The sequence below is a fragment of the Leuciscus leuciscus genome (assembly GCF_965113295.1).
Source record: "Leuciscus leuciscus genome assembly, chromosome: 8".
Taxonomy (NCBI): Eukaryota; Metazoa; Chordata; class Actinopteri; order Cypriniformes; family Leuciscidae; genus Leuciscus; species Leuciscus leuciscus.
In genome coordinates this window covers 26,524,320-26,667,845 of record NC_138732.1, presented here as the reverse complement: position 1 = coordinate 26,667,845, position 143,526 = coordinate 26,524,320, and the positions used below count along the sequence as shown (strand labels likewise).

The 143,526-nt window shown below is 37.6% G+C and overlaps 10 protein-coding genes across 11 annotated transcripts in view; 7 read left to right on the top strand and 3 right to left on the bottom strand.

Annotated features, from left to right (window-relative positions):
* clcf1 (cardiotrophin-like cytokine factor 1) overlaps positions 1-971 on the top strand; it is a 13,419-nt gene extending 12,448 nt beyond the window's left edge. Inside the window, exon 3 of the mRNA XM_082177754.1 lies at positions 1-971. This exon is cut by the window's left edge and continues 2,073 nt beyond it. The gene's annotated coding sequence lies outside the window, so the exon portion shown is untranslated.
* Positions 972-21,899: 20,928 nt separating this feature from the next.
* Positions 21,900-37,202, top strand: slc43a1a (solute carrier family 43 member 1a). Its single transcript, XM_082178057.1, has 15 exons — positions 21,900-22,153; positions 27,780-27,937; positions 28,112-28,289; positions 28,773-28,828; positions 29,924-30,000; positions 31,864-31,956; positions 33,046-33,170; positions 33,315-33,412; positions 33,511-33,654; positions 33,747-33,779; positions 33,868-34,000; positions 34,231-34,360; positions 35,000-35,073; positions 35,420-35,543; positions 35,975-37,202. Exons 2-15 carry the CDS (start codon positions 27,784-27,786, stop codon positions 36,164-36,166), a joined length of 1,611 nt encoding a protein of 536 aa, XP_082034183.1. The 5' UTR covers positions 21,900-22,153; positions 27,780-27,783; the 3' UTR covers positions 36,167-37,202.
* med19a (mediator complex subunit 19a) lies at positions 36,263-40,793 on the bottom strand. The gene is made up of 6 exons (XM_082178061.1): positions 40,450-40,793; positions 40,213-40,335; positions 39,933-40,066; positions 39,741-39,837; positions 39,552-39,646; positions 36,263-38,684 (listed from the first exon to the last, which is right to left on the bottom strand). The coding sequence occupies exons 1-6, from the start codon at positions 40,667-40,669 to the stop codon at positions 38,619-38,621; spliced, it is 735 nt and encodes a 244-aa protein (XP_082034187.1). The 5' UTR covers positions 40,670-40,793; the 3' UTR covers positions 36,263-38,618.
* A 656-nt stretch (positions 40,794-41,449) lies between these two features.
* On the bottom strand, positions 41,450-47,645 carry pmf1 (polyamine modulated factor 1). The gene is made up of 5 exons (XM_082178062.1): positions 47,407-47,645; positions 47,195-47,300; positions 45,326-45,426; positions 41,763-41,958; positions 41,450-41,667 (listed from the first exon to the last, which is right to left on the bottom strand). The coding sequence occupies exons 1-5, from the start codon at positions 47,592-47,594 to the stop codon at positions 41,599-41,601; spliced, it is 660 nt and encodes a 219-aa protein (XP_082034188.1). The 5' UTR covers positions 47,595-47,645; the 3' UTR covers positions 41,450-41,598.
* Positions 47,646-47,748: 103 nt separating this feature from the next.
* On the top strand, positions 47,749-51,216 carry tmx2a (thioredoxin-related transmembrane protein 2a). The gene is made up of 8 exons (XM_082178060.1): positions 47,749-48,009; positions 48,577-48,637; positions 48,738-48,851; positions 48,980-49,056; positions 49,811-49,917; positions 49,985-50,050; positions 50,491-50,620; positions 50,704-51,216. The coding sequence occupies exons 1-8, from the start codon at positions 47,821-47,823 to the stop codon at positions 50,938-50,940; spliced, it is 981 nt and encodes a 326-aa protein (XP_082034186.1). The 5' UTR covers positions 47,749-47,820; the 3' UTR covers positions 50,941-51,216.
* A 5,638-nt stretch (positions 51,217-56,854) lies between these two features.
* On the top strand, positions 56,855-62,833 carry ccng1 (cyclin G1). The gene is made up of 6 exons (XM_082177816.1): positions 56,855-57,020; positions 58,702-58,965; positions 59,086-59,336; positions 59,817-59,895; positions 59,975-60,085; positions 61,802-62,833. The coding sequence occupies exons 2-6, from the start codon at positions 58,702-58,704 to the stop codon at positions 61,991-61,993; spliced, it is 897 nt and encodes a 298-aa protein (XP_082033942.1). The 5' UTR covers positions 56,855-57,020; the 3' UTR covers positions 61,994-62,833.
* On the bottom strand, positions 62,494-66,392 carry nudcd2 (NudC domain containing 2). Its single transcript, XM_082177817.1, has 4 exons — positions 66,062-66,392; positions 64,316-64,364; positions 64,086-64,237; positions 62,494-63,246 (listed from the first exon to the last, which is right to left on the bottom strand). The coding sequence occupies exons 1-4, from the start codon at positions 66,248-66,250 to the stop codon at positions 63,163-63,165; spliced, it is 474 nt and encodes a 157-aa protein (XP_082033943.1). The 5' UTR covers positions 66,251-66,392; the 3' UTR covers positions 62,494-63,162.
* Positions 66,393-68,369: 1,977 nt separating this feature from the next.
* gabra6a (gamma-aminobutyric acid type A receptor subunit alpha6a) lies at positions 68,370-79,536 on the top strand. The gene is made up of 10 exons (XM_082177745.1): positions 68,370-68,428; positions 68,549-68,655; positions 68,810-68,877; positions 69,151-69,371; positions 69,543-69,625; positions 70,969-71,112; positions 71,653-71,805; positions 74,713-74,960; positions 76,261-76,490; positions 79,068-79,536. The coding sequence occupies exons 1-10, from the start codon at positions 68,394-68,396 to the stop codon at positions 79,078-79,080; spliced, it is 1,302 nt and encodes a 433-aa protein (XP_082033871.1). The 5' UTR covers positions 68,370-68,393; the 3' UTR covers positions 79,081-79,536.
* A 2,670-nt stretch (positions 79,537-82,206) lies between these two features.
* gabrb2a (gamma-aminobutyric acid type A receptor subunit beta2a) lies at positions 82,207-127,878 on the top strand. 2 transcript variants are annotated; one of them, XM_082177737.1, is made up of 10 exons: positions 82,209-82,402; positions 82,495-82,586; positions 83,179-83,246; positions 100,309-100,529; positions 108,544-108,626; positions 115,054-115,191; positions 116,611-116,763; positions 121,987-122,231; positions 122,671-122,811; positions 124,591-127,875. In XM_082177737.1, the coding sequence occupies exons 1-10, from the start codon at positions 82,329-82,331 to the stop codon at positions 124,933-124,935; spliced, it is 1,560 nt and encodes a 519-aa protein (XP_082033863.1). In that variant the 5' UTR covers positions 82,209-82,328; the 3' UTR covers positions 124,936-127,875. The 2 variants fall into 2 exon arrangements, with proteins under 2 accessions (XP_082033864.1, XP_082033863.1); XM_082177738.1 differs by lacking the exon at positions 122,671-122,811 and having other exon boundaries at positions 82,207-82,402; positions 124,591-127,878.
* Positions 127,879-138,484: 10,606 nt separating this feature from the next.
* Positions 138,485-143,526, top strand: part of atp10b (ATPase phospholipid transporting 10B) — a 42,670-nt gene continuing 37,628 nt past the window's right edge. The window contains exon 1 of the mRNA XM_082177717.1: positions 138,485-138,982. Coding sequence (XP_082033843.1) covers positions 138,573-138,982 — 410 coding nt within the window. The 5' untranslated portion in view covers positions 138,485-138,572. The remainder of the gene's footprint in view (positions 138,983-143,526) is intronic.

Genomic DNA, 143,526 nt, shown 5'->3' with positions numbered 1-143,526 from the left:
GTGTACGAACAAGAGACCATGAAAGTATATTATTCAAAAAGGTTTATAACATTTTTGAGCATGGTTCCATGGTAATACTGTTTTCTAGAAATGTACAATGAGAATAGCTTGGTGATTTTTGTAGACACATGCAGTACTATGTAAAAACCATGGTATGTGAATGTGGTAATCATTCAGTACCATGGTATATATCAAAGTACCACAGTATTACTATGTTTTTTGGCATGATACCATGATAATACTGTGTTTTCTGGAAGTATAGAATGGTAATACCATGCTATTGTTTTGTAGGAAAATGTGGAGTACTATGTAAATACTATGGTATGTGAATATGGTAATCATTCAGTACCATAGTATTCCCATTTAAAAAAAAAGATAACAGTATTCTTGAAGGTCCATTTGGGTATCAGGGAAATACCAGAGTATAATTATATGGCATTTACATGATACTGATACCGTGAAACAAAAAAGCACAAAAAGTACCATAATGTGACATTTTTGTGGTTCTCTTGGTGTACCATGTAAATACGATGGTGCGGGAATTTCAGTACCATAGTATTTGATTTTTAACATAGTTTCATGGCAATCAGTGACAAACCAATGGTTTGTTTTTTTGACAAGGCATACCATGGAACTAATTGAAATAGGATTTAATATAAATACCACTGTATATAAATATGATAATCATACAGTCCCATAATATACTATAGTTTTACCATTCTTTTACCATGTTACCACCACAGAGCTTTTTTTTTTTTTTTAAATAGATAAGGGATTCTACAAACATGAAAATGAGTTCTAATGCAGATGAGAGGGTGTATAAATATGAGTGTTTGTGTACAGTCTGTACATTGATTTCTGTATGTGTGTATATGTCTGTTATATTTATTTAATACTATTTATTTCTCTGGGGTATGACATTATGATGTCACATGTTTTTTTGAGAGTACAAAAGACCTTTACTGACTACACTTTGGGTGTGTGTGTGTGTACTGTTACCCCTTGAGGAAAAACCAGAGGGACTGGGAGGATAGCGAGTTTTATTCGTCTGTCTGAGCGAAATTTATGACCACTCCGTTCTTTCATGTAATCCCACATCCTCTCATCCCTCTCTTCCCCTCTATCTCTCTCTCACGCCTCTCCTCTTCCCTAGCGCTCACCTACTGACACACACATACACACACACACATACACACGTTTACTTCACTGTCTAAATGGGAACACTGCATAGACTTCTATTGTTTTTATGTTAGAAAGGCCCCACTTCATATTAAGTGACTATGTAGTAAGATTTAAATTAATAATTTGAAACAATGCACTTATTGTGTACATGTTTTTGTATTTTAAAAATACATGCGTTCATTTCTGTAATTACACTCTTGGGTAACACTTTATTTTACAGTTAACATTACTTTGTGTACTTACTAACAGTAAATTATGCATAATTACAAGTAACTAACACTAAACCAAACCCTTACTCTATAGTAATACATGTAGTTAATTAATATTGCTCAGTACTTATTTGAGTAAGTACAATGTAACAACGTCACCTTAAAATAAAGTGTAACCTATTGTTGACCTTCCATTACACCTTAAAATTTGCCCCCAGAACATGTAGGTACGCACACATACTGTACATACACAAGATAAAAACAAAATGTCACATGTCATACTGACTTATGGCACAAACATCACAGTACAACATAATCAAATGAACGAAAGTTCAGGCGCTTAATGTTACTTTTCCTCAGGCTATGTTTGAGGTAAAATTAAAGGATCAATTATAATTTGTGTTTACCTTTGAGCAACACACCTGCACTGGAGTTATCACGGCACAACCACACCCACACACACACACACACACACACACACACACAGGGGTGTGACGTTCTTTTATGTGCAATTATCACAAATTACGGGAAAACATGAGTTTGGTGAGGGGGAACACTTTCTCTCTCACACACACATGGCCGTCCGACGACTCAGCGAAATGCGTAATGCAGAATCCAGTCAGCTTCGGCCCCTAAATGGATGACCACACATCGGCAACAAAGGCCGCATTGTGCGCCTGTGTGTGTGTGTGTGTGTGTGTGTGTCATCACGTGTCGCTTCACTGAATCAGCGCGAGAGACTGTTTATGCATCTGCGCGACTGTAAAGTAGTTTTATTTGTTTTAGCCCACTTTAAAAGGCCCTTTTCCGAAGCCTCTCATCTCGTGCCATCGCGTCTGCCTCTATCTTTCCGCCATATGTGCAGCAGGTCGAGAGCAAGTCTCCACTGCCAATCACGCATTAAATCACTCGTCTGTCATCAGGTCGTCAGCAGCAGCCTATTTAGTCCATCTTTATAGCTCCCTCCATTCTCATTCTGTCTTTTCGACTTCTTCCGCTGCTCGTCGTCAGTTTTTCTTTCCCATCCTCGTCCAGCCCCCCCCCCTCTCTCTCTCTCTCTCTCTCTCTCTCTCTCTCTCTCTCTCTCTCTCTCTCTCTCTCTCTCTCTCTCTCTCTCTCCGTGTCGAGCCCTGATCACCTGCAGCACATAAAAATTCCTTTTTTCTCTCTCCAGAGGATTGCGCCGCTGCCTAGGGAGTTTCTGCATTCCTGTTTCTCTCTCTTTCCGTCTGACTCTGCCTCCTCCTCGATCCTGCTGGGTTTTTTTTTTTTTTCTTCTCTCTTGCCGTTTGCTTTGTCTTTCCCTCTCTCACCTGTGGCCCAGCCCTTCCTGTTACCTCACGGCACCCACCACCTGCCGCGCCCCCGCCCGCGCCGCGCCGCACCGCGCTTCTTTGGCTGCAGGGCTGGGCTGACTCTCCCAAACCGCTCGGTGCGGGGGAAACCTAGGGCACAGGTTGACTGATTTATTACCTAATCAATTGATCCTTCCAGATAAGAGTCGGTAACCACAAGTTCATTTATTGTACGCGAATGTTGACTGAGCCCTCGAGGAAAAAACTGACTTTAATGTACCGTGGCGTGTTTTAGTGTTATTCAACATGCTTTCAGAAAAGATTATGGATGATTGTTTTGGATTGCCTACAGAGAGTTTGGTGTACGTGTGTGAATGTGGGTGAATGAGTCAAGTGTGTATAAAGTTGCACCTGTGAGCTGCTTATATCTACCGCCTACATAGTCAATATCTTAACTGAAATGACACCCTGATTTGAAATGCTCTACGTACAAAAATAGTGCTCCTCCAAGGAGGTCTATAATACCTGGAGAATACATTATCTCACTCACAACTAAGTGGTTGATGGCACCACAAGAAGATGGACAGTCCATTTTATGCTCTCCAAAAAAAAAAAAAAAAAAAGAAAGAAAAAGCACTGGTAAAAATCATAAATTATATTGAACTGAAATATTAGCCTCATACACAAGTTTGGGTCAGTAATTTTTTTTAATGTTTTTAAAAGAAGTAGTGCATGTTGTGTGCAAACATATCTATTAACCATTTCATGGCTAACTAGATCATGCTAACCATCCATTCTCCTCCCCGCATCTGAATATGCCTACATCTCTACAATATTAGTAGGTGAAAAACAGTAATCAAAGTACACTGAAACCAAATCAATCAAGTTAATTCATTAAAACGGATAGTTCACCCAAAAATCTGTCATTATTTAGCCTACTCACCCTCAAGTTGTTACAAACCTGTATTTCTTTGTTCTGCTGAATACAAAAGAAGATACAGTATTTAGAAGAATGTTGGTTACCAAACAGTTGATGATCAAAGTATTGACTTCCACAGAAGCCTATTCCCTCTGATCGGATAGCAAACTGAATTGTTAAAATTGTTCCATTTACACTTGGCCACATAAAAAAAAAATATATATAAATCCGATCTTCAATTCCCACACTACACTGTAAAAAAAGTTGCTGCCTTAAATGTTTTAAGTACAATCAACTTGGACATTTAAGTCATTTCAACTTAAATTACATTAAACTGACCTAAGAAATTAGTTGAATCTTGTTTAACATAAAAAGTTGAAAATTTTTTAGCTAAAGCAATGTAAAAACATATGTTGTCATAACTTATTGATCATATCATTTTTTTTACAGTGTATCAGAGTTTATGTCAACGACAGCAAAATATATGAGCTGCATTTTATTTATCATCTGCTAATTTCAAGATCAGAAACCGCAACTGAAGAGAGAGCGGCATCAGCACTGGTAAGATAATTTAGTCTCACTACTTTTAAAGGGGTGGTATAATGCCCTTTTCACTTAATGTAAAATAAGTCTGATAAGTTTCTATGTGAAGTTTTTGCTCAAAATACCCCACATATATTTTTATATAGCATGTTAAAATTTTCACTTTTTGAGGGTGAGCAAAAACGCACATTTTTGTCTGTCCCTTTCAATCTTCAAGAGCTCCTGTGTTAGCAGCTCCAATTACCTCACTCAGACACACACTGAAAATTAATGTTCAAAACGGAGTCAGACAAAGATGGAGAGACTCAAGAAGAAGTGACAACATGGTAGACAACATTTCTGAATGGTTAGTTGATGAATTTATGTAGCTTATGTGTAGTTATCTTCTAGTCATTGATTTGTACAGTATATTCTGTCATGATAATCTATAAATCATGTTCCCGGGGGCGGGGTTTATGTAAATTTTAGTGTTGGTGATGTCACTAACCCGGGAGGAATGTCGTGTAGTCCCTACCAGTTTGTTGTAGTCCTTAAAAAGTGATTTCTTTAAAAACAAATATCTCCCTTTGCTTTAAACTTTGAGCGTTGTAACTTTTCAGATGTTGTTTATGCTCAAACAGCAACATTACAAACTAACTACAGTTAAAAAAGTGAAATCATAATCACCACTCCTTTAATGAAGAAGTTTACGTGTTGAGCTTCAGGATGTAATGCTGAACTTTCATTTTCATTTGTGGCAGTTTGCGCATTTGTGGCTTGAGATACTCAAAATTGACATGTGGCTTCAACAACCACATGCATTTACACTCTTCCAGTTTCGTCTAGAATGCGTCTCAGACTACTTTCTGAAGTGATTAGAGGGATCTGATTTAAATCTGTCCCAAAAGCGTTTCAGAGGGTATTTACAGCTGGTCTTTTCCCGATTGGATAGCTATCCAGTCAGAGAAAACGCATGAAGTGACCAGGCGTAAACGGGCCCTTTGATGAACACATGCAATGGTGCCGTTGATTTTAGCTAAATATTATCTTAGAAGGCTGCATAATGTTGCTGCCTACCTTTTGAAATCTGTTGCACACCTATTGTTTTAAAATGCTGTCTAGGTAGGAAGGTTCACTAGGTTTGGAACAAAGTACTGAGTGAATAAAAACTGGCTCATAGAATTACTATAGCCAATGGTTTGGTTTAAAGATGAAAGTTTCTCAGATGAAAAATAGGGTTAGCATGTGTTTGAGTGTGTGTGTGTGTGTGTGTGTGTGAGAGAGAGAGAGAGAGAGAGAGAGAGACATACTGTAGGTGATTGTAAAAAGCTCTGCCAGGGAGGATGAACTCAACTGTAATGTGAAGGACACACAAAGTTTGATGAACACACACGTTTGTCTGTGAGCGTGTGAGTAAGTGAGTAAGTGAGAGGTAAATAAAAAGCTTTTAGTGTCAGAGATGGAAGGACAAAGATTACAGTCACAAAAACCTCCCACACTGTCTCACCAACAATTGTACACTCACACGTATCCTATCTGATTTGTCTCCACACACACACACATGGCTGGGCCTATTTTTGGAGGCTTTTAAAAGTTCCAAGAATCTTCAACATAAACTAATGAACTGTAACAGTTCCTTAAAATCCGGATGAGCATGTAATGTTCTTCCATTCCGTTCTGCTTCTCCTCTGTCTCTTTCATTTCGATCTGTTGTTTCTCCGTGAACCAAACATAAGCTGACAGGTGAAGAATGGCTTTCTCACGTTGCGAGCGTGAGCGAGAGATCTCACGGAGGATTTCGAGAGCGCTGCGCACGCCCTCGAGGGATTCCACTTTTACAGCAGTTAAATGAGGTTGGCTAAGTGCCACAATCAGAACATCTAAAAACAGGAGCTTATTGAATAAATTCTTGTCTATTTTTGGTCAAAGTTATCGTATGACATCAGAAGACCTGGAATATAGTATAATAAAATGAAAGGTTCTTGATTGGCATCATAGGCCTATTAAGATGCATTTTGGTTGATCGGATCACAAGTGGATGATGCTAAATACTGAAGCATTTTGAACTTTCGACCTCTTCCAGAGAAAAAGCGAATGCGTTCGAACAGCCACAAAAGATCTGCTCTCCTCCTAGTGACCTACTGCCTAAACATTATGGGAAGTGCTCTAGTCAGATGAGATTTAAACTATCAGCTGAAGACCCAAGTTTGGTTTGAAGATGAAAAATGTACCAAGCAAGATGTTCTCTCACCATTTCTGATTTCTAACACACACTCACAGTGTTTGCCTGAGTCTTGTGGCTGATGTTCTCCATATGTTTTTCCGTCATCTCCTGTTGTGTTCATATGTATATTTGTACTCGCAAGCTTATTTGGTCCATTTGATCAAAAGATCTGAAAAAGCCCTTACATTTACCCACCCAAAGACCCTCCCCTTGAAGAAATCAGGACAGAAGTGGTTGAAAGAGGACAAAAGAGACGGATTAAAGCACCAGGTGTAAACGAGTATGTGTCTCCCTCGTCTACTAGTGATCCAGTCGACCAAAACGCACCTTAACAGGTGTAAACAGGGCCTGGCTCTTCATGGAGCCTTTCCATTTTTTAGGTTCTTTAGATTTTTTTAAAATGTTCTTCACACTATAAAAAAAAATAATAAAAAAAGGTTCTTTTAGGAACTGTCAACTGAAAAAATGTGTTCTTCTATGGCATTGACTTTTGGAACCTGGAAGCGTATTTCTATGGTACTTTGTGTCCTCGTTCGCCTTCATTGTGTGGAAAAGAGTAGCGTCAACATTCTTCAGAACATCACATTTTGATTTCCACGGAATAGGGAAGTTTCAGTGGGGAAATTCCAAATTCTTTTTTTATTAATCAAATCCTCAGTAAGATCTTCATTTATTAAGTGCTTTTGTTATTTCTGAATAGATGAAACACAGCATTCTCAAATGCGACCAAAGTTAGAATTTAGCGAGAAACATCTTGCCAAACGCTTTCCATTGTATTTGACCGCTGAATCCAGTGAAGTCTAAGGAGCATGTTTACGTTCCATTCATTGAGAACTGTCAAGGTGGAAACATGTTGAAAAGATGAAAAGTCAGTGGAGCCTCCTTTAAATGCTTGAGCAATACTGTTTAGAATCACACACCTGTTTTTGAAGCAAAGGGAACTACACATGCACATAAACGCACACCCATAAGTAAAGTTTGGGGAAGCGATCGGGGAGAAATTACAGACATGTGTGGACTCTGAAGGTAGAACTCAGTTGTACGAACTCTGACATGAAACCATGACCTTTGGAGATCTTTACGGAAGCAGACTTAAAGACAAGAGTTAAGCTACTGACTGAGTGTTTATATACATACCACTATGAACATATGTTAGAAAACTCAACTGTCAGCTTAACTAGACAAATTGAACAAAACATTGTTTATGGAACATTTCTTTAGACAGACAAAGATTCTGATCAAGCAGACAAACAAATGGACTTTTGCCCTTTTCAATGAATGTTTAAAACAGGACTTACATTTTTAGTTAAAGGGTTAGTTCACCCCAAAAAAAAAAAAAAAATCTGTCATTAATTACTCACCCTCATGAGACCTTCGCTCAACTTCGGAGCACAAATTAAGATGTTTTTGATTAAATCCGAGAGCTTTCTGAACCCCGATAGATTGCAACATTATTACCACTTTCAAGGCCCAGAAAAGTAGTAAAGACATCGATAAAATAGTCCAAGTGAAGCGCTGTTTTTTTGAAACAGTCAAACATAAGTTATAGCCTATCTCGCCATTCACTAACATTTGAGACGTTATTTAGCCAATGATGTTTTCAATACGTTAAAAAACAGTGACATAAATGCTATTACCTGCTCTACATATTTTTTTTATATCCATCTTTCATTTATTTTTATTTTTTTTCAATTGCAAGGGAGAACTTTGATCTTGTTGGTGACATTCACACTGATAAAGGATCACTTGTAACAATGGACAGACCGATCAGATTCATCCGCACTGAAGACACAGAGCCGAAGCACAACTCAACGCAAATACCGAAACAAAGTTCCTCCGCAAGTAAATTTCAGTTTTACGCGTCAACCGCTAGAGGGCCAAAAGAAGTACGGCTTTTTGGAAATTTAGAAGATACATATTTTAAAAAATGCTTTTTACACAATGCATTTAATATAAATTAATAAATTCGATTTATTTGAATTGCTAGAGAGGGGACAATATTACACTGTAAAAAATTACATGATCAATAAGTTATGAAAACATATGTTTTTACATTGCTTTAACTCATCCAAATAAGTTAAGCAATTTTCGATTTTTTTTAATAAGTAATACAAGATTCAACTCATTTTAAGCCAGTTTAATGCTATTTAAGTTAAAATGATTTAAACATCCAAGTTGATTGTACTTAAAAATATATGGCAGCAACTTTTGGGGGGGGGCACTTTAGTTATTTTCATTGTGTTCTGGCTACTAGTTCTAATCTTACATATACACAATTCTCTCTCCAAAAAAAATATGTTTTGTGCCTTAATTGCTTTAATAAAAACTAATGTGACTACAATTTGCACCTTAGCTATTCTTGGAAAGGTCCTTTTATTGTCAAAATAATAGTTTCTATTACAGATTCTGCACCTAATGTTTTTTAACATGTCACACAGCAGCAGTAAAAATGATCGCAATGTCATGAATGACATAATTCTTCAAATCAAACTCGATCTCCCATGCGCTGCATATGAGGAAACTAATGTTTTTGGACAAAAGGAACTGTGATCTTGTCAAAGCTCATTGCTGATCTGGTCTAAATAAGCGTTTTTATGGCAGCAGCGCTGTAGCTGGATCTCAGAAGTGCTTTCTGTCATGAGCAATCACATAATCAGTGGAAAACACAGCGCCGCTACAAATACAGCACAGTTTACAAGTCTACAGAAGTCCAGGGGTTTGTTCGGTTTGACGTTTACAGAGTCTGCAGAGAGGGAAATTGGTCTCCTTTGGCTCAATTTATCCCAGCAATGGAGGATGTGTGAGCAATTTATGAGGGCTAACTGCATGAATGACAACACTATTGTTCTTTATCCTCAGGTTGGGTGAAGGAGCGGATTTTAATAACACCATTTTAGACATTTAAGACACCTTTTGTTGTTTTACAGTTTAACCCTATCCACCGCTTTTCCCCCTCACATTCTCTTCTCTTCCACTGTCATCCATCATCCGTGTCGCTGGAGGTCACAAGCCATCTATCAGTATCCCCCTTAAACATCACCTCTTGCTCTCGCTTGTGTCTTAAATCAATTGATTCGAAGAAAGTCTTAATCATAATGATGGTTATGGTTACTAAAATAATGATCTGTTCAATTTATATGTTCATCTATTAATAGACTGTTTTCTTCTGGAAGGAAACGCTGTAGTCTGATACTACACGTACACAAAAACCCACCCCCCAATTGTAAAAGAAAAAAATATTTGAGAAATAGTTGTATAAAGTAGTTGTAAAAATAGTTGAGAATAGTTGAGAAAACATCATGGCTACATAATGTCTGACTTTTCTTAATTTTTTGACTCAGCACACAAAATAAAAGGTTTAGCTTTCCAATGTAGTTGAGAAAAGTTTATGGTAACTTCAAATGTTTTTTGTTTTGTTTTTTGTATTTGTAAAAAAAAAAAAAAAAAAAAAAAAAAAAGATTATTTGAGTACATTTTACTAGCAGCAACTCTTTTTTTTTACATTGTACACCATTTTCAGTGTAATGTGATGCTTTGAGATTTTTGAGTTCTCAAAATGCAAGATTTCTTGTTTCTGTCAGTCACTTTAATTTTTTAAGTTATTTCTTGTCATAGCAACTAGAAATATTATCCAGCAATTAGCATTTAAAACATTTTGATTTGTCTTTTTTTTTTAACACTGTTTTATATGTTTGCCACTAAAAGAGGGAACATCAACTTCACAACATAAAGTTTAAGAAGCACATATACCCGACAAAACATAAAACTCAATAATGGGGACAATTAACAAACACATCATATATTTTGAAGTATCTTATTTCATGGCATTGTAACTCCAATATAATAATTTATAATTACTTACAGAAATAAAGTCTTGATCACAATACTTACAATAGAAAAAGAAAGTAAATAAAGTGTGTGTTTACTGAATTAATATGAATAAATGAAAAACACAACAAATTCAAAGGAGATAGTGCTAATAAGAAAAGAAGTGTTTTGGTGCCATCAAGTGGATATGAAAAGCAGCTGTTTGACTCTGAGTGAGCCATCCTGACCCTTAAGAGCCCCACGGCCGGCCCCTCACAGATCTTCTGAAGAAATAACAATAAACTCAATCCTGTGTTTCTGCCATGGAAGTGAAGTTCTTCTTTTACTGAAGTTTTACAATGAAACTCAAGCTCAGCCAAACTCCAAACGTTGCCCGGGGACGAAAATTAAAACCACATGAGAGAGAGAGCGAGAGAGAGAGAGAGAGAGCGAGAGAGAGAGAGATGTCTGTTTATATGTTCATACTGATTGCAGTCTGGTCATCATTAAGAACAGAGAAATTTAGGAATGATAATAAGGTCTAATTTGAGAGGAATTTAAATCTCACCAAAGCATTTGAGATCGTTTGTTAGGTAATCTGCTATTGTCAGAGTGTATTTGTAAATCACAACATTAGATTCCTTCAAAATCTGAAATTCAGTTTAATCCGATGAAGGAAGATGCTTGTTTGTGATGTATTTCCTGATCCGTGTCTGTGCCAAAAGTTTTTGTGCTGGCATTTTGATGTGTGCTGGCTGTTTGAGCGTCAAACACAACATGTGATATTTACAAAGTCTTTAGGAACATTTGTGTCTGCTTCTTCAAATTTGCTGGCCTGTATGTAATGTCATTTGCTTTAACTGTTTTTAACACTTCAGATTTGAGAAGAAACTTTTTTCATTTAGAGTATGTGCTGAAAACTTTTAAAATAAATAATACACATTTTACATTTGTAAAATGCTAGATACAGGTAATTGTAAGAATTGACAATCTATGGTGAAAAAAGGTCTATATTAGACTATATTCAAAAATACAATACAAATATATAAAGTTAAAAAAATATATGTTAAATTAAATTTGACAATTTACATTTGTTTTTGTTTTTTTTGGGGGGGGGGGGGGGGGGGTTATTTAATAATTTATGGTGAAAATAGGCCTATATCATATTCAAAAAACATACATGACAGTAAAATATAATTATTGTACAAAACAGGATTTTAGTAGTTCAAGTTGAAGGTTGGAATTTAAGGAATATGTAGGCCTATTTATTCCCATTTATTAATCGCCTTTTTTTTTTTTTGCCAATGTGTGAACAGCTTCTAACTAAACTTACAAAGAGAGAGCTTCCCCGATTTCATAGGTTCTTATGAAAACAGGTAGACTGATTTTTTTTTTTGTGAAGGACTCGGGACGTTTTTGGCGGGAAAATCCAAAGGATGTGACGGTTACGCGCGATCCCGCGAACCTCTCTTCCGTTCTTTGACACGTGAAACGAATGCTTAGCCTACAATGTTGAGGATTATGCCGAAATAATTCTGTAGTGTAATGATCATGTATCATGCAAAGAAAAGGATTAACTCAAACTATAGTCTCACATAGCCAGATAGTCTCAATTTACTTTTAAATTCAATATCTATCATAACTGTAATTTTGAGCCCGTTCTGCAAACATATTCACATTGCAATGATCAGATTCTTTCTTAACTGCTGTGTTCTCACAGCTGTCATTTTGTTGTGTTTATTTTGTTATTGAGAGGAAAGTGCAGCACATATTTACATATTCATCTAAACGTGTGTTAATATAGGCCTATCGCTGAATAACAAGGGTTTCTGAATTCTACATATAGCCTGTTTAACATTTTACCAGTTAATAAAACATACAGTTATGAACTGTAAATATATAGGCACCAAAATGCCTGTAAAGCCACTGTATTTTTTGGTGAATTTCTAGCAAGTAGCCTATAGCTGCTTAACATTACAATATAAAGCAACAACATCTAAAGATAAAGGCATCGGACAGGAAGGATTCAAGACAGGCTCACAGGACATTTTGAGATCAGCTATGGCTTGCTGAACAATATTTCATCAGTATAAGGTCATACGTTTGGCACAATGCGTGCCAAATAATGTTTAAGACAGATGTTCTGATGGCCTCTGGAGTCTTTAACACACATGCTTCAGTCTCAGTAATTCAATGACATCACAACCATTCATGACCATTACATACCACAGGTGCATCTGGACATTGTTTACGATATTAAACTAGAACAGTAAATTTCTGTGTCTAGACATAAGAGGTCATTTTCAATACAATCAATAAATATAACAGAGACACAAGACGGCAGCAGCCGTGTTTGCATGAAACACGAGAGAGCGAGTCTTCAGTCAGTGTGATACGAGAGACATGAAAGATTCCCGGATGGGCAGTATATTATTCAGCGTTGCTATTGACGACAGAATGTCACGCCTGACAAATCAGAATCAAGTATTCCAGAGAGCCTTGTTATAAAGAAAAATAGTGCAAAGTAATAACGCATCCTGTTTTTGATCTAAATCCACAAAGTTGAACACGGAGGACCAGGAGATATTTCCCATAACCTCCTTATTTAAGTTGGTGTGTGTCAGATTCAGCTGTCAAGCATCAGTGACATCTTCACTGATAGTCTGTCTCCATGGTTACTGGCCCACCTGTTCTTCATCACCACTGATTCAATATCTTATCCCACTTTTTGTTGTTGTTGCATGTTTTCCTATACTGGGGTAATTTCCCTGTCTGGATTCTGTTTATAATTTTGAGTTCATGATCCTAATCTGTATCTTTGACTTCTCTCTTTGAACGCCCCTCCTATGTTTGGATTATTGGATTACATCAGCACCGAATGTGGAACTGATTTATTGATGACTGAAACTGGACTGCAGATTTAGCTTTGAAGCTATAATTGTTCACAGGGATGATAATCAAATGTCATCGATACTGAAGGCATTACTTTCTGTAATCTATTCTGAGTGTATTTATCAGTACTGTTCGTCTGTGTTTTCCAGAACCCTTTTATTCATAATGGCTTCCTCCATTATCGAGAAGCTTATACAAATCTTAAATTCAAGCATTGTAACTTAAAATCAAGCTATTAATGTTGTTTATATGTCTATTTTGGGGTTTTAATATGCTTTAAGACAAACCATGTGCAAATGCATGAGTCAATACCATTGCTTTGTATTTTCTCCTTAAAACTGCAGTGGACCAAAGACAGTCTCAAAAACGCGGTTTGAAATCGCTGGTGTTTCTGACGTCACAAACTATTTTTGTTCTAACTATCAAGTCAGCGTGTGATCGTCAAAGGGATATTTCACCACTGGAAAGATGAATTTGTATTTAAATTGGGTTATTTATGTAGTAGAAATGTGAAATTATTTTAGAAGTTGGTGCCTTCTAGACTGAGAAAAGCCAGAAAATGTATTTTTGGCTCAAGTGGATGAAAGACAACAACTCCCAGAATGCACTTGCTTCACTGCCCTACGAGGACACTCCCAAAACACGCCTCCCGGTTACAGAGGGCAGTATCGGAAGAAATTATACAACTAGGCTACCGTTTTATCGTGAGATCCCACCCCCTATGGGCGGGTTAAACACATGCGGAACGAGCTCCTACTACTGGCTGTAGTCTCTCGCCTCTGGACAAAAAAGCCTCCGATGACGCAAAATGACGATTTTGCATCATCTGAGGTTTTTTTCCAGACACACAATACAGAAATCTCTCGTCTCAGGGGGACATGAGGGAGGGAAGCACGGTCATTCGAAAATACTACCTGGTTTCTACTGATACAAAGCTTAATGCTAATCGGTGAAGGATCCCTTTAACGAGTGGATCTCTGAGCTGGTGTGAGTGAGTGGAGGTGGGGCTAATTTGCATATTCATAGAAACGCGTATACTAAATGAGGTAGGGGTGTAGAGTTACATTCAAGTTATTTTAAAGCAGCACTCAGTAACTTCGGGACTTCTTCGCTGTATTCTCGCTTTTTGCTCGCAGGTTCCTCTCTAGAGCTCCCCCCACAGCTTCGGAATAGATATTTGACAACACTGTCGTAAAAACTCGTTGTTGATTCTCAGACACCAGAGGCTATAGATCAACGACATCAAAGCAGATGGGACGTTCTTTAAAACGTCTTCTTCATTCGGGTTCGGACAGCGTGAGGGAGCGCAATAATGACAGCATTTTAGCAGATTTCTTTTGGCCGTAAAGCAATTGTTTACATCGCGAGACCGGATATCACGCGAGACTTCCTGACGCAGCGGCCGGCGGCCCGCCGGGTCAAAGTTGCAAGTGCGTATTTTCCGCTCACGGGCACCAGGGGGGTGCGAAACGACCACCATTCAACCCGAAATAAGTAATATAACCATTCCAATGACTCCGAAGCTGTTCAGTTAAGGTAAAAAAAAGTTACTTAGTTCACCTTTAAGGCATGAATAATTTTTTTCCAAGTAAAAATGGTTTAGATATGTCTTTTGGTGATCAAAGAGGAGTTTTAAGGGATACAATTATTGACTACAGGGGGACTTTAAATGAGAAAAATTATGAATTCCTTGATTGCTGAATAATTTTATTACAATACAATTTTTTCTTTTTCTTTTCTTTTTTTTTTAAGTAATATGCTCTGAATATGATACAGTGACAGAAATGTTAACAATTCTAGAAATAAATAAACATCAAAAGGATCTAAAAAAATTATCTGGTGTAAAGTGTGCCTCACAGTTTTACATTGTGGTTTTAGTCATTAAAATTAGTTTTAAATAATTGGCATATCAAATTTTTTAATGTTAATTTTATGTCAGAGATGTTAAAGTCAGCATGAAGCGGAAGTTGCGATAGTCTTTTCGTCCCTTTTGTGGCGTATATCCGAGTAGTCTTGCATTGCCAGACCTTCAGCAAAGCCACTTGAAAGCAAGTTAGCAACAAGAAAAAAAATATTTAAAAAAGTGTATTGCCTGCTAACGCTGCGGTACACAGGGAAGAAGTCAAGAAGAAGTTTTTTTTTAATGGATGTCAATGGAGGAGAGGCTTCACTACGCTAAATAAACTGCTTTTGTGGGAAAAGGTTTCTAATTTAATGAATCAACAGCCTGTCCGCTAATCTTCAACATGTTTGCTCTCAAACGTTCATTTGGATTGATCTATTTTTAGAGTATATACTGAACAAAAGGCTGTTTTGTAAAAGAAGTCACAGACAATAGTGCAACAGGTATGATTCAGTTTACGGCACTTCTCATTCATTTCTATAAGGTATCCGTAAACAGTGATTGACGGTTGCACAACTCTAGGGGAAATTCAATGAAGTCAAGGCTGTAATGAAATTGTTTATCAACGTGCTCCAAGTAAGGCTTCTTCCAATGGTAGAGCCATAGACTCTCTTATCGCCCAATAATAAGACCTTCTCTGCCTTCAGATTGATGGAAGAAGGTCTGGACCCCATCACAGCTTTCATTGGCAAGGCCCGCTCAAGAGGATGTCTGACCGACATGTAAAGCAACCAATCACAGTTCATTTTGTTCTGTGTCATGTTTAGGGGTGTGAAAATGTAAAGTTGACCATTTCCAGGTGGATCGTTAAAGAATGCGACACAGAATTCAACCAATCAGATGACGACTTAGAAACTCTGCTGTGTCAGAAATCGCCCCCTATACCCTTAAATAGGGCACTATTTGAAGGGACAGCCATTTGTAGTGGTGTCCGAAACCATAGAGGGCCTTAGCGAGTGCACATTTTCAATCAAATAATGCACCGCAATAACACAATGTACACTCAACGGCTAGAGAATACCCATAATGCACTGTGAGGGTCGTGCCGAATGAATTCCCGAGTCTCACCACAAGATGGCGTCACGTCATAAGAGAAGAGAAGTCACTGCAAGAGGGATGGGAAGTTATTTTAAAGATGAAAGATTACGAGTGCACATACATTTTTTTTACTTAAAAAAATAAATAAATACGGCAATAGTCCATTAAAATATAAGAATAGTCCATTTTGATTTCATGGTGACTTTAATCAAACAGGTCTCACAGTTTTTGTGAAATCTTAAAGGCAAATTGAGGATAACAATAAAAGTGATAGCCTTCCATTCCCACATCCTTGATACTCTTTCAGATGGGAGCACCCAAATGTTAAGGTGATAATCCCTGGTAATCATGTATCCTTTTGAACACTGGATGGTTCTTGATGGCCCATCGTGACTCGCTATATGCCTAAGTGATTCATATCACTCCAGTGGTACTATTTACATATTACTGAGATTGTTGCAGTGTGGAATTAGGGTTTGTGGAGGCCAGTTTCAAACATCTGTTTGAATTACAGACACGTGTCTGATCAGGAAGAAGCTGATTAGTGTCAGGAAGGGTTAGGTTTACACAGATGGTGTACTATGTGCACCTTGAATGCAGCTGAAATAAACTTTCAGCTAAGAGTTACATTATGTTTCATTGTGTTTTTTCCCCCTGTTTCCCTGTGACCCAGTGTATCTGATTGGTCATTTAGTTCACCTGGTGTCCTTCAATTATCTCATTAGTTCCCTCGTTTAGTTCTGATATAAGTAACTCCCTGTTTTGCTCACTTCTTTGTCCTGTCTTGCCTGTAAAGTGAATGAGTTTATACCCCATTGCCTGTTTATTTAATTGAGATGATTCCGCAAATGTTTACTTAATCACTGTATATTTATTTCATAGACATAAGTATTCTTTTAACCAGAAACAGCTTCAGCATCTGTGTTGTCTCTTCAAATTTCTCTCGATTTTTTTCAAGAGGTTCATTCTACATAGACATAATGAAGTTAAGATCCAAAACCAAAACCTTTTTATTTATTTTTTTTATTTTTTTTTTTGTCAGTGTTATTGTTTGTGTTTTTGGACTGACGAGTATGGCGTTAAACTACCTCATGTCTCAAAGCACATAACATTACTATAATAATGAACATAAACAACTTAAAGAGCACTGACCTGTTCCACCTGACGGCTGCAGATTCATTTCAGCATTGATAGTGTTGCCATTGAAATTCACACATTCTTGTCACGAACCACTCCAAGTATAACGTCACGGGTTTCCATCTCTTCCAAATGATGGTAGTTATGCAGTGAACGCAGCATAAACTAGTTGTTTTGGTTCAGGAGGAACTGTCAAATATGGCTGCTGTTTCGGTTGTGGTGCTCGGTGACTGACGTCTGTCTACACTGCATAGCATGAAACGGAGGTATGAAATATATATATATATCTCCATTAAACCTCTTAAAGGCACACTATGTAATTTTTCACCACTAGAGGTTGTTTATTCAAATCAAAGGCTTGATGATATGATGATTTGGTTGTTGTCTTCACCTCTACAGCCGGTGGAGAATACGAGGGGACACAGGCAGAAATCATATCAGTGGATGACCGGTAAGATTTATTAACATTACGAATGTCGTTGGAAAGATTGCTACTGACAAGCACAACACACGGCTCAAGAGCATTGGAGCTTTTATTATGCTATGCTTCTTCCGGTCATGCATTCCGGTGGGTCACTGCACGTGTGTGTGTTTGTTGAAAGCTGTTATAATGCTACTCTGTGTGATCGCTCGGCGGCTACTATATGAGACACTTGTTGCACACTGCTGTGAGCTAGATCGATATTAGACATGGGAAATATGATTTAAACATTAAGACTAACTGTGTTGAGCTGTATATCAATTATTAGTTTTCTGTCATTGAATGTATCCAACCAGATTCTCACCTGTCTAATAAAACATATACTGTATATTAAAGCGTCTTTGGTGTTTCCATGGTTTCTACAGAATAAAACCGGAAATCGAGGGTAATGCGGGTATGATGTCATTGATAGGCGACGTACGGACACAGTCCGTGTTTTGGTTAAAACTGTTTATTTATCTGGATTTACGGGATATTAGAAATATTTGGAATAATGTAAGTACATAAATCAACAAAATATATAACATTATACTAGTAGTTTTGGGATATTTTATTCCAAAAATCTTAAATATTGTGCCTTTAAAGGTGCTCTAAGCGATGTCACACGTTTTTTAGGCCAAAACATTTTTTGTCAAATACAGCAAACATCTCCTCACCATCCGCTAGCTGCCTGTCCCCTGAACACAATGGTTTGGGGGGTTAGTGCGCGAATGTGGAGGAGGGAGGGTCTAGCTAGCCTCCGTTTTGTTTGACAATACCAGAGCCCGTCTACGGAGAGCCTGGCCACTCCCTATTAAGTCCTATTGTACCAAATTTTGGTTGTAGTTCCACCAGAGTTCCACTGGGGGCGATCGCCCATGAGTGCAAAATGAATGGGAGTCTATGGAGCTAGACGGCTAAATTTGTCTCTTTCACCCGATTGCCATTGAGAAATCTCAAATTTGATTGTAGGTTTTGCAAGTTCAATATGGGTTATAGGTCGAAAGTTGAATGAACGAGTACTTATGTCCTTTCGATTTCTTACAGTTTGAGTTGTTGACCATAACACGCTAGCATTCTGCTAATGAACGCTGATTGGTCAGTGAAGGACTGATTACGACCAGAGATACCGCTTGATGGCATCGTTGCATCCGAAGCGGGACCAGAAACAAACAAAACAAAAACTCTTCTAGCACGTGTATTTACCTGTATCAGCTGTGTTGTCGATGCCTCGAGAGAAAAGAAAGTGCAGAGCGCGAAAGCACCAAAGTGACTGAAGGATGCCGTAAAGCAGTATCTCTGGTCGTACGATGTGTATGACGTCATTGACATTTTAAAAGACTTTTTAAAGCAAATAAGTGACTCTAAAAAATCTAACACCCAGCAATGTGTAATATCTTTCCATCTCCTTTCGAATACAACATTCAAATTACTAGACAAAAAATTATGTCCTGAGAAAAGTGGATTTTGAGGGGTATAGCACCATAGACCTCCATTCTCGTCCTGTGAGCGCCCTCATATGGAACCAGAGTGGAACTGCAACCAGTTCAGAAGCTGGAAGTTTACTGAGAGTGGAAGTTCTCCCCTTATTAGACATTCTCTCTTATTAGACAATACTTTAAACATCAACAAGAAGTGACGACACCCAACATCACTTAGAGCACCTTTAACTTAGTGATTGCTATCATGATGTTTAGAGACTTTCAACCAGCATAACAAAAAACTTTCTGGAACAAATTGCCTACCCTGCCTTTAAAACAAAACTAATGAATTAAAATTAAATCCATAAAATTATCTCATGAATGGAAGCCCTAAAAGGTTCTTATATATGAACCATCTGATCAGACAGAACCCTGTAAGGTTCTAAATATAACTTTTACTTCAGCACACTGATTTAATGACCATGATGCTATTTCGTCAGCCTCCAGAGATTCTACAATCCACCACCAGAGGTCACTGTTACCTCATATTGACCTCGGTCGCCATGGTTACTGCCACAAGTGTTCCTCACTATCACGATTAGATTGTCTCTATATACAAATGCTCTCTGTATATGAATAGCACTTTGTAAAGTTTAGCATGTATTCTCACTGAAATTCGAAGTAATTGTCCTCATTCTGTTGGTAAACCAAACCTGTAAATACATCATACATGTCAAGAGCAAAGTAATAAGCAATCTTTTTTTAAATAATATAAATAAAATCTGGAATAAATGTTTTTACTTGATGTAATCAACCATCATACAAAAAAATTGTTTGTCCATCGCTTTAAATATATATATGTATATGTAAATGTGTGTGTGTGTGTGTGTGTGTGTGTGTGTGTGTGTGTGTGTGTGTGTGTGTGTGTATGTGTACATGCATAGCCTATGATACATACATTCACAATAGTAACAAATTCAAATTCTGCTGTAAATCAGCTCTAACAAGCTAATAGTGTCATTATTCAGCTCAAATCAGTTCAGTATTGATTCAGTTCCATAACTGTGTAAAATTCATCAGTTGTGCATAATGTACATACAGTGCATTTTTGTGTTGGAGTGCTATGACAAACTCCACTGCACACTGAACAAGCAAAAGACATGATATAGCGTTTTACATTTTTCACATCTGTGTGTATTTTGGCGTGGATGTGGCTAATAATTTTATGTCTGTGTGTAGACTTACAAAAATAGCATTTTTAGAGTGCTTGCTTTTGCAAGAGATGTGTGACATTTTGCATCTTTTGTGTAGAGTTTTGAGAAATGGAGCCACAGTTTGAAGAAAAAAAAAACTGTAATACACATTTGAGTGATTCTGAGAACGTAAAGTTGATGAAAAATTTAAAACAAAAACAAATAAGCTCTTAACATTCATGTACAAAATTATTCAACCCCCAAAAGTCAAATTTGGTGCAGAATCTTTAATTCTTTGTAACCTCCAATAAATGCTGCTGTAAGTTCTTACAAGCTTCTGCCAGCTCTCTACTGCAGTCCTTGCTTGAAAAGAAAACGCTTCCAATCTTTGGTTTTCACATTACCACTGCTTTCTTCAAATTCCACCAAATATTTGCAATGAGATTTAAATCTGAATACTGTTACAGGCCACTTAAGAACATACGACTGATCCCTGAACCAAGCTTCGGCATATTTGGATGTATGGGATGTCCTGCAGTGAAGTCCATTATTCATCAAGCTTCAGTCTCTGCACCAAAGGCATCACAATTTTTGTCATAATGCTTCAAATAATTCATGATGTCCGTTATACAGTCAAGATTTCCACCTCCTGCAACACCAAAGCACCCCTATAATACTGGACCACCTGCATGTTTGGCCAATGGAGATGCTGTTGTTCTGCTCAGAAGCTTTGCTGATCCATGGGTCCAAAAAGTTCCAGTTTTGGTCATATCAGTCCATTAAACATTCTTCCAGAACTCCACAGATATATCCAAATCAGTTTTTAGCATATTCAAGTCGGCCTTTTGTGTTATTCTTGGTCAAGAGTAGCATTCAGCAAGATCTCCCAATATGAAGGCTTGTCTAGTGTATCTCTTATTGAAATGTTTTTTTCCTCCTTTCATCAGGGCATAGGCCTATTGCCAGTCTGGCAGTAAATTGAGGGCTTTTCTCAGTTGCTCTGATCAAACATTTTATTTCCCTTAATGATATTGTGCCTTTTCTTCAAAACCCTCAAAGGTTTCCTGGTACGACACATTTTAAACTTATGAAGAAGGCTGCCAGCTGTGTTGTTAGTGTTTTGGAAATTTTCTTGTAGCCATAGACTTTCAAATGTTCTCTATATTAAATAAACAATTTGTTCTAGCTTTTGTGAGAGCTCTTTTGACCATATTTGCTACTCAACTTTAGCACATGCATGGGATACATGTATGTAGGCTATAACAGAACAAGCTATAATTCAGTTTAATTGTGTAAAGGCTTAATTGTGTGTTTTAATACAATTCTGTACCGTACAAATAAGTGACTTAAAAACAGCAGCGTTGAATGTGAGGTTGAATAATTATGACATGGCTTTAATCTTTCAAACTGAACTCTTAAAATTACCATGGTTACCCTGTTCGTTAAAATGCTACAGTTACGGCTAGTCACTACATTAAACAGCGGCAGCCTCTTTAGTAGCCCTAAACAAAACAGCAGAAAGGTTTAAATACTCAATGTTTAAGGGATATTCTGTTTTATTTAGGATTGTCACAGTAATAACTGTTAACTATTGTGTAACTAACTATTTTTGTATGGGTATTGTAGCCTATAGACATAGTGATGTAAGTACAGTAACTGAATGTAAAAAGTACGCCCACAAGCTGAGTGAGGAGCGAGCACGAGAAGAAGAAAAGGGGGGAACAGCGTGGAGGGCAGTTACTCTCACTCTATCCATCATTGTATATTGGAGGTTAACACAAGAAACAGAAGCTCGGGCCAGATAACTCCACTATCGAGTTGACTTCGGCGGCAACAGGAGAATTGGTCATATCTGTAGCAGCTATTCTGTTTTAGCGCCGAAACCCGAGGAAACCAGGAAACAACGTAACTGTTACAACGTTCCTACATTAGGAAATTATACAGACATTAAGTAAGTCAATTCAATTTAAGTCATCATATATATATATATATATATTTTTTTTTTTAAGAAAAGTAAAAGACTAAGGAACAAACGCGTTGTGTAGGTTGATGGGTTCATCTTTAGGATAATGTAAATAGAGACTTTGGTAACTACAAATAGAGACACGTGGCGAGATCTGAATTCTGCTTTTAATGAGTTTTCCGTGTTTCCTTCTAAAATATGGGTTTTTTTTATTAGTTTTTTTTATGGAAAATGTCCGTTTGTTGTTTTTTAAAAGAGCTCAAATGTATTTTATATGAGCTAACTTTCTACTTTAGACTGCGCGTGAGACAGGCGTGTTTTATTGTAGTCGTGGAACGCATATGGCGCGACCTTGAGCATCTCACCGGCTGAGGAAAAAAAAGTTTTTGTTTAATCCCGTCGAGAGAGTTGACCCTAAATTTGTTTCTCCTTGGGACACGCCGAGAAAGCTAAACCCTTTGTCCTCTGGGAAAATACAGCGAGGGCAAAACTATCAGCGTTTCAGGCTCCGGAAAGAGTTTGCCTAGACCAGAAAACCATTTCCCCCGCCGAGTGTCTCACTAGATCTTCATTGAGGAATCGATTCTATTAATGCCATTCGAACGATGTAAATATATAGTTTCTAGTGATGGTGGAACACGCTACCCACATTTTGATCCTCAGTCGTTTGATGCCTAGTGTTTTACAGTCTGTTCAGATTTAAAAGTCATGATGTAATACTTTAAGAAGGTTTCAAAAAGACTCAGTTCGGTTACTGTGAAGATTTGTCCATTTAAAAGATTCGATTCCTCTGCAGGACAATATTCAATTCTATTAGGCTACTACCAGAGAAAATAAAGGATTCTAAGGATTTGATTCAAATGGAAAGTTAGGGCACATTTAACCCACCAGAGGTAAAAAATGACCACATTTTATTTCAATTAAATGAATGTACTATATTTTAGTTTGATAGGCCTACTGTTGTTTATTTAATATTTTGTATTTTTAGGGGATTTTGTGGTACTGAATTATATTTATAATTTTATTATACATTATATTTTATAATCCATTTATTCACTTTTTGAGCATAGACCTGAAAATTAAATTTCCAACTTAAACTGTCGTAAGTCTTGAATGCTTTAGTTTAGAGCACAAACTTAGTTTAGTTTAGTTTAGTTCACATAGAGTGAACTTTAAAAAAGTCACAGAATTTTACATTTATTGTCATGAAAAATGCTCAAAAATACTATTTTCAATTTTTATATGAAATATATTTTCAAAAACACGTTTTACTTTAAAACGGCAAGAAAATCAAAGCCATAAACCTAAACAAGTTGTGTTCCAAATTTGAGCTTGATATCTCAAAAAATTTGCTTTCAATAAGATTTTGTTTGGCCGCAGTACCAAAAGTTTTCACTTAATTCGTCTCCCATTCATTTCCAATGCGGTCATTTTTCACTGCGACGAGCACAAGTGTGACAATTGTTTTTTAGGACCATTTAACCTTTTCAAATCATGTCCATGATTTTAGTTTTTGTGTTCACACAGCAAGTGGCAAAACCTTTACCAAGTTTTGTACCATTTCGATGAAGTAAAGAATTATAAAAATGACCGAAGAGCACCAGAGTGTGAAATATTACAATCTTGAAATGCTCCCCAAGACTTCACACACTTTTGGTGCTTGAACTTCATTATAAAGCATCCTCTACTAAAAGCATCAACTGTAAAATTCCCGGGGCCAGGGCTGGAATAAGCATTTTATAGGGGCCATCCTCCATTTCTCTGCTCAGAGAGTAATGAACAGGCGTACAGGACCTCAGTGGTCCCCTGTAAACACACACAGAACGTGAATTGTTCCAGTCGAGTGTCGCAGGACTCACTGGACAGAACTGTCAATAATTACTTTTTAACTGTGCAATGTGAGCAATGTGGTTGACATACCTGTGTGCCAAAAGGTTTACAGTAGATACCTACTGTTTTCACTAAACACGTGATAACATGAAAACCCCAAACCGTCTTCACTCACACTGTGAACAAACACACATGCAACTGACCTAAACTGAATCCTCTTGAAGGTAAAAAAAAAGTGTGAGAGGCTTGCTTTCTTTCTTTGTGAAACTGCCAGGTAGTGAAACCTGCTTTGTCTCATTCAGGAGAATATCAGTGGAGATTATTTTGAGCACGTGCCACCGTGTGAGTTACAAAAAGAATCCTCCCATAAGCCTGTGTGTTGAGGACAAAGACATCTAGTGGACTGCGTCTAATCGTATTAAACACAACACGCTGAATCAGTGTCCTGCTGAGATCCCTGCAGTTTCTTCTCTCTGGTTCTGTCTCCCTCTTTGTATTGCCTGTACCCCCCCCCCCCCCCCCCCCCCCTTACTCTTATCTCTTTCTTTATTGTGTGTGTGTGTGTGTGTGTGTGTGTGTGTGTGTGTGTGTGTGTGTGTGTGTGTGTGTTAGTGAGTGTTTTGGTTATCCAAGTTATAATGACCGATCTCTTGCAGTCATGTCATGGGATAAGTTGACCCGGTTTACAAACAAAAACTTGGACTCAATTTTTTATTATCTCTAATCAGAGGATACACAATTATCTTGCCTTTAAGCTCTGATTTATTCATCAAATTAATTATTATAATTTGTTACGCAACATCACAATATGATCACTGGTGGTTTTTCAAGTTGTTTCACAAATAGCAGCCAATGCAAATTGATTGGACACACCCCTGTTTAAAGAGCTTTTGACTGGTAGTAGTTGTAGGAAATGGTTAGGTGTGTCTCTCTTTTACAATTCACAAGAATTGTCAGAGATTTCAAGAATGAAGGCCTCACATTCTCACGATTAAAAAAAAAAATATATGTCTACTAACAATTTCCAAGTGGACAACTGAACCATTTCTGAAATGTCATGAAAATTTCCACCAGCCATGTGTTTGAAATATTTTTTTGACTAAGCAATGTCCATGTCTTAAGACTAACTTCATAGTGCTTGTAGCTAAAAAAAATGGGCTAGTTAAGTTAGATCAAACTTTATTGTCCACCAATCAGGAAAGTAACAAGTAATGCACATGCGTCACCGTTTTCACAAAGTTGCGGTTTTGTAGTTTACACGGAGACGTTAACGGTATCGTTTTTACTTCGAAACCTATTTTCAAAAGTTTGTTTTCAGGCGCCCAAAACGCTGTTGTTGTGTAAATGAACGGCCAAAACGCATAAAGTTTTTGGTTTTTAGTTGAAAACGGTGTCCTGTGAACGGCCCATGACATCGAAGCTCTTCAGTTTACGCATAAGATACAACTTTTGACCTTAAATTATTGTTTACATTCTCACCAAAACTAAGACTTGTATCATATATGTTCCCATATACTTAAAACGTTCCACAATTTCAACAGCATAATCATTTAACATTTGTTTCCCTAACTAACATAATTAACATTGAAGATCAGTTATTTTGTTTTCCTTACATTTACTATGTGCAAACCGCTCGATTTGCACCAGTCTTCAACAACAACCACATTTCTGTCAGGACCACTATCGTCAAATACGATTGATAATTAGCATACAGCATAATTAGCACAATTAGCATACAGTTAGAATTGGTGGTATTGTTCTGTTCTAGCCAAGAACTCCCTCCTTGTTACTTGCTTGTTGCTAGTTTTGACGTAAGTGGGCACTAAGATACAACTTATGCACTACTAAATATTTTTGCGTTGCACCATTAAACTTAGTTGAAGCGTAACTTTACGTATAAACTAAATATTTACGGAAGCCTCCGATCAGGAGTAGCGGTTGTTGGACTAAAATATCAGACAGACTGAACTGCATCGATAAACTCTTTTACCTGACAGACTTCAATTCTTTAGACATGATATTATGACATTTAAACTCGCTTACATTTTAAAAGAGAGAACATTATGTGAATAGATAACTTTGCCAGCGGCTGATCAACACGAATGATCTGTGCATCTGTCCCATCGGTCCGTGTTGTGCATGTCACATAAAATCAGTCATAATCAAAACATTTTATTTCTTATGTTTTCTTTTTTGTATCATTACTTATTTATTTATCCTTATTAATTAGTTTCAAATACAGTTTCTGAATGTTATTTACATATTAAAAACACTTATGTTATTAATGATCAAGTAGGTCTGATACACCGCTCTACAGTAATTTGAAAGTGATTGCAGTACCAGTTTTGGCCACAATCTTACATATGGCTCCTTTAAGTGAGGTGAAAGAAGTTAGAATGAAGGATAAACTGAAATTCACAGCATTTCAACACAACTTTTGCTCACGTATTTGAAGGCTGCTATTGGGTCATCGAGGCTAAACGTCATATTATGCGACTACGCATTACTTTACGGAGAGCTTACGACCTAGGCTACTAGCTACGTTCTGCCTTACGAACAAATGGTGCAACGAAATAAGTTACAGAATTAGTTACAAACTAGCTAGTAGTTACTAAGCCTCTAGTGTGGACTTTACGTTCCAATTTAAGAAATAACTTACGAACGGTTGGTGCAACCCTACCCAGATGTATAACTCTATAGCATATTGGTATATATTGAGAGTAAGAGTGGTGACAACACACAACCCTGTGGTGCCTCTGTATTTAAAACCAGTTCTTTTGAAAATGTGCTCTGGATAAAAAAAAACGTTGTTGTCGATCTGACAGGAAATCTTTGATTTCCAGTGTGTCAGTGCAGAATTTATATCCACATTGCAAAAGCAAATGAACCAATGCATTGTATTAAAAGCTGAGGTAAAATCAATAAAAAGTGCCTGTGCACAAGATTTAGTCCTGGGTATGCTTTACTATAAAATCAAAGTAAGTGTGGCATATTCTGTCCCTCTGTATGGTCCATATGCAAACTTCAATGGATCTAAAATCTAACTCACTGATACAGTAATAACATAACATGTTTGCTTACAATTCCTTCCATACATTTTGTCAGGACAGAAGTCAGTGCAACTGGTCTATAATTTTCGAGTAAAAATCATTCTAATTTTTCAATAGTCTGACTCTGGGATCAGTAGGATTTTTTGTTGTTGTTGAAAAATATTAATGCTTCTATTCAGCAAGGACTCATTGAATTAATCAAAAGTGTCAGTAAAGACATTTATAATGTTATAAATAAATGCTGTTCTTTTGAAATTTCTAATCTTCAAAGAATCCTGAAAAAGAAATGTATCATGGTTTCCTCAAATATATTAATTAGATTAATTAGATAATTAAATATAATTAAACTTTTTTCAACATTGATGATGTAAACAAGAAATATTTCTTGAGCATCAAATCATATTAGAATGATTGTGACTGGTGTAATGAAGCTGAAAATTCAGCTTGGCATCACAGGAATAAATTGCTTTTTAAAATATATTCAAATAGAACAGTTATTTTAGTTTTTAATAATATTTCACAATAATATTGTTTTTACTGTATTTATATTTCAAATAAATGCAACCATATAAGAGATTTGCTGTCATACTGCTGAAGAACCATGTCATAGTAAAGTTTGCTTAGGCAGAAGATTGGCAGAATTCGCATGTGTTTTTTAATATACCGCTATGCGTTTACTGCCAGACCCTTGATCTATTTTGTTTTAATAGACCCTCTTTTTCTCTGTTTGATAGGGGGATGGCTCCCTCTCTAAAACAGGCGTTCAGGAGGCGCTGGTGGATGGCCGTCACAGCGGTGTTGGAGAATCTGTTGTGTTCGGCTGTGCTGTTGGGCTGGGGCTCTCTGCTCATCATGCTCAAAAGCGAGGGCTTTTACTCCCACCTGTGTACAGGTAATCAGTCACAGAAGTCAAACACAATCACCCTAACTCAAGTCACTAACTAGCACAAAAAGAAAACGGGGACAGAGTTCCTGGGAAACCTGAACTGCTTGGAGACATTAAAACTTAATAAAGTGTCTCTGTCTCTTGCTTTCATTGACCTTCTCTCTCTCTCTCTCACTGTAGAAAATAAGACTGAGAGTGTGAACGTTAGCGAACCAGATGAATGGCTGAGCTGTGTGGAACAGGATGAAATGTTGAACTTGGGCTTCACCATTGGCTCATTTCTGCTCAGTGCCGCCACACTGCCATTGGGTATTCTCATGGATCGGTTCGGCCCCAGGCCACTGCGCCTCGGTGGAAGGTGAACACACACCTTATGCTCTGATCGCTTACTAATATGTGCATATAAGAGCACTTTCACATTCAAGTTATTAATTATTCTTCAGACAATACATGTGAAAATAGTGTTTAATTTTATCGATAAAACAATCTTTTGATGCAAAATTAACGCTGCAGCCCGGTTTGAATAAGGAAAGCAATATCTTTGTCATAGTATCCTTTCAATGGTTAAAGTTACCACAGTCATTGCATGTGCTGAACTTTATATGTACCATTTTGTTTTATTAGTTTATTTTTATTTATCTGTTTACCTTTATTAGAATTTGAAAGATAATAAAGATATTGTTTGATTAGTGAGATCTCTGATTGTAGTCCTTGAAAACCCAAAAAGTAGTGCTTGAATTTCACTGTACAGTATCTGTACAAACTCTGATCACATTTGTATTTCTATCTTGGTCTGTATTTGTTTCATTAACGATTATTCATGTATCATTTTTTTTCTCAGTGCGTGTTTTGCGGTCTCTTGTATGATCATGTCTGTATCAGCCTATCAACCGGAAGGTGAGCGAACTAATACATTAATAATGTGCAAGAGTCCCCGAATTATGGCAGTGATCAATCAGAGTTTTTTAAAAAAAATTATAAAACATTTAACATTCAACAACACATTGTTTATAGTTTGTTTATAATTCATTAGTGGCTATTTTGATAATTGATTATTAATCAGTCGAGGATTTCAATAAATTGAATTTAAAAAAAGCATAATTTTATTTTCAGATTTTTAAAAATTTTGTTTGCTAACATTTTTTCAATAGTGAATTTGTTGTCAATTGTAAAAAAATGTTTTAGGATGAATTGTTGCTGCTTTTAAATATACTGTAGAGCAATGATCAATATCCCTTGTGCATCAATTTAAAAATGTCATAAAAATCTGAAGTTTTGAAGCACAGACGTAGGTTTGACCCGTGGCAAGATTTTTGTTGAAGGAAAAAACAAAAGTGAAACAAAAAGTTAAAGGTTTAAGTTTATGAAAATTATTTATAAACATTATTTTATATAAAATATACATTTAATAAAATATGTTGAACACAAAACCTGCTAGAAAATCAAAGCCACAAATCTAAACAAGTTATGTTCCAAATTTTCAGTTGATATCTCAAAAAATTAGCTTTCAGTAAGATTTTGTTTGACTGCATTACCAAATTTTGAAGCCTTGCCAACAGAACGAAAGCCTATTAACAAAGACTGCATCATTTTATAGTTAAATGGCCCTGGGATTAAAATTTGCAAAATTATCAAAAAGTCAAAAATGTCCATAAGGACGCACAAGGGATATATTGGCAGAGCCAATTAATTAGCCATTATTTGACCATTGTCAGATTATTAGCAATAGCCGATTTGATGAATTAACAGAAGTAGTATTTTTATTCCAAGTAAATTCTATAAATCATAAGTACATTTTGTGTAAAATATATGTTCACAGTTGTACACAGAGTCTCAAATGTAGCATTTAGTAGTAAATTCTGAATTTATATGTATGCTACTCTCTACAGCGGACACATAAAATATAATGTGTCATCCAAGTCATTGTCACATTTTTCAGTTGACCGAACAGCTGTTTCAATTGTGTAATAATGGTTGTGCCTTTCGTTCTAGTCCTCTCTGCACTCATTTTTCTGGCTCTGTCACTCAATGGCTTCGGAGGGATCTGTCTGACCTTCACATCTCTCACGGTAAGAAGAAAATACAAAACGGTAGAGCGAAAGCGCACCTGTGGTGGCTTGCATGTTTTGTAGTGCAGCTGTCACATGAAGCTTTTTTAAGTTTATTTTGTCCAGACAAGTGTGTGGGTGTGCATGTGTGTATTTATGTGTTTTGGCCAGTCAGAGGATCAACGCACATGACCGAAGGAGAAATCCTGGGCTTTTCAGTGCCCACCAATCAGAATGCTAAACTGCCCACACGCCTTCTCTGACGCCCTCTCCCTCCCATCAACCTCTAGCTGAAAGGGCACAAACATCATACCACACTTTCCTATCGGTTTAGTGATATCACCTGGTGTGGGAAAGAATGACTATATATATCAGCTGCTCTCAGATGCAGATGCCAAAACACACTTACCCTTGTGCATTCACATTGCTCATCTAGTGCTGCTCAGGTATGCGTACACACTGCCCTACACTAGACAACACATGGTGCTTTCTATCCAATGAGATCACACTTCTGAGAAAAACATAGCATAAGACTTTCTACGTCTTTGTTGACAGTGATTTACTACCAGCATGGAGACAATAACAGCATGTTCTGATATTGCACTGAACACTATATTTACCATGTTCCACAATGTGCGTTGTTATGATGTTATCTGAACTGACTTGTGATCAGCAGGTCAGTGACCTCCATGATTTTGTGTACTCATTACACATAATGAAATCCAATCACAAATGAGATCTCTTTAACTCCTTTTTGTCCTAGACAGCAATGATATGAAGGCAAGAGCGGATGGAAACGTTTTGCTTAAATCTCCTTTTCAGACGTCTCTTCTAAGCAAAGGGCCCCACTAATCTCACACTCAACATTCTCACACTATGCTCAGATTTAAAAAACAAACTAACTCTGTAATCAAAATTCAGAGATTCTAATATTCACCTAACCGTTTCTTATCAGATTCTTCCAAGATTAAATTACCATTGGTGTACCTCAAGGTTGTGTGTTGGGCCCCCTCCTCTTTTCAGTATATAAACAATGCTGACATCTATCATCCAGGCACATTGGTTTTCTTACCATTGTTATGCCAACGACGCACCTCTTTACCTCTCATTTCATATGACCTTAGCTATTCTTGCCACAACTATGTTATTATAGCATTTATAGCTGTACGTCAGTAATTGACAATACTTGCCATTAACACAACTGAGAACTCTATTAACTTTCCTGAACTATGAACATCTGAGAAATAAATATAATTTCCTTTGGGTACTGTATTGGTCTTTAATGTTTGCAACATTCTGTAACAAGTTCCTTCAGGTTGTTGTACCACTCTGTGTTTGTGTGTGAAAACCACAAGGAAGTATAAATGTGCCGTTTCTCAGAAGTATGCGTTTGTGACCTTTTCATTTCACACAGGGTAGTAAAACACACTAGCACATCCCTGTTAGTTTGCAAGAGTCTGGAAAATGAAGCACTGCTTGGAAAGTTCTTGGAAAACAAATTTGGGAGTTCTTTGAAAACAATCCACGCCAGGACTTCGTGCAAACAGTAGCATACATCTTTCTCACACAGCTTTTCTCAACGTTTTTGTTATTGGTATTTAAGTCAGGCATCTCTATCACTTTTGCTCATAATTGCAGTTAGACATGTGATGCGGTTAGACAAAGTGATGTTCGCTTGACTTTTGACTTGTGTCATTGAGAAACCACCCAGAACACTTTAGCATCATGGTGGCGAGTGTTTCCATGGTCAAGCAAGCACCACTCACATTGTTTTCAAAAAATAAAATAATCTAGTTATTGTTCCTGTTTTTGTGTATTGCAAATACACAGCAGCATCTTCTGATTTTCCTATACTGATAACAATGTGCTCTCTCCCTGTGATAGCTGCCAAACATGTTTGGAAGCCTGAGCTCCACTGTGCTGTCACTGATGATTGGCTCGTACGCATCGTCGGCTGTCACCTTCCCTGGAGTCAAGGTATTTTCTTTTGTGTGTAAATAAAGGTTATACCAGTTTGACATGTACAGTCGCTACAGTCTGACGAAACATTGCATCAGATTAAAGGAAGCTGAAACACCTGTGCCACGTGTGTAGAAATCATCAACTTAAACGTCAGAATATAAAAGTAATATTCATTCATTCCAGGTTTTGAGCTGGGATTGTGTACGGCCAAATTTTAACTCAATACATTCTTTAGTTTTAAATCATTTTAATGCCAACATGAAATCGGAATGGACCCCATGTACTTAGATTTTATTTAAAACACATCTGATGTTATAATGTTAGTCTAAAAAAAAATGTCAGAATCATTTCTTTCATCAGAATGATGTAGGGTTTCATCAACCCTTGTTGGGAAAACTGGACAAAATGGTAATGTTGCTGTTGGTTAGAAAGTACAGTAGTGTTCATGCGTTGTTTGTGAAAGAAGTCTCTTGTCTCTTGTAAAGGCTGCATTTATTTGATCAAAAATACATTAAAACAGTAATATTGTGCAACATTTTTACAATTTAAAATAACTTTTCTATTTTAACATATTTAAAAATATTATTTATTCCTGTGATCAAAGCTGGTTTTTCAGCATCCAGTCTTCAGTGTCACATGATCCTTCATAAATCATTCTGATATGCTGATGATTTAATGCTCAAATATTAATGGTTCTTAGTAATTATAAAGGTTCTCATTATTTTTTGCTGCTTAATATTTGAGTGGAAACAGTGCTAAATCTTTTTCAGGGTTCAAAAGAAGTATAAATCTTTTTCTACTTTTCACTTTTGTCCAATTTAATGTGTTGATGCTAAATAAAAGTATTGATAAAAAAAAAAAAAGAGTCGTACTGAAGTGTACATGCTGACCTCTGTTATAACTGGATTTAGCAACATGTTGTTCTTTGATATTTTGTCCTGCTGAACCTAGTGTTACATGCTTTCTTCAGCCTCATTCAAACCTAATACCAGATGCCGCAGACAAGCAACATCTTCTTTTTTTTTTTCGCCGACCATTCAAGCATGTCATACAAATGGAAAAAAACTCATCAATATTACATCTTGTCTTTGTCTCTTTCTCCAGCTGATATATGATGCCGGGGTGTCGTTTACTGTTATCATGTGGACGTGGGCCGGCCTGGCAGGTCTGGTGTGCCTCAACTGTTTTCTGAACTGGCCAGTAGAAGGGTTTCCTACGCCTGAAGAGATGTTAGTCCAACATTTTTGTTACCTATATAACCCTCAACGATTACCTGAATACTTAAAAAACAGCCTTCGTAACTTTTAATCTCTGGCACCTTTAAACGTCTGAATAATAATTCCTTATTCCTTCCTTTTCCAACCATTTATTAGGGAAAAGACGCATTCAGCTGAAAACCACAAATTGTCTCCAGTTGAAGAGGCGACTGGAGAAACTGAGAAACTGCCTGCTGTAGCTCAGGATACACAACGTGAGACGCTTTGAGATGAAGTGATACATTTTGAGACACTTTGTTACACTTGTGTGAATGTGTAGCTGAAGCTAACATCCTGGAAATCTTTTTCTCAGCTTCTGTCCCGTTCCGTCGCTCTGTGTTCTCTCCCATCTTCCTGTGGAGTCTGATCACTATGGGAATGACTCAGCTGAGAATCATCTTCTTTATGGGAGCCATGAACAAGATGCTTGAGTTCATGGTCACCCACGGAGAGATGTGTAAGTGAAGCAACCAGCTTGTGCATTATCACTGTATTTATTAAACCTGCCATCTGTCCTGGTGACTTAAAATGCCTTTCTGTCTGGTTTAGCCCCTAAAGAACTGGAGGAGGCAGAGCAGAAAGGTGAGACCCTTCACACTTTTGTTAGTTTGATGAATGAAACTGATAATGTGATTAAATGTGCTGATTGTGACTATATTTGAACTTCCAGTGAGTTTCTACTCATCCATCTTTGGCACACTGCAGCTCTTGTGTCTGGTCACCTGTCCTCTGATTGGATACATCATGGACTGGAAGATGAAAGAATGTGAGGTGGATCAGAAGACAGTGGAGAGAGAAAAAGAGTAAGGAATTGAAGTTCTTCTGGTCTCAGTAGTCTCTTCTCTGAGGGCGGGGCAGCCTGTCACTCACATGAGATCCACCATTAGCAAACCACAATCGTCCAATCAATTCCCCATAGACGAAATCAAGCCCCGCCCTGCATTTGTTCTTGTTTGAGAGGCCATTTCGCTCGGATATACGTCACAATTGTTCTGTAAAAATCATTCTTCTTTGACTTCTTGTCTCCTGCCAGAGCTGTTGCTGTACCAAAGCGTGACAGAAAGATCCAGAAGTTGACCAATGCCATGAGAGCCTTCACTTTCACAAATGGTCTGCTGTTTCTGTTTGGAATCCTCTCACTCATAGACAACCTGCCTCTCCAGGTAACAACATAATCCACCTCATTCACACTGTTAGCAGGCTAAGTAGCTCACTTTATGAGTGGATTGATGGATATTCCAGTATCATATTATATATACACCACCAGTCAAACCTTTGGGGTCTCTAAGGTTTTTTCAAATGTTTTTGAAAGAAGTCTCTTATACTCATCAAGCCTGCATTTATTTGAACAAAAAAAATACTGTAATAACAGTAATATTGTGAAATATTAGTACAATTTAAGATGTTTTCTATTGTAATTATTTTCAAATGTAATTTATTCCTGTGATGGTAAAGCCGAATTGTTACATGATCCTTCAGAAATCATTCTAATATGCTGATTTAATTCTCAAGAAAGATTTCTCATTATTATCAATGTCGATAAAACAGTTGTGCTGCTAAACATTTTTGTGGAAACGTGATGCATTTTTCAGGATTCTTTAATAAATAGAAAGCTCAAAAGAACAACATTTATTTGAAATAGCTTTTATTCAGAATTCAAAATTGTAATTTAAATAAGTTTATTAAATAAATCTGACTCCAAACTTTTGAATGGTAGTTTATTTGCATAGGTAAAAACTGTCTTAATTACAGTTAATGTGTCATCTGGTTACGCTCTTATAACTGTCATTCTCTTTGTCCAGATTCTGACGTTCATTTTACATACTATGGTACGAGGCTTCATTCACTCCTGTTGTGGAGGCCTGTATGCTGCTGTGTAAGTACATTAACACACACACACACATACACACTAAACCTGTTGTTTAAGCACACTGGCAAGTTCAGACTTATCCTGCTCTAATAAGATCAAATGGTTATAAAACTGCACTTGACAGGATCAGGTTTACCCTGTTTGTGTGTGAAGTATAGCATTGAGTGTGTAAAATTCAGACCCAGTGACAGGCATTTGTGTCACCCAGGCAAATGACCATGATGCCCTAACGAAATCACACATGCACCTTTTGACCTGTCATTTAAATGCCACAACTCTTCATTACAATCACAAAATGAAGAAACCTGAAGATGGTTTTAACTCTCTCTCTCTCTCTCTCTCTCTCTCTCAGGTACCCGTCCAATCATTTTGGCACTCTCACCGGGCTGCAGTCTATGATCAGCGCTGTGCTGGCTCTACTGCAGCAGCCCCTCTTCATGATCATGTTGGGACCTCTGAATGGAGATGCTTACTGGGTAAGAAATGCTATTTTTACCTGCTATATTTAGGAAGTTTCCAGAATCAGAAGATCCCGTTCCTATTTAAATCTATAGCTCTAATCCACTATGAAGTGAGCTGCCTACCTAGACCGCATCTAAGGCATCATGGACCCGTTCCAAAAAGTAATAAATTCAAAATTTTCTAAGATGCTTGTATTGGAAGACTATTTAAATCCTTTGTGGTGAGGGCAAACCCAGAATGCATTGTGACAAGCTCTGTGAAAGAAAAAGTTTCAGTTAGGATGCAAAAAAGTTTAAAACAAAGATTGATTCAAAGTAAATCCTAAATGTATTTTTTCTTCAGTGTAGGCTGTAGACAGCAAGGCTTGTGTTTATGGGTGTTTTCAGTGACAAATAACTATCATGCGATTTTATATGGTAAATGTATTCTCTTTCAATCCGATCAGATCAACGTGGGGCTTCTGATCTTCTCACTGGCCGGTTTCCTGTTGCCGGGATACTTATTCTTCCACCGCAGACAACTTTGTCAGATGAGGGCTAAAGGAAAAGGTAACGGACACATTCATGTTGAGGATCAAGCCGTAAACCAGCCTCTGACCAACGGACACAGCAACGGTCACGTCCCACAGGAAGCTTAACTCAATGGAGCATCACAGGACTTTACACATTTCATCCGCATCGGCAGGAGATGTGACAAACTCTGCCATTCCCAACATCCTCATTAAACATGCAACTTTTTCTTTTTTTATGCAAGACATGTGGTTATCAGATCAGTATTGTCTTCTTCTGAGTATCTGTATTTAAAATCTCAAAATCTGCCTGTGAAAAGCAATGCTTTCACAAGTTTTTAGAGGAATATTTATTGAACTGCGCACACGTTGGCTGTGATTCACGGACATGAACTACCTCAGCCAACCTCTGGACTCACAGAGGGAACTGTTTCTGCCCGTTCAGCGTTTGTTCTCCTTCACAGAACAGAAAGAGTGTTGATTATTGTGTGTATTATAGTTCCTGTTTTTCCGTCTATGATTGAAAACTTGAGAGACAATTAACACAAGCATTTCAGCAAACACCAAAGACACTGCTAATGGAGCTTTTTAAAGTGTATCACTTTATTCTCCTCTTTTAGTTCACTACATTACGTGTTATCCCAAAGCAAAAACATTTCAAGCAAGGTTTTTTTTTTTATAAAGCAACAGAAATTAATTCAGTGTGTATTCAGCTTTTTCCCTCTGTGCATTTCATTGAAAGGGAATTATATTTTTGTATTTCTGTTATTGTGTCATAATTTTATCATTTAATGTGTATGAGCTGTTGATGCTTTGTATATAATACAACATGTATTCATGATATTTGCGTAAGCTTGTGGGAAGGGTTGATTGGGTGTTTTTTTAAAGTTGGGAACTAATGACATGCTTTCAGCGGTCTCTTTCGAAAGTGATTATGAGTTTTCATTTATTTGTGTGAAACTAGTGCCTTATGTTATTATTTAAAGTCATCATTTTAGAGACATGTGGGAAACCAAAGCCATTTGATCTTACTGGACATGGAGGCATTAAAGCCATATGGGACTATTGGAGGTGCAGATGTGCGAGAGGAAGAGAGTATCCGTGTACCGAGTGCAAGAATGTCGGATTTGAAATACCAAAAACATTAAAAATATGCACACAGTTATTGTGAATGGTTCGCTTGAGTCTTCCGTCTGAGATTGTTATCGTCTTCATGGAGCATGTCTCCATCTAGTGGTGTCTGCAATATTTTATGCAGTGTTATTTTAGGATTATTTATATACTGTTATTTATTATATTTTTTTATTAGAATATAATATAAGTGTGTTTACTCAGGAATTACAATTACAGGAATAATGTTAAATACACTGCCCAAAAAAATAAATAAAAATTGCTGTTTGGATTCAAACGAGCAAATGCTGAGACTGGATCATATTAATTGCAGTGATTATGATGTTAGGAAGACACATCATGGCCATATTCCAGGATGACAATGTCAAGATTCATCAGGCTCAAATTGTGTAATAATGGTTTGGAGGATCATGAAGAATCATTTACACGCATGAATCGTCTCCTTTGAGTCCAGACCTTAAATTCAGTGAAAGTCTTTGGGATGTGCTGGAGGAGACTTTACAGAGCGCTGGACTCTTGCATTGTCAATACAAGATCTGGACCAAAAAATGATGCACCTCTTGATGGAAATAAATGTTGTGATGTAACAGTTGCCAAACATATAACATGCCAGAAACAATAATCACTGCAATAATTATCCAATAGTAAACTCTTAGCATTTGCCTATCTAAATCCAAACAGCGACTTTTTTGGGCGGGACAGTGTTGTGAATACAGAACCATTTTTTTTATATTATAAACAAATGCGCATTAATATTGAAATATATGCTCTGTCATTACAAGGTGAAAGTGTAAGGCTGTATTTCTTATACACAGAAGTAAATCCGCCTCCGACACGGTTTGAGGGCTCAGGCTATATTATACGGCATTTTACACTCATTTTGGAGCATCTTATGATCAGACAATAAAAGTTACTCACAATTCAAATCATTTTGCTAGATAAATATATATTTGATAAATAGGTTAATGTTTTTGTGCAGCCTTCTTATTTGGCAAGTTTTCCGCTCTTTTTTTCTTGCAACATCTCTCTCTCTCTCTCTCTCTCTCACACACACACACACACGACACTCTTTTGACTGTGTTTTTTGTCCAACACTGCCCTCTCCTGACTGAATAATGTGTAACTGTTTCAATGAATTTTTTTTAAGAGGTTTTAGATTAGAGCTGTTTATAGCTAAAAACAAATTATTCTGACTATAGAAATGTGACTTTTTTCTACTGCCAATCATACTTTGGATTAAAAAAAAAAGTTCATTTGAAGCATGTGTAAAGAACAAAGTTTATTCATTCAGGTTTTCTTTATATTCAGAAAAAAAAAAAAAGGCAGAAATCTTCAACAATCAAGTCTTTGTAAACATCAGTCAAACACACTGGTCCATATCAGGGTCTCTAACACTGTTCAACATGCTTTCATACGTGCACACACACACACACACACACACACACACGTTCTATCTCAGGCTGTTGCTGTTGGTTTGAGATCCAGTAAGACCAGGATGATCAGGACTGTGTCGATTCTGAGAGAAAAAGAGGGTAAAGCAGACGTTTCAAAAGCATGCACAGAATATCCTGGGATCTACAAAAGAGACGCATCAAAGCAGTTTACAACGTCTAGCAAGATTATAGCCGAAATATTCTACAGCGTATGGATGTGGTTTGGGTGGCATTGATATCAAAGTTTATGTATTTATGCATTTAATATCGTATTTTTTTTATTGTAGTGTTATTTATATACCATTAAAGTACATAAATAGTATATACATTTAATATTTTGAATTAGCCTCTATTTTTTTTTTTTATTAATTTATATTATTTTTAGTTCGTTTTATTTTATTTTTATTTTATTTTTTATTTAGTACTTAAACTTTTATTTTGCCAGTTTGTTTTATCTAATATTTATATCCTTATTTCTCTCTTTTTTTAATTTTATCTAATACTTACATTTTTATTTGAGCTTTACATCCATTAACGGAAACATTTGTAGTTGTTTTAGTTAACAGTAACAACACTTATTTTATTCAAATAAAATAACTTAATTCTTTACAAAGCTGCTATAAATATGTAAAATCAGAAAGTGCATTTAAACGTTGACTAAATTTGCACAATTCAAGTTTGAGATACACTTTATGAATATAAATGGCTGAAAATATGAAATTACAAAATCTGCAACTTCAAATTAATTATGAAATATATACTCTTCCATGACAAGGGCAATGTGTAAGGCTGCATCTCATTTACCGCCTCCAAAGTTTATATACATTCATTATTACTGTATTTATTTATAAAAAATATATAGTCTGTCTTCTAAGACCCAATCTTGTTCAAAAGTACTTTGCCAGCTGGACTGTTGTAAGCCTGTCCTGACGTTCTGCGCAATCTCATACCTTTTTTTTCTTTTTGTCTTTCTTTTTCTTCTTGCGATCAGGGTCATCATCCCTCTTTTTCTTCTTCTTCTTGGGATCAGAATCCGAAGGGGTTTCTGCACAGGAAAACACAGGTAACAGCCAAGTTAAAGCATGCACGTATGCGCAGAGACTAGCAGCATGTGAAAATGCCTCAGGTTAGTCCATCACCTGGTGGTAGAGGATCCTGCGGGCGATGATGTCTGTGTTTGTGTTTGCTCTTTTTCTTTGGCGGCTGTATGTGCATCAGTCTGTATTGCTCTGGAAGCTACAGCACACACAAACACTAGAAACATTAAGCTTTCAGATGTTTAAACAATATGCTGTCTAGGCATGCAGCTCACTTCTAGTGCACTAGTTTACCGGGCCAGTGTGTAGTCTAAATCCAGTGAGTAGAGCTCCTGTCAGTGGACTGAAAGAGTTTCCACAGACCGGATTTTTTTCTATGAGAGAGCGCAGAGAACTGCCATCTTGAACCCCAGGACAGTCTATCATCCCTGCAAGAGAGAGAACACATCTTAGTGGCAAAATGCTATGATAACACCACCATTGTATATGTCAAAAGCCAGTTTATCACCATTTGTGGCAAGATCTTTCATGGAATTCATTGGATATTATGCATTTTTCTATCAAATTGCCTTACCTGGTAACTCTGGTAAGAAGTTGCTCAGTTTCTCCTTCACTTTCTTGCCGCAGAATTTATTATACGCGTGTTCCAGATTATAGTGCGTGATGAGGTTCGTGTTTCCCGTCAGGTCGTTTCCAACTGAAACAGAACAATAACAAAAGCTGATCCAGATGCAGTATACCATGTTACATAACATTGTTACAAATCACACATGTACTTTAAGGCCTTCTTAAACACTACAGACGTATTTACCAGGCAGTTCTCGTAGTAAATAGAAAGGTTCGTTCATGGCTCCGGGTTTTCGCAGTGTAGGCCCCTCATCCCCGTGCTGTGCTGGAATCTGAGCCGCCACAGGCGCTTGGTTGGGCGGCATAGGCGGCGGAGGTTTTCCGGGGGCGAACCCCAGAGCCGCTGGCCCCGTGGGTGGCTGTGCATCATTTTGTCCGAACAAAGATGAATATATTTCCGTCATAACTCCTGAAATTAAGTCATTTACATATTTTTATAAAACAAAGTTCAAATAAAAAAGGCCCGAACTGCTGCCGGTCACACGGGTTTTGTACTGTGTTCAAGAAGCTCTCACATTATCAACAGCGGTACCATAATGACATGATCATAAGCGCACTCAATTTTATTAAAGGGATAGTTCACCCAAAAATGAAAATTGCTGTCATTACTTACCCTCATATTGTTTTATACCTGTATGAGTTTCTTTCTTCTGCTGAACACAAAATAAAATATTTTAAAGGATGTTGGTAAGCGGACAGTGGACAGCACCCACTGACTTACATAGTAGAAAAAAAAATGGAACATTACAAACTTAAAAGATCTCAATAAGCTTTTTAACAAAAAAACAAAACAAAAAAAACCTAGTTTCTGTAAATAAATTTATTTGAAGCTTGTATTATTTATTTTTAAACACTATAACATACTTGTGGGCTGTATTATTAAATAACCAGAGTTGAAAGAAAAGTTTCTCTTGCACAAATTTCCACCAATATTACAGCTCTTTATAAATACAATATTATTATTAAAACTGGTAACTGTCAAAAAAATCATATACTTTTTATAATGTAAAAGGAGATCCTCTATTAATATATTACAATAGCAACAATACATATTTTCTATTTAAATATTACATTTAAATTACAATCTTGTCCATTGGAATAATTCTCTTCAAGTACTACAGAAACAGCAAATTGTGTCTTTTCATTTATTTATTCTTTACACCGAGACAAATGAAACGCAACACTTAAAAAGTGCATGAAATGTTTAATGATTAGAGTACACATACTAATGGCATATTATAACACAATAAACCATGCAGATGCATAATAAGTTCATCTTCAATCTTCACTTAATCAAAAAAAGAGAGAGAAAAATATATTTAGACTATGGATGTTAGAGAGACCCAAAGTTTTCAGATGAGGAAAGAGTCAAAACAACTGGTTCCAGATCTTCAAGAGATGCCTGCAGGCGAAGAACAAGAGGTAAAGCTGAATCTGTGGTAACATATGGCAATGAAAATGTGTGAGTGTCTCAATGAAATGAGTTTTTCCTCTTACCCTCCATTCCTCCACTCCTGAGGCAATGCGCTGCTCGGTGTGTGTGATGTTCTCTCGGCCGGCCTGCACCTTCTGAGCAAGAGCAGCGTTCTCCTTCTGGAGTTTCTTCAGCTGGATCCGCATGTACTCCTCCTGCTTCTTATAATATGACACTAAACCACTGCACACATCCTGCTCTGGAACACCACTCGGACGCCTGCAATATATAAAGGTTCAAAACAAAGCAAAAATCTTTCCTTTAGTTCATTTAGAGGGATGATAAGAGAGAGATAGTAGTATTTAAAGGGATATTTCACCGCTGGAAAGATAATGTGTATTTAAATTGGGTCATTTATGTAGTAGAAATGTGAAATTATTTTAGAAATTGGTGCCTTCTAGACTGAGAAAAGCCAGAAAATGTCTTTTTGGCTCATGTGGATGAAAGACAACAACTCCCAGAATGCACTTGCTTCGCTGCCCTAGGAGGACACTCCCAAAACACGCCTCCCGGTTACAGAGGGCAGTATCGGAAGAAATTGCACAACTAGGCTACTAGTTGACTCGACACTGAAAAGACGCCGTTTTATCGTCAGATCCCCCAATGGGCGGGTTGAAAACATGCGGAACGAGCTCCTGCTACTGGCTGGAGTCTCTCGCCTCTGGACAAAGAAGCCTCCGATGACGCTAAATGATGATTTTTGCCCCATCGGAGGTTTTTTATCCAGACACACAATACAGAAATCTCTCGTCTCAGGGGGACATGAGGGAGGGAAGCACGGTCATTAGAAAATACTACAGGGTTTCTACTGATACAAAGCTTCATGCTAATCGGTGAAGTATCCCTTTAAAGACAGATCGTTTTGAAAGGAGATGCATGTAGTTTCTGCGACACTAGTGGCACCGAGCGGAATTACAAAAATAAAGCCTATTTCAGACAACATGGCAAACGCCTCTTTCGCACCTCCCCCAAACACAGCTCCTAATGGGTGCTTTTGAAGGCATGTCTCAACAGGTACTTTCAATAAAAGCTCCAACATATTAGGAATACTTTTAGCTGTATTGCTATATATCATGATTAAGCCACTGACTAGGTTAACACTGTAGAGCGAATGGGAGCGTCTAGCATATGAGTTATAATAAACCCATCTGCACCAGGTGCATTTTTGACATGACACTCCACAATTGTTTGAGGCTGTCTACACTCTGGACACATCAAAGGAAACATTAGAACTGGTACATTTGTCTTTCTGAACAAGTGAATGACGCTGTTGTATTGAACTGTCCATCATAGCGTGTGGCAGTGCAATGCCCCGTTCGCTTTGACGTGTTCATGACCCGTTTAATCATTGAAGGTCTATATGTGTTGAATTTTTGCTTTCTCTTCTGTTCCCAAAAGCTAAATGTCTTTTTCCATGTAACGCTTCAGTCATGGTCTCACAGCGGCTAAACACCTTTTGGCTCCGCCTGCTACAATAGCCACGCCCCAAACTCACACTATTGGTTGAGCAGTGATTGACAGATCTGAGCAGACCGCTCTTATTGTTTTGGTGGTACCTGGGAAGCTCAATGTTTTCACATTTGGGGGAGACAAACCCATGAATGTCATACTAATATTACTCAATGAACAATAAAATGGGTTAATATTATGTATATTCAAAATAAATCTTACATGCCTCACCTTTCATTTAAAGCATAAAAAAAAAGACAATATTTGAATATTCAACTTAGAGGGCCTAATGGAAACATGGGAAAATGTTGGTAACCAAACAGATGATGGGCCCCATTGACTTCCATAGTATTTGTTTTCCTACTATGGAAACAAATGGGTGTCATCAACAGTCCAGTTACCAACATTCTTTAAAATATCTTCTTTTGTGCTCAGCGGAAGAAAGAAACTCATACAGTTTTGGAACAACTTGAGGGCGAGTAAATGATGACAGAATTTTCATTTTTGGGCGAACGATCCCTTTAAGAGTTAAAAGGAATTAGCTCCACAGTCCACATATTAGCCGTTTCTCAATATGCGTTCTTGTCTGTACTTGTGTTCTTGTGGACTTGTGAAACGTCATCAGTCGCTGCCCAAGTACTGTTCCAATTCAAAGTTCACATCTAGCCAAGTCCAGTTCAAATCCCCGGATGTGTTCTTGATCCGCCCCTTTTACCGAGGATGCATCGAGAGGTGACTTGTGCGGACTTGAGACAGCCAGGTATCCCACAATGCATCTCACACCAACCAGCAAGCGTCAATAGCAGAGGAGAAACCCAGCGTAATTTAAAAATACTGCTGTAACTGTGTCACGAAATGTAGTTTTAAGAGTATTTCAGGCGAGAATGTAGTTGTTTAAAGCTCAAATCTTTGGTTTATTTATAAAGTTAGCGCTTATTTGAAAATTTGATCTGACGTTTTCGGAGTTGTGAGAACCAGGCAATCGGACATGTGCTCATGTACCCCGCCGAGAACAGCCTTTCCTCGGCTAGTGCTGCTGAAGTTTGCCGCTGGCTCGGATGTCTCTAGTCTAGTGGTTTAACATGAGATATAAATCGTCTTTTGTATATCCAATGGGCGATTTATTTATTTATTTATTTTATTTGTCTCATTAATCTATAATTTGTTTCCTGGCAAAACGTTAAGCTGAGGGCAAAGGGAAGTTTCATAGCTTTATTTAGTCTATTTAACTTTAACGTTGTAGCCTAGAGACTTATGTTTGACTGAATCGTTTGCTTTATTATTGTATAGCTTCTTATACCTTTTAGGCTACTTATACTTTTATAATGGCTATTATTGATCATTAAAACTGACATTTAACAAAATAAAAAGTTATGTCATTTTATTTTATATATTTAAAACATAAAATATTTTATTATACATGTTGCCTACATTCTCTTCACTGTATGTACATATATAATAAAATAAAATGACAACCCTGTCTCTTTTTGCTAAATGTTAGTTTTAATCAATATTATAATGTTTTTTATTTATCATATTTTTTAAATGAAAACAAAAAGAGTCAGGGTTGTGCTTTATATTTCGTGTTGTTATAAATATGCAGTGAAGATAATCAATTGCGTTGCCTGAACCACATTTGTGTGGCCATTATGTTTAAGATTTTTTTAAATGAAAATGAAAATAGGCAGAGTGGTGGTTTATAACATATTTAGTTTTATTTGTCGCCTAGATATACATAAAGAGATAACCGGAGTATAGCCAGAGCGAGCTGAGTGACGCTATCAAGTACGCCGCTGTTCCATTTCAGAATTATCGGACTTGCGTCCTCCCGTCCTCGGGAGTTCGTTCTCCTGAGTCGAACTTGTCAAGTCCGAACTACCAAGGACTCAAGTCCGAACTTTGCGTACTTGGTATTGAGAAACGGCTATTGTGTTGTATATCGTTACTGTTAAAAAAAATGGAGGCACTGTTTCCCCCATTTTTATACATTATACATATATCTGTATACGGTACGTAACCATTTTGTAGTAATATTATGTTATTGTTTTATTGTAGGAATAATGCCTATTTTGGTTATTGTATGTATTGTAGAAACAAGACTCAGTGGAGTCAGGAGAGCATCAGTCTGTGAACTCACCATGCAGCTTGTGGCGTGTCTTTAGCAAGATCCTCCAGTTTGTCCAACTCTTCAAGCTTCACCTGCAGGTCGCCCTCCTCAATCACAGTGGCAATTTCTTTCTGAACACATCACCAACACAAAACATGATCACTACTAAAACTGTGCACAGATACACTGCTAACATAAAGCAACATTCTGATCAAATAAACTGCTGAATGTTACACGGCTCAATCCATCAAATCATCTGTTGTGTGGGACGTTAACATTGCTGTTTTTATTAAGCTTATATGCCTCACGTCCACCTCCTTCGCCCCTGAACTTTGTGAGTTGGCCTACGATTGAACACTTAAATTCATTTTATTATTTCCTTCTAATGAAACAGTCGCAGGCGCTGAATTACTACTCATACAGGCCACTTTACTTGAGGAATTTAAAATGTGGGGTTATGCATTGCTGTTTTACTTGGTCAAAACAATCACACTAAAAATACATTTGAGTGTGTGAAAGTTGTATTATAATGTTATATAACTCGTTCGATCGGCGGCTGCTATGAGACACTTAACACTGCAGTAAACTAGATCAATATTAGAGTATCATATTAATAAAAGCTGGATATGGAATGCAATTCATTTAAAAATATATTGTATGGTGGAGAAAATGCTGTATTATTGTAACTACAAATAAAGCTCTTTCTGATTATGTTATGCTATTTTATTTGTTTAGTTAGTAAACAGGGACATTGCACATTAATAAAACATTTCTGTAAATACACCATAATTAGCCAAAGGCTATTTTTCATCTGTAGTCCTTGGACATAATGTTACAAGTCACCCTGGAAAGAAATATGTGGTTAAAAATACACACTAGTAGAATTTAATCAAATACAAAACACAATCCATCTATCGATAAACACAAATTAAATATGACGTCATTGACGGGCGACTCAATGACAAGGGCCATTACACTATGGCAAGCCGTTTTAACTTTTATTCATTTTCAGGATACTAATTCATGATATCAACAATTCAATTTTTACTAGTTAAAATGATAGTCATTGATATCAGGAATTAGATTTATACTATAACAATGGCAATTTTTTTATATCAGAAATTACATTTCTTCTAGTAACATATTCATTTTCAGGAAACTAATTCTTGATATCCACAATTAGCCTACATTTTCACTAGTTAAAATGCTAATTCTTGATATCAACAATTTAATTTCAACTAGTAAAAACTATAATTCTTGATATCTGTATTGTATATTTCACTAGTGAAATGTCACCATAGGCTGCCATTCAAAATCCATTGTTGATATCAATAATTGATTTCTTACTTGTTGAAATTCCAATTTCACATATCAGAAATACAATTATTACTAGCAAAAACCTTTATTTTGATATCAAGAATTAAACTGTCACTAGTTGAAATGTCTATTCTTGATATCAACAATTGAATTGCTACTAGTAACAATGTTTATTTTTGATATCAATAATTAAATTTTCACTAGTGACAATGTTAATTTCTGATATCATGAATGTGATTGTTACTAGTAAGAAAGCCATTTTAGATGAAATAATATTGATATCAGAAATACATTTTCAGATATCAAAAATGAAAATTTTTACTAGTAGCAATTCAATTGTTGATATCAAGAATAGACATTTCAACTAGTGACAATTGAATTCTTGATATCAGTAATTGATTTTGAATGGCAGCCTATGGTGACATTTCACTAGTGAAAATAATATATAATTACAGATATCAACAATTAAATTGTTGATATCAAGAATTAATATCCTGGAAATGAATAAAAGTTAAAACGGCATGCCATAGTTACACTGTTTTAAATATATAATACACACAATATGTAACGTGCATGCATTACCTGTACTAAAGTCTGCAGTTGGCTGATGAACTGTTTGTGCATGGCTTCAGTCAGCTGAGGGTTTTGCTTTGACAGCGGCTGGAAACAGTGGGAAAACCTATCGAAACTGACACACAGAGTGCAACTAACTTTAAACATTGAAGCTACTTATTAGTAACACACAACAAAAACAACCAGTCTGAATGCGGATTAAGTGAGATTATCCGGGTTACCTGGCGTTGTCCAGCAGCCACTGCAGACTCTTCTCCATCACTTTACTGAACAGCTTGAGTCTCGGTTTAGACTGAGATGACTTCACCGAATCATTGCGACGAGTCGACGCTTCTGACGAAACATCGCCGACTTTATCCGCATTATTTTGAGCTGAAACAGATTCGCTGCTCTTCTCGGACTCCTCCATGTTACTGCCTAGCTGTTGATATTTACAAAAATCCCCGCCAACAACACGCGCGTCACACTACGGAAAGCGAGCAGCTGCCAGTTCAAATCGTTTTCTCGAAACGCGCTTATCTGGTCTGAAGGTTCATATTACCGCACTCACCCCTCAGCTGCCTTATGATCTATTTCTACCCTCCCCTTCTCTTTCCTTTACCACATGGGAGTTGGTTTTTACATCGGCTGCAGCAATGAGTTTAATTAGAGGCCTTGTTTCCACTTTATACCATCTTCCAAAGATTTATAAATGGTTTTATCGTCCCTATTACCTGCTGTCACTGCTGATGACCCTGGCGTTTCCACTCGTGCGCCGCTGCCCGGGACTGTGCGAGCATTTGCCCTCTCAGAGAGAAGACAACAACTCATGCGCCTTCGACTGGGTCAGTGCTGCAGCTCAGAGACAGCCTTCAGGAAACTGTGATGCTCATATAAAGTATTTTTTACTATAGCATAACTTTATTGCAGCTTAATAACACTTTACACTTGCACTAGCAGAAAAGTAACATGGTACTACTGACATGTTTTTGGACCTTGGTACTGCTGCATGCTGTGCTGTCTGTCCCTGTAAATAAAACAAAACGCAATATCTAAGTGTACCCTACAGCCTACAATAATGTCATTATTATACAGTACCGGTCAGAAAAAACAGTCATATATTATTACAATTTAAAATAATGTTTTTTCAATTTGAATATACTTTAAATATATTTTATTTCTGTGATCAAAGCTGAATTTTAAGCTGTCACATTATCCAGAAATCTTTCTGATATGATGATTTATTATCAAAGTTGGAAACAGTTGTGCTGCTTAATATTTTTTTTTGGAACCTGCATGTTAAACTTTTTTCAGGATTCATTGATGAGTCAATAGTAATGTTTCCAGACTTTTATAAATATAAAGCCTATGTGTTTAATTATTTGCAATATCTGTATTATTGCTCCTTATAGAGGGAGGTGGAGATTTTAATGTTTCTCAGTGCCATTGTCATGATGAAGAACCGCAGAGCCAGTAAGTTCAGATCACACACATCATCAAATAGATATTCATGAAAAATCTGTACATCGATGGTGCTTTATTTGAATTGAGGATTGATCTCTTTCCCTCTCAGTAACCGTGGAGCAACACATAGGGAATTTATTTCTCTTCAGTAAGGTGGCGAACGTTGTGCTGTTCTTCCGAGTGGACCTGAGACTTGGCCTTCTCTACCTCTCGCTGTGTGTGGGTAAATAAATGAAAATAAGACACACTTGGAAATAGTCACAAGTACACACGTGATTCGGAAAATAACAGCATTACATAATTCTGTTATGTGCGATATTACATTTCTGATACTGTGCCTTCTCTATACAGTGTTCTTGATCACATGTAAACCACCGATCCACATGGGGCCCGAGTACATCAAATACTTCAGTGACTCAACTATAGATGTGAGTGGAATTCAGTCAGACTTCAGTATATTTGACCAATATCTTCTTTTGCATGTTGATATGCATGTGAAACACTCAAACACTTGTGCTTTTTAATAACATTTTTAATATTTATATTCTTGTTTTTATATTAAAACAAGCATCAAGATGGTTTTTTTTCCCCTTTTCAGTGTAATCATTTGTAATTTGCCATAATTTTTGTACATTCCCGATATAAAAAAAAATATATATAACGCTTAAATTTGATATCACATGTTACTGATAGAAAGTAGCTATACAAGTCATCTGACAATACATTGCCGTTGTCAGGTTCCTGTGATTTGTGTCATGTCTTTTATTTTGAAATTTGCAATTCATGCGTTCATGTTGATTTGTTGTTCTGTCCATGGTCTTAGTTCTTTTGCTCTTTGTAATTAGTTGTTCCCTGTTATCATGTTTCAGTTTGCTATTTCAAATTGTGTCTATCCTTTCCCCTTGTGGATTATTGTTTGTTTGTGTGTATGTGCCTCTCATGGTTCATGGTGTTACGGGTCAATATCAAGCGCTACGTCTCATGTCATGTGTCCCACGGTCAAGTCATGGATATGTACCTTTTTACCTGCATATAGATCCAGATTCTTATTTGACTTTTGAGGCCATGTTACAGTAGAATAAACTCTGCTACTAATAAAGATTCCACGTGACATTATTTAATTTTATGTCATGTTATGTCATGAACTGAAACTAATGTGCACATTATTCTATACAATGTTAGGAAGAACTGCAAAGGGACGGTCGTGAGACATGGATTGTTGAGTTTTATGCCAACTGGTCTCCAGAGTGTCAGTCTTTTGCCCCCATTTTTGCTGACCTCTCACTTAAGTAAGTCACACTACTAACACACACATCTACTCTTAATGAGGTTAATGACTTTGCCTGTGTTCAACAGCTATAGCTGCTTAGGCCTCAAATTTGGAAAAGTGGACATTGGACAATACGGAGCAGTTGCCGAGAGGTAAAGCCATCTTTATTTCTCTTCTAAGTTAGCATGAAACAGAAGTAGCAATAGTCTTTTCTTCCCTATATTGTGGCGTATATCCGAGTGAAACGGCTTCTCGAACAAGAACAAATGTAGTGCGGGACTTTCGTCCATGGGGAATTGATTTGATGGTTGTGGTTTGCTATTGGTGGATCTGATGTGAGTGACAGGTTGCCCCGCCCTCGCGCCACTAAACACATCATCAGAGAAGAGATCACGCAACAAGAGAGATTAGAAGCTACTTTGATTAAAGATTACGAGGGCACATGAATTGTAAAAAAACGAATGATAGGAACGGATAAATCATTTATGATAAATACTGCAATATTACATAGAAATATTCTTGTTAAGAGATGTATCTTGCTATACTAGTTAAGATTAAAGACAACACTGACAGTCCTGTGCTCTCATTCCAGGTATAATGTAAACCCTTCGCCTCTCTGCAAGCAACTGCCCTCCCTGTTGCTACTGCAGGGTGGCCGAGAACTCATGCGGCGCCCTCTGGTGGACAAGAAGGGACGGGCCATTGGGTGGAGCTTCACTGAGGTACAAACTCCAACACTCTCAAGATATACACTACACAGCAATTGGTTATTCTTCTCTAAAACATTCACTTGTGTGTTTTACAGGAAAATATCATTCGAGAGTTTAATCTCAATGAGATATTCCAAAAATATAAGAAACTCAGCAAGGGAGAGAAGTCTGAGAAACCAAAGCCACTCCTGCAGGAGGATCCTGAAGAAGAGGAGCTAGTCGGCCCTCATGAGGAGGAAGAAGAGGAGGAGGAAGAGGAAGAGGAGGAGGAGGAAGAGGAGGAGGAGGAAGAGGAGGAGGAGGAGGAGCCAGAGAGCAAAAAAGACAAATAAGACACAAAACTGAACTGACACATGAATTCAGCATCATGAACCCAACACACATGTTCTCGCTCTAGACTTAATAGTGCAACACATCTAAATGCCTCGCATGTGGAAGACTTTTCCTGCTAATCTTAACTGCGACTTTCATTTTAGTTCACAGAAAACTTTTCAGGAAAACAATCTTAAAGTTATGTCTTTCAACACATAAACCTGCAATAATTCAGCTTTCATATATCACATTGTGACCTCTGGCTTTTATAATAAATGTATTGAGTACAGTTTGAACTAGGCCTCTTTGCATTCATTTTTTGCACTCACAAGGAAAATCATTTTTAAACTGCATTATTGTCTTAAGTCAGGGTGGTACTGCAGGGGGTTTGCCAATCACTGTTTGATCTAAAAAAAAAAATATTAGGCTTTAAACAGAAACACAATATTAAGTTAACTTCCACCAAAGATAAAATCCTGTCCGCGATTATATAATGCCAGCATCATAAACTATGTAAATGCATGAGGATTGACATTATACGCGTTTTATTGGCCATTTAAAATGTAACAGTCAGTTTTACAAACAGGACGTCGCTGATCCATCTCTCAATCCACCAAGGAGTTCTTGGCCTTGAAATGGTCGAACACTCCTGACTCAGGCTTTATTTTATGCTACATTTGCCTTTGAGGTTGAAAGTTTTAAAACTGCTGAGTAAATCATGTTTGATCCAGCATTAGTTATTCATACTGATATTTCACAGTCTTAAAGGAATATCCCAAAAATGAACATGCTGTCATCATTTATTCATACTCATGTCTTTCAAACCCCATATGCCTTGTGATAAATTACAATATTTTGGGTGAACTGTCCCTTTAAATTGAGCAAATCCAATCAACACACTAGAAAAAACATTAGTGAAATGAGGGAATTCCAGCAACCTCATATGAAGTTCATTATTGAAATCTTCTTAACGTTGATAACACAATCAAAGCTCTAGAGCTTTCTTTATTTACCTTGTTTACATGTTATTGGTATGTGATGAAATAACTGGTCCTGAGTTTCATATTGACGTGAATATCATATCTGTGCCATCAGTATAGCTGAAGCAGGAGCATAAGATAAAAGATGTATATATTTTCAGATCATATACATATATACACATACTACCAGTGTGTATATATAGTTTAGAACATATATAGTTTTACGATTATAAATATTTTTGAAAGAAGTCTCTTATGATTACCAAGGCTGCATCTATTTGCTCAAAAATACAGTAAAACCAGTACTATATATTGAAATATTATATTTTTGTATTATGTTATATTATATTATATTATATTATATTATATTATATTATATTATATTATATTATATTATATTATATGTTTTCTATTTGAATATATTTTAAAATGTAATTTATTCCTGTGATGGTAAAGCTGAATTTCCAGCATCATTACTCCAGTCTTCAGTGTCACATGATCCCTCAGAAATCATTATAATATGATGATTTGATGCTCAAGAAACATTTATGATTATTATCAATGTTGAAAACAGTTGTGCTGCTCATATGTCTGTGGAAACCGTGATACCATTCAGAAGTTTGGGATTAAAATAATTTAAAAAAAATTAAAAAGCATGATGTTCAGCAAGGAAACATTAAATTAATTAAAAATGACAGCAAAAACATTTATAATGTTACAATAGATGTATATTTCAAAGAAATGCTGTTCTGTCAACTTTTTATTCATCCGGGAAAAAAATATTGTATTACAGTTTCCACAAAAATATGAAGCAGCAAAACCATTTTCAACATTGATAATAAGAAGAAATGTTTCTTGAGCATCAAATCATCAAATTAGAATGATTTCTGAAGGATCATGTGACACTGAAAATTCAGTTTTGCATGACAGAAATAAATTACATTTTAAAATATATTAGAAAAACAGTTATTTAAAATGTTAATGATATTTAACAGTATTAGGCCTACTGATGATTTGTTGATTAAATAAAAGCAGCCTTGGTGAGCATAAGAGACCTCTTTATAAAACATTAAAAAATGATTTCACACTTTTGATCAGTAGGCTATGAAACAAAATGTTTCCTGTGCACAGCTTCAAAAAAGACAGTAACCCTCCCTGTCTGAGCCCATCTGTATTAGTCTCTGTTTATATGTACTGTATATGAGCCAATATGAGTCATTCTCTCTTTCTATTGACATGCGAATCTTTGTGAGTCTTATTATTTGCACCCGTTTGCCTCTGAAGCCTGGAGAGAGGGGTCTGAGTATACTGTAGCATCATGGCACCTGGCAGACAGAGTGTTGGCACGGCCGAGGATACAGAGACAGATTGAGGCTGACACAGCAGACCTTCACTTGGCGAAAGGCTGGCACTGCCTGCTGTGCGGATCAGAGCAGGCCTCCGTGACTCGTCTCGGGGAGTGGAAAAAAAGGAATGCTGTTGGACTTCAGTTCCGGCTGCAGGATGGTAACAACAACAGCGGAAAACGTTTGGAAATCCTTCACAGTATGATGCCATATTCTAAATGTCATGGAGCCAAGTGTCTCACAAAGAAATTGGGGCATTTATGAAGGGCTCTTTCCTTACGTTTAGAGTGTCAAACCTGATTTGAATGGCAAGGATGATAAGGGATATTTTCTCTTTGGCTATTAATATTGAAAACAGTTGTGCTGCTTAATAATTTTGTGAAAATTGTGCATTTTTTCAGCATTCTTTTATGAATAGATATTTCAAAGAAACAGCATTTATTTGAAATAGAAAACTTTTGTAACAATTTAATGCACCTTTTAAAAAATGGCGGCAGTTACTTTGAAACAAAGGAGAGCAATTCCTCGTTGCAATACGAGAAACATGAAATATATATATATTTCGTAATGTACACTATATAGTGATTTCTGCTTGATGTAATAGGCATACCTGGAAATAATAATAATATAAAAAGACACTGAACGAATTTTCTGACTGAAAAAAAAGAAGAAGATCTGACTGCTGTGTGATCAATTCACATTCGTGTTTTTTTGTTTGTTATACACGGAGACGATAATTGCACCGTTTTCAAAAAGTTTGCGTTTTCAGGCCCGTTTTCAACGCTGTTGTCGTGTAAATGAACGGCCAAAATGCATAACAAGTTTTAAACTTTTAGTTGAAAACGGTGTCGTGTAAACGGCACCAAGTAAAAACGAAAATTCCAAGAAAACGAAAACACAATCCATTAATTTAGCAAACATTATGTGAACGTTTTTGAATGTTCTCTGTATAACTCCGCCCAAGTAGCAGTGCTTCGCCTTCTGAGAATATAGTTCCCAGTATGTATACGGTTAGAAGATGGCTGTGTGTCATGTGACCTCTTTATTTGTACATGCTGTGACTATACAAATCACAACATGTAAATAGGAAAATGTCGGCGTTATTTTGTCACTTATTGGGAGCAGTATGCTAGCTGGAGCCGTTTACCTCCAGTCTTTGTGCTAAGCTAGGCTAGCGGTGGGTGCGTCAGACAGAGTTATGGCACGCACGGAGATGAGAAGGGTATGTATGGACTTATCTAACTCTGGGGGGTACGGTAAATAAGCTAAAGTCCCAAAAAGTCGGCGTGTTCCTTTAACGTTATACTGGAAGGAATTTGAACTAAAGAACGTTAGCTAAAGTTCTGAGGACGTTCCCTGTCAGCTGGGAAGGCCAGGATCACCTGCTTAACTTCCCTCACTATCTGTGCACTGTCAGTCGCTATCAGATCAGCCATGTTCAAGTCAAGCATTTTCAGTTCAGCAATGGCCTGGAGTCTTAATGTCATTTTGCCAAGCTTTCCAGCTAAAAGAGGCTTGCAGATGAATCTCAATAATGAGCCATGTGCACCAAACAGCAGGATTCTTGTCTGGTCTCCTGTTCAAGCTGTGACTTTGAGTATGCTTGCTTTGCACCCAAACAAGGCAACAGGGGGTGTGCTGCCCCATTTTATAATAGAGGATTATTTAAAAATCTGAATATTCAATCAGTAGGAAATAATTAAGCATTCTCAAATCAGCCCTGCATCCGATAAGCATATTGATCAGCCATGGTCTGCAGGATATTGTACACTGAGTCAAGTGCAGAATACAGTAGGATCCTTAATTAGTAGCCTAGCTATAATTATGCCTGTTTAACATCCCAGATCGAGCCATTTATTGCAATTTGTCCATGCACGTATATGCATACATACATACATTCAAACATCCAGTCAAAGTGAAGGACTGAAAGCAAAATGTCCTCCCATGCTGTGTTTCTGCACAGCTCATTAACTGGGGTAAAGCTAGACCTACTTCCCTCATCCTTGAGCTCAGTTTCGTAACTGGGCACTGGGTTAAAATGATCTCTATGGAAAGCTTGTGAAAAAGGCAGGCCTATAACCCTTGGCTCTGGGGGATCTCTTCTCTTGAGGAGCGTCTTGGAATAAATCGAGTGCTGTCTGAAAGGCAGCTGCATCAGAGCTGTCAGATTGTCATGTCGTCTAATTCTAGAAATAGCTGTGAGGAGGGTTAGGGGAAGAGGCTGTCGGATTATCCGTGTTCATAAGAAATGCTTTAAAAAGATCTTAGCATGCTTGCACGATGCAAATAAATGCTCTTTGAACGGAAAATGTCGATTTCATCCTTGGCTTTTGGTGTGAAGGTTTTTGTAGTTATGTTTGGCGCCATCTTTTGGTAATGAAACATTAAGCAGCCCAAGCTAGCAAATTTATTTTATATCAACACAGGCCTTATTTCTTCATTCTGATTTCTTAACACCTTATAAATATTTCACACATTAATATTTTTCTTATTTAAGAAAATAATTGTATTCTTATTTTTACTTATCTTGGAATATGAATATGTTGTCTGTGAACTTGGACCATGTGTTTGTAAATGAAAACTATGTAACTTGTATTTCTATTATCTAGTAATTTTGAATTTGATTGTTTGTTTGACCATTTTGAGTCACAGTCACAGTGCTTATGTATGTTCAGATGTTTTGTTGTTTTGGCGAACTGTTGTTGTTGTAACCTTGGCCTGGAACCTTCTATCTAGAACATTCTAGAACGTGAAAAGCTTCTCAAAGACAATAGAAACAGAAAGACAATTTTGTTTTGATTTTGTTTCAATGTAATCATTATTTAATACAATTTTGTATTCTTTTTCTTAATGTGTTTTTATTTTTATTTATTTATTCATTTTGTATTTATTGAATAAGAAATATTGTGCTCATGTGAGGTTAACTGATGCTTTGAGGGTTTTTTTTTCGGGGCAGTTACAGTGCGGATTTTAGTTTCACATAGTTATGGTGGTGATTTAATATAGCCTACTTTAAATACTTTTTTGTATGTTTCTGTTTCCTAACCCAATGCTTTTACTTTGTGTATTTTTAGAGCTTATATCATTATGAGCTCAATGAGCTTGACTTCAAGGTGACTTCACCCAAAAATTAAAATTTTGTCATCACTTACTCACCCTCAAGTTTTTCCAAACCTGTAAGATTTTCTTTCTTCTGTTGAACACAAAAGAAGATATTTTGAAGAATATTGGTAACCAGACAGTTGAAGGCAGCCATTGACTACCATAGTATAAAAAAAATATATACTATTGTAGTTAATGGGTGCCGTCAACTGTTTGATTACCAATATTCTGTGTGCTCAACAGAAGAAAGAAACTCATACAGGTTTGGAAAAAGAGTTAGTGTGTGATGACAATATTTTCATTTTTTGGTGAACTATCCCTTTCACAGCAATGGGAATCGACTAAACCCCGCCTCGGTCTGCCTGATGGGGGCGTGGTCAAAGCGTACAGACAAACCCGAACCAATAGGCATTTAGAAAGCCGGAGCTCTGTGTCAGCACTGCCCAATAAGGTGATCCTATGTTTGGACATGGACTTTCTCGGAGTATATAACATGGAAGAATCCTGCGCGTCATTGCCTGACGCCAAGGGTTGGGGTGTGCAAGGCGCAGAAGTTATCTTGCTTTAAACTTACGTACTTTGAACTTTCTTTTTTCTTTTTAAGTAACTTTATTTCATAAAAATCAAAGATTTATATATTTGTTTTTAATCAGATCATCAAATCTACAAAAGGTAAGGAATATATTAATTTATTATTAATATATCAGGTTTTGTAAATAAAGGCGCAGTGTACTTATTACATTGCGATATGTTTTTTTCAAGCTCTCTAGATGTTTCTTTTAAACTGATGGTTGATCAGGCCTACACATGTTCTCCACCACCGTAAAACAACAGAAGCTTCTCTATGTTCATACGCTAAACGTTAAATGTATGGCTTGGAAATGGAAGCTAAATTGTTAATATGAATATATATTAAGTTAAAGTTTAACATTAAGTCGATTGAAACAAAACCAGGTGTAGTTGAACGGCTTAAACGGAGCACAAACCTCGTGAACTCGCTGGTTAGTAACTGTTAGCATAGACTGTTTGGTTAGTGGACATGCCCTGACATGACCAGCGGCCCTCGCGCACGAGTGAGCCAGTCTCGAGCTCTGATTTACACCATTGAGTTACGCAGAAAATAAAGACGACGTTGTAAAACATAAGCACTTTTGCGTTGAGTACATTGTCAACGCGTGAATATTGAAGTGCATTAGCAGCTAATAGTTTTGTAAGTCTGGACATGCCCGGGCATGTATTTAGACCCTCGTTCTCAAAGTGCTCAAGGTACACAACACTTGTTTGAGCTTATAGCGATATTCTCCCCCCCCCCCCCCCCCCCCCCCCCAAAAAAAAATGTATGTCTTTAATTACTCACCCTCATGTCATTCCAAACCCGTAAGACTTATATTCATCTTAAGAACTCAAATTAAGTTATTTTTAATGAAGTCTGAGAGATTTCTGTCCCTCCATTGACAGTTAAGCAACTACTAACGTTGCCACTTTGACGCTTCAAAAAGTTCATAATGAGATTTTAAAACCCATTTTAATAAGGTGTTGTCAATTTTCTGAAGAGACTCGATCGCTTTGTTAACGTGCGAGAACCAATGAAGTTAGTTCTGGTGTTACGCAGCATGTTTGAGCTTCAGCAAGAGCCAATGAGGTTTGTGCATTAGGCATGTTAGGTTGAGCTTCTGTTTATGTTCGCTGATCAATGTTTATGTGAATAAAAAGCCTGAATTCAATCTGTTCGTCATAAAGCGAGTCTTCAGAAATGTTGGATTAAACCGTTCGATTCATGGATTAGTTTTACGATCTATTTATTAACTTTTTTTTTTTTTAAAGTGTAGTTGCCTAACGTTAGCTGTCAATGGAGGGACAAAGCTCTCAGATTTTATCAAAAAATATCTTAATTTGTGTTCCTAAAATGAATGAAAGTTTTACATGTTTGGAACAACTTGAGGGTAAGTGATTAATTACAGAATAAATTTTTTTCTGGTGAACTAGCCCTTTAACTTCCACTGTTACAAAGGTATCATTTAATGTCCTTAAAAACAGGTGTAAGACTTTAATATTCTGAAATCAAATATTTTGGGAACACTTGAGCACTGGGAGGTGTATCATAATTTAGCCTACTTCGATTCATATTTACTTTATCGCACTAGTAGTGCAGAGGTCAGATGTTTTCAGCTTGTATTTGCATCCCACGTTAAATTGTCTATCTGGAAAACCGTCTAATAGAAGCATTCAACAACATGCCACATTTGTACATGGCTGAATTATCCACAATGTAGAATTTATTTTGCTGTTATCTTAAGTGCTTTAGTTTAGCGTTTATAATTTAATTCTAAATGTTGTTGTATTACAATTTCAGATGATTGACAAGGTTACCGGAGCAGGGGCTTTGCCTTTTCCAGTCCAGCTCAAAGCTCTTCTGGACCAAGAAGCCAGATATCAGCCCAAACTCAGTGGACTCCGAGTTATCGAGTCTGCTCAGGATAATGGTCTGAGAATGACTGTCAAGCTTCGAGACTTTCAAGTGAGAGAGCTTCTGTCCTTGACACGATTCTTTGGCTTTAGTGGGGATACGTTCTCCCTTGCTGTGAATCTTCTAGATCGATTCCTGGCTGTGGTGAAGGTGTGTATTTTTGGACAAATTTAAATGTTTATTATACCAATGGGCTTAGTCATCTCAGTATTCGACTTTCTGAATATGAATCAAAGAGGTTTTATCTGTAGGCCCCTGTCTTTTCTTCAGATTCAGCCCAAGCATCTGTCCTGTGTGGGTCTCTGCTGCTTCTACATCGCTGTGAAGACCTCAGAAGAAGAGAGGACTATTCCTTTGGCCAGTGACCTCATCAGGATCAGTCAGAATCGCTTTACGGTCCATGACATGATGAGGATGGAGAAGATTGTTCTGGAAAAGCTCTACTGGAAGGTCAAGGCTCCAACTGCCCTTCACTTCCTCAGATTCTTTCACTCTCACATTCAAGAGATGGACACAGAAAGGTGAGCGGCTCGACTTTGTGTATATAATGCTGTTCAAAAGTTGGTAAGAATTATGTAATATTGTGGAATATTATTACAGTTTAAAGTGTCTGTTCTATTCTAATGCATTTCAAAGTGTAATTTATTCCTGTGATCATTAATGCTCAAACATTTCTTTATTATCAATGTTGAAAACCGTTGTGCTGCTTAATTTCTGTGGAAACAATGTTTTTTTTTTTTTTTACGGTTTCTTTGAATAGAAGGTTCAAAAGAACAGCACTTATTTGAAATTAAAATCGTTTGTAACATTATGAATGTCTTTTACTGTCACTTTTGATAAATTTAATGCATCCTTGCTGAATAAGGTATTAATTTCTTAAAGTCTTTCTGACAGTCAGTACCCACATGTTTGAATGAGTGTATGTTTCTTGAAAATAAGCATAACCTGTTTTAAATTATGTAGTTGGCCTACTGAAATAATGTTTCAATGTTTCTTTTCAGTAAGAGTATTCTGAACATTGAGAGGCTTGAGGCTCAGTTGAAAGCTTGCCATTGCTCCTTTATGTTCACTAAAATAAAGGTAAGCTGTTTGGACCATTCTACAGTTCGATATCTAAACAAAGTATGTTTGGAGTTTGACTATAAATCTGTTTCTACAGCCTTCACTGCTTGCTTTGTCCCTTCTGGCCCTGGAGATCGAGGATCAGTATGAGTGTGAGCCAGTTCCGGCTCTGAAAGAGGCTCTAGATGGTCTACTGGAGCGTTTGTCTGTGAGTTTCCTTTAGCAGATTTACTGATTTCCACAAATGGCTGCTGCTTAACTCTTTCCCCGCCATTGATGGAATTTTCCGGCTTTCTGTGTTTTCACTGTTAACAGTTGGGCGCTATTACACCTCTTTTGAAAGATTACTGAATCTCCTTATCGAAACTATCGATGGCATTATGAACGCAGATGCGTATGTAAAATAACCTGATCATCAACATTAAACTGCATATAAATCAAAACTGCTTAACATTACCGAATGAAATGTCGACCCAGGAAGTGCTTTAGGACTGTGTTCTTTGGGGGTGTTGATGGACTTGATCTACTCCATCTGTGTTTTGCTCATCGTTCTGAATGCGACCCAGATGTAGTCTTTGACGTTTTTTTTTCTTTTCTTTTTTTCTCTAAGCTTTTTGCTCAATGTTGCTTGTTTATGAAACCTACTCCTATTCAAGTGTTGATAAAGAATTTAGAAGCTAGAATTATTATTTTTATTTTTTAAAGCAAAAGAGGGTCTGTTCTTTTATATTTTATTTATTCATTAATTTCTTGCAGGTTTAGATATTCATACAACAAAATATTCTGGGGGCAATGAAATATTTGTGAAAATTATGAAAAATGCACTGGCAGGCAACTTAAAAAAAAAAAACGCTGGCAGGGAAAGTTCTTGTTTACTTGGTTGGGAAATCAGGTGGAGACATAAGCGAAGTGTTGCACAACCAGTTATGCTGGGTTCAGACAAAGTCCCTCTAAGACGAGTCATTTCACTCGGTAGCCATCTTTGAAACGTCTCTTGGGCATGCAAGCGCAGCTCCTATCTTTTTGAATGGGGAAACATCAAATTCTCCAAGCTTATGATTAAATTTCTTCTTTTGAAGTCCCCAATTAAATCTGACACGAACTAAATTTGTGTCGTGGACCAGAAACATGTCAGACTACACACTGCTTCCCTACCAATCATTGCTTGAGGTCTATAACGACATGCGTGATGCCATCGAGAAGGCCAAACTAGAGACTGACTTCTGGAAACAAGACTCATCAAACTACCGAAGTGGTGTGTTGGCTTAATGCTAATTCCAGTACTCACGGGGTTGCAGAAGCACCTCCATTACCATTTGCCAGCCTTTATCTTTTTTCACTTTGTCCTGGTAGTACCTCAAAGAAACAACAGAAAGGCTGGAGTATTGTTGCCATAGCTTATGAACCTTTCCTCCATTGCATAATTCCCCCAAGTAGCACCAATACCATCGTCTCCCTTTCGTTTCACCATGTTTGAAAGTGGTGTACGGAAGAGGACCGGGAAAATAAACAAAAAGCTAGTTTTTCTATCGTGAAGCATCTACTGATGCACCATATTTTTCTCCCAACTATTTGCGTCCATTTACATGAACTGTGACTGTAAATGAATTTCCAAGCCGATGGTTTTAGACATATTGTGTATATTTGATCGTTTAGACACTCACACGAAGCCCAAACTATAATTCGCTTGTCTCGTGGTCCGTTTCGGAGCGTGCTGCCTTGGGAACAGCGTCTCTTGCGCCTGGATGTTTAGTTCTGTCCTCCATCGTCACTCGTTAAGCAGGGGCTGTCGTGTTGTGCGTGAGATCTGTCTCTCTCTTCTGAACTGCGAATAGCAAAAATGCATCACAATCAAATTATGAATGTTGGGTGGGGATTGATTCTGTGCAACGATTGTTGATTGGATTTTGCTTTTGCTTTTCAGGTTAAAGCTGGAGACCTGGTTTGCATGAGGGAGCTTGTTGCTAAATGCCTGGCTGAATACGCCACCACCAAGTGCCTGAAACCAAATGGCCAGAGACTGCGATGGATGATTTCGGGTAGAACCGCCAGACAACTGAAGCATAGTTACTACAAGATTGCACATCTACCCACGATTCCTGAATCTGCTTATTAAGACTGTTAGTGTTGAGTGCCCATGACTGAACAACTTAATTCAGTCCTATGGAAAACCGTGTGATTGGTTTAATACTTTAATCTATGCTATGGACACCCAACACTAATTTCTTTAAAGTGCTTCATTTCTGCTAACTTTAATTCCTTCCTCAGTCTTTATGTCCTCTATGACACCTGCCGTGATTGTATTTATTTAACATCCACACTGGCTCAATCTTGATTACTAGTCAAGGGTGGGTTTGAGCAAGTTTATCAGATGGGTTTCACTGGTAAGACTTGCACATGTTCATTTGAATCGGCGCAAAAAGCGCTGGTTGTTTAAAGCAATGAAGTATAGAACCGCCTAGGTCCTCAGTCCACTGTGTGGAAGAGGAGGGAGAAGGGTTTTGAGATTCAAGACAACATCAGAACCAAGAGATCAGGCCCAAAACCCTTAACTCCCACCCTAGGTTGTCAGCTGTTGTAATGCACACTCCTACCCAAGGTGATGAAAATGAGATGGTTTTTTGTTTTTGTTTTCTTTTATTTTGGCTTTCTAATGTGGCATGATGAAATCTGGATGGCTACGGAAATACAGGTTTTAACTTGATTTAACGCCTCTAAGAAAATAGCTAATTACTAACTAACCAGGCTGAAGCTTATTTTACATTTGGTTATTACTATCTTATGTAACATGACCATTTGTTTTATACCTGGTATAAATTCAACTCCAAACAAAGATGAGTGGTTCAAATAAAACTGTTGAAATGGATTGAATTTAATGCAAGTGACTCCTTTGTTTTGGCAGCGTTTTGCAAAGTGATGTAGTTGAACCTTTCAATAAAACTGTATTGAAATGCGACACATGCTTGTTTGTGGTGTTTGAGAAAAGCCAGTTAATAAGTGCTTGAAAAACTTTATTGACATTTAAAGGATGGTTGAGCCAATAGCCTTCTAAAACCACTGTGCTGCATTTACAAAAAACCTTGGCATTGGTAAATTAAAACCACCATAAAGACTCGAGTCAAAGGCTGCTTGTGATTTTTAGATTATGGCTTTATATCAGTAGCCAGATAGCATTGTGGTTATATTTTAAACCAAAGGAAGAAATGTGGAAAATAGGTTCTCAATGGAAATAAACTGGTGCAATTTGGTAAGACTACACCAAGTACATTAATGAAAGTAGTCCTTTTATTTTTGCAAGCTGGAGAAATCTGGTCCACCGCCCTGAAAGTTCCCGGAGATCTCCGCCCCGCTGAAGTCAAATCCAGGGTTCTGTTTGAAACAGAAGGTATAAATAATGATTACACTACTGTTCAGTTATAAAGACATTTAGAAAGTTACAAGAGAAGTTTCTTTAGGACTTTCTATTGATCAAATAATCCTGCGAAAAAGTGCATCACTGTTTCCACTAAAATATTCAGCACAGCTGTTTTCAAAATTGATAAATGTTTCTTGAGCATTAAATCATGATCAATGATACTGAAAATACAGCTTGGATAACATTTAATTACATTTTTCAAATATATTTCAATAGAAAAGTTATTTTAAATTGTACAAATATCTCACAATATAACCGTTTTTGTTGAGCATAAGGACACGGTTACATGACAATGTACTAAAAATGATTTTTTTTCTGCGTACAGACATCAAAATGATCCCTGTTCACACGCATCCACAAAAACAACTACAAACAGTATTCTGCTGCCAAGCCAGTAGTTGAAGAAAAACTACGTGCCTATAGACTGAACATGTAATGCGCATGACGTCACTGTTTTCACAAATTTGTGTTTTTGTAGTTACACGGAGAAGATAACAGTATCATTTTCAAAAACTTGCACTTTGAAACTCACTTTCAGGTCCCCAAAATGCCTCTGTCATGTAAATGAATGGCCGAAATACATAAAAAGTTAAATTTTTACTTAAAAACGGTGTCGTGTACAGAGACTTCTTTCAAAAACGTCTTAAAAAATCGTACTTTTGAAATGTAGTTTGACATAATTTGGCAAATATATACATTTCTATTTTTTTAATTCAGGAGGTTGTTCATAAGACCTTCAGGTACATCTGAATGAAGTGTGAGCCCAGCAGGGTGTAGTGGAATATTTCCGCACCTCTCTCTGGAACCTCTCCAGTGTCAGCTTCCTCTGCATCTGATCCTGCACCCACGGGTCCGCCGCGTACTCTCCCTCCAAAAGAGACTGCCAGCAGTTCCCAGCCTCTCGGTTCATCTTCATGAGAACTATTTGGATCATTTTTTTGTCCTCTGCATGGCACAACAAAGACAACAAGCTACATGCACTATTTACTCCAACATGAATATGTAAATGGCTTTTAGTCTTACCTAACGTCCATGTTGCTTCGTCGCCGACAGTAGATCCAAACAGCTTCCCCTACGAGACGACAGAAAACAATTTAAAATGTAGAAGTAGCTGATAGTTTCCATTAGCATCACCAGCAACGTGTACCTCAGTGGGACGTTTCACATGCCTATGCCACATTGCAGCACACAATAGAGGCGCATGAGAAAATAACTTTATTCAACCATCTCTTCTCTTCCATGTCATTCTCCTAAGCTGTTGACGTAGCGTAACAGCGCAGCGCTTCTGGGTTGTACGACAGAACGTAGGCTCACTATTGGCCGACACTGGTCATGTGTGTGATGCTGGTCAATAGTGAGCCTACGTTCTGTCGTACAACCCAGAAGCGCTGCGCTGTTACACTACGTGAATTCATTCAATTCAGGTCCACATAGGAGAAAAATAATAGTTGAATAAAGTTTTTTTTTTTTTTTTTTTCACAAAAAGTATTCTCGTCGCTTGATAAACGTATGGTTGAGCCACTGTAGTCACTTAGACTATTTTAACGATGTCTTTACTAACTTTTCTGGGATGGCAGATATCGATCACCTAGCAGACTATGAAGGAGTGATCAGCTCTCAGATTTCATCAAAAATATCTTAATTTGTGTTCCGAAGATGAACGAAAGTCTTACGGGGTTGGAACAACATGAGGGTGAGTAATTACTGATATAATATTTTTGGGTGAACCAACCCTTTAAATCATCTGACATTAATAAGTGTGATTTACATTTGCAATATTCCTATAAAAAAATAACATCTTATGAAATTCTATGAAACTTGTTATTACAATATTTGATCACACTTTAGATTAGGGTCCAATTCTCACTATGAACTACGACTTTTGCCTCAAACTCCTAATTACAGCTTATTAATAGTTAGTAAGGTAGTTGTTAAGTTTAGCTTTGGGTAAGATTAAGGGATGTAGAGTATTGTCATGCAGAATAAGGCATTAATATATGCTTTAGAAGTACTAATAAACAGCCAATGTCATAGTAATATGCATGCTAATAAGCAACTAGTTACTGGTGAGAATTGGACAATAAACTAAAGTGTTACCCAATATGTATGTAATAATATGTATTGCCCCAAAATCACATATAAAATATTTATTTGATAGAAACAAGACACTTATGTAATAAAGTTTTTTTTTTGGCCCATGCTTACATAAAATGTGTAATAAAATAAAATAAATTAATATTATAGTAACGGATCATTCCATTAAACCTTTAGCTGAGAGATAATGTGCAAATCTGGATAATGTACAGTTAGTTGAATTTGAGATTTCTGTACAGGCACTGCTAATGTATACTAGTGTGTGTGCACAAAAAAATACAACATAAAACATATTTTACTGTTTTAAACGTTGTTTTTTATTTACTTACATTTTTAACTAGTATTATTGTATATTTTAATGACATCAGAGAGCACATTATACTATAAAATCTGAAGTTGAACATGAAAAGCATATATTTTCATTCACCAATTAATCTTTAGGTTTCAGAAGGCTGTAACATGTCCATTTTGATTGTCAGTTATGGTCATTTGTGTATTAAGTTGTCAAAGTTTACTTTTTAATATAGTTAGGTGTCATTATACGTAGCACAAAACAACAGGACACGAACATCTCTCCACGAAAAGTTACTATCTGGTCTCTATATTAATAATATCTTAATCTAAACACTTTGTAAAGATTTAATTTACTCCTCGTCTCCTCTATGCTCATCATACCTTGAAGATCTGTTGGTCTTTCACACGAAGCTCTATCTGTTTGCTCCCGATGTTACACTTGATCTCTTTGGCTGAAGTACCAGGAGGAACATTGACTTCGATGAAAACCTCTTCCATAGTCTGATACCATGAGCCCCATGCTGTTTTACACGGGATCACACCACTCCTCTCCTCAAAATGCACTGACATACTGCTCCGTTTCACAGGCCTCTCATCAGTGAGATCCTACAAACGCACATCAGCTGCAATAACAGCTATTGCTACAGTGCAGATATATTTCTCATACATTCTGGCAATAGTTCTCAGTGTCTTCTTCTGCAGCGGAATGCTGTGGCATGACGGATCATGTGGGCCATCTAGTGTTGGAGAGTAGGTAAACAACAAGTAGGAAATGTGTACAGCCAGTCGGTCATTGTCGAAAAATAATCTTAAATTTTTTGTGTATGTGTTTAAATACATAGGCTAAGTAATTGAGTTGAAATTACACTTTATTTTGCTCTGGCCACCATATATAGACCCCTTTTGCGTCGACGTCACAATTACGTCACGGCGTTAGCTGGAGGCAAAACAAATAAGGAAAACTGGTTATCTGTTATTACTTGTGTATTGTTTTAAGCATTAATAATAATACAAATAAAATAATAAAATAAAAAATAAATAAAAAAGGAAAACTGGAGACAGCCAATACAAACCAGCACTGATTCGGCTACATTAGAAGGAGCTTAAAATATTATTATTATAATTAAATATCATCTTGTTGTGTTGTTGGGTGCAAGAATGGACGGAGTACAGGGTCCAATTTGAAATTGTATCGCATAATGTTTTCTAAACTATTGTGACTATTAGTTTAATAGTTTTGGGGATATTTTGGGGATATTTAATTTAATTTTATCAATCAATAAATTCCTCTTGAAACAAACTTTGTTGTATTATTTAAATTTAATACTGTGAAGCTGCTTTGATACAATCTGTATTGTGAAAAGCGCTATACAAATAAACTTGACTTGACTTGACTTGACTATTATGATTGTATAGCCTACATTGTTGTGTTTGATTTGTGACTAGACTTTTTGAAGAACCTGGTAAGAAAGAATAATCAAATACATAGTTAAAAAATGAATTTGCTGTATCTGGAAATTTTATTTCTAGAAAATATTCACATCATTAAAATTGCACTGTAATGTCACTCTTTACATGGTCGTCTTCTGACCTTGGCGCTGACTAGGTAACTGTTAGAGCTTCGGATCGTACCACACAACACAAGTCTTGTACGTGACCATTCAGCACATCTAAAGATTTATATGCCCTCAGTTTCTCTTATGCTTGGCTTCTCTATCAGGTACGGACAATCTGGTTCCGTCCGTTAAAATTAACTTTTGCAAAAAAACAATCGCGGTCCTGGACAGTGAGTGACCTAACACATTAAGATAAAATCAGATTTTCTCCAGTCATTGTTAAAAATCAAGCTAACAAAACTTGCAAACTAGCGTTAGTGAAGCGGCCAGGGGAATCGTTCTGCATCCACTTAAGCTCCGCCCACAAAAACGTCACCATTATATTTAGCCGTCCGCCATATTGGAACGGTCAAAGTCCGTGAACACGAGTGCGAGTTGTCTGTGCGTCTGCAACCGTAGTTAGACGCATGTATGAATATCTATATATGCAATAGACTTCAGCAGATGATTTAGATAAACTAACACATTAAAACAAGACGAAAGCGTCAGCTAATACTACATTAAAAGATTAACATAGTATAAAAACCTGTAATATAGAGTTGAGTTGATAAATATAAAAACACAAACAAACACATTCTCACATGTGAAAGGTTATCCCATTTCTTCAGTAATTTAAATCTCGGCAGTTTCAAAACCAGACGCTACGTGGCATCATTGATTCTTACTGTGAGTGATGACACGCTGACTGTTCCAAGATGGCGGGCGCGTCGACGTGTCTGGAGCGGTCGAATTTGGATCCTATGTATACATATCTACGGCCTGACAATAAATGTATATTCCATGGTTTGGGAAAGTCAGGGCAACTGCACTGCAATGTTTAGTGAAGCTCAAAATCTAGCAAGAAGTTTGCTAGTTGATATCTTTTTTTTTTTTTTGCTATTTGAACTACTCTTTAACCTGTTGCTTAAAAAAGCAAGTGGAAGGGTGATCCCTTAATTTGATTATCCTCAAAGCTTTTTACTTCACACACAGCCCTGCATTTCCTGCCAGTCATACATACAAGACAGTGCTTCAGTTCATCTGTAGTGCATTATACAGTACATTATGACTTTTAAATATTGACAGGTGAATTCATTTCTTTATTATTTGCCACTAAAATGGCTTTTCTTTTGGTCTTGTTATGTCTCTCAAGGTAAGTTAATGGATTAAGCAAATTATACTTACTTTGAATGTTTACTTTAATGCTTTATTTAATTTAAGGTCTAAATTCACTGAAAGGACTAATCAAGATGGTTTTTTTATTTCCGTTTAGTGTTGCCAATGTAATAAGTAAGCAAAAGATAAATTCAGAAAACATAACGCGGATCCTAGATAGACTTCTTGAGGGTTATGACAATCGGCTGAGGCCAGGATCTGGAGGTAAGCATAGGCCTCACGGCATTGAAATAATGTAATATTAAGATTTTCTATCCTATGACGTTTACTACATTATGTATTTCAATGAACTTTGTAATAATATTATGTCTGAGTCACATTTTTTGCATGTATGTGTAACATATGATTAACTTTACAGTCTCTGTAACTGAGGTCAAAACAGACATATTTGTGACAAGTTTTGGACCAGTATCTGATGTTAATATGGTAAGAAAATACAGCCTAAACTTTATTGTATTGTTTTATTTATGTACAAATTCCACATCACTGGCAAAAAACGTAGTTATAGTGCTTCCAGTCCTGTGGCTGAAGTAGATAATAAGCTGAACTTAGTCTCTCATGGTGCAAATGTCTGTTCATACTAATATCAGTATGTCAAGCATCTTCCACAGTATGCTTAGAGAACTCAAATTATGAATTCATATTGGTTATAATGAAATCAGAACATGATTCACATAAATAAATTGTTCTCTCTCTCAGGAGTACACCATGGATATGTTTTTCCGCCAAATGTGGGTTGATGAGAGGTTAGCCTTTCAGGGGCCCATTGAAATCTTGCCTTTGAACAACCGCATGGTGGACAAGATCTGGACACCTGACACATTTTTTCGCAATGCTAGGAGATCACACGCACACAACACGACGACTCCTAACAAGCTGTTCCGGATCATGCAAAATGGAACAGTCTTTTACACCATGAGGTAAAACAACCAGATGAGCTGAGTACTGAATAACACTTGATAAGAAACCCTTGAAAAATTGGCTAGTTTCCCTATGAACAATACAAACGTTAAAGATGTTCCTTTGCTGCGCATTTAAGATCTTATATCATTTGGGTCACCTAATAAATACCTGTTTTCTCTATATTTTAGGCTAACTGTAAGTGCAGAATGTCCAATGGTGTTGATGGACTTTCCTATGGATGGGCACACGTGTCCTCTCCTGTTTGGAAGCTGTAAGATCTATCTGTCTGTCTGTCTATCCATCCATCCATCCATTCATCCATCCAGAGCATCCATCCATCCATCCATCCATCCAGAGCATCCATCCATCCATCAATCAATCAATCAATCAATCAATCAATCAATCAATCAATCAATCAATCAATCAATCAATCAAACAATCCATCCATCCATCCATCCATCCATCCATCCATCCATCCATCCATCCACCCACTGACCCACCAATCAATCAATCCATCCATTCATCCATCCATCCATCCACCCACCGACCCACCAATCAATCAATCAATCAATCAATCAATCCATCCATCCATCCATCCATCCATCCATCCATCCATCCATCCATCCATCCATCCATCCATATCCACAGCCATCCATCCATCCATCAATCAATCAATCAATCAATCAATCAATCAATCAATCAAACAATCCATCCATCCATCCATCCATCCATCCATCCATCCATCCATCCACCCACCAATCAGTCAATCAATCCATCCATCCATCCATCCACAGCCATCCACATCCATCCATCCATCTATCCACAGCCATCCAACCATCTATTCGCAGCCATCCACAGCCATTCATCCATCCATCCATCCATCCACATCCATCCATCCATTTATCCGCAGCCATCCATCCACATCCATCCATCTATCCACAGCCATCCACATCCATCCATCTATCCACAGCCATCCACAGCCATCCATCTATCCACAGCCATCCATCCATCCATCCATCCACAGCCATCCATCCATCCATCCATCCATCCATCCATCCATCCATCCATCCATCCATCCATCTATCCACAGCCATCCATCCATCCATCCATCCACAGCCATCCATCCATCCATCCATCCATCCATCCATCCATCCATCCACATCCATCCATCCATCCATCCATCCACATCCATCCATCTATCCACAGCCATCCACAGCCATCCATCTATCCACAGCCATCCATCCATCCATCCATCCACAGCCATCCATCCATCCATCCATCCATCCATCCATCCATCCACATCCATCCATCCATCCGCAGCCATCCATCCACATCCATCCATCTATCCACAGCCATCCACAGCCATCCATCTATCCACAGCCATCCATCTATCCACATCCATCAATCTATCCACAGCCATCCATCTATCCACAGCCATCCATCTATCCACATCCATCAATCTATCCACAGCCATCCATCCATCCACAGCCATCCATCCATCCACATCCATCAATCTATTCACAGCCATCCATCCATCCATCCATCCATCCATCCATCCATCTATCAATCCATCCACAGCCATCCACCCACCATTTTTCAATCTTATACCTTCAGATGCTTACACTAATCGGGAAATTGTCTACACATGGAGGAAGGGTCTTCTGGCATCTGTAGATTTTCCTCCAGAATCATCAAGCCTACTTCAGTATGATCTTTTGGGCCAGACCTTGTTCAGTGAAACACATAAATTCAGTACAGGTATGTTTTTAGTTATTGCTTGGTTTTCTCAGAATATTACAGAAGTAGCATGTCAAATGTCTTGTACTATTGCTATGGAGAATGACTTATCTAATTGTGTGTGTTAAGAGCTACAATTCAGGCTGATCCCCGGGCAGCTTTCCCTCTGAGAGGCAATCTAAGATGCTTAACTGATCAGGCCTAATTCATGATGTCTGTCTTTAAAAATAACTGCGTGTCCCGAGGATGACCAGGGGCTCAGTAATGAGAAATTTCTGGGCAGGCAAAAGGCAGGGACCACCTGTCATACCATCATATCTGTGGAAATGGATCAGGCACCTAAAAGAAAGGATTGTGCCCCTAAAGCTTACCTCTCATCTTCTGACTTTGTCTTTTCTTGTAATTAAGGACAGAAATTAAGAGTCAAAAGCCAAAATTCTCTCTAAATGTTTTGGAAACCAGTTTAGCCAAATGGCCCTGATCACAGCATCATATGGATGTGTACAGGCTGCATAATTTGTCTTCTTTAATGTCCTCCTCTAATCTCTTGGCACCATCTAGGTCTGTATTCGGTCCAGGTTGTCCATTTCTATCTTCAGAGAAAGCTTGGCTACCATCTTATCCAAACGTACATCCCTTTGATCATGGTGGTTGTCCTGTCACAAGTCGCATTCTGGATCAACAAGGAGTCTGTTCCGGCTCGAACAGTGGCTGGTACGAGTGTGTCTTTTTTTAAATGTTCATATTTATTTGAGTATTAAAAAGACAATGAACATCTACACTTAACACAAAGTCTCTTATGCTCAGCAAGGCTGCATTTATTTGATAAAATTATGAAATAATGAAATGGCATTACAATAAAAATCTATTTTAATCTATTTTAAAATGTAATTTATTCCTGTGATGGTAAAGCAGAATTTTCATCATCATAATAACTCCAGTCTTCAGTGTCACATGATACTTCAGAAATCATTCTAATATGATGATGATGATATGATGATATGATGATGAAAGCGTCTGCCAAATGCATAAATGTAAATGTAAATGATTTGATGCTCAAGATACATTTATTATGTTGAAAACAATTGTGCTAGTTAATATTTTTGTGAGGAAATTGTGATAAAAATTTTTCAGGATCTTTTGACGAATTGAAAGTTCAAAATAACAGCATTTATCTGAAATATACATGTTTTGTTACATTTTAAATGTTTTACTGTCACTTTTGCTCAATTTAATGCATCCTTGCAGAAAAAAATTTATTCTTAAAATTTCCTAAAACTTACTATCCCAAACTTTGTGGTGCATGTCATATTTTTGTGTTTCAATATGAAATGCACAGTGCAGTTTTAACATTGTGACCCTACCTGATGTAAAATAGAACATTTAACAACAAAAATATTTTGTATCATATCAATTGCAGTGTTTTCCATTAGCCATTAGCCCTCCATCCCAGTAAAGAACACCAGTCACCACATGCTATCCATATTTATTCTATGGAATAACATGCTACTATTACTGTTGCTGCAATACAAAGTATGCACACTTTGCTAAGTATGCAGTTTTTCTGTATACATGCAATAACAGAATGATGAATGACTAAATGTGCTGTATTATAGAGTACACTGCAAAACAGTATAATGTGCTTGACTTGACCTTTTATTTTTAGAATGATGAATGAACTGGAAGTAATATCAGCCTCAGTTTTTTATGTCTTGACTCATTATTTGATTGTATTCTGCCAAATGTTGCATTTTTACAAAAAGGGAATTAAAATAGCAAAATAGTTTTTATTTCCAGAATGATGACCCTGAATTAAAAATGTAATATGATCAGCTCATATGACAGATATATGACAATAATATAGTATACTACCCTTTAAACATTTATTGTAGAATATATGTTCATTATAATTTTACTGTAAGAATGTTATGTGCGTTTGTAATTTTCATTACTTCCAAATATTTCTGTTTACCTTTAATTTATATTTATTTAATTTTTTGTTTTTTGTTGTTTAGTTGCCACAGCAACATTTCTAATTTTCATTTAAGTGTTTTAAGTGTAAAGTTTTTTTTAATCTAATATTTATATTTTATTTAAAGGTATAGCGGAGGATTTTCCCGAATTTTAGAAAAGAACTGCCCTCTCCACTTTTTGAAAAAATGCACATGTGCAACACTCTACCTGCTCCCGAGAGGGAACGCCTATTAAACGTGTGCACGAGAAAGCATGCACGAGCTAATCATAGCTTACATTAACTTTTACTAGTGATTTTAAATGGATTTCTCCAAATAGCATGCCAAACTTTACCTGTCAAGTAGAAACTTCGCGACTGAGGCATCAGTGGGAAGCCCAACCTGTGTTTTGAGCGCACGCCATCGTGTGAATTGTGTGCACGAGCACGGACGACGGCCTTACGTAAACATATCACCAGAATGATTGACACTTAGGAGGACCAATAGTCTTGATGATCCACCCGGAAAAAGAAAATCCTCCGCTATACCTTTAAGCTTTATTTCAGTTAACAAAAACGTTTTTTATACTATGATTTTAATAGTTTTAGTTAACAATAACAACACTGACACTTTACTAAGAAGTACACTAGTATTCACTACGAACATAGCCTGAGTTTTCACGTCCCTCATGGGAATGTGACTTGATTTATGCCTGATGGACAGTATTTTTTTTTAAATATATGTTTATTTGTGGTGAAAAACGACATTACCCATAATGCTGTAAAGAAAATTCCATAAATCGGATAGTTGCGGGGAGCAACTCTCTCTCTCATAGATGCCTCATTAGCGGCTGTTTCTATGGGCTGCTATACGTACGTAAACCGTCCGCCATATTGGAATGGTAAAAAAACAACAACAACACTTGAGAGCAAGTTGTCTGTGCGTCTGCAGCCATACGGATGTATGAATATCTATATCTGCAATAGACTTAAGCAGAAGGAAGACAAGACGAAGGCGTTAGCTAACACAACATTACCTCATAACCTTATTAGTGGCTGTTTCTATGGGCTGCTATACGTAAACCGTCCGCCATATTGGAATGGTCAAAGCCAGTCCGTGAACATTCGAGAGCAAGTTGACTGTGCGTTTGCAACCATAGTTAGATGCATATATGATAGGCTATCTACATCTGCAATAGACTTCAGCAGATGATTTTGCTAAACTAACATAATACAACAAGACGAATGCGTCAGCTAACACGACTTTAAAAAGTTACCATAGTAAAAGTAAAAACATTAAAAATTACCACAGTTAAAACCTGTAATATTGAGTTAGTACATAGAAAAACACAAACCAACACATTCTCAGATGTGAAAGGTTATCACATTTCTTCAGGAATTAAAATCTCGGCGGTTTCACAACCAGAAGCTACGCAATGTTGTGGCATCATTGATTCATACTGTGAGTGACGACACGCTGACTGTTCCTAGATGTCTGTAGCGGTTGAATGTGTAATCTACGTATAAATATCAATGCCATGAAGCAGAGGGCAAAGTTATGTATACCTATCCTCTCTGCTTTTGTTTCATGTTCTCACTGTTTCTTGCTTTTTTTTCTCATATTTGCATGTATATCTGTACTTGTTCACATAGTCCCTTCTGACCTTCAGGAATCACCACTGTGCTCACCATGACTACTTTAAGCATCAGTGCCCGCTCTTCACTACCTAAAGTCTCCTACGCCACCGCCATGGACTGGTTCATCGCCGTCTGCTTTGCCTTCGTGGCTTCGGCCCTCGTTGAGTTTGCCGCGGTCAACTACTTTGCCACGCTCGAGGTCAACAGGGAAAAACGCAAGCTCTCCATGGCCTCCGTTCTGGAGTCCACAGCCCAGGGCAGCGATGATGATGAGGAGACGGTAACTATCTCCTCTGAGCCTCACTTAGGCAGAGCGTAATTACCACTGTACTCTGGACGAAAACCACAGCTGACGGGGCTCCTGGTTGGGTGATATGCACAACACGAGCGCTGCTCTTCACAAACCAGTGAACTGTGTCACTGTTATTGTGATGCTAAACGAGTGTCGCTGCAGCTGCATACATGCGCCTCCTAAAGGGATGGTTAAATGCCTCTAAAGACATATTTAGCACGCATAACTAATCATAGCACATGGCCTAACCTTTTATGTGTCCACTCCTGTGTTAAGAAGCGACTTTGTTCAGGTGTTCAGTCCTCCGTGAGGAGTCATTTACCTGCTCTGTGCAGCTCTCGCAGCCACGTGTGAATTGAAGTTCTTATCTGTTGTGCTGAGTTAGAAATGGTAATTCAACAGGCGTGTAGCGTCTCCCGGGACTGCTGTCACACGGGGAGCTCATGGTTGGTGTTTTAAAAATAGCCCCCCGTATTAAAACTGCGAGCCATGACTCCTATAATCTCTCACCTGTGCTGTGGATCCGTTTGCTCCAGTTCTCTCTCTGGCTTAGACTGGAAGAGGAAAGAAATATGACCACATTAAGTGCCAGCATGAAGGGTGTAGGTAGTTTAACATCTTATTTTCATTAAGGACAATAAAATATATTAGCAGTTGACCGATATTTTGGCTAGGCAATTATTAAGCAGATATTTGGCTATTTAGGTGATTTGGCACATTAGCAGAAGTCAAACCAAGCAGCTCTCTTTTGGCCGATGTGGCGAATTCGCCTGGAAAACTTGAACCTGTTATGAAATCTGTGTTCGGAGATCTTTCGCCCTAACGAGAATGTCATGATTGTGTGGATTCCTATTAAAATGACTGGGTTTCGAGCAATGGTCAATTTCACCACACTGTAAAAAACTAAATTCTGTGAAATTTATGGTAAAAAAGCAGCAGATGTGTTGCCAGAATTTTACTATAGAAAATATTGTAGCTACATTATAGGTTTTATGGATTTAGCTTAAATTTACAGTAAAATACTGGATCAAAGAGGCTGTAATTAAAGGGATAGTTCACTCAAAAAGGAAAATTAGCCCATGATATTCTCACCCTCAAGTCATCCTTGGTGTATATGACTTTCTTCTTTCAGACAAATTCAGTTATTTAAAAAAAAAAAAGTCCTGGCTCTTACAAGCTTTATAATGGCAGTGAATGGCTGTTTCTATTTTGAAGTCCATAAAAGTGCATAAAAGCTTGTTTTGTGTCATTCACAGTTTCTTGACCTATTTTTTTTCTTTCGTCGTAGCCTCAGACTGATGGCTACAGTCGTAGAAGAAAGGCAGACTATGTGTCTGAAGCGCCCATCACTCGCATTCCCATCTTCCTTCAGGGCTCAGCTGTCCCACCCAACCTAACGCTGGCAGGCACCAGTACTATAGACGAGTATGCCCGCATCCTCTTTCCTCTGGCCTTTGGGATCTTCAACCTCATCTACTGGTACTTCTACCTCAGCAAGGACACCTTGGAAAAGCCCAGGTCTGTGCTCACACCACTATAGTTCTTAGTGTTTACTGTTAATTTATGTGTTCTTTCTCTCAGTAATAAAGGAGGAAATCACTAATCAATTGGTTCTTTTAGACAGCAATGAGATTAAAGGTGCATTAACACAATGTCAGAATTACAGTGATTACGATATTTCTGAAAAAAGTGTTCACGTCCTCGTAGAACTTTTAAAATATTACAACTTGTAAACTGAATTTTCTGAGAGCTCAGACTTCGCTGCAACGCAAACACTCAAAATGGCAATGGCGGTAGTGGTCTTGTAATATTTCTGTTTACTAATCCATATAATTTACTATTGTTAATGTCCTAATAATGGGACATAATTACTCTGAGCTTTTCTCTTTTGTAATGTCTCTCAGCCATCTCTCTTTCTACAGTATTTCTTCAAATCTCCATCTTTCTCACTCTCTCTCCTCCCCCATCATGAGTGTATACGCCCCCTACTGCTGATTGGCTACAAGTGCGTTGCGATCCACTTTCAACAGCGTTTCTCAGAAATTCTCTATTTAATTCATATGCCCTCGTAATCTTTAATCAAAAACAGTAAGTTCCCCTCTTCTTCGTATTAGGACAATAATCCTTATATTCCAGCAGCCTGTCAATCACATGAGATCGCAACAATTAGCAAATGTCAACGATCCAATCAATTCCTGATGGACAAAATCAAGTCAAGTCCCATTTTTTTCTCGTTTGATAAGTCATTTCACTTGGATATACATCACAATAGGGAAGAAAAAACTATTGCAATTTCCGCTTTATCCAGACTTTAATAAGCAAAATAATCTTGTGTATTAAAGAGTTAGTTCGCCCAAAATGGAAAATTCTGTCATTAATTACTCATGTCGTTCCAAACCCGTAAGACTTTCGTTCATCTTCGGAACACAAATGAAGATCTTTCTGAGGAAATCTGAGAGATTTCGGTCCTTTCATTGACAGCTACGCAACTACCACTTTCAAGCTTTTCAAGGTAGTAAAGACATCATTAAAGTAATCCTTGTGACTCCAGTGGCTTAACCTCAATTTTATGAAGCGAAAACAAAAAGCCCATAATTTACCACTTTCTTTACAAAACATTAATCGTAGTGCTCTCGTAAACAAGCGTCGGAGATTAATATTTAGTAAATAAAGTATTAAATTATGTTTTAAAAAAAATTAAAATGATGTCTTTACCTTTCTGGGGCTTGAAAGTGGTGGTTGCGTAGCTGTCAATGGTGGACAGAAATCTCTCAGATTTCATCAAAAATATATTAATTTATTTTCAGAAGATGGACGAAAGTTTTTCGAGTTTGGAACGACATGAGGGTGAGTAATTAATGACAGAATTTTCATTTTTGGGTGAACTATCTCTTTAACTATATTAAAAAGGTTTATGCATTATGAAAGCTACTTGTATTATAGTTTTGTCAACTGATAACACAAATGACATATTTTTTTTGTAATTCCAAGTTTAACTACATGATCAGCTCCGAATAGAATATCAGGGTTGTCATCTAGTAATTGCGGTAATTACAGCATGACGTGAACGCAGCTTAAATTAATAGCAAATGGAACATTTTGACTATAACTGACTGACTAAGAAAAAGATTAACTTGTCTAACATGTCTTTTTTTTTTTCTCTGAAAATTGTAGGACAAACCCATGAGACAAAATTTATAATATAATAAAGCACTCCATAAAGTCTCACGATCATAAAAAAAAAAAAAAATGCAATCGCATTTTGATTATAGGCCATAATTGCAAGATATATAGGGACAAGGAGTTGTATCGCAGATTCTTTGGCATTTCTTTTTCCTGTGGTTTTCATATTTATATCTTCTCTGTAGCTTATCTTCTCATCCCAGCTACACAGAATGCTGTAGATGTGTTTTTCAGGATACTATGATGGCACACGGTTTTCCACTGGATCTTTTACCGAGGCTGTAAATACATGAATAATTTCTGAACCTAAAACAGCCGCAGGACTTGAGCAGGTGAAAACAGGAGAGATGATGTTCCTTCTGGGTGACCCTGTTCCTGCGGTTGTTGAGGTTAGAGCCCTATCCAAGATTCATCACTTAGGGCCAACTCTTTAAAAAAAAGATCCTCTGCTAGATTTTTTTTCTCCACCAAATGCTTGAATCATCTGATATGTTCAAAGGGACCATGAAGCAAACGTCACATTTAATCCCAAATTTCCCTCAATGCCGAAGGCATGAGATTTACCGAATCAAGAAAATCAACACATCCTCTCAAAATAGTCACTTATCAAACTCAAAAGCTAAAGTTTCATTATTTGTTTCCTGAGGGGAGCTAAAGGCTGTCATTTGAGGCCTTTGCAATGTACTGCTTGAAATATAAGATGCAATAATGTACGTCTTAAAATGGCATCGAGCCATCGCTCTGCGCATTACCACCCCGATTTCACACGGAAAAATTTTTTTTCATCAAACATTAATCATTGACGTCAGGATACAGGCGATGAAAGCGCGTGTGAGGCTGTGAACACTTGTATGCCACGTTCTCATCTCTGCTGATCTTGTATTTGTCTTTTGTTGTGTTTTATCTCCACAGGGAGAACCAGTGAGTTTCTCCAGAGAAGCACAAGACATATTCAGCAGAAAGATTGTGTCCTTGGCTATAGGGTGTGCTTTCCTTTGGACCGCTCTTTCTCCGTCTCTCACTTTCGTCATCTAGCAACTTCATCCCTGATGGAGCACGCGCCTGTCTGACACTATTTGACAAGCATTTGATCCTGTTCCTTTTGCATTTTATCACCTATATATACTTTCCACTCCACTTGCCTTTATATTCACAGCCGAGGGCCACGTCGTTATACTACACTGGAAACCCTCCTCTGGTTCTGCTCTAGTTCTTCTCTAGTTCTGCTCTTCTGCATGTGTGTGTGTGTGTGTGTAACACACTATGGAGTTGATGACATAATCTCCAGCTCTAAGTGGTGATGCAACATTGAACCAATGCTTTCAGTGGCCTGCCCTCTACAGAGACGCGGCTCACACTACACTAGATCAAAAGCAGTGGGTTTATACTGACAGCTTCAAAGATTTCGCCTTGAAAATAAAGGAGAAAAAGTGTATCCATAGAACTGAACTTTTACCAACACCATTCACACGTATACGTTTTCAGAAGCGAATGGTGATTCTCTTGACGCGGTGGCGCTGTAATAGAGGGATAAAGTAAATCTCAGTGTGGGGGGTGGATGTTTAATATGCATTCTCGGCTCGCGGTTTATTTGATGTTCTCTGATGTTTCTCTGTGCATCTAGTTCTCGGCTCTCTCTGTTGGGAGAACATGCATATGCCCAGTAATGCATGATGATGCCTGCTGCTGATGTCTTCATGAATTCAGACAACTCATAATATAATTATGCTTAACATCATAAATGGCTTTTAAACCCCATTTGGAAGAGACAATGTGGCACTGAAGAATAAACATGCAAGTGCTAATGTAAATCTCAGGAATTAAGTACATTCATTTACTGAATTATACTTGCATTATGTACTTGCATAATGTGTATTTGTATTAACGTAATTCGTAATTAGGATTTTTTTTCTTTATATATGTTTATTTGTCTGATGGTCAACTCATGCAATCTAATAAACATTAAAAAAGTCATGTTTAAAGATGATTATTTTCGCAGTTCCATTTAATGGAACTCTAATGGCACAGATTTAATCTTTAAAGACCTAATTTTTGTGTGGTTTTTAGTTCATGTCTATAACACTGTAAAATGTTTTTTTTCCCAAAGTTTAAATAAAGATTTTGAAAGTATTATTTCACTCTTTCTACTTAGAAATTTCATGTTTAATTAAATGTGTTACTCGCCATTTCTTTGTAAATAGGCTAATTGTAAAAATTTACCAGCAATTTCACAGAAAAAATAAAATAATTCAACCAAACTTTTTCAGTGTAGCTTTGACGTCATCTATATATACGTGAACGTAGTAAACTCCTGAACCTTCACAAAATAACCCTTTAACAGATCTAGGCCTGGTTTCACAGACAGGGTTTAGATTAAGCCAGGATTATGCCTTTGTTCAATTAAGATATTTAAGTAGCTTTTATAAACGTACCTTAGAAACAAATATTACTGGTGTGTATCTTGAGAAATGACACTGACATATTTTAAGATACAGTGCCAGTTGCTTTCAGTTAAAACAGCTCAAACATGCATTGTAGTCTGGGACTAGCTTAAAGCTGCAGTCCATAACTTTTTTGCGTTAAAAATTATCCAAAATAAATAAAGCAAGTACATAACAAGCCAGTGTTCAAAAGTATCTGCTCGATTCAAAACGGTAAGCTTGTAATAATGTTTTTAACTCCAGTGGTACTGGTGGATTTCCGTGGGAAATTTGAGCCTGTCTTTGCGTCATTACGTCACATCTGTGCACATAAAGAAGGAGTCTCGGCTAGTAGGCTATATTGCGTGTGAGGATGTTGGAGGTGGAGATTTATAGCCTTTTCTCACAGCACTTGATATAATTAAACTTATCAATTTGATGGCGGATCCAGAAAGGTTCAAACGACAATCACCAGAGACAACTGGAGAGTCACCCATTGTAAAATGCAAAAGACTTCAGACTTCAGAGTGGCTACAGAAAAAAAGAGACTGCAACCGGGCCCATGCGAAAACAAGGATAATATCGGAAGGGCTTTTGAAAGGTGGCTTGAACTCCTTGTTTTGAAGGGGTTCAAAATGAAAGCAAAGACAGCTTTTTTTCTGCTGGACAGGTAAGACATTTCAATGGTTCAATTATGTAACAGTACAGTAGCGCACTTGTTTGCTTAATTCATACAGTAACTGAGTACTGAACTACAGGTAGCCCTAATACACATTAAATGTAGTCACGCAATGCTGATGTTGTTAACATTAACTATTTGAGAACAAAGTATAATTTGCACGGTTTGACGTGAGATAAGCGATCGATAGATTTAATTGTGATGTACTGCAATGCTTTTTTCCCCTTAGCTGGTCAGAACAAAAGTGGATGTTACTTGTTCAGATGACAAGTAGAATCTGTGATTCCGAATGACAGTATTCACACTGTAATGGCAGATTTCGAACAGAGATGGCGACAAAGAGAAAAAACTACGGACTGCAGCTTTAAGCCTTTATTGTGAAACCAGGCAAATTTAAAAACGGACTACAAATATTGATGATTCTTCCTGCACTCAGGGGCGTTTCCAGCTTTTTGTCCAATCAAATGCTCTCTAGAATGAGAATGTCCCTCCCCTCATACCACCTGTTTCTGACTATCAATAGCAAGCGGCTATTCACAGTAAACTAAAGACTAGCCTACTGTCCTATTTCAATTGGAAATACACAGCGGAGAAACCTTTACTCGTGAATCAATTTAATTTGGTCTTTAGCTGTAATATGTTTAATATGTTATTATCTGTTTCTCTCAGAATAAATACACAGCGAAGTAACTCTTAGCGGCTCTTTATTTCGAGACGTTTAAAGCACACGTTAATGACTTTGATGATACCTGAAGTTCGGTATGACTGAAAAACCCCTTCATGTAACCTTCAGGACGCTGCACTAACCTGTCAAGTTCCAGATTCACACACACGACTAAAAATGCTGCATGAAGATCACCTGATGTCTTCTTTTCTTGACTTGGTTTATTCAGTCGTCCCTTTAATTTTTCCCCCGCAATGGAAACAGCTCATCCAGCATCATCAGGAGCTGCTCTTTGATCTGGAGCTGGCGTGTGCGCATGCGCAGCTCATTGCCTTCGCTGCACTGGCTTCAGTAAGTTGGATGTGCGCCGTCTTCATCATCACATCCAAAACCCCATCAAAACTGTTGCAATGGAGAGTATCGGAAAAACCCCACATATCTTCTTATTATGTCCGCTGATCGTGGCTGTGGCATGCGCGCAGAGGTATGGTTGCATTTTGTGCCTTTTTCGAAAAGAAAATGTTGTGGTTTGGGGATGTAAGAGGAATTTACGAACATCTCGTGATATTATTGCAGTAGCAGAGACCCGAGCAATATGCCAGTGGTCAAAGACACCGTGGACAGACTCATGAAAGGATACGACATTCGGCTGAGGCCAGATTTCGGAGGTAATGCATGTGTAAAATTCGTATAATTGTTGCATTTGGTTTGTCACGCGCACTAACATGCCCAATTACTCATGCAAACCTTGTTCATTCATCTCAGTCTCTGATCAGGCGTGCACGTCAATGCATGAGAAAAAATGAACGCATGCTTATTTACTGCTGTTTTGCCATTTTATCTTTTCCCAGAGAGGGACGCGAACTTGGGGATCAATTCAATTTGCAGTGCAACTTTTGTTGCGTCATGACGACAAATGAAATGTCAAGCTTTACAAAAATATCCTTTGATGCACGCGCATACACGCGAGTCCATCAGAGAAGATGCTCAAGCTGTTATTGATAGATGGACACGTCTAACTGTTCATTTGTCAGTCATGCAGTTGCATTTGTGCGTTCACCTCCAGTGGTTGTTACAAATCAACAATTTCATGCGCATTGCCACGTGAATATGGGGTGTTGGTGTTTCATATATGTAATGTCACAATAAAATGATTTAGTGTAATTAGGGACAATCTGTCCCTGGATGAAATGAGGGTATGCATGCATGCAATTCAATCAATCAGTTCCGTTTTTAACAATTTTCCCTTCTCTCCATCAGGCGCTCCGGTGGCGGTAGGGATGAATATAGACATAGCCAGCATAGACATGGTATCCGAAGTAAACATGGTATGTTGCATGTAACAATTTCCCATTGGTGTTATGTGTCCTGATGTGTTATGTGTCCAAAGCATTATGTTAAAATGCATTCCCAGAGAATATCAATGCACACTAACTTGAGGCGCACCAGCTGATGTGTCTCACACATGATGATTAGATGTGAAACTGCAGAAGTTCATTGGCATGCTGCGGTATCTGCTCTGCATTTCGCTGCTACATTTGAATTCAAAACACACGCGCACTGGCGCACTCGCACGCGCACCCGCACGCGCTCCGCATGTCTCACACTGTGTTTTTGAGCCTGGCAGTTTTTGATATGCCACCGAGAAAACCGACACGTTCGTGGAAGCACCTTCACACTCCATGACTTGTGTTTTTTAGCTAATCTAGTTCAAGGTGAGCGTTGCCCTCTCAAGGAGAAAGACGGCACGTGCCATGTATGCTCACGGAATCACGCGTTTCTTTCTCAGTAGAGAGGGGTTTTGCGAGATGTACATCTATGAACAGCCCCTGTCGATGTTTTTGTTGGGGTGTCTTCCTTTTAAAATGGTCAGACATTAAATTGTGATGTTAAGCAACATACTGTTGATGAGGACAGCTGAAAAGTTTATCTCGCGCAACCGCACCCTCTTTCGGAGGCAGTGGTTAGCGCAGCTGTAATTGCAGGGGAATATGTATGGCTGTGAAATTAAAGATTTATGGCTCGTACTCATTGCAGCTTTATCATTTCAGTGGGGGTGATAGAGTTTGTTTTCAATTCATTTCCCAGTCGCTCCTTTTAACTCGATGAAGGTGAAATGGCCTGTGCCAGGAGGTCTACATTTTCTTCACCAATCGGTTTGGAGAAACAAAAGCATGCTTCGCTTGCAAATTGAGTTCACTATATATTTATAGCTCTGTAGACGGCGTGTACACAAAAAATAGTCAAATCTATGATGAAAGCAATGCTGTTTCATTCATTGAAGTTACATAGAAGCATTTTTGTGAGAATTATGCGTATACTTGCCTGTTTATCCTGGTTGTCTTCATAAAAATGATTTGAATATGACAGCTAGTGTCCATCAAGGTCAGGATATCCCATGTACACAGAAAACCTAATCAGGGAATTTTGAAATAGTTTGGAAAAGTAATTTAAATAAATAAAATCCTAAAATATAATGGAAATTTCTGTAATTGAATATAAATTGTTGTATTTATCAGCAGCTTTAAAATATATATTCAACTAGAATTTGCTATTTGTGAGTGCAAATGGTTTTTAAAAGTCCTTATACAGCACATTTCATGAATAAGGTAAACCATTTCCCATTATTTCTTTATTTATGGTAGCATAGGCACAACTTCCATGTTTTTGCTATTAGAATGCATTTGGTTACACTTATATACTTGTACTTTTGGTTATAATTTAACATAAAATCAACCTACTAAATTGAACTAGTTTTAAATATGTCATATGTCTATATCTCCACCTTAAAATGGGATTCTGCCCTTTCCCACATCTTGACTTTTTTTTTTACTGTGTCCAACTATTAAAATATATAATCTGTTGAGTTGGTATTCATATCTTGACCTTCAACCAGTTATTTTAATACAGAATGGTGAAACAAATAATTATCTTAAATTTATGAGAGCATAAGTTGTTCAAGAACTGCTATTACGTGCAAACCCATTCTGGTATAGTCTTTAAATATATTTTATTAGTAACACTATTTTAATGTGTCCTTGTTACACGTTACATGTATTTACTATAGTAATAACTATAAATTAGGCATATTTACATGCAACTAATCCTAAACCAAACTCTAATCCTACCCTAACCCTACAGTAAATACAGTAAGTACTTAAATGTATAATTACACTGTAACAAGGACACCTTAAAATAAAGTGTAACCATTTTATTAATTTATTTTTGTATGAATTTTAAGTTTTAAAACAGCAAACCTCATTTAAAATGAATTGCAAAATAAAACAGACCTTGTACATTTTATTTCGACCTCGTTAGCTTGACGATCGATGTTTTCATTTACTGATCTCGAATGACTGAGAAAGCCATTGACATTCACGGTTCAAAAGGTGCAGTGAACCCTCCGAGGTGTCACAGCCATACTGCAGTTTTAAGGACGTAGATGCTTCATACTGTGTAGTGATGTGCCTACAAATTACCTTTATAGATCTGTCAAGTTTGTTGCCTGTCACGGGTGAGCTCTGGAATCCCTAAGAGTTGGAAAGAAAAGATGAAAATCTTTGTTTTCTGCAGCTCCAGCGAAATTGGATTTTCACCAAGCTCGCAGCCGACAGGATCCTCGACTATCCTAAGGGTTGACGGGGTTGATCTCTGAGATTTGGAGCCATTAGTATCTGATATTTCCATTCAAAGCCAGCACCCCATGCATCACGCCTCATTCGCTCTTATGCTCGCCTCGTACCAGTTTACTGTCTCATTAGTCCAGCGTGATGCCTGCGTCTTAGACAGATGTATGATCTCTCAATTAGGAGCGGCACGGATGCCCCAGGTGTCTTTGTTAGGCATAACTGCTTGAAGCGTTTTGTTTTAAAACGAAGCAACCCCCCTCTCTTCATCTCCTCCTGCCTGCCATTTCACACGGATGTAAACAAGAGTGTTCGCTGTGTGTTAAACGTGGCCGGAGAAGCCTCGACCAAAGGTCACCCGTGTTGTTTGGCAATGCAAATCTTTAGGCCAGTCTACGCAAGTTGCGTTTCCGCTGCTTGACATTAAAATGCGAGCTATTTTTGGAGAGAGGCCGAAAGAAGAGGCAAACACGGGCCGTGCTCTCTGGCTGAGGCGGCTTCTGATGACTCATTTGAGTTTTGAGGAGGCAAAATACAAACGGGATAGTATGGTATTCCAATCGATCTGGCCGATCGCTGATACAGGGTCCTCTGTCTCTGGTTTGTTTGGTGCTTGCATAAATTACTGTGGAAATGACCTTTATTTGTGGCTGGGACGGTGGATATGTTGAACGGTTTTCTCTGAAAACATAATAGTCACTTCAAAGGAAAAGATTCAAGCAGACTTGTGCTAGCTCATGGGCTAAATAATTACCGGGGCGGAAACATTGCCCTTATATGTATCATTATCCTGACAAGCATTAATTGCTTACATGAATAAGAGGCAGGGCCGTGCAATGATAGCCTGTGAAATAACAAATGGATGAAAAGACAAATTTAGACTCAATTAGATTGGTCGACTTAATTACTACTAGTGTGCGTAATTGTAGGTCATTTTTGACTAGTCAGTTAGTGTCTGTTTAGTCCCGTTTTATTGAATTCCGAGCTGATAAACAGTGTTATTTTTACTTTTTGTTGCTATGACAACACCACCCTTCTCCAAAAATGCTGGGTTAATGTGGGCTCTTCTCTGTTTCGATAGATTAGGTTTTAAGGCAAGGCTGCAGATTGTTTTTAGGAATTCTTTCATACTTAACGTCGTGCGATGTAGATTTAGCCACAGTCAGAAATAGAGTAGCAACGCTGTAGTCACATGACGTTCTCTTCCAGACAGCAGCAACTTGTATTATAATTTCATACACTGATGAGATCTGCAGCACATCTCACTCTACTGAGAAGCTTATTATAGTTCTTGCACTGCTTTTTTTTCTCTTCCACTAATTTCTGCATTTAATTAATCACAACCCGTTAACGTACACTTGACTCCTTTTAGACTTTGTTTTTTGGGTTATTTCAGTCTTTCTAAGGTGTATTTTTTTGTAAACTATTCTTTTTAAGACATTTAAAGTTGAAATATTTGAAGAATGCAAATGCTGCGATGCGTTAGTTGCATACTGAATTGTGATTGGTCTAATTTTGCTCGCATTTATTTAACTGCTTATACACTGCAAAGGCGTACTGCAAAGACGTACTTTTGATTCTTATGCACAGCACACTGTCTCTTGACAACCGTGAAGTGTCTTTGATGCAGCATTTCATTTATGCAGAACTAAAACCTAAACTTACCTAAAGCCTTAAAGGGATAGTTCACCCAAATATTACAATTCTGTCATCATTTACACACCCTTATGTCGTTCCAAACCCATAAGACTTTTGTCTTCATTTTCAAAACACAAGTGAAGATATTTTTAATGAAATCTGAGAGCTTTCCTCCATTGAAAGTCTATTCACACAAGGGGCCCTATTTTAACGATCTGAAACGCAAGTGTCAAGCGCAAAGCGCAAGTAACTTTGTGGGCGGGTCTCGGCGCTGTTGCTATTTTCCCGGCGGGATAAATGACTCTTGCGCCAGGCGCAAATCTAAAATGGGTTGGTCTGAAGTAGCTTCATTATTCATAGGTGTGGTTTGGGCGTAACGTGAAATAAACCAATCAAAGCGTCATCTCACATTCCCTTTAAGAGCAGACGCGCTTTTTCCATAGCGTATTGCTATTGTAATGGCGGATTTGCCAGGCGCGCGCCAGGAGCGGTTCACAGCCAAGGAGAGCAACGCTCTCGTCACGGCCGTAAAAGAGAGAAGTTACATTGAAATGGAGAAACCCACCCAAATTAACTTCGGTTAAACAGGCGTATGATAATTTGGGTAAATGTGTAAGCTAGATGTATGCTTTTATAATAAATTGTCTATCTATCTATCTATCTATCTATCTATCTATCTATCTATCTATCTATCTATCTATCTATCTATCTATCTATCTATCTATCTATCTATCTATCTATCTTAATAATGTGTGATTTGCAAAAATGAAAACTGCTGCTTCTGTGTAGATGAGAGAATCAAAGTGCGCGTTGTGCACACGCTACATTGATTATGGCCAAGCATGCGCCCTTAAAATAGCATATGAATAACATGCGCAACGCGCCACTGACTTTAAACTATTTTTTCCTGGTTAGTGGTGCAATTGTTTTCTAAACCATCAAAATAGCATGAAGGAACGTTTGCGCCAGAACACGCCTCCTTTTTTGCGCTGAACCGCCCAGGGAGCGCAAAGTTCATTCCCTAGTTTAGCGACGTGCTTCTGTGGAGGGAAAAGCGCGCTTTGCGCGGGTGAAAAATAGGAATGATACATGCGTCGGTGTACAAAGTCAATTGCGCTGGGTGCAAGATAGGGCCCAAGACGTTCGCTTCGAAACGTTCATAAAGCGATTGTAAAATAAATCCATATGCAAGTATGCTTGCATGACGTGTGAGAACCAATAAGGTTCATTCTTGTGTTACGCATCATGTTTGAGCTTCAGCAAGAACCAATGAGGTTCATTCTCTTTTTACACATCATCTTTGAGCTTTTGCAAGGACCAATGAGGTTCATTCTCATGTTACGCATCACGTTTGAGCTTCAGCAAGAAACAATGAGGTTCATATTCGTGTTACGCATCATGTTTGAGCTTCAGCAAGAGCCAATGAGGTTTATTCTCGTGTTACGCATCACGTTTGAGCTCAGCAAGAACCAGTGAGGTTCATTCTCGTGTTACAAGAACCAATGAGGTTCATATTCGTGTTACGCATCATGTTTGAGCTTCAGCAAGAACCAGTGAGGTTCATTCTTGTGTTACGCATCACGTTTGAGCTTCAGCAAGAACCAGTGAGGTTCATTCTTGTGTTACGCATCACGTTTGAGCTCAGCAAGAACCAATGAGGTTCATATTCGTGTTACGCATCACGTTTGAGCTCAGCAAGAACCAGTGAGGTTCATTCTCATGTTACAAGAACCAATGAGGTTAATTCTAGTGTTACGGTGTTACGCAGCACGTTTGAGCTTCAGTAAGAACCAATAATGTTCATTCTCGTGTTACGCAGCACGTTTGAGCTTTTTTCCCCTAAGATTTAGTTTTTTGATTCTAAGAATTCACAAATATTATGATCCTCTTGCAAAGGATCCGCTTCCTAAAATATATAGCTATTTTAATTTAGACTAGTACGTGTGATACTATAAAGAAAAATTAAACAACAGGCATGTTTGTTGTCATTGTCAAGTAATGGTTAAAATATTATCTGAACTCAAAATCATTTTTATTTGTGCAGCACAACACAATATACATTTGTCCAAATCTTTTTTTAAATATAAATGTTGTAGTTTTTTTCTCCATCTGGGGGTCCTGGTATAAACCCCCTGGTAAAAACTGACCAATTGACCATTGCCTACATGTCATGCATAGCTCTGAAAGTTTCATGTGTCTTGTAGTCTCTTTCTTTTTTAATGTTCTTCTCAAATGTTACAATAATTTCCATTTATCTATTAATATATGTATTTAATTTATTCATCGGATCAACATTTAAGCGGGATAATGCTCTGCGTCGGGGTCCTGATCCCAGGTCTAGTTATTTGCGATGATCAGCTGACTGTTCATTATCCCTTATATGGAAAAAGTCTAACATAAAATGTTTTCAGAACAAAGTTTAATCAAATAACAACATTAAACTCTGATTTCCAAACTAATTCTGCAAAGAGGCGCTCAGTTGTAGATTAATTTGAAACACCTGGCGTTTGGAGTCTGTCTGACATTGCAATAAACTTTGCCACTTAATCACGTCTTCGACATCAAACGTTTATCTCCAAACATGTCATCAACATCCTCATCACGGCACTTGCAGTTATGAGTTTAGATTAAGTGAAGTTAATGTGACAGATTTCGCTTGTGTAATCTGTTAATATATCATCCTGTGATGGGGTGTTAGGCTGTTAAATCAAACGTGTTTAAGTAGCTGTAGAAAACGCTCCGTTGGGAATAAAGGCTAATCGGGCCAGTCATGCTATCAGCACCCCGGGTATGGCCACTGGATCTTAAGTCCATCTCTCTTACAACCTCCAATATTTAGAGGCTTGTGCTTAACCAGTCATTCGGATGGTTTCGTTGTCATGACCAATTAATGATGTCTCCCAAGTCCACAGCGACTGCGTTGGTGTTTCTCTTATTTGAGAGACAGTGAAACTATGGCAGTGGTGCTGTTAAGTGCCTTGTTATCAGCATTTTCCATCACAATCTCTTTACGCGCTCATTTGGTACTTTCCTCCAATAGGGACGAACAGAAACACTTTGGTGCCACATGACTTATTCAAAGCATTAGAGGCACAAATCCCATGTTTTTTGTCGTGAGAACGTTTAGATATGTTAAATCATATGACTTAAAATGAGCCTAGAATGAAAAGCAGCCAGATTTAAACAAACATTTTGTACTCAACCCAATTTCCTGCATTACAAACCATGTAACTTTCCTTAAAATTGTGGCACCCAAAAAATTACACGCTTTGGATCATGTTTACATCATGATGGGAGGACAAGTACAAAATCTCATTCTATTTTCTCAATTTCTTAAGAGATTGTAGTGTTGAGAGCATTCATCAGGCTTGACAATTGCACACTATTATGCAAGGAATTGCAAGAAAAAAATGTCAAATACATATTTCTCTTGCATTTAAAATAAAGTTTATCAATAACTACTTAAAAAACATTTGTTCCCAAAGTAGCTAGCTACTATAGAGTGACTTATTATGCAATTTTAAAGGTTCCTAATTTTGTTTTGGACTCCTACAATAGGTTTACATGCATCCAAGGTTAAAAAACACTTAATTTTGTCATAATATACATTGCAGCACCAGCTCTTTTCTCACAGTGTCTGAAACGATTCGATAAAGGATTCAGTCTCCTAATTGTGTTTTCCGAGAGCCTACTCTGCTTTGATTGGTCAGATGGCCCAGTCTGTTGTGATTGGTCTACTCTGCTCTGATTGGTCAGATGGTCCAATCAGTTGTGATTGGTCTACTCTGCTCTGATTGGTCAGATGGCCCAGTCTGTTGTGATTTGTCTACTCTGCTCTCATTGGTCAGATGGTCCAGTCTGTTGTGATTGGGCAACCACTTACAGCGCATGTGAGAAATGAAATGCTCATTACCATATCTGAAGTTCAGCTCTGGTTTTACCTTAGCGCTTCATGCACAGTGATACGAATATTAACGATGGAGTCGATTTTACCGTATCAGTTCCAGCACGAGTCCTTATCCTTCGGTAAAGCATGCAAAGTGGATTTGCTCTCTCGATACAGAAAACTTCTCAACACGTCGACAACATGAACCAAACTCTTCCAGTCCTCGACTACAACTACAGTGTTTGAGGGTCAAAGTACATTATTCACGGGCAGCCTGCAGTGAAGACCATAGTTTGGCATTATGCAAATTTGTTACAAACCTACGTAGGTTTCGAGCAGGATGTAAGACTGGAATTAGACTCTTAAAGGGTTAGTTCACCCAAAAATGACAATTCTGTCAGTAATTACTCACCCTCATGTTGTTCCAACCGCGTAAGACCTTCGTTCATCTTCGGAACACAAATTAAGATATTTTTGATGAAATCTGAGTGCTGGATCACTCCTCCATAGACTGCTAGGTGGCCCAAACTTGCTGGCCAGGAAAAGTTATTAAAGAGATCGTTAATATAGTCCAAGTGACTACAGTGGCTCAATCTTAAGTATATCAAGCGATGAGAATACTTTTTGTGCGCAAAAACAAACAAAAATAACGACTTTATTCCGACTTTAAACCTCGTAGTGTTTTTGCGCAGCGCGTCTGTGTTACACGTCACCACGTAGGCTCACTATTGGCCGACGCTGGTCATGTGTGTGATGCGTGATGACGTATAACACAGACGCGCAGCGCAAAAACACTACGAGGCCCAGAGAGAAGGAAATGAATAGTGGAATAAAGTCGTTATTTTTGTTTGTTTTTGCGCACAAAAAGTATTCTCGTCGCTTGATATACTTAAGATTGAGCCACTGTAGTCACTTGGACTATATTAACGATCTCTTTAATAACTTTTCCTGGCCAGCAAGTTTGGGCCACCTAGCAGCCTATGGAGAAGTGATCAGCTCTCAGATTTCATCAAAAATATCTTAATTTGTGTTCCGAAGATGAACGAAGGTCTTATGCGGTTGGAACAACATGAGGGTGAGTAATTACTGACAGAATTTTCATTTTTGGGTGAACTAACCCTGTAGTATCGACTCTTTTCAGAATCGACAATAAGACAATATCTCTATTTATCATGCACTTTGATATTTGAAACTTTGCACACAAACAGCTATATTCCTCACAAACAGCTACTGTATATAACATACTACATGAAAAAGCATAATAGGGACACTTTAATTTAAATTAGCAACCATGTGTGCATATATTTTTTATTTATTTATGTTTTGTCCATTTAATTTGGATGTTTATTTAATATTTAACTGTAAAAGTCGCACAAATCATGATTTTAAACTTCTCAAACTTTGGCTTGCAACAGAGGTACAGAAATTACAAACCTCATATCAAATAAATAGAAATCAATAAACTGTTCATATCATATTCAGTTTGACATCCTGAGGTGGAAGACCAATGTTTTCTAAGCACCTCCTTTCACTGACTATTTGTGTGGGGAAAGAAAAACTTTCAGTTCCTACCATATTCTTGGAAAATGGCATTTATTTCAATGCCTGGAAAAAAAGTGAATCATGTTTTGCTTGATGTTAATTTTGCATGACTTCTGTTTTTAAATGGGTTCTGTGCAGTGGAGACGGATGTCTTCTGAACGTGATGAGTGTTGGATTTGGGTTGTGACAGGCTTAATGGAGAACTCCCAGCAGCCTCTGCTTCAGTGTCAGCTCAGTGGGAGAGACCCGACAAATGACGTTGTGTCATTCTGTCACAATCTCAATATGATCTATCGATCTGGGTATCCATCTGAAGAGCTGGCATGCCTCACTTTATCTTACATAAGGTTGTTTCACAGATTTGCAGTGCTCTGCTGTAAATAATGCTATGGCAAGGATCAACAATAAGGATTTTTTTTTTTTCTGCTGGCCTAGTCGTTCATGGTTTTGCTTTTTACATGCTCTGCCAACATTTTTCATTGACCCAACTGAAACAAATCATGTTTTATTTTTTTATCCTTATTGTCGAGCCCTGGTTTGGTGTTTTTTAAATGGGGGCTACGAGAGTTAAACTGAAGGCAGATCCTATTTGATCCCGTGACTTTAGAATAGTTTTATTGAATACAAAGACAGCTTTTTCTTGTGTCTGAGACTTCTTTACTTGATGATTTTCCATGTCACATAAAGAATTCATAACCAATGCGCCCTTAATTAGTACATTTATGCTGCAGATTTAGAGACGCCCTTGATTAAATTAATTTGCACTTGCAAATTTCAGCTCTGTTAACGATGATTAAACATCACAACCTAACAGAGGCTTTTTTTGCTCTCTGCTTCTCAAAATTATTTAGTTCACTTAAATATTAATATTCTGTCTTTTTTTTTACTCACCTCATTTGTCTGCGGAACACAAAAGGATACATTTTGAATAATTGAATGGTCACACCTTGCCTTTATGGTGCTTTGCATCCTTCCTCAAACTTGAAAGCTTCAGATCCTATTGCATTGTAATCGATTAGAAAGGAATAGCTACATGCTTTAAAATTTTACCATATGAAATCATGTAAATGATAAAATTGTCATTTTTGGTAAAAAAAACATTAAATATTAAATGTTCATGTCTCTAAAATCCATTATATATCAATGTCCCAATGCACTGCACTTCTATCTTCAGGCCTGATTCTTTTAGCAGAGAGGGAAAAATCCACTCGGTTGCATGTGAGCTCGCCGAAGCTGTGTGTTTGCGTCTCGGTTTGAGATCTATTGATGTCAAAGAAGAGTAAACAGAGCCCAAAGAGGCATCTGCTACCATCTGTGACCATAGTAATTATGCTCACATTTGGCACTGAAGCCAAGAGGAAAGTTCCAAGCCCAGGTGTTCCATATTCTGTACCCTGGCATCCACACTTCGCTCGGGAAAAAACTGTATATTTAACCTCTTTCCTCAAAATGTTAATCCTCAGAATTTTTTTTCCATTTTTCTACCGTCCCCCCATATGATTTATAACTATAATAGATTTACATTATGCTATATGCACTCCTGTTTTATTGTACTTCATTACTCAACTGGAACACCATAGGTAGGATGAAAAAGCTTAGAATGGCGGAATACCATTAGGCATAAATATCATCAAAACATATCTTCATGCATAGCACAAATCTTCATTGTTTCTTAAAAGGATAGTTTATCCAAAAATACAATTCTGTTGATAATACCCTGACCCTTATGCTGTTTCAAACATGAGTGATCTTCCTTCCATGGAACACAAAGGAGTTTTTAGCAGAATGTTCATGTTGCTCATTACTGGGTTTGTCAAGTTCCAAATATAAAATGGTCCTTATATACTGGGAAGTTTTTTATTTATTTTTTGTGGTAAGGAACAGACTCAAATTTACCTCATTAATGCGATTTGAATATTGTTCATATTCAAATTTGGCTTGTTGTAACCATGAAATATACATGATATGTATATTTCATGGTCAATGTATATTTCATGGTCTTAACCTCACACAATACTATTGTTTGACTTCTCAAGATGTGAAATAGGGCACAAGATCACTTTTATGGTTCATTAAGATGTGTTTTGGTCAATCGGATCACAAGTAGACGAATGAGACACTTTCTTGTTTACACCTGGTGTTTTAATCTATCTCTTTTGTCCACTTTCAACCACTTCTGTCCTGATTTCTTCGAGGGGAGGGTCTTTGGGTGGGTAAATGTAGGGCTTTTTCAGATCTTTTGATCAAATGGATGAAAAAAGCTCACTCAATTTACATATGAACACGAAAGGAGATGATGGAAACACACAGAGAGCAGCAGCTTTCGTTTCTGCTCTGACAGCCACAAGACTCCGCCGAACGCTGTGAGTGTGTGTAAGAAATCAGGAATGGTGAGACTCGAGAGAACATTGTGCTTGGTATGTTTTTCATCTTCAAACCAAACTTGGGTCTTCAGCTGCCAAAGTTTAAATCCCGTCTGGCTAGCATGATTCCCACTAATGTTTACGCGTTAGGTCAGTAGTCAAAGAGTAGACGGCCTTTTTGTGGCTGTTCACACATTCGACCGTTTAGACAATGAAAGCAATCCAGTTGAATACATTTTCGACTACCTCTGGAAGTGATCGAAAGTGGACAAGCTCAAAACGTTTTAGACCCTATTTACACCGTCTACTTGTGATCGGGTTGACGAAAACGTTTCTTAATACCAGGTGTAAACAGGGCCTATGGTGCTTTTATTGTGTTTTGAAAGATGCTGGTTCCCATTCACTTGTATTTGAGAGCAGCATAAATATTCTTCAAAATGCCTCTTTTTGTTTTGCACAAAGGAATATAAAGCTGCGTTCTGAGTGACAGGGTTCCAGTTCACTTTACAAAATGTGTTCATTTGAAACACCCATCAAACACCAATTGAGTGCACATATTAGAGAAGTTTGAGGCATGGTAACATAATATACTTTTGCATATAAATTACCATACTTTCATTTAATATGTAACACATACATGTGTATTTATATAAATATTAAGTTATTATTAGTATACTTAATAAATTGTCATATTTGTAAATGCTAAACGGAGTGATAAATGTCTCTTGCAATGAAAATAAACATAATTACGATATATTAAATGTGTTTTTTTCCCCCCTTATATAACTGTAATCATAATAGTTGGATTGTAACTGTCACATCTGGCACACTTTATACCCGCAAACAACCGTGTACAAACCACACCTGGGACTAATTAAACTCAATAAAAATGCTGAAGCCTCAAATCATTTTTACTGCGTTTATTTTAGTCAAACTTCAAGTGCTGGAATGATGTGCAATTACTGGTGTGTAAATTTCCCTCTCCACTTCCTGTGACGTGATGTTTCGATGTTCCCTAATTCTCTATGGCGTTGCAATCTTACTTAAGATGACGGAAAACCCTGTGAAACCCACTTCGCAGAGCATTTACGGTCGAATGGAATGCACCTTAAGTGAAACCGGTTTGAAACGACATGAGAGTAAATAATGCATTGTAACACATTTATCTGTGGAATTTATTAATAGAATGTCTCAGTAAGGGATAGTTCGCCCAAAAATGAACATTCTATAATAATTTGCTCACCCTTATGTCAGTCCAAAACTGTGTGACATTCTTTCTTCTGCGGAACACACAATACGCTTTTTGACTTTGAATTGAATGTACAAAAACACATTTCTCAAATATCATCTGTGATGTTCCACACAAGAAAGACTATTGAGAGTCTTTATATAGAGTCTGTTGGGTTGGGAAGCACATGAGAGCGAGTAAAAATGTTCATTTATGAGTGAACTATCTCTCTAAGGGTTTGAGGTGGCTAAAGTGACTCTGTCGCCCAAGGCATCAGCTGCTTCTCCTGAGGGAAACCTGCAGTGTAGATGCTCAGCACCGGCTTTAACACACTCTATGCATAATGACAGATGCTAAAGATCGGAGGGAATTATGTGAGCCGAGCTACCACTGACTATGGACCATCTGCATGCTCATTCGAAGTTTTATGTAGTCATATCTTTATCATCAATAATTTGGATTCTTATCAGAATAATTTGGATTTTTATGTATTTGGATTTTCTTATCAGAAAAGTTCCATAAAGGATTTTTTTGTTAAAGAGGCCATATTATGCCCTATTTCAGAGCCTTGATTTTGGTTTTGATGTTCACTAGAATAGGTTTTTATGCTTGAACATTGAAAAAACACATTATTTTCAGATATTTGACATTGTTGCAGCACCTCTCTTCCCAGTCTGTCAGTAACGCTCTGTTTAGTTCTGTCTCTGTGAAGCCCATCCTTACGAAAAGCGCAATGTGCTCCGATTGGTCGGCTGGATCAGTGTGTTGTGATTTGTCGACCGCTTTGAGCGTGTTTTGGAAATGTCACTCCATAATAACCACCAGTTTCAACATTACTAACTCAACTCAACCACCCCTTTATTTTGCATGTGCCTTTGGCTGGAATTATTTAAATGAGGAATATAGTGACATGTTCGTTCCTGGAAGAAAACTCAAGACCAGAATCGAGGCGTTTCAGGGAGTTCAGAAACAGTGTGCACTGATATAGAGAATAACTCCCTTCGGAGTGACTTTGTAACTTTGCAAACCTTTTTCATTCTCAAACAGCAACATTACACACATTAATATTGTGACAAAGCATAATTGGTACTCTTTAAACAATTTCCAGAAAATACCAAAAATTAATAACAGAAATGTTGTGCAAAAATTAGAAGTAGTGAAGTAGTGGTATTATACACTGCCCTGACAAAAAAAAAGGTCACTGTTTGTTTTAAATAGGCAAATGCTTAAGAGTCTGTGATTGGATCATTATTGCAGTGGTTATTATGTTTCTAGCATGTAATATGTTTGCCTACAGTTCTTCTAACTCGAACTGATGGTTGTTTAAGAAATGAAAAGCTACACACTCCATGTAGGAAGACACATCATGGCCATATTCCAGGATGACAATGTCAAGATTCATCAGGCTCAAATTGTGTAAAAATGGTTGGTAGGATCATAAAGAATAATTTTCACGCATGGATCGTCTCCTCTGAGTCCAGACCTTAAATTCAGTGAAAGTCTTTGGGATGTGCTGGAGGAGACTTTAAAGAGCGCTGGACTCTTGCATTGTCAACACAAGATCTGGACCAAAAATGTTATGCACCTCTTGATGGAAATAAATGTTGTGATAGCTGTTGCCAAACATTTAACATACATGAAGCATTGCATAAGCATTTGCCTATTTAAATCCAAACAGCTACTGCCGGGCACTGCAGTGTGTATGTGTGCGGGATATGTCATGGGGAATTGGGGCGTGTGTGTGTGCAGGTGTGTTTAGCGTGTGTTTGCTCATGCTGAAGTGGCTGTTTGAAAGTGCACACGCAGGACAGTGTGAGTCACAGCTGGTTCTTCCAGCGGCTTTTGAATCAGAGGGAGGGTTTGTCCTTTAATGCCTGAGAGTAACTTTATCAAGTGTGCTGGTTATTTTTGGCAGAAGACGATTGCCGGTTTTAAGAGTTCCCTCACAGGTCACTGCTGGAGAAGCACGGAGAGATAAATATGGGGCTAGAAACTGCCTGCCACCGTTCAGCCAGCCCACTAACCCCTCATCCTCTGGCCACGCTGATAAACACATCCAAAGCACTCCCAAAACAAACCCAAGATAAAATCAGGGGCTTTTAATCCCAGGAGGCATGGGATAAGTGCCTGCTCAAAAACAGTTCGGATGAGAAAATTATCGACAGTACAGAATTAAAACGAGAAACATTACAAAGTATAAGCTCAAATATTGTGTAAAGCTGTTTTTTAAAAATAAACAAACAGCTGACGCTTCGCCGTGATTGGCTGATTACACTGTCGATGCGAAAATGCCAGCCTATCATGATTGCAGCCAGTCAAAAAATCGGCCTGAATGTGTCAAACTGGTGAAAATGGATGGGCTAATTACAGAGTAAACAACTCACACTCGGACATCATCACTTTTGGTCACATCCAAATCGGAACGAACTTGTAATGACTTGAAACGCAAAGTGATTTGTGACTGAGGCAGTTTTAGCGAGCACTCAGCTGAGTTAAATTAAAAGGTGCATCTGCGTGCCTGCCACCATCTGCGGTGTTTACCGAGAATTTGTTGACTAATGATCTGAAAGAAGGCGACTGCTAATAAAAACAGCTTTACAACAGTTAGTACTAGTAGTAACTAATGAAATAGATAATAAATGTTCTTGTTACTGTATTGAAGTTATTTTATAGGCAACTTGATGAGACTTGTGACCAAAAACGCCTTAATATGCTTCATGTGGTAACATCTAAATGAATGAATTCAAAATAAATAAAAATATTATCAACCTACACTGCTATTAAAAAGGTTGGGGTCGGTAAGATTTTGTTTTTCTTAAAGACATTTATATATGTATATATTTTTTACTTATGCAAGGACACATTAAACTGATCAAAAGTGACATGTTACAAAACATTTATATTTTAGAGATAAATGCTGTTCTTTTAAACTTTCTATTCATCAAAAGAATGACAAAAAGTGTTACTGTTTCCACAAAAATATTAAGCAGCCAAATCGTTTTCAACATTGATAAATAATAATACGGAATGTTTCTTGAGCACCAAGTCAGCATATGTGACCCTGGACCACAAAACCAGTCACATGGGTCAATTTTTGGAAATTGAGATTTATACATCATCTGAAAGCTAAATAAATTTCCATTGATGTATGGTTTGTAAGGATAGGACAATATTGGCAGAGATACAACTATTTGAAAATCTGGAATCTGAGGGTGCAAAAAAATCTAAACATTGAGATAATCGCCTTAAAAGTTCTACAATTATGTTCGCGATTGTGCTGCATTCACTCACACAAATAAATGTGTTATATATTAACGGTAGGAAATTTACTAAATATCCTCATGGAACATGATCTTTACTTAATATCCTAATGATTTTTGACAAAAAAGAAAAATCTATAATTTTGACCCATAAAATGTATTGTTGGCTATTGCCACAAATATACCCGTGCGACATGTGACTGGTTTTGTGATCCAGGGTCACATATTATAATGATTTAAATATATATATATAATATATATATAGAAAAATAGAACATTTTAAGGTGTAATGATTGTAATGATGTAATGATTTCACAATATTACTGCTTTTACTGAATTTTTCATCAAATGAATGCAGCCTTCGTCAGAATAGGAGGCTTCTTTCAAAAACATTAAAGAAAATCTTACAAGCTTTTGAACGTTGAGCTTTTATTGTTTACAATAAGATACACCAAGAGAACTAAAGGATTAGATCAGGTGGGAAAAGCTCCTTAAAGTAACATTTGCAGGTTACCACTTTTTACATTGTGGTTTTAAATATTAATGTTAAGTACTTACATATTAATTACAGTGTGGTTTGAAATATTAATGTCAGCCTTATTAATATTAAATATTGATGTAAACATACAAAAATATGATAGTGTTGGTTGCCTGTGGATAGTGCAAGGCAGATGCCCATATACACTTAACCTGGAAACTGTGTAAACATCCATTTGAACATGACATTAAAACCCAAATGCATAAAGTAGACAGAGAGAGAGATGCTTTTTTAAATCTGTTGTATTTTCCCAATAGTCTTCATGATCTCTTCTTTTCCTAATTATCCTAATTTTCCTCTTATTTGTAGGACTACACTCTGACCATGTATTTCCAGCAAGCTTGGCGAGACAAGCGCTTGTCTTACACCGAGATCCCTCTGAATCTAACCTTGGATAACCGCGTCGCTGACCAGCTCTGGGTGCCCGACACCTACTTCCTCAACGATAAGAAATCCTTCGTTCACGGAGTGACAGTCAAGAACCGAATGATACGCCTGCACCCCGATGGCACCGTGCTGTACGGATTAAGGTACGTCCATTGAGGTCATTTTCATTGTCGTTATCGACCGAAGCTGACCGGTAATCACGTTCGGCAGAGGTCGTTTAACTCCTCTCATAATTCTATCCGAGCGCTGGTGCAAACTATTTGCAATCCACCCACATAACGCGCTCACGACATGTTCTGAGGCCTGTTTTTATTTTCTCTCGCTGCTGATTGCATTATGCCGGTGTAAATGACTCAACATCGGTGTCTATGTTTAGAAGGGATGAAATTGTTGTTGCTAATTCCAAAGCTGCATATTGTGCTTTCTGTTCCTTAGCCTGACAGCAGTGTCCTTATCAGAAGAGTGCTTAAAAATTAAAAATCTGCATTGCAGCAGATAATTCACTCTTATTAAGCTAGCAAAATCAATAAATATAATTTATAACGCTTCATTATGTAAGTGCCCAATTACATAAGCTTTTTTTTTTTTTTTTTTTACATAACCCAAAAGGGAAAATGCGTGCAGAAACACTAAATGCACATGATGAAACATTGATGGGAATGTGTGAGAGTGCCGTGACCTGGCCCGCAGAACATTGCTGCTGGGACTGCCAGCGCGCTGCTTTGTCAATGGAGACTTTCGTATGTGAGACAGCGCCGGCTGCGGCCACATGAGTGTGTGTGTGTGTGTGTGTGTGAGCATGTGTTGAGGAGGCAGTAATAGAGCGTTCTCTTTTGTGACATTTGAAATTTAGTGAGAATCTGTGCCCTGTTGCAGTTTGACATAAAAGAGTGTTGGAAGATGGGGTTCTTTGGGTTTGTAAATGCGTTTGTGAGTGTGTGTTTGTGGTGAGTGGGGGTGTGTTGTCCGTCTAGGTGCCCTGCTCCACTAAGCCTGCCAAAGCATGTTCCTCAATTACCAGGAGAAGAAGAAAATAACAGTGCCCTTCTATAACTGTCTGTGAGAGCCCAGTCTGAAAATTTAGCACAGGCAGGTAGATCTGATTATCTTGCTCCTAAAAGACTTCAACCAATAATACAGACACCGACCAAGAGATGAAAATACACAGGCTTGAATACAATTTCCAAGTCATAATACAACAACTGAATCATTTTACAGCTTAGCAGTCTGTGTTGTCCTTGTTTAAATGGGCTAATGTCAAAACATTTTCTATGCCTTAGACATTTTCATATTCATTTAGTTTCATATATTTAATTTGTTATTGTTTGGAGCCTGTAAAAACCAAGAAACTGTCTTTGATGCATAGTACAGTATACATTTTTTCTTGAGCTACTGATTCACATATCTGTTTATTCTGGACATGAATCACCTGCTTAGACACAAAAAAAACCCCAAAGTGATATGTATTTTATGTATCTATTTTCCTTACTACTGGATGCCTCAAACAAAACTCTGAGCATTGTTCAATTTAGTCATTAGTTCTTTCTCAAAAACATACAGTATCTTTATAGTAAACTCCTAGTACCTTTTTTAAACACTACTTTGTTTCCATACAAACCAATAAAAAGACTGTATGCCTTTACTCCTGAGAATATGCTTTCTGCTTTTGTGTGGAATGTATATAAAACAGTCAGTGCTATCTTAGGCTGAGACTAAACTCGTTCATTGAAATGTAAACACAATGACTTGGTAACACTTAACTTCAAGCCTTTATGTATAATGCAATATAAAGGTATTCATAACGTACATTTATAATGTATTTTATCTTTTCGTAAATAATTGTAACCAAAGTTAAAATGCTTTATAATATTAGCAGATTCCTTGTTGCATCTGAAATTGGGTGTTTGTCATGTGTTTTAATGCATTGTACTTTCCGAAGGTGTAAGATTGAGTAGATAAGTGTTATAATGTATTATAAATGTGGTTACAATTATTCATGAGATTATACAATGCATTATATGGTGCATTACAAGGCATAATTAATGCATTATATATATTATAATGTATTATACATAAAGGCCTTAAGTAAAGTGTTAGTAATGACTTCTGTCTGAATTAAACTAACATTGCAAGTAGAGTTTTAGAAGTTATGGACTTATTGTGTTGCGATGTGTCACATTCACAGCATTTTGGAGCACAATATAACTCAGTATACAAACAATATGAGGTGTTCAGCAAGTCTATGTACTAGGCCCAATTAAGAAGCGTTACAGTGCAGTTAGGGCCACTTCTGTCTAAATGCAATCGACTAATTTGGGATATAATGGACTTAAGCAAATCTAAATGACTACACATGGTGACTGAGAGAAGAAGAGGTGTTCTGTTTACCATCTCATTTACAGTGGATGAGCCACACAATAAAATGGAGACATGATCATTAATTCTCATTTACAGAAAGGTTGCCTATTATATGGAGGTGAAGTGCATCGGCTGGTGTTATTTTTTTTCCAGAGACTTGAAGATGTCTAAGGGCAGAATAGGACAGCTTCTATTTATATCCAGCAATAATTTATTTTGTGTGTAATCACACATTCCTGTGCTGTCTTTCTGTGTAAAGGTGGGTGAATACCAGTGCAGCAGGAAAACTCAGATAGGACAGGCAGCACTGAAAGGAAAACTGCTGAACTTTCTGCAGAATTCAATACCACGTCCTTCTCTTGCACTTTATGTCCGATTCTGTCAATAGTGGCTTAGCTGGATCACCAAAGAAATATATATTAAATATATTATAAAATATATAAAAGTAAATACTCTGATCTTCATGTGACACTTGCCTTCTTTGCTTTTCACTTTAAGAAAAGCTTCTGCAAATTAAATTTATGTTTAAAAACATATCTTCAGTGGTTAAATTCAACATGAACTCTAAATTGACCCTATTTAATTTTTTGGTGTGTGCATTTGGCACATGATGCTTTGAAGGTATACATTTTATCACTTCATGCTGGGAATGCACGATATATCGGCCACCATATCAGTATCGGCCGATATGTTCATTTTTAATGTTAATGCTAAATATATATGTTTAATGATAAATAATGGATTATTTCCTTCAGCTGAGACACTACACATGGCTTTTAATGGAGAGACTTTGAGTTTTGTTATCAGGGTCTCAAAAATTGGATTTGGATTTATCGACCAATATATCGGTTATCAGCTTTCAAATATAAAGAATTATCGGTTATCGGTATCGGCCAAAATCTACTTCATGCATTCCCTAGGAATTTCACACATGACCTTGGGGTTGCTAATGCTATGCTTTACAGGAATATTTTCTCTAAAGTCACATTCCTAGTTAGTATGTGCACATTATTATTTATCTAAAGAAAAAAATGCGTCTTTAATCTCTCATCAAAATGTGCTCCGCCTCTGAAATTACATTCCATGTCCACAGATGTCACCAAGTCCTCTCATTTTTCAGCCCATCCCTTTCCAACCAATTGTCATATATATTATAGACCATTTTTCACCATCCAAGCATTCACTGCACTTTTTGAAAATCACATTCTAGTAATTCAGTGTATGAAATCCTTGATCCAGTTCGGGACTAAGATTTTCACTGCAGCGTTTTCAGCGCGTCCTCTTGCCACCCTCAGTGTAATTTAGTCAGAACCCCTGCGTTGTGTGTTGCAGCGCAGGCCTTAGTAAACAAGGTCGTTTGGAATAAAGGTACACATGATGCCTTGGGGTCTGTACCCAACCCTTACATGAACCTGTGTTTTGCACGGGGAAACCGTAGTGCTGCAGCCCGGCCATGATAGATGGATGGATACATGAAGTCTAGTGTGTTGGGGAAGATAGCGGTCTTGAATGTATGCGGAGGAGAAGACCACAGTGTTGGTGGGTTTCAGTGCAGGGAAGTAGCAGTCTAATGGCACTATAGAGTAAACAGCTCTGACTTTTATTCATCAGACCCCTTTCAAGCTGATACAAGCTGCCAGAGGCGTTAAGCGGCACTAAACCGGTGAGGGTCAGGCCTAGCTTCCTTCTGCTCTTAATATATTGAGCCAAGCCCTCTTCAGCCAGATACAAATCAACCAGTAAGCAGCAGGTCACTGTGAGAGGGAGAGCAGAGAACTGAGAGATGAGAAAGAGAGACTGTGAGCAAAATCTATTTTTAAGTTTTTCTTCCCAACTCACAGACTACTACAAATATACCTATGGTCTTTTAGTTAAATAAGCATCTATTTTTGGCAAAAGTACAGTATACAGTTAATAGACTTATAGTGAGAAAGACTAGTTTATATTATCAGATTTAATAGAAGAAGCCGGAGTATTTGGGGTGGTTGGGGGCAGTTTATAACACCTGACAAATAAATGATATTAACCTACTTTCACATAAGCTCACACATCTAGGTTATGATGTCATTGCTTTAATATGCATTTATATATTTGCTTTGTTTTCTCCTTTATATGGTACTATTTATTTTAGCTGTCTGAATAATGTGTGTTTAAATGAAAAGTTTAAGTCAAGTCAAGTCAAGTTTATTTGTATAGCGCTTTTCACAATACAGATTGTATCAAAGCAGCTTCACAGTATTAAATTAAAATAATACAACAAAGTTTGTTTCAAGAGGAATTTATTGATTGATAAAATTAAATTAAATATCCCCAAAATATCCCCACTAAGTTTAAGTGGGAATTAAAAAATGAAATATTGTTTACAAACATATATTGATCAGCTAGCATGTCAAGAACAGTACACAACAAGATGACATATATATACAGTATATACAGTATGTTGTATATACACTACCGACCGTGGGTTTGGTAAGATTTTTTTAAATCTTTTTTGTTGTTGTTAGAATTCTCTTCTGCTCACCAAGGCTGAATTTATGTAATGAAAAATACAGTAAAAACAGTAATATTGTGAAATATTTGTACAATTTAAAATAACCGTTTTCTATTGTAGTATATATTCAAAAGTAATTTATTCTTGTGAATTCTCAGCATCATTACTCCAGTCTTCAGTGTCACATGATCCTCCAGAAATCATTCTAACATGATGATTTGCTGATCAAGAAATATATATATATTTTTATTATCAATCTTGAAAACAGTTGTTGCTTGATATTTTTGTGGAAACCATTTCTTCAGGATTGTTTGATGAATAGAAAGTTCAAAAGAACAGCATTTATTTGAAATAGAAATGTTTTGCAACATTAAAAATGTCTATTATGTCACTTGATCAATTAAATGCATACTTGCTGAATAAAAGTATTAATTTCTTTCAAAAAACAATAAAATATGCACTAATCCCAAACTTTTAAGCGGTAGTGTATAATCAGTTGTTCTTAGACGGATGGAAAACCGAATTCACCGCACTCCAGCAGCCATGTCACCCTGTAGCCCAAGACTGGTTGCCCACTGAAGCTAAGCAGGGCTGAGCCTGGTTAGTACCTGGATGGGAGACCTCCTGAGAAAACCAGGTTGCTGCTGGAAGAGGTGTTAGTGAGGCCAGTAGGGGGCGCTCACCCTGTGGTCTGTGTGGGTCCTAACGCCCCAGTATAGTGATGGGGACACTATACTGTCAAAGAGCACCGTCCTTCGGATGAGACGTTAAACCGAGGTCCTGACTCTCTGTGGTCATTAAAAATCCCAGGATGTCTTTCGAAAGAGTAGGGGTGTAACCCCGGCATCCTGGCCAAATTTGCCCAGTGGCCTCTGTCCATCATGGCCTCCTAATCATCCTCATATATACTGATTGGCTTCATCACTGTCTCCTCTCCACCAGTAAGTTGGTGTGTGGTGGGCGTTCTGGCGCAATATGGCTGCCGTCGCATCATCCAAGTGGATGCTGCACATTGGTGGTGGTGGAGGAGATTCCCCCTTCCATGTAAAGCGCTTTGAGTGCCGAGAAAAGCGCTATATAAATGTAATGAATTATTATTATTATTATTATGTGCTGAATAAGCATCATCATTCTAGCTTATTTATGATTAATGAAATTTAGTTTGTTATAAATTTCCCCCGGTACAACGGCCAATGGTTTTCCCTAACACAGAGAAAAAGAGACGTACTGTATGTAGTGAAAGAAAGGCGGAAGATGGAAAGAGACGGAGAAGATAAAAGAGGGCTTCAGAGATGAGAGAGATTGAGTAAGGGTTAACAATGTTAAGAGAGAGAGAGAGAGAACGAGAGATAGAAGAAATGAGAGAGACAGAGAAAGAGGCTGATCAACTTGAGGGACATCGAGGCTCCATGTGCCTCTCCACTTCTAACTCTTCTCACAGCTTTCCAACAACACACTTCCAGAGACACCAAACCTCATCAGCTAGAGGGACCAATATCTCTCTAATCTATCCATCTTTTAGACATCAGAAATGCACAGAGACTTTTTGCTGATGATGTAGCAACCTATAAATAGCCTGTTATTTTTACCTCTGCCATCTTGGCCTAATTTCCTGATTTCCCAGAGCTCCCAGTACTTCCACCGCACTTCCTGTGGAATTGTGATTGCCGACTGGTGCACTAGGAATCTCCAGAGTGTTGATGTTTTTAACATGCTGATTTATGACCGTAGAGTTGTGAACAAAGAAAGAGATGAGGCTTGTTCTCACTACATGCTGACAATGCTGACTGGATGATTAAAAATTGCAACCCACATAAATTAAAAAAAGTATATATAGTGTCTCGCACACCTGAATCAATCATAGGTGCGTTGGATGATTGTGCGTTGCAATATTAACTAGAAAAATATAAATCATTAAAATATTTGAATGAGCAACTTTTTGGTTGAAATTAACCTTCCAAAAAAAACATACAAAATGCAAGCACATTTGAGATCAGATCATCTAGAGGACGATCAGCTGTCAGTAATAATAATCACCACAACTTCAATTACGAAAGGAACAAACGAAAATACAATTCTACACCCAAATGTACAATGATACACAAAAGTCTCACACCTTATATGTTTTGTAAGCCTGAGGAAGGTCGATTGACAGAAATGTTACTCATTAAAATATTTTAATTATTTTTAAAATGAATTACTTAATTCACTTTGAAACTCTAAAATGTCACAAAATCAAGTAGAAGTGTAAAATGATTTTTGACATGTTAAAGTCACCATGAAATCAAAATGGACAATTATTCTTTTTTCTTTTTTTTCTTCTTCTTTTTGTTTTTACAGAATGTTGCAGTGCTTATTATAAATGATTTATCTATGCACATCATTATTTTAAAATTCATGCTCCAAACGGCATCTCTTCTCCTCATTATGTGTGTCTCGGCGGAGGGTGGGACTAAATATCCTCCTCAACTGACTGCAAACTGGCATTCAGATTCAGATCATTCAGAACGCCCAACTTCCTACGATCCAAACTATTCCCCAGGACCAAATCAAGTACCACCCTACATTTTTCCCTAATTCCAGAAACTGTTTCACTCTTATATTCATCACAATAGGGAAGAAAAGACCATTGCAGCTTCTGTTTCACGCCTACCTTAAATGGATTTTGTCCTTGCTTTTTTAAATGTCATTTCCTAATCAATTTGGTTAAAACCAGGGTGAATACTTTCACATTTCTCTGCCAAAAAGAAAAAGCCCCCCTAAAAAACTCGAAAACAAAGTTGCACTCCCGTCCATTGCGGAATTCATGTAAAAGGCTCTCGAATTGAATTGTGAGCTAAATTATTAACGATAAGCAGTTCTCCAGATTAAGTTTTAACAACCCACATGAAGTTCAGGGACATCTATTAAATTTTAGTTTGCAGACCTCTTTTTAATTTCCTGTGGAAATGCTGCAGCAGTTGGGTCAACCTCAGAAGACTTCAGGTAATGAGGACTTTGTCCACCCCAGATTATGGTATTCGGAAGTGAACATCAAAACCTCTCCCATACTTGCTCATTAAACCTTTTATTTTATAGAATAGATTTATAGAATAACAGAATAGTTTCACGACACCATCCGATTCCAAACAGATCTTCAACCCATTTGTAGGCTGTGGCCCACCAGTCTTTTCCATGTCACACTGAGCTTTAGATGTGAGAATGGTCTGATTATATAGATGGAGGGTTGCTCTAGCCCTGCCTTGTCTCGGTTGTCCTTGAGAAGCGTCAGTAATCCCCACAGTCCCTTGTCTCTGCTTTGCATTCAGGATCACCACCACCGCTGCCTGTATGATGGACCTGAGGCGATACCCGCTGGATGAGCAGAACTGCACGTTGGAGATCGAGAGCTGTGAGTGTTGCACCTTTTTATCCTTCTGGACCCAGCTCAGATCCTCTCACTGTACCAGATCGATGCATCTGTTTTTCATCATCACCCTGACTAGAGGTCAACCGATAGTGTTTTTAAAAACAATATTCTGAAAAAGTATTAAAAACAATAAAATATGTCATTATAATATTATTGTTTATAATAGTAATAATGTATAAACTGTTGTATTATTATGAAGTAGTTTGTTGTTGTTTTTTTGTTAATAATTTGTGTTTATGCCATGACTAGAGGTCAACTGATATTGTTTTCAGGATTTTTCTAGCATTTATTTTCATGTTTAACTATTTATTTTTATTTTTATTTTTATTATAATAATGAAAAATGATTTTTTCACATAATAATGAAAAAAATATTATTAAAAACAATAAAATATGTAATAATAATAATATATTGTATAACATATATATACATATATAAATAATTATAATTATATTATCATACCTATATATTATATTATATTATATTATTATAAGTTTTTTATTAATAATTTGTGTTTATGCCATAAATATAATGGTATTATTTTTATTATTATTATATATTGATAATAATAATATAATCACAAATGTCATTTCATATTTATGCAACACTGTAACTACTATCTAACATTAAAGGGATAGTTCACCTAAAAATGAAAATTAGCCCATGATTTACTCACCCTGAAGCCATCCTATATGACATACTTATTTCAGACGAATACAATCGGAGTTATATTAAAAAATGTCCTGGCTCATCCAAGCTTTATAATGGCAGTGAATTGCGTTTCTGTTTTGAAGTTTATAAAAGTGCATCTATCAATCAAAAAAGTGCATCTATCCATCATAAAAGTGCATCTATCCATCATAAAAGTGCATCTATCCATCATAAAAGTGCATCTATTCATCATAAAAGTGCTCCACACGGCTCCGGGGGGTTAATAAAGGCCTTCTGAAGGGAAGCGATGCATTAGTGTAAGAAAAATATCTATATTTAACACGTTACAAAGTAAAATTCTAGCTTCCGGCCAAACGGCCATACACAGTCTACTTGCGCCTAAAGCGCAAATTACGCAACTTGTGACGTCACACGTAGCGTAGCGCGTCATGGCGTAGCGTAAATATCAGCAGTACGTCGCATTACTCGCATAAGTTGCACTTTTCAAAGTTTCTAAACTTTAGAAAGTTTTAAAGATGGATATTTTTCCTACACAAACACATCACTTGAGAAGGCCTTTATTAACCCCCCAGAGCCATGTGGATTACTTTTATGATGAATAGATGCACTTTTATGATGGCTAGATGCACTTTTATGATGGATAGATGCACTTTTATGATGGATAGATGCACTTTTATGATGGATAGATGCACTTTTATGATGAATAGATGCACTTTTATGATGGATAGATGGATAGATGCACTTTTATGATGGATAGATGCACTTTTATGATGAATAGATGCACTTTTATGATGGATAGATGCACTTTTATGATGAATAGATGCACTATTATGATGGATAGATGCACTTTTATGATGAATAGATGCACTATTATGATGGATAGATGCACTTTTATGGACTTTCAAAACAGAAACGGCCATTCACTGCCATTATAAAGCTTGGAAGAGCTAGGACATGTTTTAATATAACTCCGATTGTTTTCGTCTGAAAAAAGAATGTCATATACACCTAGGATGACTTGAGGGTGAGTATATGATGGGCTAATTTTAATTTTTGGTTGAACTATCCCTTTAAGCTTAAAATGCTACGCTCTTGAGAGTGATTGGCTATTAGGTAAACAGCTGAATAATTTATGTAGGCAATGCATTAAGTAAGTCACTCTACCTGTGAACACTGTTGTTTCTTGTCGAACGAACAGTGGTTTAATAGTGTTGTCGGGTTCTGTTCTGTAGAAGTGCTGCCATTGATCTGTAAACCCTATATAGCACAACTGACCAAATAGAAAAGTATGTTAAAAACATAGGTTCAACCGCTAATCGGTTATCTCTCAGCCAGACCCATCTGATGCCAGGACCTTTAAACACAGATGATGTGGTTGTTCAGCTGTGCCATGACAGCAATGGAAAATTATGCATTTACAGCCATAACAAAAGCTAATCATCTCCCTCTTTATCAAGATGAATGGGCTTTCTATTTTGTCATTATTGCCTGTAATTGTGTGTAACGCAATTTTTCTTGTAATAAAAAGTGCGAGACATAGGAGAAGAATGAGAGGTCTTCTCAGTGTGTTATCTGCGTCCCTGGAGTCATGGATTACAGCGCTGTGATGTGATGCTCAGGCACAGGCTGACTCCGTTTGATCATTAAGTTGCCAGAAGCGTTAAGCAGCACAAAAACAGTGAGGGTCAGGCCTGGCTTCCTTCAGCTACTAACACATTGCGCAGTATTCTGTTTCTCCCTCTTTCTCTCGCTCTATCCCTCCATTCCTGTCTCTTTTCCCACTTCTTTAACTCATTCCATCCTCTTCTCTTCAGGGCGTTTTTTCATTTAAGAATCGGCTCACTTTTATTCCATGAGTGTGCATTTGAATTGAATTGAGCATGGCTCAAAGCATGTTGAATTGAAGTGAGAGTGGAAAACAGTCAAAGGAATATGCATATAATATGTAGTATATGTAATATGCTAAATATGCATATTTATTTTTTATATGTAAATATATATTTCTTGCTCATAACTAACTTCAACATGGTTAATGCGATTAATACAATTATCAAATACACATACAAACATATGTGTGTGTGTGTGTGTGTGTGTGTACCTACTTAACTGTATTTTGAGGACAAACTTGTACCCAGAAGTGACCAAAACTTGACAAAATCTCCAAAAACTTCCCTTCAGGGATGTCCTTATATGTAAATCTGAAATAATTAAAGTTTTTTTTTTAAATGTAAAAATGCAGAAAGTTGTCTGTGATGGATAGGTTTAGGGGTAGGGTTGGTATAAGGGGATAGAATATACAGTTTGTACAGTATAAAAACCATTACGTCTAACGTCCCTATTTAGATAGCTAACCAAATGTGTGTGTGTGTGTGTGTGTGTGTGTGTGTAATATCAAGTTCAGTCATGAAATTCTACTTTCCAAGCAATCACATCACTACCACATGGCACAAGTTGATTTGGCCTCTGCTGATCCTGCAGCCAATGAGACAATTGAGTATATATGTACAGTACAGGCCAAAAGTTTGGAAACATTACTATTTTTAATGTTTTTGAAAGAAGTTTCTTCTGCTCATCAAGCCTGTATTTATTTGATCAAAAATACAAAAAAAAAATTAATATTGTGATATATTATTACAATTTAAAATAATTGGTTTTCAATTTATTATACTCTAAATTATCATTTATTTCTGTGATGCAAAGCTGAATTTTCAGGATCATTACTCCAGTCTATCACATGATCCTTTAGAAATCATTCGAATATTCTGATTTATTATGTGTGTTGGAAACAGTTCTGTTGCTTAATATTTTTTCATAACCTGTGATACTTTTTTAGGATACTTTGATGAATAAAAAAAAAAAAAGCAAATGTTTTAAAAATAGAAATCTTTTGTAACAACAATATACACTACTGGTCAGTAATTTGGGGTCAGTCATTTTTTTTCTTTCTTTTTTTTGAAATAAATCAATACTTTTATTCAGCAAGGATGTGTTAAATTGATAAAAAGTGATAGTAGCCTAAAGAAGATTTATATTATTAGAAAATATTTGTTTATTTTGAATAAATGCAGTTCTTTTTAACCTTTTATTCATCAAATATATTAGGCAGCAGAACTGTTTCCAACACACATAATAAATCAGAATATTAGAATGATTTCTAAAGGATCATGTGATAGACTGGAGTAATGATCCTGAAAATTCAGCTTTGCATCACAGAAATAAATGATAATTTAAAGTATAATAAATTGAAAACCAATTATTTTAAATTGTAATAATATATCGCAATATTAAAAAAAAATTCTGTATTTTCGATCAAATAAATGCAGGCTTGATGAGCAGAAGAAACTTCTTTCAAAAACATTAAAAATAGTATATATATATATATACAGTACAGGCCAAAAGTTTGGAAACATTACTATTTATACTATTTTATATATATATATTAGTCAAACCAAATTTTTTTCAGACATCTTGCTATCCTAACTTGCATAAATGAACTATAGTGTCCTGCACCCACTAGTAAAAAAAAAAATCAAATATATATATATATATTAGAATACTGCATCCTGTTTTTGGCTAATCTAATTCAACTTGCATAAACTTGGCATTCTCGATTCAATTCCGCATGGCGCACAACCCTGCTTGTCTTTCATTTTCTCTCCCACACTCTGGTTTCTCATCGATCTCTGTTTTCCAGTGTCTCAGCCCTTTCGCATGCACACACTTGCACGCACAATTGCGTGTTTTTCCTCCTAAATTTCATCTGCATATCTGTGCTCGGTGTCAGAAAGCAGAGGGCCGGGATGTAACATCCTGGAAGAGAAATGTTTTGTGTCAGCCTGTGCTATTTCATGCAGGCTAATGAGACACAAGCTTAAGCCTACTTTTCCCTGATAATCTTGATTCTTGATACATTTTTAATGGCCGCGATTCAGAAACAGATTTTAAAGCATAGCAAAGTAGCAGCTCTCCACTCGAGTCAGTCACCTCTGATGTGGATTCCAGCTCGCCTTGTTCTCGTCCTTTTTCTTTCGAGGCCCTGAGGGAATAACGGAGCAGTAGCAGTAACCCCTCAGAGCAGAGGAAAGTGATGTGATCTATTGACGGTAATCAGCCAGTCAATTGACAGAATCAGATGCGGTGGCACAGAGATAATAGTTTTAATGGAAAGTGAAACACCAGTCCTTCCCAGTCCAGCAGCGGTTTCCTCTAGAGTCCTCGGCTCTCTCTCTCTCTTGCGCTTTCTCGCTTTTCGTCTGCTCGCCGTTTAAAAGCCTTTTCAGACTGCGGGGTGAACACGACTCAACCTTACGTGGTTATGGTCTCCAAATGCTCCCACGCTAAGAAGACATATCTTATGATTGTCACATGGCTGAAGCTCTTGTCGTATTTACATCTCATGCTCTCTGGCCCATTAAACCGAATGGAAAAAGCTGTATTTTGTTATCTTTGTCACTGAGTAGTTCATTAATGCTTTATAAGGCCTGCAGCTTTGTTGGCCTTTTTAAGTCTGTACCTGGTTGCTAAGTCATGCAGAGATAACTCCCTTGAATATGAAGAAATCTGAAGCTCATCTTTAATTATTCAATACACTAAATAGGTCACTGGTTCTCATTATAAGTTGCACGCAGACAAACTGGTACAGACGGAGAAGGAACCTTAGCGAGGACGGAGAACAAGCAAACACACAAATTCCTTCACGGATGTGCATCCGTGTCTGTTTCATAACCAGCTGTCCCCTTACATAATTTAATGATTACTTGTTTTGAAATCTAAATGTCACCGTCAATATTTACACAGCACTTTCCGTAAATATGGTGCACTTTTGAGTATTAAAAACACAGATACCATGTTTTTGGTTGCGAGGACTATTGGATCTCTTCGATGTGTTGCAAAATGTAGAATTTAAGAATTGGCTCGCTTTTATTTCTTGAGTGTGAAATTGGCCGCATAGGCCAAAGCATTTTAAATTGAAATTTATGTTGAAATAAGAGAAGAATACAACTAAAGGAATTTTGAGGGGGGTTTTTTTATGTATATTTTTTGCTCATGACCAACTTCAACACAGTTAAAACGATTAATCATCTATATAATAAACCATCAAAAAACTTGTTTTCCCCATTTCAATTTTGGTTTGTCCCACCAAAGGTTAACCTTCTTGGTTAAACTGTTAAAGCAACGTACAACGTCGTCCTTTTGACAATTATTTTTAAATTAATTGTGGTAAAAATAACATACTATGGATGTTTTCCACACATAACCTCATTCCATTTTCTTGTTGATTGCATAATTTATCAGTATTTAAAAAACAATCTTTTGTTCTCAACTAGTTGTTGAGTGACATCTTAATTTAGGCTACATTTACAACCCTGTTACTCTTATTTGCATAGTTATTAAGTTGTTAAGTATGTTTTTAGACACGCCCCAAATATTGGTTGAAAATATAATGTATTCATCTAAATTAATAGAAAACAATTCTCTTACAATATATTTAAATTGACCTCCTGAGGATGATGATCAACAAAGCAGGATCACCACCTCCTTTGACTGAACAAATATGTGATAATTATAATTATGAGATAATTATATATATTTGTTTAAAGTCCCTTAAAGCTTGGTTGCAAAAGGAAGTAATACAGTCTTTATCCAGAGCTCATTTCCTGCTGCTGTTCCTCATATGTGCTCAGATGTATGGAGATGTAAGGTTTGTTTTAACACGCATGTGTTTGGGATCCTCCAGATGGCTACACTACAGATGATATCGAGTTTTACTGGCGAGGGGGAAACGGAGCCGTTACGGGGGTGGAGAGGATAGAACTGCCTCAGTTCTCCATCGTGGACTACAAACTTATCTCGAAGAACGTGGTTTTCTCTACAGGTTGAGCTTATTCTCTTTTCTGTGTGTTGTACAGTTGGGAGCACGAGTCAGATCTGTTCAAAAGTAATGTTTGATCTTCTCTAGGGGTGGGCGGTATGACCAGAATATTATATCACAGAATGAGCAGTTTCATTACGAGAACGGTACACATGACGGTTAATTTGACTGCAAATTATATATTTACAAATGAAAGGTATGAAAGGTATTTCATCTCATTTCATTTATTTTTCATTTGAACCTTGAAGGACACAAACCAAAAGATGTGAATATTCAAGACTCGAGTTAAAGACAAAAGTAAAACCAATATTATAAAATGGATAGGGCTCACTCTTGAGTTCTTTCAATTGTTTATGAGCCACATTCAAAGCCTTCACGTGCAGAAGGCCAATATACTGGGATACCGCCCTGTCCTGGTATGATCCCTACACTTTAACCATGAAATTATTACAAACTGAAATGCTGTGGTGCAGATGTTATTGCATGCGTATATATAGTTACAGTGTCCTTTTGCTAAACCTTGAAGCGATGTATGCGATGAGTAAGCATGTGAGTAAGTGCACATAATTTGTGTTTTCTCCAGTCTTATTATCATCACTGGTCTGCCTTTCAGGAACAGATAAAGTCATGCAGTCTGGCTGTCTGACTCTACCCACATTCTCAGACACTGCGCTTATTACTGTGACCTGTTCTGCCACCTAATATATATTTGTGGTGGCCTGTTTGTTTACTAGAGATAGACCAATGCATTGATTTATCAAATTAAAGCTATCAGCAGTCTGCAAAGAGCAAGAAAAAGGCTGATGTTAAAAAACTGGTTATTGATAATCTGTTTATTGACATCACTGTTAAAAAGTTTAGGGTCAGAACAAATTTTTTTTTTTATTCAGCAAGGACGCATTAAATAGATCAAAAGTGACAGTAAAACATTTATTATGTTACAAAAGATTTCCCCCCCAAAAAAAAAAAATGCTTTCTATTTATCAAACAATCCTAAAAAAAATTATCCAGGTTTGCACAGTAAAAATAAGCAGCAGAAATACGTTTTTTTTTAACATTGATAATAAAAAGAAATGTTTCTTGAGCAGCAAATCATCATATTAGAATGATTTCTGAAGGATCATGTGATGCTGAAAAATCACATGATTTATTTTCATTTTACAATATATTACAATAGAAAACAATTATTTTAAATTGTAATATTCCACAATATTGTTGTTACTGGAACAAAATTGCTGTATTTATGATCACATAAATGCAGCCTTGGTGAAGATAAGAGATGTCTCTAAAATTAATAATAAATATAGATACCAAACTTTTGAATGGTAGTGTACGATTATTGTAATTTCCAAAATGAAGCATCTCTAGATTTGACTATAGAGCATGAGTGAAACTGTCCTTCTCTCTGTTTTTTTGGACCAGGTTCTTATCCACGCCTGTCTCTGAGTTTCAAACTCAAGAGGAACATTGGTTACTTCATCCTGCAGACCTACATGCCCTCAATCCTAATCACCATCCTGTCCTGGGTATCCTTCTGGATCAACTACGATGCTTCTGCTGCCCGTGTGGCTTTAGGTGGGACATCTGATCAAGTGATGTGTGTTGACTAACTGCATACCCTCTATATGCGAGTTGAGTTTCTGGAGATGTTTGCTGGGCTCATGGTGACCACTCTGTACTATATCTTTATTCTCTATGCTCAGGGATTGGCTATGGTGGATCTTTGGATTTCTGGTACTTGTTTTACAGCCTCTCATTGCAGTTGAGTAATACATCAGTGACTGTGATTTTGCCGAGACATGTTTCTGTATCAACATCCTTGTTGGTTCTGGAACAACATTCCTATTGAGTGCTGCAGTGATGATGTTTTTTTTTATTTTTTTTTACCCTGGTTCCCTCAACCCTTTTTTCGTTGGCTTTTGGATTATTGCAGAAAATAAGCTCTGTGACTAACAAAAGTCTATGATTCTTTCACATTTTGTTAATCATGATAATCTTCAAAAATTAGCATTTTGAATTTTGAAGCTAAACATATATAAACGAACTACATCACAGTCTGATGACTTTCAGACAACTCTTTCAGTCTTTATTTAAAAACATTTTCCATGAAAGTTTAAGTGTAATAGTTTGTCAGAGTGTGATTATAAACATAATGAGGCTGTAAAAGCGGTTTTATTTCAGGCATTTAACTAACAACCCATTAAAAAACCCATTGACTTCGGGACGATGGAATCGGAAGTGCTAAAATGCTAACTCGTTTCTGGGATTTAGGAGTCATGCTTGCAGCACTCTATTAACAAATCTGATTTTAGGTTCCATTTGTAGTCAAATGTGGGATATTCCTTCCTGATGATATCTCAGATTTCCAGAGGTGTTCCATTTACTCCCCACTCAAAAGAAGACGTACAGGGAAACAAAAAATCAGTAGAGAATAAGTGATGACACGCATTCATTTTGCAGGTGTGAGATTTCCTGCACATTTTTTTTCTTTTCATCTTATAATGTTGGAGCTTTGACTCACTGATTCTTTGCATTTGCTCAAATGTCATTACTTTCTACATACTCCAGAGTGGCGTCATATTTGTGTCACTGACGTAAAGCAAGTTTAATAGTTTGAAGTCCAATAGTCTTGCGTAGCCAGATTTTTAACTGACGCCATGAGGTTAGGGCTCTATAATCACTTCAGTTGACCAAGGACCGCCCACTTAACTCTTTCCCCGCCAGCTTTTAAAAAAAAAAGTTGCCAGCTACCACCAGCGTTTTTGATCAAATTTTGGTTAAATTTTTTTTAATTAATATCTGAACATGTATATCAAAAGAAAGAACATAGCCTCTGATTTAAAACAAAAAACCCTGTTTTATTCTAACTTCATGCTTTCTTTTTTTACTTGAATGTGGGTGTTTCAGCAAATTTTTTATCAAAAAGCTTAGAAAATTATGTTTTCTTCAAAGACAACAATGCATAAGCAATACTTTTATCGCTTGTTTGTGCACCTTTTGATCTGGAGATTTTCTACTCTTACAGAAGATGCGATCAGCGCCTTGTATCGTATAACCGTATAACTTAAAATTGAGGTTTTTTTTTAAAGGGATACTCCACCGAAAAATGAAAATTCTGTCATCATATACTCACCCTCATGTTGTTTCAAACCTGTATGAATTTTTTTCTTTTGCTGAACAGAAAGGAAGATATCTAGAAGAATGTCAATAACCAGACAGTTTTAGATACCATTGACTTCCATAGTATATTTTTTTCCAACTATGGAAGTCAATGGTATCTAAAACTGTCTTCTAGATATCTTCCTTTCTGTTCAGCAGAAGAAAGAAATTCATACAGGTTTGAAACAACATGAGGGTGAGTATATGATGACAGAATTTTCATTTTTCGGTGGAGTATCCCTTTAAGCATTGTCTTATAAATGATGGAAAATTCCATCAATGGCGGGGAAAGAGTTCCTACTTAGGAAGAGGTTGTCTGTAAAGTGACCAATAACTGTTAATTTGTTCAACATCAAGTTTAAGTGCGGTTAAAGGTCACTTCAATAACAATAGAGTGTAACCATACATCATTCCTTAAAGATTGGCTTCAAAATTATAGTCGGCATAAAATAGTTTTGTGTCCTTTCTTCCCTATTGTGACTTATATACGAGTGAAGCGGTTTTCTTGCCCAACAAGAAACAATGTAGGGCAGGACTTGATTTTGCCCATGGGGAATTGATTGGATGGTTGTGGTTTGCTATTGGTGGGTGTGAGTGACAGGTTGTCCCGCCCTCGTGCCAGTAAACACATCATCAGAGAAGAGATATTGCTTCAAGAGGGAGTGAAAGGTATTTAGATTAAAGATTACGAGGCACATGAATGTTCATATATCATTCGAAGCACACCAGAGTTCGCTTGGAAGTGGAAAGAGACTCATCTTTTCAGGTTTGGTGCGCACCAGGTTTCAAATGGCAGCATTCACACTTATTTAAATTGACAGAGCACTAACAGAGCAATCGCACCAGGGTTTAATTGAACCAAACATGTCAAGTGTGAACACGCACTAAAAATACACTTACTTAGTGAGCGCTGATTTGTTTCCTGGCAAACCATTACACGCCGCCACACGCCAGGCTCCCAGGGACCAGGTAGAAGTTTGCCAATCAAATTTACACTTCGTGAAAGTGTTTTTCCAGTTTACTGTGCATCAGGCGTTCCATGTAGGCAAGAATGTTGTTCCAGGATCAACAAAGATACTGATACAGAAACATGTCTTGGCAAAATCAAGGTGACCTTAATACAAATGTTCCCAGGACGAGAATTGCTCAGAGGTTGTTCTCAAGAGACCTAGACCTACTGGGGTCCTTTGTTTCATTTAATTATCAACTCAGATGTTTCTCCCAATATTTGTTGAGAAGAAAGTAGAGAAAAATGTTTGAATGCATATTGATAGACACAGATCTTTGATAGACTTGCAAATCTGATGCCATTATCTCTTCAGAAGCTCGAGAGGAGACAAATGAGATTACTAAGATCTTTTTTAGTTTCCATCTCCAAACTAGTGAGACACTGCGGTTGCGCTTTCCTTCGTGCAGTACCTGCATGTGCTCCAAAAGAGGAAGCTCAAATTGCAAATGAAATTGTATGATGCTTGGACTCAAGTGGGTCTTAAATCTGCCTCACTCCAATGAAGATGCTGCGCTGCCAGCGCTCCCCTCCCTCCCGCTCCAAACTCTATTAGAAGCGCTCTGTAGCCTCTCCTGATCTGCGCTGATGTATTACTGCTGATTAAGCTGACAAACTTTCCTCCGGTCGGTCTTTACTGACGTGTTTTATGTCCAGGGCCATGTTCCTGCCATTATGACAAAATGGCTTCTTCTGATGTTGATACTGGGGGGGAGACGGGGAGAATAGATCACTGATGATAGGAAGGCCGGGCCTTTTGTGTTTGGGTGAACTTGTCAGAATTAATCTGTCTGCAGTGAGGGGCATGTGACAAGGAAACACATGTCTCAACCCTGCTGTATTGTTTAAACAGAAATACAGCATCTCTATTACAGACTTGACAGCTCTTTCTCTATCTCCTTCCTTCTCTCTCTCTTTTCGAAATGAATTGCTTGAGCTTTCTTCAGTGAACGTGTGCTAAACCTTAATGTGTGAAACCAGAGATGATGCTGAACAAATTAAACATTTGGGAATATGGGGAAAATGCTGATGAATTGTTTTTGACTAATTTGGCGCATGGTTAGAGGTGATCTTAGAGGTGGAAATCCATCATATAACTAGATTTGGACATTTTCTTAAGAAAATGTCGTTGGTGCTTGCCTGTGCAAAAGTCACCACCACGATGGGGGTCTAGGTGGTTTTTAGCATTGCTGTGTTCTGGGTATTTGCTAGACTGTTTTAGCTTGTTGCTAGGGTGTTCTGAGTGGTTGCTAGGCAGCTGCTTACTTGCTCAAGTCAAAAGAGCCCAGTCTCAAATCTCTGGTCTATTCTGGTCTCTAGACGCCCTACCGTTATCTAAGGTTTGGGGACAGTAATATTTGTTTTTAATAAATGAATCCTTTTATTCAGCAGGGATGCATTCAATTAACAGTAAAATATTTATAATCTTACAAAGAAAATGCTGTTTATTTTAACTTTCTATTCTTCAAAGAATCTATCAGGTGAATATCTTAAGTCACATGATTTGAGGAATCACTGATGTAGCGAGACATTGCGTGCCGAAATTTAAACGAGATCGAACAAACCCCTAAACCCAAGTATTAATCTTCGTCATGTAACTCGTCCCGCAATGTTCGTACCACATGAGTGCTACCTGAAATCATCCTTTGTTGAAATCCATAACCCTGTGTAGGATATGAATAGTGCCACTGAACACATATCTAGTGCCCTGTTTACACCTGGTATTAAGATGTGTTTTGTTCGATCGGATCACAAGTAGACGAGGTAGACACATTACGTTTACACTTTGTGTTTTAATCCACATCTTTTGTCCATTTTCAACCACTTCTGTCCTGATTTCTTCGAGGAGAAGGTAAATGTATGGGCTTTTTCAGATCTTTCGATCTAATGGACGAAATAAGCTGATGCAATTTACATATGAACGCGTCCGGAGACAACAGAAAAACATACGGAGAACATCAGCTTTCGTTTCTGCTTTGACAGCTACAAGACCAAGCCGAACGCTGTGAGTGTGTGTGTTAGAAATCAGGAATGCAGGAATCAAGTTTTTCATCTTCAAACATCTGGGTCTTCAGGCGACACAGTTTAAATCCCGTCAGGTTAGCGCGCTTCCTGTAATGTTTGATCAGAATGTCAGTAGTCGTAAAGTAGGCAGTCTTTTGTGGCTGTTCGAACACATTCGACCACATGAGCGTTTACACTACGAAAGCAATCCGGTCTAATGCGTTTTCAACTACCTCTGAAAGTGCTTGAAAGTGGACAAGCTCAAAACGTTTTAGACCCCGTTTACACCGTCTACTTGTGATCCGATCGACCAAAACGAATCTTAATACCAGGTGTAAACAGGGCCTAAGTATATCTTAATGCTTCTCTCTGGGAGTGCTGTAGCTTGCAGCACATCATTTCAGTTTGCATTTGCATTAGCACATTCTGTTCAAGTTTATTGTTGTCAAAGTTTGCATAATGGTTTCAAGTTTGAAGATGACACATGAATAACCTCTGTAATTGCTTAGTTGGCAGCTCCTACTCAGTACTTGCTGGATAATTACGTCTCTTGTTATATAAAGCTGCAATTGACTTGAGCTTCACAGTACTGTGCTTAATTATCCTTGAACACTTTCTTTGAACTCCAGGTATCACCACCGTGCTGACCATGACCACCATTAATACTCACTTGCGAGAGACCCTTCCCAAGATTCCCTATGTGAAAGCCATAGACATGTACCTGATGGGCTGCTTTGTCTTTGTGTTCCTGGCGCTGCTGGAGTACGCCTTCGTCAATTATATCTTCTTCGGGAGAGGCCCTCAGCGGCAGAAGAAGGCGGCGGAAAAAGCCGCCACGGCCAACAATGAGAAACTCAGAAACGACCCCAACAAGGTACTGCCGAGCTGACCGCACACACACACGCCGTGCATCATTAGGGTTTGTTGAAAAAAGGCCTCTGGTCAGTAGGTGGTCAGTTCTCTGAGGTAATATGTTGTGACTTCTATCAGTGTCCTTTCAGGGTCAGTGGTCTTTGGAGATTGCTAAAACAACGGATGTATAGCTGTATTTTTTCCACCGGCATAAGCTTGTTCACCAACCACAAGCTAATGGGCTTTTACGCTCAGAAACATGTGATGAAATATCCGGGAGATCTGCGCAGACTTTTGTTAGCTGTAAACAACAGACACGCTCGCTCATGCCGGGCCGGCCGCGTCCGAGCTCGTGGCTGGCGGAGCCTCTAGGGCTTTCCTTCTAATCTCATTGAAAGAGTTGTGTCTCTCTCTTGAGTGCGGCCGACCTCTATAACAGTGCTGATTTTGTATGCTTGCAGTGGTTGGTGGGAAGTGTAGTTCAGAGAGACGATGCTCTCTATGCCAGAATGAAACAGAGGGAAATTGACGGGTATGACTCGATGTGGGATCCGATCTTTGCGGAGGATGCAGCATTAGGACTAGGCGATCAAAGACTTAAGGTACTGAATATTTGACCTGAAGTCAAAAAAATGCAATGGCTCTGCATCGATAACCAACCAGAAGTAAACATACCCAAGCTCTTTTTGTTTGATTATTATTTCTTTGGATGACTTTCTGTTATTCCTTTAGAGTAATGATGGTAGCCATCATCATTTCCACCATTACGTTGTCCTGCCCTTTTTTCAGTTACTGTTTGCACCCGAGCCTTTTCCCAAATGCCCATTCCTGTTTGATCGGCGAGCGTGGCGTTTTGAGCAGCGTACGCTTGTTAGCATAAAAGCCCATTCACACCGAGCATAATGATACGTTTTAATAATAGTTTATATTCTCATTAAATGAGAATAGGAAAGTTAACACCACAAATATAACGATAACAACACACAGGAACTATATAATTGTAGTCACTTTCAGAAGTGATGAACGATAAAGACATTGACATCCAATCAGAATCCAACAGACTTTAAAGAGGCAGATGGCAAAACTGCATCGTCCCTTGATGTGGATGGTAATATAGTTATCGTTATATAGTAGATGTCTTTATATTTATCGTTCTTGGTGTGAATGGGTCTTAACTGTCTGGAAATTTAGAGTGCAGAGTTTGATTTTGGGGTCATTTTTAGCACAAAATAAGTTCTATAAAATTTAAAACTAGCCAAGATTATTATCTATATTTAAAACCTAAGTGGCCAATTGTTAATAAACTGCAGATATATGTACATGATATAATATAATTTAAAGCAAATAAGGTATAAAATGTAAAAATTAAGTGAAAACGTCGGTTACACCATATTTAGAAAATTCTCAAAGTCTATTTTCAAGGTTATCGGTAGATTTTTTTTAAACAGCACAAAGGGAAACTAACACTTAATCTGTCGAATAGGCATTACTCAGTCTCAATGAAATCAAAATGATTTGAATATACTAATAATCGCATTCTCACTAGCCAAAGGCAACATTTGTTACTCTGTACAGTAGCATTAGCAATTAGCAAACCACATTAGCAATGTTTACGTCTCAAGGGCAGCTTTTGCCGGATCATTTTAATGATCAGTGAGCAGCTTAAGATATAATAATGCCTAAAATTACACTTTAAAATTAACACTTGTAACAATGTAACAGTAAAAACAGTGTTTTAGTAGGGTTATCGTGGACAGTGAAAGCAACCAAATGCTTTCCTTCCCGCCCCGGCCTTTCCTTTCCTCCATCTCTGCAACCTGATTCCTCACTGTTGATCTAGACTTTTGCCTTCATGTTTTTGCCTTTTTTATTTGCATTTATTTGGCTTATTTATATGCAGACAGAATTTTAACCATGTTATGGTTGAAATTCGGAAATAACTCTGGATATTATTGCCTGAAAAGCTTTATTCACAGCTTACTATGAGTGCAGTGTAACTATCGCTGATGATTCATTTACTCTATAGTATATTTGCCAACTATGGTTGTACTGCATTCATCATAGTTTTAAAGGGACAGTCCACTTCTTTTCAACATCTAGTTCATGATATCCATCATTGTACATCATTCCAACTTATGGAAAAACAGCATTAGCCTGCGGTCTGTGATTCAAAAAAGACGACGTTCAGGAAGTAAAGGCGGCTTCCAGTTACATCAAGAGTTTTGAAAATGTCTTACCCACAGATCTCAGAAAAATGCTGGTTTTGCACATATAGTGTTGACTATGAAGGGCTCCTTAGCATGACTTCAATAACGTGCCATTTGAAGACAGGCTATTGAAGATATTTAGACCTGATTCTACAATGTTTCTTCTCTCTACAGATGACCGCTGATGATATTCGGCTGACCACGGTAGAGATGAAGAACGAAATGGGGCCGTCCGATCTGTCCAGGGGTCTTGGTGACCCGCGCAACACCATGCTAGCCTACGACAGCTCTACCCTGCAGTACCGCCGGGCGGCCATGGCTCGGCAAAACTACGGCCACAGCGCCCTGGAGCGCCACGCCACCCAGAAGAAAAGCAGGCTCAGGAGACGGGCTTCCCAGCTCAAGGTCAACATCCCAGACCTGTCCGATGTCAACTCCATCGACAAGTGGTCGAGAATGATCTTCCCCACCGTTTTTTCCTTCTTCAACGTAGTTTACTGGCTTTACTACGTCCATTAAAAGGATCCGGAGAGCGGAACGGACCAAAAAAGAAAACAAAGAAGAGTAAAAAAGAGAATAAAACAATACACCTTTTGCTGATTTATTTCAAATATATAGTGGAAAAGACTAAGGAAAGACAGTCAAAGTAAAAAAAAAAAAAAATCAGGATGGACTCTCTTTCGATTTTTTTGGACATAAACATTGAGGAAACACATCGGCGGCGTAACTGGAGAAAAAACATGCAGTACAGGGCTTGTTCCAGAGTTTCAATATACCACTTATATTTGTCATATGTAGATTACTCTGTGGATCAAATATTTATGCTTGTCTTTGCATATATTTTAGGGATTTGTTTTTTGGGTTAGTATATATGTTTACTTCGTAGCCAACTGCATCCAAGAAAGCTTTACAAACGGAGTCGGTCTTGAAAGTCTATTTTCCTATAGTTAAGCTGTATATCAGATATCTTTTAAAAGCATGCTTTGGTTTGTTTTCTTTATCTCTTGCAGAGAGCTGGAGCACAATGCATTTTCATTTGACACTTTAAAGGTTCTTCTGTTCTTTCAAATGAGTTTGCAGGATGCAATGCAAAGACGCTGTCAGGAAGCCATACAGGGTATTTTCAAAACAGGTCCTTTTACTATTGTTTTTTTTCCTCTTCTTCTTCTTTTTTTGATGTTGGGCCAACAAGGAAACTCAGCCCTATTAAAACGAAGGTTTTATCTGATGCAGGGGAAATACGCACAGGCTGGGCCACGACGAAGGACATATGTGGAAAGGACGGACTGACATGGACCATTACCCTGGTGGTTGGACTCACTGTCCACTCCAGCTGTGTCAACAGTACCTTGGCCGTGTAAATGCTAAACAGTCCTCATCTCTACACTGTATAAACTTTGTGTGGTGAGCCGCTGGGGAGGGGACACGGCTGTTTAACATCTCTCAAGTGTTTTTCAATACATAGGTGTATTGGATGAGGCCAGTTAACCTCAACGAAGAAAGACGCAATATATCTGTAAACCATTAACACTATCGATAGATATAAGTTGAAAACTAGTAGCTGATATTACATCATGGTAAAAAAAAAAAAAAAGAAACTTTCTGATTCAATAGTTATAATATCAGATGTTAATGTTATGGTTCATTATTTAAACGTATTTTTTGGTGTATTAGATTTCTTAATGTTGAAGACTTTGGTTGAAGAAAAAAATCTTGCTTCTTAAAAATTGGGCAAAGGATCTGAATCTTTTTCAAAGGCCTCAAAGTGTACCAGTTGAATTTAAGCAAGAAACCGATCATTGCTACTCTCAAATTTATGGTAACTATCACTTCAGTTGACTAACAATATGTGAAGGATCTGGATCATACAATCAAGGCATCTGTCAGGCAATTTTGTATAAAATCCTGTAAATTATAATGATATTTCATAATGACCTGTAAATATATATATTGTGTAATGATTGTCAACAATAATGAAAATGTATCTAAATTAAATTATTAAAGCTTAATGAAGCTTATATCTCTTAAACCATTATCTTACAGAATTTTCCTTATCGTTTAACGGCGGCTTCAGTCAGAAAGGTACTAGATTACCAGAAACCCATTACAGGTAACACGAGTTACGTAATCAGATTACTTTTTCAGGTAACAAGTAATGCATTACTTTTAAATTCACAACAAAATATCTGAGTTACTTTGTTTTCCCATTAATGCGCTGTGTGAACATGATGGTTTTGCAGCTAAATGTGGACGTGCATTTACTCATCTCACTTCCACAGAAACAGATTCAGTATTCCTCAATAGGAGAAACAAATGTGAAATGCAAACTCAGATTATTACACAAACCTGCAGTAATTAAATGTTAAATAACACAACTATACTTTATGTATTTAATCTCACTTTATTAACCAACGTCTTTGCTGCTAAACTTCAATGATCCAATTCAACCATACTAAAAGGCTAAAATGACTAGTTATACAACACATTTGTGTTTCTTCTCCTACATCCTATTCCTCTACTATCCAGAACTGATCCAGAAATGTTTGTTTGAGCTGCGCCTTCTACTGTACAGACGTGAATTTGCATTTCCTTTTTTAATTTGCACTTTTTGTATGAACAGGCCTTTACATTTTCCAAAAATATAACTATTTTTAGTTAATAAATAACATACAAGCACAGGTGAGAAAAAGTAACTCAAATGTAACATTACGTTCCATAAAAAGTAACTAACAAAATTAGTTACTTTTTTAGGGAGTAATGCAATATTGTAATGCATTACTTTTAAAAGTAACCATCCCCAAAACTGCTAGTTTACTAATAGTGCACACTATGTATACTGCCTACTATTTTTCTAAATTAAGTGAAACAGCTGACAGTATTCAACTATAAACATTTCAACATTGTACTGTATGCTTCATTGTTGTCACTTGACCTCTTCACATTGCACATTGAGTGGTGTCTAGATATCATTATTTAACATTTTCAATTGAATTATGATTCATTAAAATAAAACAATTTAGCATTTTTTTTTTTTTACAGTTTTTATTTTTTCATTCCCTTTTTTGGTCATATTCAAGTCTTTCCTTGACGAGATGTTAAAATCACAGTTGTAATTATTTCTGGTCACACTAAATATGTAATTATTTCATTTGTCACACTAAAAAGGAAAGTCAAGTTGAGTACTTTGCATTATTCTGTTGTGTACTGCGCGTTTTGGCGGATGTATGGGTATTCTATGCATACGGAACCAATTGCACACAGTATGCCTTCTATGTACTTCAGAAATAGTATGAGTATTATGGTAGTGTACTATTCTGAACATATCCACCAGCTCATTAGATTAAGCAGAAGAACAATATTGAATTTGTTCTCAGTCATGTTGTGCGTTTAATCCCATTGTAGGCCAGTTGGGACGTGTACATGATTGCGTTGCTCACAGTTCATTATCTCTGGTTTGTTTGAAATATGGATTTTGCTAACACAGCACAGGACTAATATCTTTATGGATCCCTGGAAAATGATGAGCACTTTAATAACTTTAGAAGATTTTCAATAGCCCTTCAATGTGCGTTGACGTATTACGCTTAAATTACCATAAATCCATGTGAGCTCCATACAAAGGAGAGGAGAAGATTAAGATGTGTTATTGTCGCCAGGTGATTGAGAGACTGGGGTGTGTGTGCTTCAGGAGCGAGTGGAGTGGGGAGTTGTGCTCACGCTATGACTGACTGGGTGCCAGAATGCATAATGGACGAAAACACTCCTCTGATAGACAGAGAGAGGGGGGGGGGGGGGGGGGGGGAAATGCAGTTCTCATGGGCAATGGAGGCTGCCACAGGGGACATTAAGGCAGAAAGGCATGAACGTTTCAATACACTATGGACTCGGTGTAAAAGAATGGCCCTGTAGGCCAAAGGAACAGCTAAATGAAAGCTAGGCGGAAATAGAGATCAGAAATAAAGATTTTTCACCTCAACAGAACCCTTACTGACTCACAAACATGCATGAATTTTTAAAATGGTGATTTCCAGGCCTGGAGAAACTAAAAAGTCAAGGGAATGTCTATAGTGAAAATACATTTTGTAGTTATGCTTATAGCTTTAAAGAATTATTTTGTGAATATTTACAGTAATGGATATCCAATACCTTTTTGTGAAAGGAATCAATGTTTATATGTTTTTATTATCAATTTATTCTCTCAGTGCTTGTAAAGTGGAAAAGTCAGTTCTGTCATGACAACTCTCAGAGTGTTTGGCATGGTAATGGATATGACAATGTTGAAATGTTTGGTCTTTCCTGAATAGATTTGCTACGCTGCTGCTGCTGTTGTTTATTGCTGCTGCTGAGCAAGTTCGGGACTTGCTACTACCAATACATACACAACACTCTGCAGTGAGCAAGTAAGACATGCTATGCTACTGCTGTACATTATAGCATACGTGAATTGCCCATTGCAGATCTACACAGGTGGAGCTAGGGACGGTGGAGGGTTTCTGAAAGTGCAATGCAAATGCAGACCAAGAATCTGAAGGTTGAGCAGCGAGCTCATTGGCTGCTGATACAGCAGGAACCAATCAGCTGTGCCCTATATGAATGATGCGATCACAAGCAGATTGAGTTAAAGGAGAACTTGGTAACTTTTTTAACTTAATAAAACTGTCTAGAAATCATTTGGATGGTTAAACAACCTGTTCTGGTGATATTGGTGACTTTCCCCGCTCCCCCCAGCGTTCCCAGGCGGAAAACCAACCTTGCAACTTGCAACACTACCGTCCCGGCAAGTTAGAAATTGGAAGTCTTGTGAGAAGCGAGAACTAGAACGAGAACGAGCGTGAAACACAAATTGCTTTACGGCAATTCGACATAAACACACACGCATGTATGATGTATTACCAGATTACCCACCTCGGTAGACATAGCTCCACGCGATACAGGTGGCTTGCTCCGATCAAAACAAACGCACATGAGCAGCGGTAGAGAGGGGGAGGAGGCCGCCGCAAGTGAGTTTTTTACGACTGTGTTGTGAAATATACGCCCCCCCCACAGCTGTAGGGGGAGCTCGTGGGGAAAACATGCGACAACAAAAGGGAAAATCAGCGAAGAAGTGACTAGAGTTCGCTAGAGTTGCCGAGTTCTCCTTTAAGGACCGATCAGCCTGTGCCATCTAGAGTTTCATGACAGAACTTTGTTTTTGTTTTGAGACTATGAATATGCTCACTTATTTGTATTTTTTTTAAACTGTAAATGTCCAGACTGTACAATGTTAACAACCCTTGCTATATATATATATATAATATATAATTTTATTTATATTATTTGTAAAGATGCAGATAAAAACATACCTTGCATTAGAGGCGAGAAAATACACGGAACCATTTTGGTGTAGGATTTACTTTGAAACTTCACTCTGAAATTTCCAGATTTTTGTTTACAAATTACAAAGAAATTACATTTTGAAGAAGAAAGACTGAAAAAGTATTCCAATGATCTTTGCTTTGTTTACGACTCACTGAAAATCAGTTTTTACAGTGCATTTCCGCATTCAGTCATCCATGGTTTTACTCCTGAGGATTAAATTCCTCTGTCTTAATAGCCCTGAAGCTAACTATGTTAAAGAACTCCACCTGCACAAAGCAGCCGCACAGCCATACTCAATGTCAAGTGTAGTTGCCATGGAGATCTCTCTGCCAGGAAGTGAGAGAACAAGCTGGCTGTCTTAAAGACAGGGTTGCACGTTCACCCCTAGAGTTGGCAGTCAGTGTGACGGGAGCTGCGGTAATTAAATAGTAAAAGTCTGCACACGGGCCAGCGAGAGGAAGACTGTCACGTCTGAACCGCTGCCACAGCGGGACCATCATCACAGACTGTGCTCAGATGACTTAGTCTTCTCAAAACACAGCATTTTAGTCAAAGTCGCTGATGTGACTCCTGTGACTTTCTCTTTAATATCTCAATTGTGTCTCTTAGAAAGTAATGATTCTCCTGCTTCTCATATTTTTTCACCAGAGAAAGGATCCCATTAATCTCCCACTAGTCTAGTGATTTATATTTCATACAGTGTGCAAAGAGACCCAGGTTTAAGCCCTGAGCAGATATATATTATTTTTAATAAACCAAGCAAAATATCAGCTGAACTTGGCAGCCAGCATTATTATTTAAAATGGCAGATTTAACACCTTGTCCTGTAATAACTATGTTTGTTTTCCATGAGAACAAGTAATCTAGACCCATAATAATAATAATAATATATACATACATAGGCCTACACTACCGTTCAAAAGTCTTTTAATTTGAGTAAGATTTTTATTTTAAAGAAATTATTACTTCTATTCTGCAGGGATGCATTAAACTGATCAAAAGTGACGTAAAGACATTTATAACGTTACAAAAGATTTCTATTTCAAATAAATGCTGCGTTCTTTTGAACTTTCTATTCATCAGAGAATCCTGAGCAATGTATCACATGTACACCTCTCTCTCTCTCTCTCTCTCTCTCTCGTGATAGTTAATCAAAATAAATGCTATAATTCATTCATTCAAATAAATGCAGTCTTACCACACTACTTTATCTCTGTCTGGGTTCAAAGTGTACAGAAAGCTAGATCTAACGAGCCATAACTGATGAAAATAACTGTGAATGTTGTCTTTCTGGTCAAATATGGCGCTGAAAACCTAAGTTGTCAATGCTGGCAAATGACCATGGTATAAACAGGATAATCCACTCCACTTTGCGTCAAGTGGTTCTTTGCCTCCACGTCATAGCTGTAGATTACCCTTACATACAGTGTGAATGGGTATTACATATCTCATTTATTTACCTTAGATAAGTAGTAAGAATACTGTAAACAAGTAATAAGTAATGCATAAATAATAATAATAAGTATGCACAAGTACTGTCATCAAACATCAAATAATTATGTTTTTCCCCAAGTCAAATTATGTTAGCCCCAACCTCATGGATAGATAGCCACCCTAACCCCATTGCTGTGTATTACTGTGTCAGGCTGGTTGGGATGCTCGTTCAAACAGAGCAATGTCAGAGTCACAGTATTCACACAGGGAAATTGTAGGGTTGAAAATAATCAAATATATTTGAAAATGAACAAAGACATTTGCTTTACTGTTTCAGTCCCCTCTTTTTCTTACCACAAGGACTTCCTAAAGACAAAGATGTGTTGATAGTGATCAAGGCTTGTAGGTCAAGACGTGTGTACATGGAGGGTCTGCTAATTGTCACAACTTTAGTACAGTGGGGGAAGTTGAAATCTTCTGATTGGTCAGTTTGAATGTCTCACATTTGGTATTCAGTCACATGGGCAAGGAAGGGATAAAAGAAGTTTGTAACTATTTGCTCAGTCAATTCTTTTCGCTGGCTCTTCTTTCCCTCTGGGTCCCTTTCTTAGGGCACTCTTCCTTTGCCTCCTCTTTTCTTTGTCTCTTTCTTTCTACACTTTCTCTCTCTCGCTCTTTCTCTCTTCCTATCTCTCAGGAAACATTCTACATATATGCTGGATACGATTAATGGTATAAGTTTTTATCATCTCATACATCTATTTTGTTTTAAGTGATAGTGAAAGTAATGCATTCAAATATTGTGATACTCTCAAAAAAATAACTAATTACATTACTATGCGTTACGTTACTTTTGCGTTAGTTTTTGATCATTTAAGTTGGGCTTGCTTGTTTGACTTTTAATAGAAAAGTTCAACACTTACTGCAGCAATAAAACAGCAACAAATTAATGTGTAAGAACTACAATAACTATCTTATTCACACAGCGAACACAACGCCTCTGCACTTACTCACGATTTCTCTCAACATGGGGACAGGAGAGCTGTCAGTCAATTAATGGGAAAATAAAGTAACTTGCGTTACTTATTTGAAAAAGTAACTCTGATATTTTGTTGTAAATTTAAAAGTAATGCGTTAGTAATCTGATTATGTAACTCGCGTTACTTTTAATGCGTTACCCCCAACACTGTTTAAGTTTAACCAATAGCAAGATATAGTCATTAAACCTTTTCAATGAAAAATGATGTGCTAACTAGTTTTGATTCAGTATTAACATTAATGCATTACATATTGCAATACAATATCGTCACTAAAGCAACGCTCTCCCACATATTTTGCTATTATAACTGCGCTTATTTCCGTCGTTGGGATAAGTAGAAGTGGGTGGTAATAGACAAGAAATGTACAGTTTTATACCATCTTGCTGATAACGTTTCTTTAGTCATTCGGCAATCCTGCAGATAATCCTGGCACATAACTGAGCTGTCTCCTGGGCTAAGAAAGAGCAACCTCTGAGCAATAATATTTTCCTCAGGGAAGATAGAAATGCACATGAGACCTATAAGCAAACATAACAAAAACATGGGAAAACAAGAGACCCTTCAACACAGAACATCGTACTCGCTTATATATAGCATTTAAAGCAAGATCTCGTTTCCCTCCCCTTTTCGTTCTTTTCTTTTCCTCTCTGAAAGGGCCCTAGTGTTGTTGAGATGCGAGAGGGTTGAAAAAAAAGAAGAGCAGAATAACCAGATGCTTTCCTCTCTTCAATGCTTCTGTGCCACTGGAGGAATTAAGGATTCACAGATCTTTGTCCTATTTGTCAGGAAGTGGAGAGATGGAAGAGAGGGGAAGGAAACAGAGAAAGAGAGAGGGATGGAGGGATGGAGGGAGAGGGGTGATGCTCTACTATAACAGCTGCTCCACCGCGCTGCACGAAACAAGAGGGCCAGGCATCCTGGGACGAGGCAGCCGTACGCTCCACTACTGAACCTCTGCTTTCATCAGACTTACACAACACATGGTGCGCTGCAGGGCCATGTCAGCTAGTGACAGCTGCAGAATGGGCTCTCTCTCTCTCTCTCTGTGTGTGTGTGTGTGTGTGTGTGCGCTGCCATACTTGCACCGAGACAGATATATGAGCTCACTCCTTTTAATCACAGTATGGTATTTATATATTAGTCACTTCACATGAATGCAGTAGCTTGAGGTGCAGTGATTATATAGCAGAAGTTGCTGGATTTTCAACGCTTGGGTTCATGTCGGCATGATTCCTCGCAGAGAAAAGGTGCGGTCACATTTAGCGTTGTTCAGCGAATTTTTGCAGGTGAAATCCGGTCATTTTTATTGGGAATCCATGTGTTTTAGGAATTTTGAGTTAGGGCGAAAGTTAGTCATGCGGAAAAGAAAGCTGCTTGTGGTTTGAAAGTGACTTTTGTGTGAGCTGACTGATGAGCCACAACTTTAAAACCACCTGCCTATTACCCTGTAGTTCCCCTTTGTGCTGTTAAAACAGATCTAATGTGTTGAGGCATGGACTCCACAAAACCTCTGAGCGTGTCCTGTGGTTTTTGGCATCAAGACATTAGCAGCAGATCCTTCAAATCCTGCAAGTTGCGAGGTGGGGCCTCCATGGATCGGATTTGTTGGTCCAACACATCCCATTGATGCTTAATGGATTGAGATTGGGGAATCTGGAGGCCAAGGAAACACCTTGAACTCTTTGTCATGTTCCTCAAACCATTCCATTCCAGTTTTTCGGTGTGGAAGGCTGCATTATCCTGCTGAAAGAGGCCTCTACCATCAGGGAACATCATTGTCATGAAGGGGTGTACATGGTCTGCAACAATCTTTAGGTAGGTGGTACGTGACAAAATAACATCCACATGAATGTCAGGACCCAATGTTTCCCGGCAGGACATTGCCTAGAGCATCACTCCCTCCACCGACCTGCCTTCTTCCCATAGGGCAGTATTATGTCTGCCAGCAGTTTGAGCTACAGTAGCTCTTCTGTGTAATAGGACCAGACGGGCTACCCTTCGCTCCTCATGTGCATCAATGAGACTTGGACACTCATGACCCTGATGCTGGTTCACCGGTTGTCCTTCCTTTCACTTTTGGTAGGTACTAACTAGGGCTGCACGATTAATTGAAATGTAACCGCACACGATTTGGTAAAGGCTGCGATTATTTTAGGCGCAGCTTGTCAGTGAAGCGCGGCTCTCGCGCGACCAAATATGCCCCGCAGAAACAGATAATGCCTGTCATTCCAGGAAATCCCTATGGGCATCATAATATTGCTGTAGCAGAATGAACAGAACCTGGTGTTCATTGGGACCGAGAACTGTTTTGGAGATGCTTTGACTCGGTCGTTTAGCCATCACTATATTTGGTCTTTGTCAGAGTCATTCAGATCTTGTCCATTTTACCGGCTTCCAACACATGAAATTCAAGAACTGACTGTTCGCTTGCTGCCTAGAATATCTCACCACTTGAAAGGTGCCATTATTACTGTGGTATAAATTCCCCTACACACCTGACTAAAGCATCTCCTATTCGACACCCAAGCGTAGAGTTTCCTAATCAATGCTTACAAATTTATCCTCTAGTGCATCTCCTGATCGATGTCTTGCTGAGTCGGATGGCGTCTCGCCCCTTATGAACACTATCACTTGGGAATAAGGTCTCTAGTGCTCCACTAACCTGCTGTGCAGCCTACAGACAGACTCCAGACAATGCCTTTCAATATGTTTTAATCACGGCCGGGAGGATCTCGGACGAATTTCAGAGAGAATCCATAAAGAGTACAACAGTTATTATAGAATAGGAGCATGACAAATGTGACATGATTCATTACATAATGTTTCTCCAATATGATTTGTTCTTCACATGTATAACTCTCTGTTACTAGGTAAAAGCAAATTTAGATTCCTTGATACTTCAGCTTGTTGTTGGGGTCATGAAGTTAGATAATAAAACTAGATGGCTGTCTAGTTCCGTTTCCCCTTTTTTTTATATTCAGACACACTTTGTCCCAAGTGTTGGGGACTTAGTATTCAAAAGCACATAAATGTTATTCCTTCAAGAAAAATAAATGTTAGTTGTTTAATTAAAAAAATCCTCCACATTTCAAAATAATCAGCGTCATTGATGTGGCTGATCAGTGTACATCACAACACTACTGACAATAGGCAAAATATATATTTTTGTGTCAGAAATTTTGCAGAAATGTAGCTAATGTGACTGCACCTAAAGGTGTAATTTTTTGAACGCTCTCATATACACTGTCTATAGACCGTATGCGCCAGAGAAACAAGTGTGCAGCTTCTTTAGAATTTTGTGTTTGAACTTCAGTTTTTGCAGTAGCTCTACATTTCTATGGCATCGCTGTCGAAGAGTAATTAGCTGGTGAAGTGGATTTACTTTTTGTAGAGTTAACGAAAGTTATCATGAGCATTGTAATGTTTGAAGCGGATGTCATAACAAATGTTAGTAAACCGAGAAGATTTTAAAAGGAGCGGTTATTTCATAAATCCATAAGACCTGTGGAAATACAAACCGGAAGACAGAACACAACGAGCGCAGCGATGAAAAGGGGTGGGGCTACATAAGGTCTATACTTACCCACAGTTCAGTAGTTGTTCTTGCTAAGGCATCATCACCATTGCTCATACTTTGAACATACCCATAAGTCAAAATATTAGGCCTAAACTTTGCTAACATGTCCCATATATTTGTGTCACAAATTGGTGCACAGTTGCTTTTCTGGTAACACTTTTCAATAAGGTCTCATTAGTGATCAGTAGTTAGTAATTAACTAACAATGAGAAATACATTTGTTACAGTATTTATTAATCTTTGTTAATGTTAGTTAATAAAAATAAAACTATTCATTGTTAGTTCATGTTAGAGCAAGTTTATTAGTATTAAATGATATTAACCGATTATGGCTTTAATAATGTATTAGTAAATGCTGAAATTAACATTAAAATGTTTTTCTTTGTTAGTTCATGTAAATTAAAGCAATTAAAGGGTTAGTTCACCCAAAAATGAAAATTCTTTCATTAATTACCCTAATGTTGTTTGAAACCCATGAGGAATTCATTCATCTTCGGAACACAAATGAAGATCACTCTAATTGTGAAGATTTCTGTCTCTACATTGACAGCTACAACTACCACTTTAAATACCCAGAAAGGTAGTAAATACATTATTAAAGTAATCCATGTGACTTGGTTTAAACTCAATTTTATGAAGCAACGTTTGCTTTGTTTGCAAAAAAAACAAAACAAAACATAATATGCCACTTTATTTACAAAATATGCATTGTGGTACTCTCATGAATGCACATTGGAGATTAATAGTTGGTTAATAAAGTGATAAATTATGTTTTTTTGCTTAATAAAATTGAGGTTAAACCACTGGAGTCACATGGACTTCTTTAATGATGTCTTTACTACCTTTCTGGGCATTGAAAGTGGTAGTTGTGTAGCTGTCAAAGAAGGGACAGAAATCTCTCTGATTTCATTAAAAAGATTTTCATTTGTGTTTCGAAGATGAACGAAAGTCTTACAGGATTGAAATGACATGAGGGTGAGTAATGTTTAATTTTTGGGTGAACTACCCCTTTATGTAAACAAATGAAATCTAATTGTGAAGTTTTAACCCTGCATAGCAATGCACTTGAAGCCACTCAGAACACTTTAGAACAAAATCTAGTTAAAATCTTTACATTTTCATCCGTCACTTCTCTCTTGATGTAAGACTTGACAAACCTCATCATTATCACACATGTAATGTATAGATGTTTTGTATTAGTATGGGCCGAGTGGAGGTGATGATAGACAGGATTTTATTTTTGTACTCGTTTCAGGTGAAGTGACACATACTGTAGGTCTTAAAAATACTGCAGGAAATGATGACATCCGCCTGCAAACAAGTTTGTCTTCATTGCATTGGCACGACATCACTGACTGGCTTAATCCTCAAAATACACAGCTAGAAAAAGATTGAGACATTTCATTCTTATCATGACTATTTTCCACATTTTATAATCATAGTAAAGTCATTGAAGTATGAAACGAAAATGGAATTATGTGAATAATGTAGCGCTCAAAAATGTTAAACAAGCTTTTGAGTAGGTACTTATTTTGAATAAGCAATTACTTCACGACAAGAAAAAAGTATGTTCTATGTAGTGTGAATATAATCTGGACGTACTACATTCGCCATGCATTGTCATGTGACCTACCAACGTCAGATACGTTGCTTCACTTCCGTTCACAAATCCTCTCCCGTGTCCTCATGGGATAGTAAAGTGTCCATCATATGCACACTTCAGAATCTCACCGGAAAGTAGTGGGTCATCCGGGTACTTTTTGCCTACTCTTTTATGAGTATTTCTTTTGTCACATACTGTTTTTCGCCCACTACATAGTAGGGAAGTATGCGATTTCAGATGCAGCCACTCTTTCTCTAACCAGCATCACAAGGTGCATCCTGGGATGCATTTGAAACAGCACTGAAAGTTCACATGAAGACTAGATTTTTTCCTTCACAATCTTCAATTAAATTCCTCAACTAAAAAAAATATAGATACTGTATATATAATAGAAATGATTGTTTTGAAAAGAAATCCATTTTGTACCAAAAGATACAAAGCTGTCACTAGGGTGGTACACTTTATGTACTATTATGTACCTTTAAGGTATTTATTTGCACCCTTCAGGGGTTAAAAAACATACACTTTTTGAAAAGATACCACCCCAGTGACTGCTTTTGTACCTTTTTTTTTTTCTGAGAGTGTACTGTAGAAATCTAATTTCAAGCATTTAAGCATAAATCTTCAAATCAAATCATTTTATAATTTTCTTTTTAACTTAATTAACAAAATGTCCTTCTGATGTGAACACTGTGTCTGCAGTGAACATGCACTATTATTTATGCGGATGACTGCAGTGAGCTTGAGTATATCCTGCTCAGAGCTTTGATTAATGTAATTGGGTCACTGGGGTGCCGTTGTGTCTTTGAATCTTTATATCAAGCTTTGATTCTGGCGCTGTATCTGTGGCATACGGTGCTCTGACAGCATACCTTCACCTCAGACAGGTGTTTGTTCCCATAGAGGGCGGTCAGGGGAGTTTAACAGGTGTAGTCTCAACCCACATTTTCTTGCTCTCTCTCTCTCTCTCTCTCTTTCGCTTTCTGACTCACTCTCTCTTTCTTTTGTTCCGCATTTCTCACTCGTACAGGTGATGTGAGAGGCATAAAGGGCAGCTTCTTATAAATTTTAGTAGCTGCAGGATTCATATTAAAGCACCAGATCTAAGTGTCATGCGGGGCATCTTTATTTTGGCTGAGACATCATGACCTGGACAAACCCTTTGACCCTTCTTTGGCAGGGCTGGGCGAGGCACAGGGACCGGGACAGACCCATCAGGAAGGTGGTCTCCAACCTGCCCTTTGAAGATCTGAAGAAGCGTGACCAGCCGAACCGCCAGTATGAGGGCAACACGATCAAAACCAACAAATATACACTTTGGTCTTTCATCCCTATGAACTTATTCGAGCAGTTCCACCGTATGGCCAACGTTTATTTTGTGGGCCTGGCCATCTTGAATTTCGTCCCGGTGGTGAACGCGTTCCAGCCGGAGGTGGCTCTCATTCCCATTTGTGTCATCCTGGCACTGACTGCTGTCAAGGATGGTTGGGAGGATTTCCGGAGGTACCAGAGTGACCAGCAGCTCAACAATATGCCTTGCTTCATATTCAGCAGGTAAACAGCTTGCACGTCATTGGTGTATAACTGTGAAGTGAAAATACAGTATATGGTTAATATTCATAAAATATTACTATTAAAATATATTATAGGGCTGCAGTTGAACATGTTACTTTAATGTAGCAGTTCTCAACCTTATTGCCCCCTGTTGTAGAACATAATATTCCAAGCCCAGGCCTATTTCTTCTGTAATTATGATAAAGCTGATTATTTTCAAACTTTTATTGACATATTGAATTAATGTAGCTAATAAAATGTATTTATTAAATAAATTAGCCATGCTTCATTTGAACTAAAACGAATTATTTTAAAACAAGCAAAATGAACACTATAAAAATGTATTTATTCATGCACCCTGCATTCCATAAGGCACTTTCCTACCATCGGATCAATTCTGAAATGCTGAAAAACTGCTAAGGTGCTAAAAATTAATGCTGAATACTAACGAACAGTGAGATGAAACATTTAAATGGTTCATTTACACAACACATTCAAAAATTGCATTAAAGGGGTCATGACATTGATTTTTTAAATTATTATCTTAATATGCTCCCTGAGGTTCACTTATAATGTTAATACTTTTTCCACACACACACACACACACACACACACACACACACACACACACACACACACACACACACACACACACACACACACACACACACACACACACACACACACACACACACACACACACACACATATATATATGCTCATTTTGACCCTCTGTCTGAAATGATCCGTTTTTTAAGGGGCAGCTCCTTTAAGGCTTGTCAGTAAACGGCCACTGTTGTGATTGGCTAACATCATTGCATAGGAAACAGTATCAATACCCACTCGTTATTGTACACGAGTTGGTGTTTTGAAAACATTATGCATATAAAACGAACATACACTTGTCAGAAACTCAACGCGGATCTGTAAACTGTATCCAGAGTAGACAGCGTCAGTGATTATAATGGGTTCTATTTGCTTCTGACGTGACGCTCACATCCAGTGCAGGCAAGTATCAGTCGTTAAAGGATAATTCCGGTATTTAACACCTTGAGTCTATTTTGTAGTTTGTTATGGATGAACTAGAGTGGTGGACACAGAAATTTTGAAGATGGGTCCTGTCTCGACTTTTTGACTCTTTTAGAATCGGCTTTGACCGCTTCAGAGTGGCTGTCTATGGACATGCACGAACATGTCCTTAAAACAACCCTTAACGTTCGTTTTCAAAACTGTGCAACTCACCGAGTGGTTAGTGGTGTTCGTTGATGATTAAAAACAAATATATCGGCGCAATGTATGATTTCAATCCGTGTTATTTGCTATAGTGGAACTATTTTTTCAGATACCTCACAACCGCGTATAAACTTCCGCTCGATATTTGAGTCTGAAGCGTTAGCACACTCCTGACCACTTGATGGCGACAATCACTTTGCCGTACAAGGACGCTGTACTGAACTCGGTGTCTAGCGCATAGAGCACAGTTTCTCTGCTCACGCTAACCTTCTGAGAGACGGAGAACTGAGCAAAAAGACTACAACCAAATGTAAACAGCCCCCTTTTCCGTTTCCGGTAGCGCAGTAATATCAACGAGCAATGAGTCCTCCAACAGAAATCAATGGGATTTTAGAAAATGACAAATAAAACACGACAGAAACTGTATTTCGCTACGCTACTTGTTTTTAATCATCAACGAACACCACTAACCACTCGGTGAGTTGCACAGTTTTGAAAACGAACGTTAAGGGTTGTTTTAAGGACATGTTCGTGCATGTCCATAGACAGCCACTCTGAAGCGGTCAAAGGCGATTCTAAAAGAGTCAAAAAGTCGAGACAGGACCCATCGTCAAAATTTCTGTGTCCACCACTCTAGTTCATCCAAAACAAACTACAAAATAGACTCAAGATGTTAAATAACGGAATTATCCTTTAAGTGACTGAATGCTAGTGGGCGCCCCACTATGGTGCGATGATTCGTCATTGTCTAGCTCTGGAGGCAGTCATATGCAAATATACTTGCCCATATGAAGCCACAGACCCCACTGTGAAACTTGCAGGATGGTTTGATGATACAAAGACCTCTTATATGTAGATTTTATTTGTACAAATTTGATTTCTCATGTCATGACCCCTTTAAAAAAAATTTGAATAGAACATAGGAATAGAGAGCAACAGTCTGGAAGTAAAAAGGTCATTCATTTTCTCCATAGGGAAATTGATTTTGAACGGTAATTTATAAAGGTATAAAATGATATCATGGCTTATAACTTTTTAACAAAGACTTTAAAAAATCCCATTGGGAAACATGAAAGAGAAAAATACTTCTGGAACCAGCACAGATGAAAAAGAGGGCTGGCGCTAATGCACTCTTTTCACCTTTCGCTGAGAGTCTGGTTGGCAGGTGATCTGACCAATCATAACACTGAATCCATTTTGTCTGACAAACAAACCAGACAGGAGAGTTCAAAGATTAACGATCGGTGGACTTAATTTTGAAAAATGGTGTCTATTGACGTATTTTCATGGTTGAATCAACATACCTTCTGATGTTCATTCATCTTCATGCTTATTTTGTGCTATAACTAGTAGGGAGAGATGATCGGTTCACGTGCCGCTTGAACTGAGGTGCTACAGCGATCTGTCCCAATTCATTAAAGAACTCATTTTAATGTAAGAAAGTAACTTTTTTCACTTTATGTTTATAGCGTATCTGTGTAGTTGTTAGTACTAATGATTTGGCTGTCAGATGTAAGGTGAGCTAGTTCATGGCTACAAGACATGGGTTAGTTGTAACATCAAAGAAGCATGTTACAACCTAGCCCAAGTACATTTTTAGTTGTATTAATATGTTTTCTTTGAATTTCAGTGTGCCTAGGTCTAACTGAGGGGTGTCTCTCAGCATTTTGAAGAGAGCATCAGATGATATGTAAGAGCTGGGAAAGTCTGTAAGATCTGTGGCAAAATTGTATGGCATTTTATTAATGCCAATTATGACAGACAGTAACAAACATTCTCTCACACACACATGCAGATTATTCAGTTTGATGATGCTAATGCAAGGGTTCCCAAACACATTTCCCCCATAATCCTTATTTCATTTAAATTTAATCTATTTAACCAAGCAAGTCATTTAAGAACAAGTTCTTATTTTCAATAACAGCCTGGCAGAACATACTAACATATTACAATACACACACAGACAGACATATAGATTCATTTAAAACATTTACAAGTTGTGATAAAAACACTCCCTAATAGTTTTTAAAGCAGAGATTGAAATAAATGACTCAAATTCCAATGACTGTTGTAGCGCATTCCAATCATTTGGAGCAGCAAAACCAAATGTTATATTATAATTTCATAATGTTATATATCACAACGCTGGATATCATAATGTTACATCTCACCCCAGGGTATGTTACAACTAACCCGGGGGAATTGTAACATTTAACTCGTGTTTGAAACTCGTGTCTTGTCTGTCGGTGCGTTGTTAGTGTCCTCTTTGCTCCGCAATGTATTTTTCACTGCGTGAGATAATTATGTGTGACGTGAGAGAGCATCAAAGCTTGTCGAACCTAGCAACAGTAACTAAGGGGGAGGGGTCTTTGCGAAGGGTCAATTGCAAGACACATTTTAAAAAGTGAATCTTCTTTTCACTATAAGCCTACATAGCATCTTAAAAATGCGACCGTTTAGGATTTATTTACATAGACTAACATACTTGATGAATACTGTAGTGCAGATGGGTGCTCATTAATCATTTAGCCGTCTGAACAGAACGGTTTTTGCATTCCTTGTTGGGTGTATTACACTGGAAAATTGGTAGAGGTTTTTATAAATATATAAAAATAAATAAGATGAAGTTGCTGGTGACTATACAGTGACTACATCAAATGTCTCTCTTGCTCTCTGCACTCTTTCTTGCCTCTCTCTCTCTCTCTCTCTCTCTCTCTCGCCCCATCTTTCTGTGAGCAGTGTCGTGGTGCAGGCTCGCTTGAATTTGTGTTTCACTTCATCTGTGTTTCGAAACCCCATGGGAATTTTTGACCTAGAAATAAAATTTGTGTGGGAGATTTTTTTCCTTCTTTTGAAGAGCAGCACAATGTCTTGCATCCAACGCATTGTGTGCATTTTGACGAGATCCTCATCATTGTGTTGCATCAGAGGGGTAGACAGAGAGGCATCATTTAGATCTATTTTAAAATGACTGAATAGCTGGTGGGAAAAAATTAGTAATTCACCACACTTGAGAGGTGGAAGGACTGAGAGACTAGGGGCGAGAGAGAGAGAGAGAGAGAGAGAGAGAGAGAGAGAGAGAGGGGGAGAGAGAGAGAGAGGGAGAGAGATTTCGCTGCAGTCACAGGTACACCCTGAGATATATTTTTACTTCCAAAAGAGATTCCAAATCCATCACTTATTGCCATGGTTACTTAGTCTCTTTCATTTTATTTTGAGCTAAGCCGCTGCTCCATTTTGTGATTCCCGAAGTGTTTCCATACGGGGGAGCCCAGGTGGCCCAGCAACACAGGGGCAGGAACTGGCTCGGG

What these genes read in the sequence shown, in the direction of transcription:
- slc43a1a (XM_082178057.1), top strand. Translation starts at nt 27,784, where the DNA reads ATGGCTCCCTCTCTAAAACAGGCGTTCAGGAGGCGCTGGTGGATGGCC. An exon ending in TCACCTTCCCTGGAGTCAAG is followed by an intron (nt 31,957 to 33,045) that starts GTATTTTCTTTT and finishes CTCTTTCTCCAG; the next exon opens with CTGATATATGATGCCGGGGT. An exon ending in TGAATGGAGATGCTTACTGG is followed by an intron (nt 35,544 to 35,974) that starts GTAAGAAATGCT and finishes CAATCCGATCAG; the next exon opens with ATCAACGTGGGGCTTCTGAT.
- med19a (XM_082178061.1), bottom strand. Translation starts at nt 40,669, where the DNA reads ATGACGGAAATATATTCATCTTTGTTCGGACAAAATGATGCACAGCCA. An exon ending in TTTACTACGAGAACTGCCTG is followed by an intron (nt 40,336 to 40,449) that starts GTAAATACGTCT and finishes GTTCTGTTTCAG; the next exon opens with TTGGAAACGACCTGACGGGA. An exon ending in TTAGACTACACACTGGCCCG is followed by an intron (nt 39,838 to 39,932) that starts GTAAACTAGTGC and finishes TGTGTGCTGTAG; the next exon opens with CTTCCAGAGCAATACAGACT.
- pmf1 (XM_082178062.1), bottom strand. Translation starts at nt 47,594, where the DNA reads ATGGAGGAGTCCGAGAAGAGCAGCGAATCTGTTTCAGCTCAAAATAAT. An exon ending in TGGCTGCTGGACAACGCCAG is followed by an intron (nt 47,301 to 47,406) that starts GTAACCCGGATA and finishes TCTGTGTGTCAG; the next exon opens with TTTCGATAGGTTTTCCCACT. An exon ending in CAGGAGTGGAGGAATGGAGG is followed by an intron (nt 41,668 to 41,762) that starts GTAAGAGGAAAA and finishes CTTCGCCTGCAG; the next exon opens with GCATCTCTTGAAGATCTGGA.
- tmx2a (XM_082178060.1), top strand. Translation starts at nt 47,821, where the DNA reads ATGAGTTTAATTAGAGGCCTTGTTTCCACTTTATACCATCTTCCAAAG. An exon ending in ACTCATGCGCCTTCGACTGG is followed by an intron (nt 48,010 to 48,576) that starts GTCAGTGCTGCA and finishes TGCTCCTTATAG; the next exon opens with AGGGAGGTGGAGATTTTAAT. An exon ending in TTTGCTGACCTCTCACTTAA is followed by an intron (nt 49,918 to 49,984) that starts GTAAGTCACACT and finishes TGTGTTCAACAG; the next exon opens with CTATAGCTGCTTAGGCCTCA.
- ccng1 (XM_082177816.1), top strand. Translation starts at nt 58,702, where the DNA reads ATGATTGACAAGGTTACCGGAGCAGGGGCTTTGCCTTTTCCAGTCCAG. An exon ending in GATTCCTGGCTGTGGTGAAG is followed by an intron (nt 58,966 to 59,085) that starts GTGTGTATTTTT and finishes TCTTTTCTTCAG; the next exon opens with ATTCAGCCCAAGCATCTGTC. An exon ending in GTCTACTGGAGCGTTTGTCT is followed by an intron (nt 60,086 to 61,801) that starts GTGAGTTTCCTT and finishes TTTGCTTTTCAG; the next exon opens with GTTAAAGCTGGAGACCTGGT.
- nudcd2 (XM_082177817.1), bottom strand. Translation starts at nt 66,250, where the DNA reads ATGTCAGTGCATTTTGAGGAGAGGAGTGGTGTGATCCCGTGTAAAACA. An exon ending in CGAAGCAACATGGACGTTAG is followed by an intron (nt 64,238 to 64,315) that starts GTAAGACTAAAA and finishes TGTGCCATGCAG; the next exon opens with AGGACAAAAAAATGATCCAA. An exon ending in TGGAGAGGTTCCAGAGAGAG is followed by an intron (nt 63,247 to 64,085) that starts GTGCGGAAATAT and finishes TGTTTCAAACAG; the next exon opens with AACCCTGGATTTGACTTCAG.
- gabra6a (XM_082177745.1), top strand. Translation starts at nt 68,394, where the DNA reads ATGGCTTTTCTTTTGGTCTTGTTATGTCTCTCAAG. An exon ending in GTCTTGTTATGTCTCTCAAG is followed by an intron (nt 68,429 to 68,548) that starts GTAAGTTAATGG and finishes ATTTCCGTTTAG; the next exon opens with TGTTGCCAATGTAATAAGTA. An exon ending in AACACATAAATTCAGTACAG is followed by an intron (nt 71,113 to 71,652) that starts GTATGTTTTTAG and finishes GGCACCATCTAG; the next exon opens with GTCTGTATTCGGTCCAGGTT.
- gabrb2a (XM_082177737.1), top strand. Translation starts at nt 82,329, where the DNA reads ATGGAGAGTATCGGAAAAACCCCACATATCTTCTTATTATGTCCGCTG. An exon ending in GCTGAGGCCAGATTTCGGAG is followed by an intron (nt 82,587 to 83,178) that starts GTAATGCATGTG and finishes TCTCTCCATCAG; the next exon opens with GCGCTCCGGTGGCGGTAGGG. An exon ending in GAACGTGGTTTTCTCTACAG is followed by an intron (nt 115,192 to 116,610) that starts GTTGAGCTTATT and finishes TTTTTGGACCAG; the next exon opens with GTTCTTATCCACGCCTGTCT.